The sequence below is a fragment of the Gopherus flavomarginatus genome, chromosome 9, assembly GCF_025201925.1.
Source record: "Gopherus flavomarginatus isolate rGopFla2 chromosome 9, rGopFla2.mat.asm, whole genome shotgun sequence".
Classification (NCBI taxonomy): domain Eukaryota; kingdom Metazoa; phylum Chordata; order Testudines; family Testudinidae; genus Gopherus; species Gopherus flavomarginatus.
In genome coordinates this window covers 52,675,445-52,819,623 of record NC_066625.1, presented here as the reverse complement: position 1 = coordinate 52,819,623, position 144,179 = coordinate 52,675,445, and the positions used below count along the sequence as shown (strand labels likewise).

General features: G+C 43.7%; 2 protein-coding genes across 5 annotated transcripts; both read left to right on the top strand.

Moving 5' to 3' along the window:
- Window positions 1–23,354: 23,354 nt before the first annotated feature.
- ZNF592 (zinc finger protein 592) lies at window positions 23,355–114,101 on the top strand. Of its 2 annotated transcripts, XM_050966785.1 has the most exons (10): window positions 23,363–23,434; window positions 24,220–24,282; window positions 29,332–31,658; window positions 81,211–81,389; window positions 90,277–90,453; window positions 91,617–91,776; window positions 99,512–99,787; window positions 101,931–102,043; window positions 107,786–107,921; window positions 111,158–114,101. In XM_050966785.1, the coding sequence occupies exons 3-10, from the start codon at window positions 29,340–29,342 to the stop codon at window positions 111,644–111,646; spliced, it is 3,849 nt and encodes a 1,282-aa protein (XP_050822742.1). In that variant the 5' UTR covers window positions 23,363–23,434; window positions 24,220–24,282; window positions 29,332–29,339; the 3' UTR covers window positions 111,647–114,101. The 2 variants fall into 2 exon arrangements, with proteins under 2 accessions (XP_050822743.1, XP_050822742.1); XM_050966786.1 differs by lacking the exon at window positions 24,220–24,282 and having other exon boundaries at window positions 23,355–23,434.
- A 1,134-nt stretch (window positions 114,102–115,235) lies between these two features.
- SEC11A (SEC11 homolog A, signal peptidase complex subunit) lies at window positions 115,236–133,641 on the top strand. 3 transcript variants are annotated; one of them, XR_007776172.1, is made up of 6 exons: window positions 115,236–115,332; window positions 117,620–117,729; window positions 125,528–125,677; window positions 127,624–127,743; window positions 130,969–131,444; window positions 133,108–133,165. XR_007776172.1 is itself a non-coding variant. In XM_050966846.1 (6 exons), the coding sequence occupies exons 1-6, from the start codon at window positions 115,282–115,284 to the stop codon at window positions 133,402–133,404; spliced, it is 540 nt and encodes a 179-aa protein (XP_050822803.1). In that variant the 5' UTR covers window positions 115,236–115,281; the 3' UTR covers window positions 133,405–133,641. The 3 variants fall into 3 exon arrangements, 1 of the variants encoding a protein (XP_050822803.1); XR_007776171.1 differs by having other exon boundaries at window positions 130,964–131,444; XM_050966846.1 differs by lacking the exon at window positions 130,969–131,444 and adding an exon at window positions 133,354–133,641.
- The last annotated feature ends 10,538 nt before the right edge of the window (window positions 133,642–144,179 follow it).

The following is a 144,179-nucleotide window of genomic DNA, read 5'->3' as shown; positions in this document are numbered from 1 at the left end:
ATTGGGTTGATCTGATATGGCAGTTCTTATGTTCCTAATATTTTTCTTGACACTGGAGGAATGGATTTGAACACACTGAAATACCAGGTAATGGTAAATTATTCCCTATGGACACATAGGGCCCAAGGTCTATAAAGTGTGGATCCAGGGCCGGCGCTTCCATTTAGGTGACCTAGGCGGTCGCCTAGGGCACCAGGATTTGGGGGGGGGGGGGCGGCAGGCTGCTCCGGTGGACCTCTCGCAGGAGTGCCTGCGGAGGGTCCGCTGGTTCACGGCTCTGGTGGAGCATCCACAGGCACTCCTGCAGGAGGTCCACCGGATCCACAGGACCGGTGAGCGGCAGAGCGCCCCCCGCGGCGTGCCGCCATGCTTGAGGCGGCAAAATGGCTAGAGCCGGCCCTGCGCCTAGGTCGCCAAAAACCCTGGCGCTGCTCCTGTGTGGAACTATCAGATGTGGACCTTAATCCATCACATTTGCACATGAAGATCCAGCAAAAGGACATGTTTATGCAGTCTTGCCAAGTTTACTAGTGTATGTGCATTCTGTGTAGCCCTGGCACTGCAAGGAGCTTTGGAAATGTCAAATATTCCTGTTCTCATCACAAAATGAAAACAACCAAAGGGATCTTTTTGAAGTTATACCAAACTAAAGCTGACTGTGGGTTTAGAAAATGGGAGAAAGGTCATGAAAGTCAGCGTGGCTAGAAATGAGAGGGAACTGAAATGCAATCCTACCAAAGTACACTCTAGCAAGCAGCTCCTACTACAATGCTGAGGGCCATATGCCAGTTTAAATGCACAGAGACTGAAGCAATGTTTGTGCCATGTTGAATCATGTAACGTATGTTTTATTAATGAACAGAAATGAAATTATTGATAACACTGTTTCTTAGTACGGTTCCACGATTCTTAACTTCTTTCAACAGTTAATTCACATCCTGTTCTGCCGTTGTTACTAATCACTTGAAATTACCTCAGCGATGTCGTATCTCAGAAAAGAAAAGTATTTTGCAAAAAGATGAGACATCATGAAACACTTGAGATTTTTCTCTCATCTTCTGAGATTTAGACAATTTTATTCCTTATCAATGACAATATCAGATATAATGGTCATCTTACATCTTGACAAAGAACGAAGACACCCTCTGAAGTTATCTACCAATCTTCACACGCACAAAAAGCACTGGCGTGACATCACACATAATGATTAAGAGCTAAAATCTCTTTGATAATTCTGCCTTTATTGAGTTTGAGTTTCTTGCCACCGTGTCAAGTTGATGAAACAGATGTGTTATTAAACCTTACAAATAAACAGTGATTGAAGAGGCAAGGTAGAAATTTTGGCTATGACTTTCCAGAACCTTGAATCAAAGAACAGACTAATAAATTACATTTCTGCAGCCCAGTATCTCCCGCAATTCTTGACATTTGAGCAGCTCTCCTCTCTCTACAGCTTATGGAAGCAGATCAGAGTTTTGAAGCCACATGATCTGGGCATCTCCCCTCAGCTCCTGCTTGCTTCCAGTGAATGGATAGTGGTTTTTACAGCTCCCACCCTCATATCTGCCTAAAATGTGATTTTTGGAGGGCAAATTTTGGGACAGTGATGAGCAGTGACCTTCCCCACCGCCTCACCTCCCCCCGTGCCAGTTTTGGAACTCCCTGGAGCCTCAGCTGCAGTGCCTCTCTGCTGGCTCCTCTGCACCTTCCAGCCAAAGCACTGAATGAAATCTAGATGTTACTCCATCTGTGAGACTGCCCTCTTAGGCTCAACTGACAGTGGGTAACTTGTGCCCAGCCTGCACCCAGCCACCCATCCCTAACTCTGTTAGGTTCTATGAGTTGGACAGACATGTGGCATCCCAAGCCTACCAGAGCAGCTGTGCCTCCAATTTGGGGAAAATGAACCAGAAGTCTCAGGGCAGAGCAAGGAGTGGCTCCAAGGACAAGGAGGACCCCAATCAGCTGACTCAGAGTAAGTCCCAAGGAGACCTTGGAGAACAGAGAGGCAGCCTTATGGAGTCACAAATCCCTCCCAAATCCTAAAATGGGTCCTGAACACCCTAGGGAAAGAAGCAGGTCTCATGCCAGCCCACACTCCTTCCCAATTTGAACAGTGGGTCCCTGAATGTGTTTCCTCTCCTCATTTCCCTGGGGAATCTGAAACTGCAGGCAAGGACTCAGAAAGAGATCCCACGAGAGGACTTCTGGTCCTCAGCAAGACTAGCCACACAAGGCTTCACCAGAGCCGCGACAGAGCTCATACACTGCCTAAGTGAGCAAAAAACCAACAACTGCCCCCCCTCACCACAAAAACACTAAAAAATCATCAAAGCAAGCAAAAAAGGGGTCCACTGGGTCATGGCGTGTGTGGAGTTGTAGGCGAATTCAGCATGGGGAATACATGCCAGCCAATTGTCCTGGTGGTAATTTAGGGAGCACTGTTGATTTTGCTCCAGGACCTGACTGACCTTCCCTGCTTGACCATTGGTGCTAGGCAGAGGTGAAAGTAAGCTGGTACGGGCCTGTATGCAGGACCAGTAAGAAAAGGAGACTGACTGAGGAAGGGAGAGAGAAGCCTGCTCCCTGTATAAGAATAGTTTAAATTCAGCTGTTCCCTGATGGTTCAGCCCCCAGGGCTAGGTTTCTGGCATCCTTGTTAATTTCACTCACAGTAGCTGGGGGTCGAGGGGAGGGTGTGTTTGACCATAGCAGGGGCAGTACTTTTCTGCCCCCGGGCTGAGAGGATCTCTCCAATACTAATATACACAACAAATACAAGCATTTGGCTGCACAGCTTAAATCCAGAGCTAATAAAAGCAGGTGGAAGGGGAAAACTCACTGTCACATTGGTTTCTCGGCTCCCCCCTCCCCCTCCTCCAGCCAGGCTGCAGACAAGGCTCTGCATTCCTCCTCCCCCCCACCCCCAGCAGGAGTTCTCCTCTAAACTCTAGCTTGCAGTAGGGACACTGGCTGAGATGCCTCCTGCTGCTGCCTGCAGAAGAACAGTTTAAACTCAGCTGTTCCCTGTGCAGCTCAGTGCCCAGAGTTAGGAGCTGTTTCTGGCATCCTTGTTAATTTCACTCCCAGTTGTTGTTGGGTGTGTGTGACCATGGCAGGGGCAGTTCTTTTCTGCCCCCGTGATAAGGGGATCTCCTAAACACAGTCAAAATCAGGAACCATTTCCAAGTTCAAATCTATCCCATTCCCTCCCCAGCAGAGGATCATGGTTGTGATGTCCAAACTGCTTGCAGATCCTCTTTGAAATGTTACTGTTTAAAAAAAACACACAAAAAACATGGAGAACATGGTGGAAAGATGTGTCATGATGATTAGGGTTTATTTTGGGCAAAGCAATTTTGCTAAAGCAACTAAAGATTCACAGAGAAAGCAAATAGCCCCCATAGACAAAACCACAAAGGGATTGGAGGGGAAAACTGAATATTCAGGGAAATTATTGTGCCTCCTTTGAAAGAAATAGCAGTTTTCATTCCAATCCACCCTTTTTATATATTGATTTAAACACCTGAAATGTCCTTAGGACACGGGGTGCAATCTCAGATCTCTTTTTGTTTTGTCCTGCTTGCAGAGTACAGAGGCTGAAATTGACAAAACTTTCTCTAAATATCTTGTATATTTCATGAAGGCTATTCCAGTTGTCTTTCATTGATCCATGACTTCCCCTCCCCACCCCCTCCCTGGCTCCCTCCCTGGCTGGCTGGCTGTGGTTTTTGCCTTGGTTACTTCTTGGCAGACCCAGCACAGCGGCACTTGCTGGCTCTCTGCAGGCAGCAGCCCACAGGGGCCGGTTGTTGGGGTCGCTGCTGGTCGGTGGCAGGCTGCAGCTGCATTGTTTGTGACACATTCATACACATACACATACATACAGTCAGAGGTGAAAGTAAGCCGGTCCGGTCTGGTCCAGCGTACCAGCAAGAGCCAGTATGCCGTGCTGGACCACATCGACTTCCATGGTGGGGATTGAAAAGGCGGCTGCGGGCAGCCCTGAGCCCTTTAAATCCTGGCCACGGCTGATATTTAAAGGGCTCAGAGCTCCCTGCTGCTGCGAGCAGCCCAGAGCCCTTTGAATCCCAGGCACGGCTCCAGCCCAAGGCTGAAGTGGAGTGGGCAAGGGCTGACAGAGGCCTAGCACTTTCACAAGGAGGGTTTTGGTCTGGGCACAAAGGTCACAACCAAAGCAAGAGCCAGCCACCAGAAACTCCTCAACATCAGGGCCTGGATCTTGAATCGAGCAAAGTGACCAGCCAGAGGAGCATCATGGAAGTAAGCAGCAGCTGGCGGTACAAGACCAGACCATGAGGCTGCAAAACTCTGATCCATCTCCTTGAGATGCAGAAAAAGGAGGGCAGCCTAGAAGTCAAGAACTGTGGGAGATGCAGCTTAGCAGAAAGGAAATTATCAGAAAGAAATTTTCTGTTCTGGTTGGAGGTGAAAAAATGAGGTACTTACACAACAACTGAGGCAGTGACATAGCTGTTGTACTGCTGTTGGGCTGGTCTCAACACCCACCACTGTCTCTTGGCTCCCATGCCAATGCTTTATTATGAAGAGGCAGCAATCCGTTTCGATAGTTAAGATAGCAACTGATTCAAAGCACTTTAGCACATTCTTAACTGCAAGCTTACGAGCAGTCCTACTGAAAGGCCACTGGAGATTGTGGCAGTGGGTTAGAGGGCAGTTAGAGTGTATGGTACCTCTGGAGGCACAGGAGGTCTTGGCGTTGTGGGATGAACCCTCTAGTTGGGTGTTTCTGATAAAATATTGTATGCTGTATAGTTGTAGCCAGGGCCAGCTTTAGGCCGATTCGCCCGATTCCCCAGAATCGGGCTCTGCGCCTAAGAGGGCTCCACGCTGACACCTTTTTAATTTGTACTCACCCGGTGGCGCTCCGGGAGGGGTCCTTGAGTGCTGCCAAAGACCCGGAGCATCACCAGGTGAGTATGAATCGGGCCCTGCACTTGCTAAAGCTGGCCCTGGTTGTAGCCATGTCGGTCCCAGGATACTAGCAAGATAAGGTGGGTGAGGTATGAAAGCTTCTCTCTCACCAACAGAAGCTGGTCCAATAAAAGATATTATCCCACCCACCTTGTCTCTCTGATAAAATGATCAGTCATGAAATAGCTAACAATGGTGACATTTAATCTTCACTTTTCAGAGTGAACCCATTCTTCCAGGCTTTTTGCAAAGTTGGGAAGACAAGTCTGCATCTCTTACACTCAGCTCACATTCTCAAGGTCTGCTTCACTAGCGTAAAGGCCAGAAACATATATTGTAAATGACCTCTTGGGCTCTGGAGCACAATTCCTCAGCAAGGGGTGGATTCCACAGCAACCATACACATCATGGTGGCTATGGGCACTATCACTACTGTTATTTCTGGCTCTGCATCACTGAGAGGATGAGAGTGTGGACAATTTCACGGAGTCTTTAAATCAAAAGAATTCTATGCATTCACATGCACATAGACACACACACATGGCCACAGACAAATAGGTACTGCCACCCCCACCCCCCGGGGACACAGACACACACTATATGCACATACACCTACATAGATATACAGATTGTATAAACATAGTCACACACCTACATTTATACACAGATGGGCATACACCGCACATATACAAACACACTACATTCTCCCTATGCCCCAGGAGCTCAGCGCTATCAGCACCTCCCAAATCTCTCTGATTCACCAGAGTTCAACTTTTAAATGTGAGGGTGAGGGTGAGGATGCGTACATCTTTTCCTGAAGGAAAGGACCCCAATCTTTTAGCCTCTTCTTGTGCTATGCAAACTGAACTGATAAAAGACAAAGCAACACTTTAGAGAGAAGAATCTTCCCAGCTCATAAAGAAGCTGCCAGCTGCTTCCAGAAGCTCATTAACATCTATTATAGCCTCACCAAAGGCTACTTGATAAGACTGAATGAGAAGCCTGAAGTGAGAGGCTTTGAAGCTGCAAAGACCCAGAGTCTGTAAGTGAGGCCTCAGATTCTGAGAGATAAAAGCCATCATTAAAAAGGCATAAACAAAGGGCATCACAACTGTGCCACTATGTCTTCAGACTAAGGAGAAGGATGAAATAACCTTTTACATAATGCCATTAGCATTTCCAAGGAAAACAACAGCAGTTGAGGATATCGAAAAAATGCATTTTCTTATCATTCAGAAAGGCCAAAGGTATTTATCTGATTTAATATTTTATAATTGATATTAAGCAACCCAGAAGAACAGGCAGCAAATCTTAAGTTGGCTACAACCTCCTAGTGACATGGAAGTATACTCTATATCCCACCCGTAACATACAGGATGGGGGTCTCACCAATCACACAGGCCTGTATGCCACAGCCTTCCTCAAGGCTTGTGCATAACTGGACTTTATTTCAGGTCCCATCATATTAACTGCTCCAGGATTTGCAGACAGGCTCCTTCATGCTCATTAACTTACCCCACAACAAATTTTCCACAGTGACATCCCTGCTGTCCATGAGACCAGTAACAGACACACTATGCTCAAACAGCCTTACAAACAAAAGAGAACTCTCCAGTACTCAAGGGTCTGTCCCCAAGTCTCTTGTTGACAAGGGAAGTCTTTCCATTGCTTTCAGCTGGCTGTGGATCAGGCCTGCAATGATCCCTGGTTTTGGAAACTCATGTTCTGTGTCCCATAGACTCATAGGGCTGGTTTCTCTGGTCAGCTAGCCCCACAGTCATATAATCCTTCAGCTTGGCAGACTTTTTGCCTGATGTACTTGTCGGTCCTCACACACCTATCCTAGTATGTTGGAGTGGAACAGCTGCTGATGCCTGACAACATGCCACTGTCTCTTTGGTAGATCTAATGTGAATGCTGCAAGGGGGTGAGAGACACACATCCTTCTTTACCTTCAGAAAAAAGCACAGATCATATACAGACTATTTTATCCCAGATATGGAGAGAAGGGCCCCTCACTACAATCATTCCCGTCATTCCCTCTGCAGAGCCTGATAAATGTTTATTTATACAGACACAAGGATTATTAGACTTAACAGAAACACTGACAAAAAAATGGCTGCAAATCCCTAGCTAGCTGCAGTCCTTGCACTATCTGGGAAGAGTCTTTTGTGCACCCTTACGGAAAAGGAGAGCTCAAACAGAAGTATGAAAATCTCACAGACACTCATATCTGGGCACACAGGGCTTCACCTTGGCGTGGAACACTCCTGCTACATTCATATGCCTCAGTGCTAGGAAGAGACAGTCCTATTTTCTGCTCAGACTGTGGATGTGGGGAATATTGTCTGCCCTAAACACAGATTGTTGTTCCTTATATATTGGAGCAGGGATTGGAACCTAGGTCTCCCAAGAGGCTACACTAACCGCTGGGCTATGGAGTCAGTCTCACTCGCTCTCTTTCTTATGAATGAATATTTCAAACTAAGGGGAACTGCGTGACCACGAGAGATTGAGAAAGACCTGCTGTAGAATAGCCCAGTGGCTTGGGCATTGGCCTGACCGGGGCTGACCTTCAGCTTCCTGCTCTGCCTACTCTGCAGCAGAAACATGAGTCTCACATGCTAGGTGAGTGCCAGAATCATAGAGTTTATCACCCTGTTTCATTCTCTCTCTGGGTAAATGAATATTTAAATATATACAAAGTGGAACAGCTTCAACAGGAGAAATTAAGGAAGCCCCATCCCATTATACTGTTGGTTAGGGCACTCTGCTGGGAAGTGGGAAACTTGGGTTCCAGCCCCTTATCTGAATTAGGCAGCAGGGGGATCTGAACCCAAGTATTCGACAGCCTAGCTAAGTGCCCTGCCCTCTGGGCTACATAGCACACCTTTGTATAGCTTAGGCACCTAACTGCAGGAGAAGGCTCATAGCTGTGAATCCTGAATGGAAATGGCATTTCCTATTGGCTAGCTTAGGCAATTCACTTCTCAGCTTGCTGGCTTTTGAAGATCCCATTCTCAGGTGCTGAACTCGCCCCTAAAGAGTGCCTAAAGTTAAGTACTGCAATGCAGAGCGTACATCCTCTTTGTCGATCAACTTCCAAGGAGTTTAAGATTTTCAGAAAGTCAATAAGCCATGGGCTCCTAAGGGACTTAGGCACTTTTGAAATTTTTACCCTAATGTTGGTATTTTCAAAGAAGCCTTAGGTGCTAAGTACCCAACTCTCAGAGAATATCAATAGGAACGGGATGCCTAACTCCCCTGGACTCCTTTGAAAAATCTCAGCCTTAGAGGAAATATCAGCACTTTGTAAAGTGGCTGTCCTAGATTTGCCCTTTGCACCACAAGGCAGCAGTGAATAAATGATGCCTAACACACATCCATGTTTATTTTAAATGGCAGCAAAGTAGATAGTAGCCAAGTATAATCCAATAGTACTGTGTCTCCAGGGCAGGAATCTTGGAATCATTTAGGCTAGCAGGAACCTCAAGAAAGTCACACACACCCATATTGATTTAATTGTTTTCTAACCATTCCTAGAAGAGAAGACAGCTTAGCAAAGTTATCCCTTCAAAAATCAAATTAAAGAGCATATGCTGTCAGCACAGATCTTCCTTAATAACCAAGGAGAAATGCACGTGCCAGGGTCTCCTTCTCCGACCCCATTCTCTGCTTGATGCTCCCCACCTCCTCTCTTCCTTATTCCCCACCTACTGTCTTTATCTCTCTTGAGCCTTTGCTTCCTGAAAGTAGATGAAAAGGAAGACAGGACAAAGACCCAAAATAAAAGGTGCAAGACAAACAATGGTGCAGACAGGGTAAGACAAAGGGGCCTACATAGCTTGCAACACTTTATTGCCTCTGCTTCCTGAGTAGTATTTCTGATTTAAAGAGTTTGGAGGAATAAATGGGAGCGAATTCTAGGCTGGTGCACAGGCAAGAGAAATCTGAGCCAGGAATGAGGACAGCTGAAGGGACTTCCCATCATGGTAATCTGTAGGAGTCAGAGCTGTAAAGGGGCAGTTAGGTCACCCCTGGGGGCCTTTGCAGGATTGATTCCTACCTTCTGGTTTTAGTGCTTTGTCCAATATCATATAAAATGTCTTAAGTGATGAGACTTTCTTCACTTTCCTATGGAGACAATGCCAAACAAAGCCTAATACATCTCACTATCAGAGGCCTACATTTCCCTTCTCTAATGCCATCCCAACATCCTACTTCTTGGATTGGAAACTAGCTGGTGGATTGCAGACCTCTTAGAATGAAGTAGTCAGGACAGGAACACTGTCTTATCTCTGTTCAGTACCTCACTAAGCACACTGTTGGCTCTCAAAGTCATTGCCATCATCTCAGCAAGGGCTCTTTAATCATAGAATCATAGCGCTGGAAGGGACCTCAAGAAGTAATTTAGTCCAGCCCTCTGCACTGTGGCAGGGCATAAGAAGTATACCTAGACCATCCCTGACAGATATTTGTCCAACCTGTTCTTAAAAACCTCCAGTGATGGGGATTCCACAACCTCCCTTGGAAGCCTATTCCAGAGATTAACTACCCCTATAGTTTGAAAACTTTTCCTACTATCTAATACAAATCTCCCTTGCTGCAGATTAAGACCATTACTTGTCCACTTTCTAACAGCCCTTAACATATTTGAAGGCTGTTATTAGCCACTCCCCCTCCCCATTCGCTGCCCTATTCCTCAAGGCCTAACATGACCAGTTTTTTTAACCTTTCCTAATAGGCCAGGTTTTCTAAACCTTTTATTTTTGTTGCTATCCTCTGGACTCTCTCCAATTTGTCCACATCTTCCTTCAAGTATGGCACCAAGAACTGGACACAGGACTCCAGCTGAGGCCTCACCAGTGCGGAGTAGAGTGGGACAATTCCCATCCATATCTGACATACAACACTGCTGTTAATACACCCCAGAATGGTATTGCCTTTTTCACAACTGTGTCTCATTGTTGACTAATATTCAATTTGTGATCCACTATAACCCCTGATCTTTTTCAGTAGTACTACCACCTAGCCAATTTCCCATTTTGTAGTTGTGCATCTGATTTTTCCTTCCTATGTGAAGTACTGTACTTTGAACTTGTTTATACTGAATTTCATCTTGTTGATTTCAGACCAATTCTCCAATTTGTCTAGGTTGTTTTGAATTCTGATCCTGTCCTCTAAAGTGCTCGCAACCCCTCGCAGGTTGGCATCATCTGCAAATTGTATAAGCCTACTCTCCAATCTATTATCCAAGTAATTAATGAAAATATTGACTGACCCCTGCAGGACCACACTAGATACCTACTTCCAGTTGGGCAGCAGACAATTCATGACTACTCTTTGAGTGCAGTCTTTCAACCAGTTTGGTACCCATCTTATAGTAACTCCATCTAGACCACATTTACTTAGTTTGCTTATGAGAATGTCATGTGGGACTGTCAAAAACCCTACTAAAATTAAGATATATCACATCTACTGCTTCCCCCCTTCTGCTACATCAGTAACCCTGTCAAATAAGGAAATTAGGTTGATTTGGCATGATTTGTTCCTGACAAATCCATGGTAGCTATTCCTTAAAATCTTATTATCCTCCAGGTGCTTACAAATTGATTGTTTAATAATGTGTTCCACTATCTTTCCAGGTATTGAAGTTAGGCTGATCGTTCTATAGTTCCCCAGTCTTTATTCCCCTTTGTGATGGGGTGTCCACCCCACACAAGGCCTGAACAAGTAAATTAGGCCAATTAGCCCAGGGAATGGACTGGGGGAAAGCCAGGGAGAGCCAAAGCCTAATTTGCAGATGAAGTCCAGCTGTGGGAAGAGCTGGGCCAGGTTTATAAAGACAGGAAGCTGGCAACAAAAAGGAGTTGCAGGGAAATAGTCTGCAGTTGCTCCCTGGGAGTATGGAGGTATGTTGTAAACTACAAAGATCAGCAGTCTGCAGCTCCTCCTTGGGAGGAGGGACTTGGAGGAGACCAGAAGCTGTAGGAAGGAATCCAGGGAAGGAGCAACAGGGTCTGAGAGAAAGTGGACAGAAGTTGCCAAGTATAGGGTCTCTGGACTGGACCCTAGAACAGTGGCCACAGCCCTAGATTCCCCAGCCAACCATGGGGGAAGGCAGTGCATGCAGAGACTGCCTGAGACTGGTGATACAGAAAGACTTTAATACCCTGGAAGGGGAAGCCATGTAGTGACCTGGCTGGATGGCTGAGTCATGAAGAGGAAGCTGCATTTCCTGGAGTGAGAGATGGGCTGCAGAATGAAAGACAGAGAGAAATGGAATGCAACTGTTGGAAAGGAGTGTTGGCTGGGCAGAGCTAATCCCCAGAACCTCTAGGAGGAGGTGCCCCCCAGTGGTGACTAGAGTACCCTGTCACACTCTTTTTAAAGATAGGTGTTATGTTTGCCAGTCTTCTGGGATCTCGCCTGTCCTTCAGAAACTCTCAAAGATAGTTGCTAATGGTTTTGAGGTTGATTCAGCTATGTCCTTAAGTACTATAGGATGGATTTCATCAGGCCCTGCCAACTTGAATACATCTAATTTCTCTAAATATTCTTTAATCTGTTCTTTCCCTAGTTTGGCTTGCATTCCTTCCCCCTTGTTGTTAATATTAGTTGTAGTGAGTGTCTAGTCACCATTCACTTTTTTAGTGAAGACTGAAGCAACCTAGGCATTAAGCACCTCCAGCTCATTTCTAATATATTATTTCTCTGTCCTCACTGGTGTTCCCAACTCCTCACAGTTTAGTGTTGTGGAATTTTTTTAATGTTCTGTTTTCTACCTCTTCCAGATCATTAATAAACAGGTTTGATAGCCAAACAGCTCTGGATGCAAAATGTCCTTTGCCCCTACTACTGGGCAGCAGACTACGACCCTTGGGTTAGATTCAAACTTAGCCAGACTGGCCCATACATTTGTGATTTGTGCTCTGCTCTCTACACTAGCTCCCCATTGAGTGGTTGATGAAATTGAAGGGTTTGGTCCTTGTCTTTAAAGCCCTCTCTTCCCAAGTTCACCACAGGATGCCATGGCAGCTACATTCCATGGGAACAATGAAAAAGTCACCCTCAAGACTGAGACTCGGGTGTGTGGGAGATGATTGTGTCTTGGCACTCAGCCTGGGAATCAAGTGCTCAGTGCTGGAGGAGATTAGGATGACCATGAACTTCAGTATCTTCAGACCATTGATGGGTATCTTGTAGTTCAGCAAGGATTAGTTTTAAATCTATCTAAATTACATGGTGCTGGGTGATAAACGACTGTCAAATTCAGGTGATAAAAAGTTCCCTATGTGTGTCTTCCTCTCGTTTCCCCACTCTGTAGTTGGGATTTGTTGCTGTTTCATTGTGTGGGGTTTTGTTATCTGGGAAGGCAGGACAAGGAAGGGGGTTTCACAATCTGTTCTGAAGATGCCGAGGTTCATGGTCATCCTAATCTCCTTGGCACAAGGTCAAATGTGTATAAATTGACCACGAACAAAGTCAGGCTGGATATTAGGTTTGTAATCCTCAGACAAGTGAAGTTCTGGAACAGCCTCTCAATAGGAGTTGTGGAGGCAGCAACTTTAATTTAAGAGAGCTGGACAGATGCATCAGTGAGCTTGTATGACAGGGTTGCTTGCAATAGTCAGGAGTAGACTCAACAGCCCTGGGGCTCACTCTGGTTTGTGTCCTGTGTTCCTAAAGCTCATGCTTAGCTGGTGGCCAGCTAAAACCGTTGTTTTTTCCCCCCATGTATTCTGTGAGGGCTTTTTTATCTGCTTCCTCTGAAGCATTAGGGATGGCATATGTGATTTAAAAAAGGGTGTGAGGGTAGCTCCCTTTTATGGACAGCCAGCCAGTTAGCTATAAAATCACTCTTGGTAGCTGTTCTGTTTGCTTTACCTGTAAAAGGTTAAAGTCTGACCTGCACGCATAGGTAAAAGGAAGTGAGCGGAACCTGGCCAAAAGAGCCAATGGGAAGGCTAAACTTCTTAAAATTAAAACAGGCCTCCCCTTTTGTCTGTTGGTTGCTCTCTTGGAGAGCAGGGCCAGGGCTGGATTATGCTGTAAGAAGATTTGAGCCAGGTATGAGAGAACAGATCATCCCTAGAAACTACTTATTTGAAACCTCAGATCAGTAAGTAGATCAAGAAATGTCTAGGAAGACATGATTAGGTTCATCTTTTTTAATTTCTTTATGGCTTGTGGACTTCTATGTAACTCCAGGTGCTTTTGTTTTGCTTGTAACCTTTAAGCTGGATGTCAAGAAAACCATTCTTGATGCTTTATTATATTTGCCCTTTTTAAATCTAGCAATAGCCTAAATTCCAGATATATTTTTTGTTTTTAATAAAATTTACCTTTTTTTAAGAACTGGATTGGGCTTTTTGTGTCCTAGAAGGTTTGTGCTCATGTTGTTGAATTATCTGGTGACAATAGCTGATTTCCTTTGTTTTTTCTTGGCTCTTCCCTGAGGGGGCTAGGGGGGGAGGTGAAAGGGCATGAGGGTACCCCACAGGGAGGAATTCCCAAGTATATCTTCCTGAGTCTAAAGAGGTCTGGGTTTTTTGCACTTAAGTGGTGGCAACACCTAACCATTCAAGGTCAGAGAAGCTGTAACCTTGAGAGTTTAGTCCAAGCCTGGAGTGGCTAGTATTAATTTTTAGAATCCTTGTGGGCCTCCACCTTCTGCACCTGAAGTGCCAGAGTGGGGAAATCAGCCTTGACATCATGGCTGGAGATGGGACACTAGGCGAGGTGGGCCAAGTCTCTGAGGTGGCACTGAGCATTCTCTCTCAGGTGCTTGGCTGTCTGGTTTTTGCTCACATGCTCAGGGTCTAACTGATTGCCATAAGGGGTTGGGAAAGAATTTCCTCCCTAGATCAGATTAGCACTGACTTGGGTTTTTTAACCTTCTTTTGCAGCGTGTGGGTCACTTCTCAGGATTATCTGAATATATCTCACTTAATCATTTCTCTGTCACTGGAAGGGGCTTGAGCACTGATTCATCTCAGTTCCTCCTATTCTCTGCCTGTGGCACATAATAGTCTAGTCTCCTGTGGGTCTTTACTTTGGTCCCATTTTGATTGTTGGGTTCAGCATGAGGTGGTGGCCTGTGAGATACAGGCAGTCAGACTAGGTGATCTACTGGTCCCTTCTGGCCTTGCCCCTAGTGCCCCAGTCATAGGGTTTGATGATGATGCTTTGTGGGGAACACTTAACTGTCTCATAGAATCTTCTTTGGTATCCCTCATCAGTGTCTGAGCACCTCTTAAACATGAATGGACTATTTTCACAGCACCCCCATTTTACCAATGTCAAATGAGGCACAGGGAGATTAGATAATCCTTTTCAGAAATGTCCACTAATTTTGAATGCCTGAATAAGCAGGTATCAAAACTGACACTTGAAGTCGTCTTTTTTTTTTTTTTAAATTGTGCTGAACACCCATAGCGCCCAATGACTTCAGTAGGAATTGACCCTTCTGAAAACTTGGCCCTGTGTGTTTCCAGCTGGGCACTCATAATTAGCATCTCCTCAGAAAACTTGTTTGCCTTGTGTCATGTCACACTGGTTATCACTGGCTGTACCACTGATTCCCTAACTCTTCAGTGCTTGAGGCACAAGAGTATCTTTCCTTTTTGCAGCTCCAACCTCATTCACTGTCTAGCCTGTGCACTGAATGAGGTGGGGTCCTGTAGAAAAAATATTGAATGAGCATGTAATTAAGGAGTGTATCATTATGCATATGCACAAGGGGGCCAAATAAGGGTTTCCCAGGCATCCTACATTCTGGAGTTTTGGCCCTTTACTTTTCTGGTCTGCTGGCAAAAAGCACCAGCTACTCCTGATTTAGTGGCTATATTACATGCATCCTGGAAATTTGAATTAATTCTGAGGTTTATCTACTATGTAAATTAACACAACTATCAAATTATCTTAGCCTTGAGAACTAGACTAGATCAAGTATCAGAGGGGTAGCCATATTAGTCTGGATCTGTAAAAGCAGCAAAGAGTCCTGTGGCACCTTACAGACTAACAGACTTATTGGAGCATGAGCTTTTGTGGGGGAATACCCACTTTGTCAGATACACGTCTGACGAAGTGGGTATTCACCCACAAAAGCCCATGCTCCAATACATCTATTAGTCAATAAGGTGCCACAGGACCCTAGACTAGATCAAGTTTTTTTGGTATTTTTTTCCTCCTCCATACCCAATCTGACTCAATACAAAATCCTGGCTTGTTCACTGTCTACTCTATACGGGGGTCCCATGGAAAATAGTAGGTCCAATATGTAAAACAGGATGACCCATGGAACTATAGACTGGAGGTCAGGCTGGCAATCATAGTAGATTCCAAGGCCTGAAAGAACCATGAATCCCTGTTCAACCTTCCTTCATGGGTCATGTGGAGAATAAGAGTGCCTGCATTGCTCTCAGCATGCTCATGACATTTGCAGCTCTGTATTAAGACAATGACTATAATCCAATCTCATGCTTCAGAGCTTCAGCCCATCACTGATTGCCCACTCCCTGCCCCCCGAATTGGCTAGATGTATTCAGCTGTTTGTTTGTGGCTGGCAGTGGGACACTGGATGGGGTGAACTAGTGCTGAGGTGGCAGAGAGAATCCTTTTTTCTTAGATGCAGAGGTTGTGGGTCTTGATCACATGGTCAGGGTCAAACTGATCACCAGATTAGGAGTCAGGAAGGAATTTCCTTCCAGGCTAGATTGGCAGGGACCTAGGAGGGTTTTTGCCCTCCTCTGCAGCATAGGGCATAGATTCTGCGCTAGAAACATCTGAGTGTACCCTATCTAATTCCTTGCCATTACAGGAGACTCAGGAATTAGTGGCACATTGGGATCTCCTGTTCTCTGCCTGTGGCTCACAACAGTTTAGTCTTCATTACTACAGGAGGGATAGCTCAGTGGTCTGGGCATTAGCCTGCTAAACCCAGGGCTGTGAGCTCAATACTTGAGGGGCCCACTTAAGGATCTGGGGCAAAATCAGTACTTGGTCCTGCCAGTGAAGGCAGGGAGTGGGACTCTCTGACCTCTTGGGGTTTGTAACTGAGTGGACTCACCCCTGTGGTGCCTCGGGCTGGTTGCTTCAGGGAATTAGCTCAACTCCAGCTACAGAGCACCCTCTGCAAGCCAGTGATCCACTTGTTCTCTGCTGGCCCTGGGCCCCTCCCTGGACCTCAGTGCCCTTTCTCAGGGTCTCCCCCCTCCCAGGGGAACCCCACCCCACTATACCTCAGTATTGGCTACTGCCCAGTCATTGTCTAGCCCCATGCCCTGGGGCAGACTGCAGTATCAGCCACTCATCATAGGCAAAGGGGTTTTGGCCTGGCTACCTTTACCCACCCTCCGGCTGCCTCTCTGCAAGCCCAGTACCTTGAAGGCCTAGAATTAGGCCCTGCAGCCTGGGGAGTTGCTGGCCTAGGGCTTCCCAGCTCCTAAGGCTTTTTCCCCAGCCCTGCCTTCCTTTAGGTCCCTGGGTGAGTCCCTGAGCAGCTAGGCCCCCCCTCCCTCTGAGAGAGAGACTCCTTCTGCTTCTGGCTCCCCTGGCCTTCTTATACAGCCTGTGGCTCAGTTTGGGGCGTGGCCCCCAGCTGCAGCCACTCCCGCTATCAGCCCTGGCTTCTGGCTCCAGCTACAGCCCCTTGCCAGGGCTGTTTTAACCCCTTCAGGGCAGGAGCAGAGATCCACTCTGCTACAGGGTTCCTTCCAGTTCTAGGAGATAGGATATCTCCCGATTTAAAAAAAAAAAAAAAAAAAAAAAAAAAAAAAGAAAAAAGTTAAAGCATAACAGGCTTAAAGAACTAGAGAAATTTATAGAGGACATGTCCATCAATGGCTATTAGTAGGGCCCTACCAAATTCACAGCCATGAAAAACATGTCGTGGACTGTGAAATCTAGTCTCTCACTGTGACATCTGGTCTTTTGTGTGCTTTTACCCATCATATAGAGATTTCATGGGGGAGACCAGCATTTCTCAAACTGGGGGTCCTGACCCCAAAGGGAGTTGCAGGGAGGTCATAAGGTTTTTAGTGAAGCTGCAGTATTGCCACCCTTATTTCTGAGCTGCCTTCAGAGCTAGGTGGCCAGAGAGCAGTGGCTGGTGACCGGGTGCCCAGCTCTGAAGGCAGCACATCACCAGCAGCAGTGCAGAAGTAAGGGTGTGTGCCAGTTTGGGTCACAAACCCCCTTGGGAGTGTCACCTGATAGGCTCAGAGGTAGTCTCAGCACGTCTTCCTTGCCAGCTTGGGACTTCAGAACCCTGTCTTGTTGTGCCAGATATGCTATTTCTGCTATAACATGGACCCAGGGTCCCAAAGCTGCAGACTTAACTAAAAGCAGCTTAGCAAGTGTTCCTGTCTCCAGCAACCCAGACACCCAACTCTCAATGGGATCCAAACACCAAATAAATCGGTTTTACTCTGCATAAAGCTTATACAGGGGAAACTCAAATTGTCCACCCTCTAACACTGATAGAGAGATGCATAGCTGTTTGCTCCCCCAGATAGTAATCACTTACTCTGGGTTAATAAGCAAAAATGACTTTATTAAATATTTACACTCATAAGCATATTTCCAAAAACATATGGAGTGCAATGTCACACCCTCTCCTGAACTTACTGCCAGAGACTTGGACACTGTCCATGGTGGAGGCACTACGTGTGAAATCCGTTTGTCTCTGGTTACACCCTCTTCCAGTACCTTTAAGCCTTATGATGTCATTCATAGGTGTTCTTGCAAAGTTCTGGGTTTCTGGTCCCCTGAGTGCATGAAAACATGTTGGGGTGTAGATTGTTAACAGAAAGCAGATAGCAATATCTGTTAAAGTGTACGTGTGTTGGAGGTTAGCCACCAATGCCATGAGGTGTGCCTCAGTTTCCCCTTCCACACAGCAGTAGGCTGTTATACTTTCGTTGCTGTGCCAAGCTGCCAGCCTGTTTACCGGTATAAACTGAAAAGCAATATGCTTGTGGGACGATCTTGTCACCATCCCTAGCATGTACAAAAGTTTTTGCCACAAATCAGATATGTTACACATTTTCAAAGTGTTTTCCATTAGTATTAATAATTTTGTTTTGACCCCTAGATGAAGTAGCAAAAGATACAAGATTAACAGACATCTTACAACAGACTCCAATCAAACAGCGTGACTGGCCCATTGTCCACCATATTTCCCACTCTCTTTGTGTACTATGGAAGGTGCTCAGACACAGATTCTCCTGCCCCTCTGGAGAAGGCTCTTAATTCAGGTATGGGTTTGGAGTTTTGGCAAGGAAAGGGTACACTGCAGCCATGTCTGCCCTTGATCCCTCCCTCTGGAATTTCTTTGGGTTGGACCCCACACCCATGTGAAGCTTCCCAAATGCAAAGTTTTTCTTCCCCCAACCTTGAAAAGACAGTGTTATCTTTTACAAGGATAGCAGGAACAACATTCTTTAATGGAGTGCTTTGGATTGGTAAGATCCCTTTGGTCACCCCACTATGACAGACCCTTCACTGGCCAACGAAATCCGCCCGTGAGCCCCTTTCACTCAGGTTGAGTTTGCTTCGAGCTATAGAGCCCTTGGGTCTGTTCCCACCAAAGCAGTTGTCAGGACCCCAACCTCCATCTCCAGGATACATGTCTCTGTGAACCACAGGTCAGGACCTGTCCCCTGCTGACCTGCAACTTCCTGGCAGTCAGCAGCTGGGAAAGCCTTCTTGTTACAAGGTGGAACATCCCCCTCCCCAAGGGAGATGATCACAGGACAGGAGCTGGCTCTATCCAGCCCTTCCTGCAGGGACCTGCCTTGAGCGTCAGGGTTGCAGGAACTGGTTTCAACCACCTGTGCTGCTACTGAGGAACTAAAGACACTCTCCTATTTCCCCAGCAGCATTTGTGACTTTACCCTCCCCTCTGGGGCTTTTAGCACAAGATTCCATCTTGCTGCTAACAAACCCTAGGACGGATTCTGCCACATCAAAAAAAATCATTCACCAGTAGAAACAGTGCAAAATTATTTGCCACCGCTGCAACAGTCAGTTCAGTCTGCAAATCACCAGTTTTTGTGTGTACCTTAGCTAAAGGTGCAAGGACTTAATAACCTCCCACCAATTCTAATTCTGCCATTTCCCCTGGTAACAAATTCTTCTCATGGATCAGGTCCCTCCTGATCACAGAAATTTCTGCATCAGTGTCTCTTAAATCTTGGAGCACTTTGCCATTAAGCTTAACAGCATACATATGCTCACTGCTTGTGTAGAAGCAACCTTTACAAATCCGGTGTGGAAAGAGGCAGTAGCCTGGGACACCTCTGTACCCTGAGAAGCAGCAGCTTCATGTGTTACCTGGTGCCTCTTCCCACTCAGCCAAGAACATTTATTCCTCAGGTGCTCAATGATAGCACCTTCTGGGCTCCTCTGCTTGGGCAGGAGACCTGGGATGAGTATCAGGGGAATGGGGAGGTGATGGCCCATCCTCCTTTTTCCCAGGGGTAAAACAGTGATTCTGCTTTCCAGCAACCTTGTACCCCTCTGCCAATCATTCATGTTTAATTGCAGCTTGTGATTGCTCAAAAGAATCTGCAAACCCAGCTAATTCCCAAACTGCACCCACCTTTTGTCCCACAAATACTGTTTTACACCATCACTGCACATATTCAGGAACTGTTCCTGAATAATTAATTCACACACTTCTTCAAAGCTTGTAATGCCTTTCCCCCTCACACACTTGTCTAACAAATCACTTATTTCATTTACATAAGCCCATTCCCCAATCCAGATCTCCTCTTAAGACTCCTGATTTAACTCTGTAGGTTTCAGGTGTGATCTGAAACTGTTTCAAAACCAGTTATTTACCATACATAGTTTGAAGCATCAGCAATAGGCATCTTCTTGATTATGTCCAGAGCTCTCCCAGACAATTTTGCAACTAAAGTGGTCATTTTTGATCTTCAGGAATCTCATGGAGAATGCAAAGGTAATGAAATATTTGACAATATCACTGGAGTCGTCATATTGTGGACATATTTATTCCCATTTGTGGATTTTTGGGGAAGTAGAGCCAGCTGCTGAAGGATTTTGTCTCTTCCACTCCATTACAGCCAGTTCATGCTTCTGGGTCTCAATTGGGGCCTGTATTTCTGTCTTTTAACTCCAGGGCTAGCTGCCTCTCTTTCCTTCTCCTGGGCAGTTTTCTCGGCTTCAAGCTCTTTGTCTTTTAACTCTTAAGAATTTTTTGTGCACAGCTTTTTCTCTGGCTGCAGCTACTTCTTTGAGCCTCATTTGAAACTCAGTCTTTTGCCTTTTCTTTCGCTTCCAGTCTGGCCAGCTCTAGTTTTGTAGCTCCCTCAGTGGTAGTCATTTTTCTGCTTTCTTGTGCTTATTTCCTTCACTCAAAACAAACAGAAAATTACAACAAACCAGTAATCACTTTGTTCTCCAGCCACCACACTTAAAACCACTAACAGTGTCTCAAAGCAATCAGCTGTGCACAGATCCTGCTTGACTACATCACTGTGATCGGTTAGGTCACAGAGACCTCTTCGTGACTGTCAGCTGACTTGCTAGAATTACCTCTGAGACCACTTTCCACTGCCAGTTTGGGACTCCAGAACCCTGCCTTGTTGAGCCAGACACACAAGCCTGTTGCCACACAGACCCAGGGTCTGAATCATGCCCCCAAAAGCTGCAGACTTAACTGAAAACAGCTTAAGAAGTGCTCCTGTCTCCAGCTCCCAGACACCCAGCTCCTAATGGGGTCCAAACCTCAAATAAATCTGTTTTACTCTAAATAAAGCTTATACAGGGTAAACTCATAAACTGTCTGCCTTCCATAACACTGATAGAGAAATATGCACAGCTGTTTGCTCCCCCAGCTATTAATCACTTACTCTGGGTTAATTAATAAGTGAAAGTATTAAGCATAAAAAGTAGGATTTAAGTGGTTTCAAGTAATAACAGACAGAACAAATATTTATTTATACCTGCCTCTGTAAATTTCCATTACGTGCATCTGACGAAGTGGGTATTCACCCACAAAAGCTTATGCTCCAATACATCTGTCAGTCTATAAGGTGCCACAAGACTCTTTGTTGCTTTTTACAGACTAATACGGCTACTCCTCTGATACTTGACAGAACAAAGTAAGTTACCAAGCAAAATAAAACAAAACACGCAAGTCTATGCCTAATACATTTAAGAAACTAAATACAGGTAAATCTCACTCTCAGAGATGTCTAATAAGCTGCTTTCACAGACTAGACACCTTCTCAGTCTGGGTCCAGTCCTTTCCCCGCTACAGTTCTCGTTAGTCCCAGTCAGATGGTAACTAGGGGCTTTCTCACAACTGGCAGGCCCCTTTGTTCTGTTCCACCCCCTTTTATATCTTTGGCATGAGGCAGGAATCCTTTGTTTCTCTCTCTGGGTTCCTACCCTTCCTTTTAAATGGAAAAGCACCAGGTTTAAGATGGATTCCAGTATCATGTGACATGCTCACATGTCCTGTAAGACTTCATAACACACTGGCTGGCACCCATATGTACAGGAAGGCTTACAAGTAGACAGAATCATTTAGAACCAATTGTCCTAGTTAAGGGGAGCCACCATTAATTGCCCACACTTTGCATAGTTACAATAGGACTTCAGAGTAATACTTCATATTTCTAGTTTCAGATACAAGAATGATATAGTCACACAAATAGGTTGAACACACAGTAGATTGTAAGATTTGTAATGATCCCTTACAAGAGACCTTTTGTATAAAGCATATTCCAGTTATATTATATTTACACTCATAATCATATTTCCACAAACATCTAGAGTGCAACATCACATACACTGTATAGTTTTCTGTGCAGCGCAAGACAATACAATTTTGGGTTTGCACTCCAGAGGTGGGTATCCACTTGAGCATCTGGGCACTTCATTAGCTGAAGCCTTCCCATGTAGGGGCTAATCAGAAAGCCTGTTTGCATGTTACAACAGCTGGGAGTGTCCCTACCTGTATGCATGCTGGTGAAGGTGAGAGACCAGGAGCAGGTCTGCAGCTTGTTACAGCAGTATAGTTAAAGGGAGCCTAGGCTGGTGGATCAGGTGGGCTCAGTAGAACCCCAGTTCAAAGTGCCCCCCCCGGGGGGAAACCCATCACACCTATATGTTGCTACATTGTTGTGTCCTGGCCCAAAAAGCATGGGAAGGCATAAAATTCACAATAGTAGGAGCTCAGATTTGGGATGTCACTATTTCACAGAAATTACACAAGTTGCTGATGGGACAGGGTGCATCCAAAAGGCAAATTCCAAAGAGAAATAAAAGACAGAAGGTTGTTTTGTTGCTGTTTTAATTATTAGGAGGTCTTAAAAACCTGCCTGCTAATAACAGGCCAAGGCTGTGAGAATGATTCAAAAGTTTTGAAGGTCATCTTTAAAGCACACAAGAAAAAAGGATGATCGTGATATGAAGATCTTCACCCTCTGAGGCTGGTACCTCATTGTGTCATCACAATGACTTCAAGAGCTCCATCTAAAGCACCCACCCCTCCCTGAACTGCAGTCTCAGGGCCTTACATTCATCCCACCTTCAGGGTGCACAGATACCTAGCCATGCTGTTGACTGACTGGGGAATTGTGCTTACACTATTGAAGACTGGGGCTCTGCCTTCACTGCCACAAAGGTGGGTATTTCCGGGGAGGCCACACACCTGAGTAGCTCTCTCGTGACGGGCTGCTGGAGACAAGGCCCTGTGGATTCCCCCCTGCGGTGAACGCCAGACGGGGGCATGAGGTACACAAACCACCTGGGCCTTCTCAGCCCCGGGAGCGGCTCTCGGGCCGCTCGCCAGCGCAGACACCGCACCAGGCTCTGCGCCACAGCAGTGCGGGCAGCGCAGCCGGAGTCCCCAGCCCCGCCACCAGCCGGCGCTCTGCTCCCAACGTCGGAGCCGTTACCCCAGCACGAGGGCGCCTGCTGGAGCGCGCGGTAGCAGCGGGCAGCGCTCCCGGGGAAGGGGCTGTGCTCTGGGGCTTGTCCCCGGGCCCAAGCCCGGCTCGCCGGGCAACCCCCTTTGGCGCGGCCCCCGCCGGCCGTAATGACGGGATGACTCGCTGCACGCGGGCCTCTCGCGGCCCGTCACAGCCCGGAGCGGGGAGCCCCCGGAGCGCGCGCGAGAGGTGGGCGCGGAGGAGAGGGGTCCAGGGCGCGAGACCGGGGCCGCGCCGAGGAGAACAGCCAGACCTGGGGCAGGGCAGGGAGCCGCGGGGGGGGCGGTCCCTGCGAGGGGGGCGGTTCTCGGGGGAGAGGCGGGGCAGGGCAGAGAGCCGCGGGCGGGGCGGTCCCCGGGGGGCGCGGCAGGGCAGTGGAGGCGGGGCCAAAGGGGCGGGGCGGGGCGGTCTTCCCAGGCCCGGCCCCGCCCCACCGCCGCCATGTTGCGGCCGTTGCTGCCCGGCGCTGGGTGAGGCCTGTGCGGGCCCCGGAGGAGCTGCCTGCGCTGGTAAGTGCGGCTCGGCCGGGCCGGGCACTGACCCCCGCGGGCGCACCGAGCCCCACGCAGACGGGCAGCTCTCTGCCCTGACAGACGGGCACCAGCACCCCTCGCGGGACTCGCTACTGCCGCTCCCCTCCCCCAGTTCCCGGGACAGGCGGACCCCCCCCCCCCGCCGGCCCCTGGGTGGACAGACAGACTGACGTGACTCTCCTGCCAGCCCCATGGGGCCGCACAGACAGACAGGCGGACTCCCGCCAGCCCCACAAAACACTTCCAGCCCTATGGACAGGAGACCGCCTAATCTGCTCTGCCCACGCTGTGGGGCGGGCGGACGGACTGATTGCACATCCCGCCCTAGGGAATGGCTGTGACTGTACCCTGGCCTGCCTGGCCCCACAGAGATCTTCCCTGGCCGGTGGGACAGGCACTGCTACCTGCTGGGGGTAGAAAGACTTCTCCCCTCTGCCTCCGCCTGGGACGAAGGCCACTGAGCAGTGTGTGTGGCCTTCCCACCGGGATGGCCCATCTGGATCCTGGGGGTTGGCTTTAGCCTAACAGTATTGCTCTGGGGGTTAGTCTCTGTTTTGCTTTTGATCTTGAAGCTCTTGATGAAGGTAGATAATTGGGAGGTTCCTGCTTCATAGTGGGGGAACAGGCACAGAGCAGTTTTAGTGACTTGCCCAAAGGCACACAGCAAGTCACTAGCAGAGTAAGGGATAGAGCCCAGAAATTGCCACTTCCAGACCAGAGTTTGGTCACCTGGAGCAGAGGTTCTCAAACTTATTTTGTAGATGGACCCCTTTTCAAATACAATGTTAATCATGGACCTCCAGCTGAGAAACTGCTTGGCAATGGTATATGTGTACTTCATATAAACATGTACTGTTAGTAATGCTTTAAGAAAAAGAGTACAAGAGCACTTACAGGTATCAGTGAGATGGGTGTACCTGCTTCTTATTGGAGAGTCTAACTATCCTTGGCGTGATGGTTGACATTTTGCAGACCCCATGTGCAGTTTCTAAGGACCCATGAGGTCCCTGGTCCCTAGTTTGAGAACTGCTGGCCTAGAACAGAACTGTCTACCCGGACCGTATGGTGAATGAACAAGCCACATTCACACCAAGCCATGTAAATTAAGTTGACCAAGGAGTTTGTTTTGGGATCTGCCTACACTGTTCTTTTACTCTGTGTGTCCTGTACTTTACTGTATATTAAAATTTTGAAACCTGAATCCATCCCTACATGTTATGGAGGCTTCCATTTTGGCTCTCCCAGCTGACTAATCCCACTCCTTCATGATATTCCCTAGATGAATGTCTCCTTTGACAAACTCAGCTTCATCTTCTACTGCCAGTTGTTATACACTCTCTGTGTTTACTAAGTCCATGATCCTGATCTCCAAGTTCTCTGAAAGTACTCTGCTGGCCAAGAGATTTTGCCTTCCCCCACTGCCCTGTCTACAAAATTAAGCCTGGCTTTTGGGCTTCAGAACTCTCATATAGAGCTGCCATTGGTTGTTATTTTTCTATTGTCCTTTAACTTGCATACTTCTAAATACTTAGCTTTTTAGGACTGTAACCTACCTTGGTATAACTGTGTTTTCATAGTTTAATATTAGATGGCAATCTTGAACTTCCTCTTCGAACAGAATATTACATATTACTATAAAGTCTGCAGATCTCAAAAGGTCCACAGAAATAATGCTCCTGGTGAAAAGTTAGTATAGTGTGCATGTGGGGCATTGATATTACAGTAACTCCTTTGGAATTCAAAGTGTATTGGAGCTTAAATGTTGCAAAGGGCCTTGTGAGTTTACAGTTCTACCTGACCCATAGTTCCTTCAGTGCCCTCGAGAGTTTAAGAGCTAAGATCTTTGTCTCCTTTTGGTTCCCTGTGCCTCCTTGTTGAAATGTATATTCTTGCTTGGTTGGTTTTTGGCTAGACTTGGTTATTGTGCAAGTAATTGTCATTTATCAGCCTGTATGATGACCTGTTACATGTCTGTGCAAATTTCTACTTCTTCCATTTTTTTAAGTTGTAATTTAAAAATTTCTGTCCCCGTACTTTTTTCATCCATTCCAGTGACAAGCACTCACATTATATAAGAATGATAAATGTTTATTATTCAATAATGCAGAAGGTACAATAGAAACTTTAATACATTGGATTATAACTTGATTCTCTTTTCAGTATTTAGGAATACACAGAAATATTTGACACTTTACTTCTCTTTAAACTTTTGGTTATTTTAAAATCTCTTTGACTGGAAATATTCAGTTTTCTCCAGATTCTGAGGCTGATTCTGCTTTACTCTGAGAAAATATAACATTATATCATCTTACAATAAACTTTTATGAAGAAATATTGCAATATGAGCAAAGGAGAGACTTATACTCTGTACAACAGAGATAGTATATAAATTAAGCTGCTGTGGGACTTAAATATGTACACAGACTCTCCTGCAAACACTAGACTATTTTCCATAAAGCTTTATTTGGTGAGTCCCAGTTCTTGTCCTACTCTAGTTATCTAGGACCAAATTTTTAAATGTACATGAGCACCTATCTGCCACTTTAAAAGCTTTTGAAAATGTCCCTAAGCACCTAAAGTGCTTTTGAAAATTCCAGTAGGTACCTAAATCCTTTTAAAAAACCTGGCCCTTGGTCCCCTTTCCAGTTGAAAATAAGCAATGCAGACAAAGATTACAGCCTTATTAGTAAGCCCAGTCTGTGTGATGCTTCTGACATGTATGGAGCCAAATATAGTGCTCTGAAACATTCTAGTTTTCAGTACAAATTGGTGGACTGCAATCTGCAGATTTAGCTAAAGCTAGGAAAAGGAGATGCAACAGGCCAGGAGGTTAGACTGCGTACCATGCTGTTCATGAAATCTTTTGTTTAAAGTATTCTGTATATGTCTTGGTGCACTGAAATCTTTTAATCATAGAAAGTTTTATGTGCTTTAAATGATGTGGTGATTTACTTTCTGTACATAGACATGGATATTATGCTGTAAGGAATGAACAGTCTTCATTGTATAATTACTTATGTGCCAGAAACTGAAGGATGTCTGGTCTTATCTTCCAGCTGGCACAGATTTTTCCCTCTAAAAGTAAGGGAAGAGCCTACAACTATGCTTCTTGCCAGCAGCTGTAGTCCTTATGGTGCATGATAACTCCCCATTTACTGGCACTGTTCTTAAGTGCTGTATGGATCATCATCTGAACTTCCAAGGGCTTGTCTAAATACAGAATTACACTGTTTTAACTAAAGGTATGGTCTTAAACTGGTACAACCCCCCGTGTAGATGATCTTATTTTGCTTTAGTTTAGGTCAGTTAGAACAGGCTTAGTCTAACCCAAAGTTAGCCACTCTTAAACCCAAAAGAAGTATCCATAAATCCTTTTCACTGGTTTAAACTACATTTTAAAACCTTTAATTAAACCAGTGCTCTTTGTTTGTAGACAAGCCCTAAATTTAGTAAGCCTGACACTAAAATGACATTTTCATTTTCCTATTGTTCACTCTGCTTCTGTGTGATATCCCTTCCTCACCCTCAGCTCTGCCCAGTCTGTATCTGTCTTCTCTGTTTACTTTTTAAGCTCTTTGGGGCAGGGACCATCTGCTACTCAGTGTTAGTACAGAGTCTAGCACAATGAGGACCAATTCTTCATTGGTCCTGAGGCCCCACAATAATTAATGTGATTAATGATTGACTTAGTTTTGTCTCACTACAGAAGTGGTAGAGTGGGGTGAAGAGAGAGCAAAGACCATTCCGTATGTTCCATTGTTATGTAACAAAAGTGCAATGTTTCGTTGTCAGTTCACATAGAAGTTGTTCCTTGGACCAGCTTTCTGGAAGGGAATATAAAAATGTTAAGTGGTGGCTTCTATGAGAAGGTGTTAGTCATTAGTAATGAAAAATGGAAACAACCTCTTTGTTTAATTTATCCATTTCCCCCCATCCCCTTGGGCAAAAGAACCCTCTGCACAAGTGGTGTGCATACAGTATGTACCAATTCTGGATTCATCAACTTGCCATTTTTAAGTTAGATGTGGCTGAAAAAACATGAGTTGTCTTAATTTTAGAAAAGTCTTACTTTAAGGTATAATAACTTAAATATTTCATGAATTTACATGTACAACTACTGGGTGGGGTGAGGGGGAGGGTATTTATTCCTTCTTAACAGTAATAGCAAACCTCTTGTTTGTTAGAGGAGGTTATAATGAAAACTCAGTTATAACGTTAATTGTGAAGCTGCAATCAGTGCCTGTGTAATCTGTACCTTCCTTTGTAGACTCTTATAACCAAAGAAATGCTCAGAAACTTTTGGTTTAGATTATGACTTCTATGCATGATTCTTTATTTGTACTCGGGCAAAACTCCTCAATGATTTTATTAGCTAATTAAGGACTATAGGATCGGCCCTCTTACAGTAATCCCCAACTGAGTGCTCAAGGTGCTGTACACAACATACTAAAATATTTAGTAAAGACTTTTTTATTATTTAGGTTGTGCTGGCAGAAACCAGGGCTCTCATTTTTCAATGCTGTTTCTCTTGGGCTGGCCAATTGCTTCTGGCTTTTCTCCAGGTGATTGGCAGTACTAAATACTTCAGGTCTGGCTTCACTGTAACCGTTCCAGGAAGTAACAGCTTGTGTTATTTGCAGATCATACTAGTTTCTCTTTTGAGTTTGTCCAGAGGTATCCATTCTGTAATCCTTGAGGCCTTACGTTGGTGGTCCTTGAGGGTGACTGTGTTTGATCAATTGAGGAGTGCTCCCTGAGCCATGCCTTGTGATTTTTTACTTTTTACACTGAACTGTTTGGATCAGCCCTATACCTATGGAAGGAGGAGGAACGTGGCACTGCACTTCACAGCTTGTCCTGTAGCTCCAGGAACAGCAGCTGCTGCAGCTACCCCACTGGCTTCCCGAGGAGGGACAGGAGAGTAGCATCAATTGCTTCATTAGCTGCTTTCCCCTCAAGCTATGGGAGCCCTAGGGAGAGCAGGGTTGGAGTTTGACTGACTTTGCCTGAATATAGAGGGCACCTGGGAAAGAATCATAGAATAGAATATCAGGGTTGGAAGGTACCTCAGGAGGTCATCTAGTCCAACCCCCTGCTCAAAGCAGGGCCAATCCCCAGACAGATTTTTTTCCCCAAATCCCTAAATGGCCCCCTCAAGGATTGAACTCACAACCCTGGATTTTGCAGGCCAATGCTCAAACCACTGAGCTAGCCCTGCTGGATGTTCCCTTCTCCTACACAGCCATCCAGGGCAGTATAGGAGTGGAGGATGAAGAGAAACTGAGAACTACCAACTTACAGCTCCCTGATTCTCTGCCCAAGCCCAGGTTAAGGCAGACTCCTAGCTGTTCTAACTTGCACCAGCTGCCAGTAGTCCCAAGGAACCATACACCAATTGGGGTAGCCAGACCACAGCACATTGCAGCTACACCCCCTCCCTGCCTGGCACAGCTCTACTAGGGGAATGTAGGAGACAGCTGGATGCCCACTGGGGGCTCCTTTATGTTGGGAATCCAGAGCAGGGTATTTGCAGGTGGCTTATGCTGCCTGAGCAGTTTATAGGGAGCAGAACAGTAGAGGATCTTCCCCAGTCTTGATTGCAGCCCCATGGCTTTTAAAGTAAAACATTAGGCCCTGTGGCCAGAAAGGCTGAATGGCACTGAGTTAGTCCATCTACAAATGAACAATAAAATCCCATGGTGTTTAAACTGGAAGTTTAAGTGATAGCATGTTGAAAGTTCCCATCCTAGCTTCCCTATAGTGTCTAGAGTCCTAATTTTTTTCTTCATCAGTTAGAGTAAATCCAAGTAAGAGTTTAATAGACTTTTTTTCCAGAGACAAACTTTGATAGTGTGTTTTGCTTTCAATTGCAGCTTTCATCATGGGCGACATGAAAACCCCGGACTTCGATGACCTTTTGGCTGCTTTTGACATCCCAGACCCAACTAGCCTTGATGCCAAGGAGACCATACAGTCAACTGCTGAAGAGAATGAAAATCACTTAAAGCCATCAGGAATTTGTATAGATGAAAATGTGTCCTTGTCCCACTCAGTGCCGGCGCCTGATACCCCTGTTGTGAGTGTTATTGTGAAGAACACAAGTCGTCAGGAGTCCTTTGAAGCAGAGAAGGAGGGGAATCACCTTGGAGCTGGCCTGTTACACAATGGGTTCCGTGGGTCTGATCTGCCATCAGAGGCGCATAACTTAGTGCACAGTTATGGGAAATTTGATTCTGCTTTTATTAATGGTGATAGTTCGAAAAACTATTCTGAAAAACTGGACCAATCAAAGTCAGAACCTTTACCCACATTCAGTCAGTTCAGCCCTATCTCCAGCCCTGAACCGGAGGATGCTTTCAAAGAGAACAATATTGATGATAAACCAAAACATGCCCAAACTTCATATTTCCCACCAACTCCAATGTATATTCCAACTGCGGCTTCAGTTCTAGATTCACTTAGGAAATTACCAGAGCCAGAATTGAGTATGTTTGATCAATATTGTAAAAAAGAACAAAAGATGGAGATTCATAGCCTGCAAGAAAATAGGCTGGAATTGAGCAGAAAAGAACAAGACAGAGTAGCAGAGAAATTTGTAGAATCCAGCAAAGATCTAGTGGATACCAACAACTTCCTTGGAGAAGGCTTGGCATTTGGAAGCTTCCACAACAATAACTTGAAGGAAAGCCGAGGGTCTATGCCCGAGGTGAACTTTTCTTCATCAATCCCACCTCGCCAACGTCTAAAGCCAGCTCACTCAAAATTGTCATCTTGTGTTGCTGCATTAGTAGCTCTTCAGGCCAAAAAAGTTGCATGTATTCCAAAAGAAGATCAAACAAGTCTTATAAAAGAACCTTCTGGCCATTTTAAAGATGGAATGAAAGGAAGCCCCAAAATGCCTAAGTCACCAAAGAGCCCAAGGAGCCCCCTAGAGGTGGTAAAAAAGGCCAACAAGCAGCCTGAGAGTCCTCGGAGTGTGTGCAGTGATAGTAGTGGAAAAGGCTCTCCCTCCATGGCAGCTGGCTCTCCGCCAGCTATTCCCAAAGTTAGAATAAAAACTATTAAGATGTCTTCTGGTGAAATTAAAAGAACTGTAACTAGAATCTTGCCAGAAGCTGAAGAGTTGGGCAAATCCCCTGAGGAGTCATGTGCAGAAGGTTCGGCCACGGAAGAGATTACTAAGTCCTTCCCTCCACCTGATACTAATGCAGTCACAGAAAATGAGGCAAGCAAGGGTTCCACCAAAAATGCAGCTGCCACAGGTGTTCAAGTGTCAAATGTTGTGAGCCCCTGTATAGATGATGTGAAAACAGAGACTACTGACAACGGCACACCCAATGTGTCTTCGTCTCCCCTGCCAAACTGTGGCAGTGATGCCATAAAAATAGATAATGTGAGGCAGCAGCAGGGTACTGTGACACAGCCATCTAACCCCACCACTTCCAGCCTCCTTCCCAAAGCCGTACATCTAGCAAATCTCAATTTAGTTCCACACAGTGTTGCTGCTTCTGTCACAGCAAAATCCTCTGTGCAAAGGCGAAGTCAGCCTCAGCTAACTCAAATGTCAGTGCCACTGGTGCATCAAGTAAAGAAAGCTGCTCCTGTAATTGTGGAGGAATTTAATAAAGTACTAAACAGTAACAATCTTGTGCCAGTGTATTCTCCAAACCTCAGCCCACCACCTGACAGCAATATTCAGTTGCCTGCATCTGGGTATTGTTGCCTGGAATGTGGAGATTCATTTGCCTTAGAAAAAAGCCTAACTCAACACTATAGTAGACGAAGTGTCCACATTGAAGTCATGTGTACTCAGTGTTCAACTCTGCTGCTGTTCTTTAACAAGTGTAGTTTGCTTAAACATGCAAGAGAGCACAAGAGCAAAGGATTGGTTATGCAGTGTTCTCAGCTGTTGATGAAACCAATTTCCTTAGATGAAATGTTTTCACCACCTCCTACAAACTCGTCAGTGTCTTTGGCCCCTCAGACTTTGCATTTCCCTTCTCCTTCATGTAAACCCAGTGCTACGTCAGGGAGTGGGACAGGAACCTCTATCAACACTCACCCAGCCATGCCTCTGTATGCAGACCCATTGAGACTAATCCGTCATGGACTGAAGTGTCTTGAATGTAACAAGCAGGCACAGGATTACGTTGCTCTAGCAGCACACTTCCAGAGAACTTCAGAAGATAATGAAGGACTGGTAAGTAATTCTTTAAAATCTTAACTCCTTTAAACCCAATAGGAATGTAACTACCATTTGAAAACGAAAGAAAATAGACATAGTTGAAATTGAATTATTTAAACTTGCAATTCTGTATAGGGATCTGTATGTCAATGTATCTTGTGTCCATAAATTTAAGGATGATGATGGACAGTAAAATAGAAAGCAACTGCCAGTGAAGTTTTGGGCTTTGTGCGCAACAGCACTGCGTCATGGACTGCAAAGTTGATGATTTTTCTGTGGCTCTCAGGCGATCGCACACAAGTTTGGTCTTCAGTTCTGAGCACATGAATACCAGACCTAATGACTAGTTACTCACTGTCTATGCTTTGCAGGATGAGAGTGTAAACTGTAAGATGAATTGCACAGATTAATTAGAATCATAGAAATGTAGGGCTGGAAGGGACGTTGAGCAGTTGTCTAGTCCAGTCCCCTCACTGTGGCAGCACCAAGTAAACCTAGACCATCCCTTACTGATGTTTGTCCAACCTGTTTATAAAAATCTTCAATGATGGGCATTGCGCAACCTCTCTTGGTAACCTGTTCCAGTGCTTAACTATCCTTACAATTAGACAGTTTTTCCTCATATCTAAACTAAGTCACTGTTGCTGCAAATTAATCCATTGCTTCTTGTCCTGCCTTCTGTGGGCATGGAGAACAATTGATCACCTTCCTCTTTATAACAGCCCTTAACGTGTTTGAAGACTGTTGTCAGGTCCCCCCTCAATATTCTATTCTTAAAAACTAAACATGCCCAGGTGTGTGTGGTTTTTTTCTTTTTTTTTTTTTTTTTTTTAGCCTTTCCTCATAGGTCAGGTTTTTAAACCTTTTATCGTTGTTTTGTTCTCCTCTGGACTCTCTCCAGTTCATCCACATGTTCCTTCAAGTGTGGCACCCAGAACTGGATGCTGTATTCCTGCTGAGGCCTTGACAGTGCTGAGTGGTGCCATTACTTTCTGTGTCTGAAATACAACAACACTATTAATACACCCCAAAATATTCACTTTTCTCACAACTGCATCACATTGTTGACTCATTCAATTTGTGATCTATTATAGCCTCTCAGAGCCTTTTCAGCAGTACTAGCGCATAGCTAGTTATTCCCCATTTTGTAGTTGTGCATATGATTTGTACTTCCTAAGTGAAGTACTTTACACTTGTCTGTATTGAATTTCATCATCTTGATTTCAGAGCTCTTCTAATTTGTCAAGATCATTTTGATTTCTAACAGAACCAGGTTGGGGAGTCATGTGATGATATTTAATTTCTGGTTTTTGTAATGTTTTGAGGTGGGTTTTGTTTGTGCAGCACTTTGAACTCTGGGACCCTGGTAACATACTCAGCCCAGCAAGGCATAAATAGAAAAGGAGAGACTGGAGGTACGTCCACGCTGCAATTCAAAACTTGCAGCTAGCCCTTGGGGCTCTGGCTAAGAGGCTGTTTAATTGTGGTATAGGCGTTCAGGCTGGAGCCTGGGCTCGAGGACCCTGCAGTAAGATGGTCCCAGAGTCTTTACACCAGAATTAAACAGTCTTTAGCCTGAGCCCTGTGAGTCAACTGGCACCGGCTATCTGCTGGTGTCTAATTGCAGTGTAGACATACCCTGAGAGGCCAGGTGCAGTATCTGCAATAGCATCAGTCTGACAGTTGTGCCAGACTCTTCTTGGCTGTGTTGTGATGAGGCCCATGCCTGCCTAGGGCTTCTGGTAGGACATTAAAGAAGTGGTTTAGCACTTCAGTGCAGTCTGCTTCTCAGCAAGAGACTCCGTTTCCTACGTAATTGAAGACGTTGCTGCCCTGCTGCTTTCCCCTGGGGTTCTTCCTTCTGAGTGATCACTAGTCTCCAACTCTAAGGCATACCACCCTTCAGAGCCTGAGAATCTGTGCAGTTCTACCTCTCCTTTGCCTGCCCTCCCCATAGGTACGAAGGAGAGGGAGATATTCCATTCTTGCATACCAAGACCATGCTGTCTGATTCTTTGAGGGTCTGATCGATCATACAACATCCTTATTAAATACTCACAAGCAGCCATAGTTGAATAGGAGGAGAGAACCGTCCTTTTTCTCCTTAGAAAAAGACAACGCCTTCCATATATTTCTGGCTGCCAGAATTACTAAATTGTATGTGCTGGTATGCCCCAGATATAATTCCTTTAATTAGATCGATAAACAAAGACTTCAAGCTGTCAGGCGGCTCTGGAAGCATGGCTGACCATTCTTAGCATGGACACATTGAATGATCTGGGGTATACAGCTACAAATCTCTCATTACAGTGTTCTACCTAGAAATATTTTAAATTTAAAAAATATATTGGGAGCCCTAAACTGGAGTTTGACTTGCTCTGGCCCAGTATAGGAGCTTTAATTTCTTTCTTTCTTTTTAATACCTCTGTTGCATGCAGGGAATGGATTACTTGATCCAGTGTTCTAATCTTAGACAAAGATTCACTGATTTTTAAGGTCAGAAAGGACCCTTAAGCTTGTCTGACCTGCATAACACAGGCCAAAGAACCTCAGTTGGTAAAATCTGCCTCAAACCCGTAACTTGGATTTGAGCGAGAACATATAAACTAGAAAGATACGAAGTCTTGATTCAACAGCTTCAGGTGGTGAAGAATCCACTCCATCCATAGGTAAATTGTTCCACTGATAAGCTATCCTGACTTAAAAAATTATTTCGAGTCTGAATTTCTCTAACTTCAACTTTCAACCATTGGATTAAAGAGCCATCTACTGTCAGAAATCTCTTACACATGTAAGTACTTGTGGACGATGATCAGGTCATCCTTTAACCTTTTCTTGGGGAAGCTTATGCAGATTGAGCTTCTTAAGCCTTTTGGTCTTTAAATCATTCTTGTAGCACTTTTCTGAATCCTTTGTCATTTTTCAATATCCTTTTGATGTGTGGACACAAGAACTGGATGAAGTATTCCAGTAATAGTGTCACTAATGCTGTATAAAGAGGTAACACCACCTCCCTACTTCTTGATATTTCACTGCTTGTACATCCAAGGGATGTGTTTGCCCTCTTAGCTACAGCATTGTGCTGGGTGGTTGCTCATGTTCAATTGGTTATCAGTTGTTATCCCCAAGTCTAGTTCAAAGTCACTGCATTCCAGGATATGGTCCTCCATCTTGCATGACCTACAGGCCTTGTTCCTAGATGTATGATCTTGCTTTTGGCTGTGTTAAAAGGAATGTTGTTAGTTTGAATGAGCTCACCTTACCAAGTGATCCACTTTGGGGCATGTAACTGAATAAGCCCCATCTTTATTTACCACTCCACCAATTTGTGTCATCTGCAGGTTTTACCAGCAATGATCTTATATTTTCTTCCAGATCATTGATATTTAATAGTATTGGTGGCAAGACCAGAACCGCATTAGAAACACTCTTGTTGAGTAGTGAATGCCTGTGTACACTTACTTTTTATTAGATCTGTCAGTTAACTAGTTCTTAGCCATTTAATAGGTCTACATTGATTTTTACATAGTGCTAGTTTTATATCAAAATGTCGGTCAAATGCCGTACAGAAGTCCAAGTATATTAACTTAGTTACCTTATCAACCAAACTTGTGTACTCATCAAAAAATTCCGAAGTTTGTTTGACAAGACCTATTTACTGTAAAACCATGTTGCTTGGCAATAATTATACCACCATTCTTTACTGATTGCATTCCACATCATCCTTTCCATTATCTTGTCCAGGAATGACATCAGACTAACTAGCATATACTTTGTAGATCATGCCATTTTACTCTTTTTTTTAAATACTGGGACAATATTAGCTTTTCCCAGTCCTTTGGAGCTTCCCCAGTATTCTAGGACCATTAATTAACATTAATGATTCAGAGAGCTCTTCATACAATTCTTCTAATACTCTTGGATGTAAATTATTGGGTCCTGCAGATTTTAAAATGCCTAATTTTAATAGTTGATGTTTGTCATGTCTCATAGTTATCGATGGAATGGAAAGTGTAGTAAGTGAAGGCCCTGATAAAGGCCCAGTATGAGGCCTGAGACCTGAACTAAAGTGATGGTCAAGACTTTGCTAACATAAAGCAGAGTGAAGCTGTGAGCCAGAGGCAGGCCCTGCTCGCAGAAGCTGGCAAGGAAAGGGCTGATGCTGCAAGAAGATACGTACCTAAAAGGTACTGAACACTAGAGATCAGAACATTCACATACTTGCACATTCCACACAGATAACAAGGAACAGGCCGACCCATCCCAATGACAGAGGCAAAAGGGTAATACGATGGATAGAGTTGTTTTGATCGAACCAACATCTACAAGGTGAGAGGCGGCACTTTGCTACGTAGAGGGGTTGTACCTTACTACGTAGAGGGGCTGCACCTCAATACGTCAGGGGTGATGTGTAACTTGTTTGTACCTGTGTATAAAAATGTATCCCTGGGGCGATGTCTTTGTCCGGCCTAGGGGGCAGTGAAAAGTCCCGCCACTAACTGAGCCGAGTCCATTGCCAAGAGGCACTTTCTCGTAGTATGCCCTGAATTAGGCTCAGAAACCTACAGGGAACTGCAATTGTGTCCGAGCGCAATAAACCTGGCCGACGTGCCTTCGTACCTTACTAGACTCTGTGGTCATTGGGGGTTCTCTTCGGGTCTGCTGTGTCAGCTATCTGCGCAGAGCTGGGGCAGCACACAGAGGGAACACACGCACGCAGCCGAGTGATACCAACAGAGAGAGAGCAGAGCACCACACCGGTAGCATCTGACAACACACCTCTGACAACAGAAAGTAATTCATTATCAGTGTAGGATATAAATATCATCCTGCTTGTATCCAAATACAGAACAGAAATATTAATTTCTACCTACTTTGCATCACGTTTTGGCAGTTTTACTTACCATCCTTATCTTGTGTTGGACCTATATCATTATGATTGTTTGTTCCGGATATATTTCAAGAATTCCTTCTTATTGGCCTTAACCCTGCTGATCTTTGACTTTTTTTCGTTGCGGCCTTTAGCATCCCTATCAATTGTCACCAGTCAGGAAATGCAAATTTGTATCCTTTGCTGTCAGCTTCCCTGTTTTATCGCTTATTGCTTTTTCACCTCCTCTCTACACCTTCCTTCTTGTTTGGAGAGTTGATTCTGATAAAGCATGTTTAAATAATTCAGTTATTCACATTTCTGAGGGATAATTTCCCTTTTTTGGAGAGTTTCTGAAGCTGGTTAACCGCTCTTTTCTATAGTTAGCACTAAGGGTATGTCTACTCTGCCGAGAATATACCAAAATAGCTATGCCAGCCTAACCCTGCATTGTAGATATAACCTTTATTGATGGAAGGGGTTTTTCCGTTAGTATAAGAACATCACCTCTCCAAACAAGGTTAGTTACATTGATGGAAGCATTCTTCTGTTGACATAGGCTGTCTACACTACAAACTTTGCTGACGCAAGTTATGTTGGCATAAAGTTGCTGCATTTAGTATATTGCGCGCATGTGTGTGTTCACACTTGGATCTTTCTGTTAACGTTGCATATACTCCAAGAGTGCTTTTGTGCATGCACAGTGTGGTGCACCATGAGTAGGTATCCCAGTATGCAGATTGTCACCGTCCAATGCACTGTGTTTTGGGAAATTTTGGGGCAGAAACAAGTGGTGCAAGGGGTCAGCTTCCCAGCATGCAACTTTCTCCATCCCATAACGTCATTCAAGGTCTGTAATTTTCGTGCCTTTTTAAAAAATTTCCGGTGAACATGCTCTCCCCTACCCGCTATCCATCTCTGACAGAAGCATGGAACCTGCACAGCTCTGTACTATTGTTATAAGCATTGCAAGCACAAGATGCACGATCCTCTGGTATTTGCAGAGCATCAGTGGAGAGCATGATGATTTCATGGAGGACAGATTGCTTTGGGGCATAGTGAAAACCAATTCATGGTGGGTGTTGCTGAAGTTGGTGGGCTTCTGAGCCCAAGAAACAATTACTGACTGGTTGGATTGCATCATAATACAGTAAACCTCAGAGTTACGAGCACCTTGGGAACAGAGTTTATTCATACTCTGATATGTTTGTAACTCTGAACAAAACATTTATCGTTGTTCTTTCAAAAGATAGCATTCACATCCCTATTTTGGCACCTAGCTCATCTTGCCCTACAGTACATCAACAGAAAGGGTTACTTTTCTATGGTTATGCAAATGTTGATGGATCACCAGGGACACTTCACTGACATCAGTGTGGGCTGGTCACGGAAGGTGCATGATGCCCACATCTTTAAGAACACAGGTCTGTTAAGAAAGCTGCAAGCAGGGACTTGCTTTCCTGACATGCGGATTAGCACTGAGAATATTGAAATGCCAGTAATGGTCCTGTGGAGCTCAGCCTACCCTTGGCTTATGAACCTGGACAACATCAAGGAAAGATTCTGCACCTGCTGAGCCTGTAGTTGAATGACCGTTAAATGTGCTTTTTTGGTAGACTAAAAGGAGTATGGCATTGTTTACTCACAAGATTGGATCTCTGAGAGAGAAGTATCTCCATAATTATAGCTGCCTGCTGTATCCTGCATAGGATCTGTGAGGCAAAGGGAGAGAAGTTGCTGCTGGGTGGAACTCGGAGGTGTTTGTGGTTCTCTGCTGGGTTTGAACAGTCAGACACAAGGGGTATTAAATTAGCTCAACGTGGAGCTATATGGCTGAGGAAGGCCTTGAAAGAGCACTTTAACAGTGAGCCCCAGTAAAGTGTTTTAATGGACTGTTCCTCCTTGCCCTGCAATTCTGGGGCCTATCCTAGGAATGGGGGGATACTTTGGTGTATGTCTATGAATATACACTGTCAATAGACCTATTAATTTTGTGGTGCTTGCTGTACATTTATAATTATTACACTATCTGTCACTAATCCTATGAGTTGTCACACTGTACAATAACAAGGAAGTGGGTGCTTTCAGTACTGCTTGGCATTCTGTTGGGAATTAAAGATTACTTTCCAAAAAATACAATTTTATTGAGTAACATAACCAGTGTGCAAAAAAAAGAAATCTGTACAAGTTAAAAGCTAATACATTAAAAACTTAATAAATTAATGAAATAGAACTTAACAAGGGGAAAGAACATTCATGTCCATTTTGGCTACTCATACAACAACTGTGGCTCTCGCAGGTCAGTGTATATGAAGCTGTAGTTGTCCTTACTTTATCCTGGTGTGGAGTGGTAAGAGTAGCAGGATGGATTTGATTTAAATCACTAGTCAGGAAAACTCCATTTAATCATGGATTTCTACATAAAAGTGCATTCTTGTTGGTTATTATAACCTTAGTACATATTCTTCACAACTCGTAGCTAGATGTAGGTTTCATTTTTAGAAGATACATACTACATGTTCAGTGATTTATTTTAAAAACTTTTCAGATTAGTTTTACAGGTATATCAGAAAATGAACGAGTTTGGTTATTTCATTTACTAAAGATAATTGAAGCACATATTTATGTAGTCATTGGGAGGTGAACTATCTCCAATTCAACAGCTAATCATTAATATATGGAGGATTTTCTTACCATGCTGTATTAGGAGGAGAACATCACCAGGCAGACATTTAAATTGTTTTAGTTAAATAAAACAACAACGTTATGTATTCTGGATTTCTTTCTTCAACAGCAAACTTATAATATTTTAACAAAACAAGCATATGCATTTTTGAATTTAAACATTTGAGTTTTTTAAAACCAGATTTATTTTTGTTAAAATTCTTTTTAACTAAAATAGTTAAATGAAATATTTAAAACAAAAAATAAAATTAAATTGACTGTCAGCCAGGTCAACATGAGAAACTTAAAATATTGGCTTCTACAGCTAACTCAGTCGTCATTTTCCTGTTTGTTCATAATCTGGAAAAGAAAAACAAGCTTTCCTGCTTTTTCAGGTCCCAAACAATTTCTCAGTCCAAAGGAAGAAAATATTCTTTCTACACCGGCAGAAGAAGCTACTGCTGTTAAAAGTGAGATTATCACTTCAACAGTCTCTGAATCCAAGTGCTTAAGTGACTTCCACCAGTTCAATGGTGTGACTTTCTTTAAAACATCATCAGAAAACATATTTCTTGAGTGTTTCACCCTTAGCTCTGAAGTTTATTATAGTTGACATTATGGAGGGATGATTGCCAGATGTCCATGTCATAGCCAACTCCTCTTCTTCAGCAGTTAAGATTTGACCCTGATACCAAGTATTGAGAATATCTGCAAGAAAATGAGCTAGAAACTGTGCTTCTCCCATTTGTTTTTTTAATGCTTGTAATTTAACTCTATCATTGCGTATTTCTTTTTTTAAGATCTCACTCAGTTCCTTTCAAATTTCAGCCGCGTCAGCACTAAAACAGCAGTTTCCCTGCATTTTGTTCAAGGTTACAGAAATAGGTTTCAGGGTACTCAGCATGTGTTCAACATTTGTGTTAAACCCAATGTTGAGAACTTTGGCTGTGACAGTGACGTCTTTTTTTTTTTTTCACGATTTTGTTCACAAACTGTCATGAGATTAGGTCAGTTCTTGATATAGTGCTCAAAACAGTCCACTACTGAGTTCCATCACACATCTTGTGGAGAGTTAGCCTGGTTCCTTCCACTTTTTTTCAGCACAGCTGCTGCAAAGTGGTATTTTGCAATTTCAACAATATTAGCCTTTATTTCTGGAACACTGAAATGTTTGGCTAGGAGGTGCATCAGATGAGCACTGCAAGCATATATTAGCTTGGAACACTCTTCTAAATTTCTTTTGATAAAAAGCATTTATCAAAAAAATCTGATTTAAATGTGAAATCCTTTTTTTAATTTTTATCCACTCTGAGGGGTAGGGATGTGTACCTTGATGCCATGGGGAACGCTGAGAGTGTATATGTAGGGAGCTGATAAAATGGAGTTCTCCATGGATGGTAAAGGGAGGGAGGCTTGTGATTGTTGAACCTGTAGGCTCTGCAAGAGTCTGCAGCATCCGTTTGTTTGCTTCTGGAGAAGCCCATTATGTCTAGGTGCAATTCCCTTTCCTGCTGTGACTCCTGGGCCTTTCTCCTGGGCTTTTTTCCTGGTCTTCTCTGCTCCTTCCTTCTCCACGCAGTCTGCAGTAGTCACCCTCCAGGCCTTCTGCTTATGGACTTATGTAGCACTTGTTCTCATGATCTTGCTGAACATGTCACCTTGAGTCCTCTTCCTTCTTCTCCTTATCTGGCATGGTTGCAGTGGCAACAGCTAGAGATAAAACACAGAGGTACCATTTTCTTTGTAAGCACAATGGAAAGCAAAAGTTAAGGTTCAGAACTCCCTTCCATTGCTCCCCTAAAGTCTGAAATAAAACATACTTATTGACACTTCTGCTTGAGAGTGTTTGTCCACAGCATCACTCATAGCATCAGTCATGGTGAATATGGCCCACCAGGGGTGAAGGAAGGAAATGGATCATTCTGGTCACAATTGTTAACTCCACTGCTTAGGGGTCATGGAGACCAGAAGCGGCCCCTTCCCACTTAAAAATCCAGCAATTTTTTGCAATACTTTTTCCTGATTGTCCAGCTTGGTATGCACACATAGCAGCTCTCTTCTGTTGTGTGCAACTTCCTGGCTACGCACTCCAGATACTCTCTGACCTGGAGTAGACAGGAGACACTGGATCTCCTGGAACAGTGGGGAGAAGAAGCTGTGCAGGCATAGCTATGGACAGCAATAGAAATGTGGATGCCTATGAGCAGATTGCATGGGGGATTCAGGAGAAAGGGTACAACAGGGATTAGCAGCAGTGCCATCTGAAAGCCAGGGAACTGTGGTAGGCACACCAGAAGGCTATGGAGGCCAACAGTTAATCCAATGTCGAGCCACAGACCAACTGTTTTTACCAAGAGCGACATGCAGTACTTGGCAGAAACCTCACCACCACCTGGACCATGGTGGATACCTTTTGCAGGGTCTCAGACACAGATAGTTATCTGCTTTTCATTCCTCTGAAGAGTTATACTGAGCAGTTTGTTTCTGTATGCAGTGATATCGCTAGAATCTTCCTGATAGATCCCAATGAAATTTTCATGGAGGTCCTCTGCTGTCCTCTCCTGCAGATTTCTAGGGATGGCAGCCTTATTTCTTCCTTTGCAGTTGGATACACTCCCACACCCCTGCATTAACATGAGATAGTAAAAGGAGTTGATGAATGGATTCAAGCAGAGCAAGGTAGGTGTGGATAGAATGAGGGACAAAGAAGATGGTCGTAGACCCATTGTACACTAGAAACTTTGCTGGCAGTGCGGTGTTGGTTAGTGGTGAGATATATATATATATATATTTTTGTTTTTGTTTTGGAGGCATGAATACCAGCAAGCGCCGCATTGCAAATGCAGTGATTCTGGCATAAAAGTGCCTTTGCCAGTATAGCTTATCATGTTGCTGAACCATATAACCTGTACAAGCACTCTTTAGCTGGTATAAGCTCTGTCTACACTCGGAAGTTTTGCTGATACAGCTTTACTGCCAAACCTCTTCTGATGTAGATCTGGCCTTAGTAGCTGTTGGAGGAGAGTGATGTGGCTGTCATAGAGGCCAGAAAGGATTACAATAATCAAGATGGCTTGATTATTGCAATTTTCTATACTTAGGAATGAAATCCAATACTCTGAGGAGGCTAAATTGGTCCAGAATGTAACGATTTATCTGCTCAGTAATGCAGAATACCAAGAACACATCATCCTAATTCATAGCTTCCCACTTTGGTTCCCCATTGGACACAGTTCAGTTCATTTTCACTGTACTGACTTTTAAAGCCCTGCTTGGTGTTGGTGATCTTAGGTAGTTCATGCCTTTTCTATGGTGCTGAATCTCCCACGATGGCTTCACATAATTAGAAAAATGAAACTGTTTCCAACTGGGAAAGATTCCTATCTGCAGGTGAAAAGTCTTACAGGAGCCAGATGAAGGCTGTGTATCTTGTTTACAGACTAAAAAAGAATTAACTCTGCCCTGTCCAAGTTCAGAACTAAATGCAATAGCCCTCATTTCAATTTTGCCTTCTTTTTATAACAATCATAATGCAGCAGCATACTTGCATCTCACATAGCCTATTTTTTCCAAAAAATGCAATAACTGGTAGGTACGGAAGAGACTTGTGTTAATTTCTTTGTGGAAGATGTGCTAATACTACAGTGATGGTCACTCTTGGAAAAACCCAGCCAGATAAATCATGAGGGCCTAAATGAGTTTCACCTGTGTGGACCCAAAAAAAAAAAAAGACAGGACCTTAACTGTTGTGGAAGCGGCAGCAGCAGGATTTGGATACAGCTTAGATGAGAAGAAAATGAGGGAGAAAGAAGTCTGAGAACTCCCATCTTACAGGCTGACTAAAAGTGGGGAGTGGAGAGGTTTTTGGAGAAATGATCAAGTGTTTTTAATGACATGTTGAGGTTGACAGAAAAATATATGTAAAAGCCTGTGTCCGAAGTTGTCCAAAGTGTGTCAAAGGTAACAAATCCAGTTCGACCTGTTATATGAAATAAGCAAAAGGCAGACTGCTACTAAATGGATGTGTATTGAGCTAAGAAAACTGACTGGAGATCAAGTTTCTGCTGTTCACACAGGTTGGAATAACAGTTAGCTGAGAGATTCCAGAAATAGAAAGAAGTGGACATAATAAATGAATTTGTCGTTTGATTGGGTCATCTTAATAGGGTGAAGTTGCTGCTGCTTTTTCTGGGAGTCACGTGGTTATTTGCATAAGCTTTTGGATTGAATAGTTTTGAAGGAGGAACCTATTTGCAATAAAGGGAACAAGCTTCACAGCATGATTGCCACCACCTATTGGGAACCAGGAATTAACCCATACCACTACTAGGCCTCTGGCTGGGTTTGAGGTAGTGAGTGTGGGAGCTTATAAAGGTGCAGAAATAGTGCTGTTTAGTGAGGAATATATCCAAACTGAAAGAGAGAGCTTCTACAATCTCGGGAGTTTCCTCAGAGGCATTCAGGGATCAGGAGCAGAAGAAGTGGAAGTTAGAATGAGCTAGGTTTGGGAGGTCTTAGGATGGACTTTGCAGTTGGACACAAGAATAAAAAAACAGGAGGGTAGAGGAGTGGAAGGATTCAGAACAGTCAGAAGAAAGTATGGGCAGGAACATACTGAGAGTTGCATGGAGTAAGTTGATTGGCAGTCACAAAGGGGCAGATTTGGGACATAGCCAAAGAGGATGAGGTGGTGAGCAGAGTGGGAATGTGGAAATCAAGAGGTTAGAGAAGCAGAATTTAGTGAATATGGGCAAATGAATGACTATTTTAGCAAACAGAATTGTTGACCCAAGTTTCAGGGTGGTGGGAAGCTAAAGGGTCAGAAGGCTTCCATGATGTCCCAGTAATGGTTGAGGATTGTGAGGAGAGGAAGAGGAGGAGGATGTAGCAGGAAATTCAGAATTAAGGCTGTTGGAGCAGTAGAAATGCCTGTAGTTAGGAGTGCTTTGAATTTCTTTCTCTGTCAAACTTCAGCCTTTTGTGTTGAAACTTAACTGGTGTCACTCCCTGGAAGTTTTCTGTCAGTGTAGGAACACCTCCTCCCCAAAGGACATTAGCTGCATTGGCACATGCAGGGGTTGGGGAAGAGGAGTGTTGGCATATTGGTTGATCAGGGGTGGCTTTTTTCCTACACTCCTGACCAACATAATTATGCTGATATAACTGATTTAAAAGTTTATTAGAGAATTGAGACCAAGCCAAAAATACCCTTGTGCAATCTTAATTCTCAGTTCATGAATGAATGGCTTTTGTAGTGGGCTGGTGAATAGCCTTGTTTTTTAAAAGTGAGAGTCTGGAGGAGTTAATGTTGGGCAGGTGAGGAAGAATAAAGGAGGCAAAGGGCCATGGAGGGCATTGGGAAAAGGGACATGGGTAAGGCAAGTTGAGTGGTAGGGTTGTGGGAAGAAGGGACCACAAAGAGATGGAAAAATGTGGAGGATTGTGCTCATGGGAGGACAGAGGAGTGAAGTGGTAAGGAAAAAGACAGGGGATAGAGAAAGGGTGGTGAATGGATTAGGAGTGTAATGGGCATACATATCTCATAGAGCTGGAAGGGACCTTGAAAGGTCATCAAGTCCAGTCCCCTGCCTTCACTAGCAGGACCAAGTACTGATTTTGCCCCAGATCCCTAAGAGTCCCCCTCCGGGATTGAACTCTCAACCCTGGGTTTAGCAGGACAATGCTCAAACCACTGAGCTATCCCTTCCCCCTATATACTTGGTGAAGGGGAAACTGGAGTAGGTGTTGGGAAGTGTTAGAAAAGGGGTTCTCAAATTGGGGGTTGGGACCCCTCAGGGTCTTGAGGTTATTACATGGGGGGGTCACGAGCTGTCAGCCTCCACCCCAAACCGCGCTTTGCCTCCAGCATTTATAATGGCGTTAAATATATAAAAAGTGTTTTTAATGTATACGGTGGGGTCGCACTCAGAGGCTTGCTATATGAAAGGGGTCACCATTACAAAAATCTGAGAACCCCTGTATTAGGATAAGGGATTGGGTGGGGCAACAGATTGCAAAGGGCAAATGGAACCAGTTGGGAAGAAGTTCCAGTGGTGGGGGGAAAAGTCCACAGCTAGGAAACTTCCCTCCAAGGGCTGAGTTTCTAAGTGCTAGGGAGTCCCTGTAAATGTTCTGTGATTGCCCTGCACAGGAAGCCTCACATCCTTGTGGGGATGTTTCAGATCAGAGTAGTTTTTGTGGGTTTTTTAAAGCATCTTCCTACACCCGAGTGTGTAATTGTATGGAATATGGGTGCTAAGTAAGAACTGAATGGGATAAAATAATGGCGATTATGACCAGGGTTTCCATATATATTGTAGCAGCAATGTTTAATACAGAAACTATTTCTCCCCTCAGAATTGTCTGAATCTGAGCTTGCTTTTCTTTAAGTGCCTAGCTCCTGCTGCAAAGAAGTGTGTGTGTTTAAATTCCGAGTATGAACTGAATGTAACTAATACAGTGATATCTCTGTGACATTATGATTGTGATATATCATCTCATTGGAAGGTGACAGAGCCAGAAAGAGTTAATTAACTCTCAGACTGACCTGACCCATGGGTGAACCTTAAGAACTGGTTAGGAAGATATGTAAATGAATAGAACTTTGAAATGCAAGTCTGCATTGTTAAAGGTAGAAGGGTAGATGTTTGCTCAGGGCTTGAGATGTAAACAAACAAGTCTTGTCTATTGCTATAGTTTTAATTCAAAGGTCAAAAAAGGAATATTAACATTTATGATGATACTTGAGTGAAATAGTATTATTGTCTATATATCTCTATGAAGGTTGTAGTAACCTGTATCTGAACTGTTTAATGGATGTTTGGAAGAAGGAGAATTAGGCCTATTGTTTTCTCAGGCAGAAAGGCTGCTGGAAATGTGTAAGAACCCTGGGACATGATTCTTCTTCATCTCAGGGTATGGCTACACTTACAGTTGTACAGTGCTGGGAGTTACAGCTGTCTTTGTACAGCTGTGTAGGGAAAGCGCTGCAGTGTGGCCACACTGACAGCTACCTGCGCTGCAGTGTGGCCACATTTGCAGCGCAGTTGGGAGTGGTGCATTGTGGGCAGCTATCCCAGCATTCAAGTGGCTGCAACGTGCTTTTCAAAGGAAGGGGGTGAAGGGGAACGTGGGGGAGAGAGAGAGTGGATTTTTGGATCTGTCAGCTCCCTGCCTTGCAAGTTCTAAGGACTGGAACATACACATCACCAACCTGCAATCAATTTAAAAGTTTCGAGCCCTTCCCCCACCCCTCTCTTATTCACTAAATGCAAATTATGCACTCCTAAATAGCCTTCAGACCACATAAGCAGCTGGTCAACACGGACTCCCTCCTCCTCCTCTGCTGTGTGACTTCTCTCTTCAAGCAAACAGCTGTGAACATTCAAAAGCAATTCCCCTGCCTTCCTCCACTCGCTCAGCAAACAGGAGCTGTGTTTGTTTTTTAGATAAGCAGCTCGGGGGAGCTCGGAATTCAGCCATTCTTCCGGTTTGTTGTGAGCAGGCATTCTGGGATACCTCCTAATACCCTGGAGGCCAATAACAGCACTTTTGGTGGCCACACTTGATGAGCAGCGCTGCATCACCAGCGCTGCAATCGTTATACCCCAAGCAGACCAGGTGTACAGCCAGTGCTGCAGCCAGGGAGTTGCAGTGCTGGAAGTGCCTTGTAGGTGTGGACAGTTACTAAGTTGCAGTGCTGTAAACCTACCACCAGCGCTGCAGCTCTCCAGTGTAGCCAAGCCCTCAGATCTGCTTTGGGTTTCAAGAGGGGGAAACCTTAAGCCATAAGGATTGAGATCCCCAGTCACTGACTGGAGTCACCCTGAATATGGACATTGGACTATAACCTATGGACTATATCTAAAAGGACTTTTGGCAACTACAAGCTCACCTCTGCTATGCATCTGACCTCAAGAATTGAATTCAAGGCTGTATGTATGTTGATCTTTTAACCAACACACTCCCTCTCTTTTTTTCTTAAATTTTAGCTTAGTTAATAAGAATTGGCTATAGTGTGTATTTTGGGTAAGATCTAAGTTATAATTGGACCTGGGTATGTGGCTGATCCTTTGGGATTGGAAGAACCTTTTCTTTTATATAATGAGATAAGATTTTCAGTAATCATCATATCTGACAGGTGTGTCTGGGCGGACGCCTGAGGCTGGGTACTTTAAAGGAACTGCGTTGTTTGGACTTCTAAGTAACCAGTGAGGTACTGTAGAAGCTGTTTTGTGCTGGCTTGGTAATCTAAGTATTGGAATATCCACTAGCTTTTGGGATTTGTCTGCCTCGTTTTGTTTGCAGTTCACTCTAATTGAGTGACCTCCGCTGGCTCCCACGGGCAGCACGTCACAATCTCCTTGTCTAAGTGAGGCTGAAACAGTTACTCTGAGGGGTGTGAATTGCTTCTGTTCCTAGCAGTAGGTGGTAACTGAAACCTAATGATGGCAATTTAAAATGTCAGCTAAATAGTAATTCACTGCTATCTCCATTCCACAGTTCCAAACTGCCCGTGATTCCTTCTTGGGGACTGAAAGTCTCAGGTGTCCTTTAGGACCTGCCTAGACTCACTAACAACCCACATGCAAGGTAGTGAGGTTTTGTTTTGCAGTTTGTGTTCTTTTTAATGTAATTTTTGTGTATATAGCTTTGTCAGTGATGTGTGCTTTTACAATACACCTGCATTCCAGAAACATCCAGCTCTTTATTCCCTTTCTGCTGACCCACTCTGAGTCTGGCATATCTTGTTCTTCTCTACTTTATATAAGGGCTGGGAAGGCCTTACCGTAGCTTCCTTTTTCAGTGTTTAATGTACTTCAGGTTCTTCCTGTGTTGGGTTCGGTCTCAGAGACCCCCTTGGTACTGTCACCTGATGTGTTGAGACTACCTCAGAGCCCGTTTTCTCTGCAAGTTTGGGCCTCCAGAACCTTGCCTTGTTGAGCCAGACACACAAGCCTGCTGCAACACAGACCCAGGGTCTGAACCACGCCCCCAAAGCTGCAGACCTAACTGAAAACAGCTTAAGAAGTGCTCCTGTCTCCAGCACCCAGACACCCAGCTCCCAGTGGGATCCAAACTCCAAATAAATCATTTTACTCTGCATAAAGCTTATACAGGGTAAACTCATAAATTGTCTGCCCTTTATAACACTGATAGAGAAATATGCACAGCTGTTTGTTCCCTCAGCTATTAATCACTTACTCTGGGTTAATTAATAAACAAGTGATTTCATTAAATATAAAAAATAGGATTTAAGTGGTTTCAAGTAATAACAGACAGAACAAAGTAAGTTACCAAGCAAAATAAAACAAAACACGCAAGGCTAACTTAATACACTAAGGATCTATTACAGATACTAACTTCTCACCCTAGATGTTATCTCCAGTACAATCCTTTTCAGACCAGTGTTGTAGTTTATGGTCTGGGTGCAGCAATCACTCACACCCCTGTAGTACCAGGGCTGCCTGGCGGGGGAGGGGGGCAAGTGGGGCAATTTGCTCTGAGCCCTGCAGGGGCCTCCTCTAGAATGTCAGAGGCTCCCCCCGGCCCTGCCTCCTCCTTCTCCCATTCCCTGGCGCCTCCGCGTGCCGCATCCAGGAGCGGCCCTGGACACATCTAATGCGACGTGGCTCGGGTGGGGCCTGAGCTCCTCCTGCTTGGAGGCACGTGGTAAGGGGGCGGGGCTGTGAGCTCAGGTCCCACTGGAGCCAGGACGCTGCAGCGCTGTCCAGGGCCGCTCCTGTACACGGTGTGCTGAGGCTCCGGGAGAGGTGGAGGTAAGTGGCATGGTGAGGGGGTTGGATAAGGGGCAGTCAGGGGACAGGGAAGGGGGAGAGGTTCTAGGGGGATGGTCGGGATGGGGAATGGAGGGTTGGATTGTGGGCGTTCTGGGGGTCTGTCAGGACTCGGTAGGGGTTGGGGCAGTCAGGGGACAGGAAGCAGGGGGGTTCGTGGCAGGTGGGGTCCCAGGGTGGTGGTAGGGGGAGTCTTGGGGGGGTGGTCAGGGGACAAGGAGCAGGATGGGTCGGGGATTCTGAGGGGGGCAGTCGGGGGGGGCGCAGGAAGTGAGTGGGGGTCTAATAGGGGACAGGGCCAGACTGTTTGGGGAGGCACAGCCTTCCCTACCCTAAAGCTCATTCAGCAGTTTGAGGCTTGCAGACAGCTATTTAACACAAAGAGCTAAGCTGTTATCTTTTGCCTTAGGGCTACCATCCCTTTCACTTCTCAAATGCCAAGTTATAGTCGACATTTAATTTCAGTGCCATAGGGAAATTTGTGTCAGGGGAAGGTAGCTTTATTTAAAGTTAGCCACTTTAGATTAACAGTGATAGAGCCAAGAGATCCATGAGGGAGGGATTGCATGAGAAGAGCAATATCCTACACATCTACCTCCTTCCCAACCCTACCAAGGGAGACCCCCCCCCCCTTGCATTCCCCGAGGCTCCAGAGGGGTTAATTCAGTGGTTCTCAAACTTTTGTATTGGTGACCCCTTTCACATAGCAAACCTCTGAGTGTGACCCCACCCGTATAAATTAAAAACACTCTTTTATACATTTAACACTATTATAAATGCTGGAGGCAAAACAGGGTTTGAGGTGGAGGCTGACAGCTCCCGACCCCCAGTAATAACCTTGTGACCCCCTGAGGGGTCCCAACCACCCAGTTTGAGACCCTCTGGGTTAATTTAATTTTAGCATCCTGTGTCCATTCACATGCATGTGCTATTTTGAACAGTTCAGTTTTCACAACATAGGCTCATCCCACAAGCTGAGGTGGTTCAAAAGTTTTGGATTTTTTTAAGCAGAATTGTTTTATTGTTTCTTTAAACAATCAAACCAGCAAGCAGCAAATATTTGACCACACACTTCTGAAACCCCAAACCATATTCAGGTTTTGACAGACTAATTTCAGCTTTTCAATTAAAAACCACAACAAATTTTGAAGGAAAGCAGACATTGTCCGTAGTTTTTTTTCTGCTTTGTAAAAACCTCTAGTTTTCGATCCAAAAAAAATGTTTTGACGGAAAATATTTGTCCAACGCTTTTAATGAGCTTTAGTGCCTTTTAGCAGTAGCTGATACTGAGAACCAGTGATACACTGTAAAGGTGATTTGAAAAGAAGTTTTCTCAAAATTGGCTTTGTGCTGAGATGCGGAAGGTTTTTAAATGTTTGTTTTTTCCCAGGGCGGCCCAGGGGGTGGGGGGAAGGGAGGGGGTGGCAGGGCAAGTGAGGCAATTTGCCTCGGGCCCCACAGGGACCCCAATGAGAATATAGTATTCTATAGTATTGCAACTTTTTTTTTTAATGGAAGGGGCCCCTGAAGTTGCTTTGCCCCAGGTCCCCTGAATCCTCTGGGCGGCCCTGGTAGTTAGTCCTTTGTTCCAGTTTCTTTCAGGCATCTCTTTGGGATGGAGAAGCCATCTCTTGAGACAGCTGAAAACAAAATGGAGAGACTTTCATGGCCTTTTATATTCTCTCTCTTGGGGGCAGAAACCGCTTTGTTCTTCTGTGCAAAATCACAGCAATAAGATGGAGTTTGTAGCCACCTGGGCAAGTCACATGTCCGTTAATGATTCAGCATTTTGCAGGCAGATGCCATTGTTTACATGTTAGTTTGAAAGTTCCCAGGAAAGCCCAGATGTGGATTGGTGTCTCCCAAAGTCCATTGTTAGTTAAGTACTCCCAGTTACTTGAATAGACTCTTCACACTATATTGGCCAAACCTTCGTTATGTATTTCCTACAGCAAACACTTCAAATACAAGTATAGAGCCAACGCTCAGAACTTCAGATATAAAAATGATACATGCATACAAATAGGATGAATATATTAGTAGATCATAACCTTCGCAAAGGTGTTCCATGACATATCCAGCATAAAGCATATTCCAGTTGTCATATTTACACTCAGAAGCATATTTCCATAGACATATAGAGTGCAACATTACACTGCCCTTTATAGTTAGCATATACCTTCATCTTCTGCTATCTCACTTTGGAACAGTTCGTACAAGTTTTCTGTACGTACAGCTACCGGCTATCGGTGAACAGGTGCCAGGGTCAATATTAATTTTAACTGTACCTTCTGAAGGTCCTACAGTACTAAAACGATTCTGTTTAAAAAAAAAAAAAAGCCATTGTGATTACTTCATCGCATATCATCATTAAATAATTTTGACGCTTCAGTTGTGTGTCAGTGAAGACCATGCCCCACATGCTTACAGACAGAGGGCAGAGTGTAGTCTGCAGGAATCTGATGGTGATGGATAACTAGGAAAGAACCTCGTCTGATTCTTCCAAAGCTCTTTGCAGAGCTGACAGTTAGGAAAACTATCTCCACACCCTTCACTTCCTCACCCTCGTGTCCCGCCCCGATACAAAGTGGCGGGACCTCCTGCCACCTCTGGAGGGTGAGGAGCCCCGGTGGGTCAGCCTCTACTCCACCCTGGTCCCAAGGCCCACTGGGGATATCAGTTGGTGGCTCCTTCATGGGGCCGTGAGCACGGGCGTGTACTTGGCGCGGTTTACCCCTGTCCCGAACACCTGCCCCTTCTGCGGCGTGAGGGAGACGCTGGTGCACGTTTACTTAGAGTGCACCCAGTTGCAGCCCCTACACCGGCTCCTCATTAACATCCTTTTACGTTTCTGGCTGCACTTTTCCCCTCACCTCCTTCTCTACGCACTCCCTATCCGTGGCCCCACAAAGTCCCGGGACCTCCTGGTCAACCTCCTCCTCGCCCTGGCTAAAAAGGCCATCTATGCGACCAGAGAGAGGAGGTTGGCCGATGGAGACCCCGGCGACTGTGGGGCTTGTTTCCGATCGATGGTCCGTTCACGCATCCGGGCGGAGTTCCTCTGGGTGGCGTCCACTGGCTCCCTTGACGCCTTCGAGGAGCAGTGGGCACTGTCCGGGGTTCTCTGCTCGGTGTCCCCGTCAGGCTCCCTTCTTATGACCCTTTGACCTCACTCCTGTCCCTGTTCTTTTATTAGTTGTCCCCCGAACTCAGTGGGTTCTGTGGTCCTGTGGGTCCTCCCCTTAGGCTGGGGGGCGGATCCTTTAGCAGTGGGTGGGCTTTGCCCGCCCACTTCCCAGACACCCAATAGATACTTGTGATACTGAGTCATTTTGACAATTGTTTTATTGAAACAGGAAGCCCAGTGATGCCATTTTTTACACAGACACTTTCCAGAGTGGAACTGTACTTTAGCCTTCGATTTCCTGACTTGAAAACTCCCTTACAACCACAGGGTCACATCTGATAAGATTTTACAGGCTATATTTATTTTTGACCTTAACTCTAGCTCAGTGAGGTTTTTGTTTCTCTGGGAAACTAATAAGTAAAGGAGGATAAAATTCATAATTCTAAAAACTGTGCTACTCATCTGCTTTTTTAAATCTGTCTTTAGAAAGAAAAATAAATCGTTATGGACAATTAGGAAGTACTGGTTTGTTTAAAAAATGTTATTGATAAAGAGCAGGTAGGGGAATATGTACGAAACTTGAGTCTCTATAGATCTATATCTGTATCTAAGTTAGCAGCTCTCAGTCATGTGCATCAGGAATTACTGAGAAATGAATATCTTAAATTGCTGCCAGATCTTTGTCATGACTTTTGAAACTGGGTGAATATTGGAGAAACAAAAAGAGCATTTGGGAATTAATTTCAATCTCTTGCTCTTTTTTTTTTATTTTTTTTTAAAGACCTTGGAAAGAAGAAAAACACTGAGGCTCTAGGATAAAATTCATTTCTATGCAGAGGGGCAGCATAATGCTTACTTATGTTCCACTTTAACCCTGCTGCATTGTATGCGTGTGAGAGATACAGAGCTGTAGCAGTAGTTGGAACACTGACAAAACAGACCCTCTTGGTCTAGGCTAGGAGGCTGAGTTCTGGTCTTGCCTGTGTCACTGATGATGATAAATCTGTGCCCTTCTTGTAGAGAAGAAGGTTTCATAGCCTGACCTCAGGAGGCAGTCAAGTATTGTTTCCCCCAACATGTTACAGATGATGTAACTGGGGATCTGAGACTCTATTATTGTTCATTTTTAATCACTTCTAGCAGAGTAAGAAATAGAACCCAGGTCTGTAATGTAGCAGACCTAACTGAATCTACCTATACTGCCTCACAGAATGAATGACAAATGTGAGCTTGCCTGTGTGTCTTTTAAATGGGGCTACTCCTTTATACCTTCTTCCACAAAGCCTTTTTTTAAATATTAATGTGCATTTTAAATATCAAGCAAATAGCAACTTAGAAATCCTTTCAGGCCCTGCTCTAACCTCCAGACCATACTCCCCTCTAAGAGCTAGGAACAGAATCAAGGAATCTTGTTACCACTGTTCTCTTGCTGTCCTAGGAAATAGTTGTACAATCTGTTTGGGGAGAATGTTGCATGCCTTCTAGTGGCTGGTCCTCAGTAATTGTGAAGAAAACCTTGACAATGTGAACAGAGCACTGCTCATCACCCTGCTCCTACTGTGACTCATCACTTCCCTGATCCCCACTCATTCCTTGCTCTTTGAGGTGAATGAATAGCTGTCCATGAGGCAGAGGAGGTGAGTGAAGGGGGAGTAGTGGGTAGAAGGGGCATGTGTGCAAAAGGTTGGATGTGGGGAAGTGGGACTGGAGGGGAAGTCCAGTGCCTCAACACTGCATTGGTTACACTCCATCCACTTTTTAAATGTATTAGAGTGAAAACGAAAAAAAAATTGACAGTGTTCGTTGCCATGTAGGTAGTGTTAATAATCTGAAAAAGTAGAGTGTGCTAAAAATTTTAATCAGATATGCTCGCAAGGAGAACTTCTGGAGTACTTAAAAAGGTCAGTCTTTATTCCTCTGTTGAAGTTTAGTAATGCCAGAGAATGTGAACAGCATTGAACTGTAGACCTGATAAGACACCCATGTAAAGTTTTGTTGAAATGTGTTGTCAGTTTGGTTTCATCACTGGAGTAGAAACCAGGGTGGCATTCTTTGCACTGAGGATCTTATGGAAGCATGTGATAGAAGTGCAAAGGGAAATTTTATATATGCTTTGTAGATTGAGACACTGCATTTGATTAAAATCCAACACAGGATACTACCTATTCTTGAGAATGTAATTGATTCTCAAGATAAAAAGCTTGTATATGGGGACCAAAGGCAGCAAAGTGAATGAAATCTGAATACTGCAGCATCAAGGTTGCATTCTATCTCCAACTGTTTAACATATAGGTAGGAAGGTATAATGAGGTTTAGAAGACATCTATTGGGGCATGCAGGTCTACATATCAACAAGATAAGATACATCAATAATCTGCTTTGCATTGCTTCAGCTAGGGAAGAACTTCAGAACATTATTGCCATGAACAATATCAGCAAGAAATACGGAATGAGGAAATATGATAATGATAATAAGTAAACATAGTGATGCACAAAGTAGGTAACACCTATACCTTGGCAGTTGAATGGTGGAACAAGCGAATAGATATCCCTGTTTAGGGAGTCTTACAATATCAGATGGAAGATGTGACAAAGTAATTGAGACGAATACAGTTCATCAGTAAATTACTGTTTATCTGAGGATAGAGATGGATGGCAGGAGAGAGATCACTTGATCATTGCCTGTTAGCTCCACTCCCTCTGGGGCACCTGGCATTGGCCACTGTCGTTAGACAGATACTGGGCTAGATGGACCTTTGGTCTGACCCAGTACAGTCATTCTTATGTTCTTATTGCTCTGCATCTAATGGGCAAAGCAGCAACCTATCAAATGAACTGAGCATGGATGGAAGAGAAGAGCCTGAATGGCCTCTAAAGGTATCAGTGATGGACAAGATCTTTGCTCTCAGGAGTTATCAAAAAAAATTGTATTAAGTCAAAATGTCAAATGCCTGAAGTTCTGCTCAAGAGCAGGAGCAGACAGTCAGCCCATTCCCAAGTCCTACTTAACTGTGGAGTAGGTTTCCTCTGTGCTTTTCTTCCATTTACTCTCATCCAAAGAGTAATAAAATAGATATAAAACAAGGCAAAGCCAAAATAATTTTGGTTGCTTCTGATTTCCAGACCTCCATGTCTCTAGATATTGACCTCATTCTGTGAGCATAGACCTGTTGTCTCAGAGCAGCCAGATTTATCACCTGGATCTTCATAGGCGTCCAACAGATCTAGAGAGGTCCTATTCACTGGAATTGCAGCATGTCTTGATAAATTTCAGGAAGCAATCTATTCCTAAATGCTGTGACCTTAGGGAAAAAGTTTCAAGTCTGGGTATCCTAGTCCCAATCTCAGCTCTGATCCAGTGTATACTTAAATGCATGCTTCACCTGAAACTTTATGGTCTCACATTTGTCTGTGAAAGTTTATTTAGTAGCTACGTCTGCTTATCACGTACTAATTGATAATGGAACTTTATTTGCTTATGACACAGTAAAGAGATTTAAGGGTCCAGTGGACCCGTAAACCTCTATACAACTCTGTAATGGGATCTTACTGAGTAAAAAACTAGGTTTTTCTCCTTTTGAGCCTCTGAACAAATGTTTGCTGTTTCACCTGTCAATAAAAACAATATCGCTAAGGTTGTGAGAAAGTAGTGATTGTTCAGTTCAAAAGTTACAGCTACAGTTTGGCCCACATCAAAACTGCAACTTTAACAGTATGCTAGGGCGCAACACCTCTCAAATTTGTGGCAACTATGAAAAGTTGCAGTGTATGTTTAAAAATTTTATGGTTTCTGCAACAAAATTGCAGCCTGTGATTTTCTTACACCTTTAATTATAACATAACATCTGTCAGAGTGGGTGACCTGCTGTAAGCCCTGATTGTGGAAAAACTGAAGTGTCAAAGACAGAGTGGTTCTCCAGTCCTCCAAAGCATGGTGGCACTAGAGCTTTTCAAAGAAGTCTAGTAGAATTTAACAACATTGACTATCTTTCCCTAGCATCATTCTCAGAAGTGGCTGAACAGTTTTGTCCTAAGTTTTCAAAAAAATATTCATACTGAGGCAGACATGCAGCATGGAAAATTTCAGTCCAAATAGTTGCAATTTGGCAAAGTTAAAAGCATCTGAAAAGAGTGTCTTAATGAGAAGTATCAGGCAATCTTATTAGGCAATGCTATTACCTATTTTTGTATACATTTTATTTATATATATTTATATATAAATAAAATGTGCCCAGTAGAGAGGGTTTAGAAACAAGCATCAGAGACATGAACAGACTTCCATATGAATAGTTTGAAAGACTGAGTGTGTTTAGTTTACATAGGAAACAAGTAAGTGTACATGATAAAGGTAAACAAAACAAAGAATAGATCTACCTTCTCTAACTATTTTTCCTTCCTTTTAATACAACAACAAAGAATGTTCAACAAATTATAGACACTTTTTTTATATTAGAAAATTATTACAACCAACATGGAGTGATTCACGATTAGACCTGATGGATAGAGAGAAATTAATCACTGACCATGACTTGGTTTCATTTGTTTTTTGTAAGCAGAATATACTCCGAGCCAGTGAAATATATATTTGATGTTTTAAAGGGCCCATGTCTCAAACTAAAAATAGATTATGATCAAAACTGATTTGGGAGCAAAAAATTTAAATACAGAAGTGGGAACAAAAAAAGGAAGTTTAAGAGCACCTTATTAGATTCCCAAATAGCCACAATTCTTCATTTACAGAAAAATGTTACTTTGGTTAAAAAAAAAATAAAATTAAGAGGGTATGTGGAAACAGCAGTAAATTTATAAACAAATGGAAAAAGTTGCTAGTAAACAGGGATTACAATTTTTTTTTTAAATGCAGGTAATTGATAAGGGAACTTAAAGGTATTAATGAAGTATCTGTGGCCAATAGGATTAAAGAAAAAAAGTATTTTAAATATATATCAGGAACAAAAAGAATCCCAACATTGGTTTAGATTATGGTAGTCAATAGACGGACTGCGGGCCAAATCCAGATTGCCAGATGCTTTAGAACAGTCAGCAAAATCTTATTTACTTATTATTTTTGTATTTTTCTTTGGCATCTGGACCTTGACAAAAAACAGATTACCCAGGTCTAGAGCCATATCTACATTTGGTGATGCAGTTGTCAATCATGCAGAAGAGTTTTATATATTTCTGCTCTGTATTTGGAGCAAAGTAGATGATTGATATAACAATGAAGTACTTTATATTCCAACAGTAACTAAGGAGGATGTTAAACAGCATCTATTAAAATTAAACAGTGATTTGCGGCTACAGAGCCAGCTCCCAATTGGGCCAGATTTTTGAAATTCTTCAGCATCCGAAGCTTCCATGTTCTCACTGATTCCTCCTGAACTCCTGCTAAATTTAATGAGAACAATGGAAGTTGTTGAGTGCTGAGTACTTCTGAAAATCTGGCCACTTCATTTAGGTGACTGGGTTGCCTCTGTAATGCGCCATATGGCCCATCAGAGCCAGACTCCCCCAGCTGCAGGTCTCTACTGGTAGGTCAAGATCTCTGTGAGGTCTGAGATAGAGGTGCTTTGGCCCTCCTGCCAAGGAATACTTCAGTTGTACCCCTTCTGGGTACGAAATAACCAAAAAACCCCATAGTTCAAAACAGGATTGTCCAATGAACCCTTGGTGGCACTCTGTCTTTCTGCTGTAGAATCATAGACAATTAGGCTTGGAAGAGATTTCAGGAGGTCATCTAGCCCTACCCCCTGCTCAAAGCAGGACCAACACCAGCTAAATCATTCCAGCCAGGGCTTTGTCAAGCTGGGCCTTTAAAAACCTCTAAGGATGGAGATTCCACCACTTCCCTAGGTAACCCATTCTAGTGCTTCACCACCCTCCTAGTGAAATAGTGTTTCCTAATATCCAACCTAGACTTCCTCCCACTGCAACTTGAGACCATTGCTCCTTGTTCTGTTATCTGCCACCATCTGTTCAGGGCTTGTCTTCACACAGTATATACTTCAGCTGAAGCCACCAGGATCTGGTCATCTCTTTATAGCAGGGGTTCTCCAGTCAGTAAGCCATCCCAGTCTTTTTGCTGCAAGCAGGTGTGTCTCAGAACAGGAGCAGCAGACCTCTGCATTTCTTCCTGGGTATCCCTGAACTGGGCTAGATCTCCTTTTAAACTCCCCTCTCAGTGCCTAATATTTGCAACAGGTGTAGCAGGGCAGGGCCAATTGGTTCCACAAGCTCTCATTACCCCTCTTGTTGCTAGTGGTAGGGCTTATCTGACCCATCACACACCCTCTTTATCAGGTGCTTAGGTGGTGTACTACTCTCCTCCACCAGCTCACCTCTTTTTCTGAGAAGAAAGTCTGCTTTTCAGGGAGTGCTCCCAGTCCTATGTTGGACATGGAACAAGAAGATTTGGAGGGATGGACAGGTACCACCTCATGAGTTGGGGGTGTCCATCATGGCAAAGAGTCATCATAGAAGGGCATGATCTGTGACCAGAGTGGATCTATTGTTGAGAAGGTAATACCACAGTGTCTTCATGGCCCCTTTCACTGCTAAGCCCTCTTCTTCTATAATGGAATAGACCTTCTCTCTTGGGAACAGTTTCCAACTTAGTAGAGGACAGGATGTTCCTTGCTGTTGACCACCTGGATAAAGACAGCTCCCAACACAGCTTCAGAGGCGTCTGTTTGTATGAGGAATTCCTTGGTGGAGTCCAGGCTGTATAAAATGGGTTCCCTATGGAGGTGAGCTTTTAGTGTCTGAATGGCCTCCGTGGCTTCCATCCAACAGATCTTTCTTGGGCTGCAGTCCTTGAGTAGATTGATGAGAGAGGCTTCACATAATTGCTGAGGGGCTAGACGACCTGGTCCATTAGCTGTTGGAATGTTGTTGGAGACCCATATAGGCCAAACAGTATGCTCCAGAAGTTATGTAGGCCATAAGGGTGACAAAGGCTGATTATTATTATTTTTTTTTTGTTTTGGGCGGGGGACAGGACTCCAGAGCAGTGGTTCTCATTTTTTTGATCGGGCCTCCCTTCTTTGTGTCTGTCGTTTAGCGTCCCCCCCCACCCCCAATATGTATACTGCCACCCAGCGCTGACGGCAGAATGGAGAGCAGCAGGTGCTTGCCAGCACCTGGCTCTGAAGGCACGGCTGCATCAGCAGTATCTCAGAAGTAAGGGTGGCAATGTGAAAAGTGATATTCCTTAATATCACTTTTCACAGCAGACTTAGTGCCCCATTACCACCTTTACTTCTGTACTGCTGCTGTCACCCCAGGACTGACAGCAGAGCCCCACCACCTCCAGGTGAGGGATTGGTGAGGGTGGGGGGAAGGAGAGCCTGAGCTTGGGCTCCCTTCCAGTGAGGATTGGGAGGGTGCGAGGGGGGAGCTTGAGCCTAAACGGTGGGGCTTTGGCTGTCCCCTTAATCTCAGCCTCCCGGGTGTGGATGGCCTGAGCCCCAGCCACCCAGAGCTGACAGCCGCAGCTCTTCCTCCCCCCAACACCAAAAAAAAAAAAAAGCACGCAGCTCACATCTCCCGTGACAAATTTCTGTGCCTCCCTTCAGAGGCCTGCCCCATAGTTTGAGAACTGCTGTTCCAGAGTGAGTGGGATTTGCTTCACCCAGTTGATCCACAAAACATGAGGTATGGGTCAAACTTTGAGACAGCACTGGTTGACTTTTACAAAGTCAGTGCAAAAATTGGGTGGTCCCATCCGGCTTAGGGACCAACACAATTGGACTCTTCTAGTTGCTGTGGGATTATTCAGACACCTCAAGGTCCATCATAGACTGGAGTTCTTGCTTCATAATTTCTCTCATCTTCTGTGGAAGATGACACAGAGTTTCTCTGGCACAGTGTCCAGGCTCAATTTATATGTGATGGGAGGTGAGGTGGGTTCATCCTGGCCAGGTAGAAAACACAGTAGAGAATGTGGTTATCAGTTGTTGAGTTTCTGTTGTGGTCTGAGACTGTCCCCAACACAGACTGCTCTGGAGCCTAAGATGCTGGATATCTGTGTGCTCTAACTCTGGTTCCAGGGGGTAGGGAGCTATAGATAAGGTCATGGAAAGCCCAGGAGGGCCTAAGATCGACATGATCAATTCGTTTTTTTTCTTTTGTCAGGCTGATTTCATAATTTACTGGCCCTATTTGGTGAATTATTTTGGAAGTGCCTAGCCAATGGGCCAAGAGTTTTGATTCCAAACTAGGGAGTAACAAGCACCTGATCCCTGGGTTTGAACACTCCCAGGCAGGTCCCTTTGTTGTAGGCAGTCTCTTGAGCACTCTGGGCATTCAGATGATTTTCCCTTGCAAAGGTGCCTAAGGTTTTAGCCTCTTGCAGTGGGTGAGAACAACTGTACAGTGTGTTTAGGCCAGGGGCCTTGCTCCTCACACATTTCCTATACTAAATTCAGGATTCCCCAAGGCTTCATCCCCTACAGCAATTGAAGTGGGAAAAAGTCCATAGACAACTGCCGCACCTCACACACCATAAACAGGAGGAGGAAACAGCAACTGGTCACAGTCATGGGGGTCCGTGGAAACAAGTTTCTTTAATATGTTTTGTAGCACTCTACCAACTCACCTCTTGGGAATGGTAGATGGCAATTCAGAGAGACTTGATCTCTTATAATCTGAACATCTCCTCTGGTACATGTGATGTAAAGCTGGTTCCCTTGCACCCTTTGTAGGTAGATCATGTCCCAAGAAGCTCCTGAAGTCAGTTTTCAGTCCCCCAGAGGTGACCCCTGGGCCCCAGGGAGTCTATTGCTGGATGTTATTGCAGTTGCCATCTGTTCAAAAATTTCAAGAAAGGGATCTGGATCATCTCTAGGCTCCATCTTTGTGAGTCTGACTGGCACTGTAGCATTGCTGGACTTGTGCCATAGTGAGGACACAGCTGTTGTGAGAGGTTACAGTAGGACCATGACCTGTTGCACCAACTGTTGTTGCTGTTCAGCATCTAAATTTCAGAACAGCTTCACCATCCATTTCAGCAGTTGCTCCATGTCTATACTGCCATGGTGCTCCCTCCTTTTCTCGTGTGTATATATGTGTGAAAAGTTCTGACTTGTTTCCTTCAGCAGGGGGCTAGATATATGTCCATATTTGCCACCAAATTTGTAGGCAGATTGCCTCTGTGACATCTCCTTGTGGCCCATTAGGGCACAACTCTCCCAGCCATGGTCTCCACCGGTAGATTGTACTCTCTGTGAGGTCCAAGGTAGTGATGCTTTGGCCCTCTGGCCAAGGAACACTTCAGTCCTACCCCTTGTGGAGTGCTATTGTCTAAAAGGAAATCAGGAACAACCCCTCCCCCTCATCCCCCACAAATTAACACAAAAAATCTGACACCAGGGTCATCCAGTGAATCCTTGGTGGAACCCACCCTTCTATTCAGAGCTTGCCTTCTCCCTGCACTAGACTGTCTTTCTTCCCTATTATCACAGGTAGCTAGTCCCTTAAACCCAGAGCAGGTGGGCCCACTTGAGCCAATTAAAGGGGGAGGGCTACACCTGAGGCTATAAGGACCTGGCAGAGGCAAGCAGGAGCAGCAGTAGAGAAAAAAGCATTGTTTTTTGGGGGGGAGAAATGGAAGATTTTCTGATCCCAAATGAGGTCATCCTGGAAACTGAAGAAAAGTCTATTAGGCCTGGTCTACACTACGCGTTTAAATCGATTTTAGCAGCATTAAACTGATTTAACGCTGCACTCGTCCATGCAACGAGGCCCTTTATATCGTGATAAAGGGCTCTTTAAATTGGTTTCTGTACTCCTCCCCGACGAGAGGAGTAGCGCTGAAATCGGTATTACCATATCGGATTAGAGTTAGTGTGGCCGCAAATCGACGGTATTGGCCTCCGGGCGGTATCCCACAGTGCACCATTGCTGTCCAGAGCAGTCACAATCTGAACTGGGATGCAGTGGCCAGGTAGACAGGAAAAGCCCCGTGAACTTTTGAATTTCATTTCCTGTTTGCCCAGCGTGGAGCTCTGATCAGCACGGGCGGAGATGTAGTCCCAAATCCAAAAAGAGCTCCAGCATGGACCGTGTGGGAGATACTGGATCTGACCGCTGTATGGGGAGACAAATCTGTTCTATCAGAGCTCCGTTACAGAAGACGAAATGTCAAAATATTTGAAAAAAATCTCCAGGCTATGATACAGCGTCCACAGTACAGTGCTGCGTGACAAGCGTAAGGGAAAGCCAAAGAATCAAATGGACGCTCATGGAGGGAGGGAGGGGATACTGAGGACTCCAGCTATCCCACAGTCCCCAGCAGTCTCCGAAAAGCATTTGCATTCTTGGCTGAGCTCCTAATGCCTGTAGGGTCAAACACATTGTCCAGGGTGGTTCAGAGTATAGCTTGTTAATTTACCCCCCCTCCCCCCCCGTGAAAGAAAAAGGGAAAAAAATCGTTTCTTGACTTTTTTCAATGTCACCGTATGTCTACTGCATGCTGCTGGTAGACTCGATGCTGCGGCAGTGAACAGCAGTATCCTCTCCTCTCCCCTCCCCTTCCCGGTGGCATACGGTACAGTGCAGTAGGACTAGTAGCTATCCTCATCATCCTCCCGTGAGTGCTCCTGGCTGGCCTCAGGTGAGGTCGGCTGGGGGCGCCTGGGTAAAAATAGGAATGACTCCCTGTCATTCCCAATGGATGGTACAGAATGGCTGGTAACAGTCTTCATCATAGCAACGGGGGGCTGAGCTCCATCAGCCCCCTCTCTTTCATGTGTAAAGAAAAGATTCTGTACTGCCTGGACTATCATAGCAGCTGGAGGCTTCCTCCCTCTCATTTTATCTCACTAACAAGTCAGTGCTTCCTATTCCTGCATTCTTTATTACTTCATCACACAAATGGGGAGACACTGCAGCGGTAGCCCAGGAGGGTTGGGGGAGCAGGGAAGCAATGGATGGGGTTGTTGCAGGGGCACTCCCTAGAATGGCATGTAGCTCATCATTTCTGTGGGATCTGACACGGAGTGGCTGTGCTCTCTGGTACACTGGTTCTGTAGTACACTTGCACCATATTCTAGGCAGGACTGACTCTATGTTTAGATACCATAAAGGAGGGTTTGATTCGGGGAGTCATTCCCATTTTTGTCTTTGTGCCCCCGGCCGACCTCAGCCAGGGGCACCCATGACAGCAACAGATGGTACAGAATGACTGATAACCGTCAGCTCATCGCCAATTTACAATGGCATGGCAGGCAGTTCAGAACAACTGATAACCGTCTCTGCTGTCTTGCAAAGGCAAATGAATGCTGCTGTGTAGCGCTGCAGTACTGCATCTGCTAGCAATATTCAGTAGACATATGGTGACAGTATGGCGTCTCCCAGGGCAATCCAGGGAAAAAGGGCGCGAAATGATTGTCTGCCATTGCTTTCATGGAGGAAGGAATGAGTGATGACATTTACCCAGAATCACCCTCGACACTGTTTTTGCACGATCATGCATTGGGGTCTCAACCCAGAATTCCAATGGGCGGGGGAGACTGCGGGAACTATGAGATAACTACGGGATAGCTACCCACAGTGCAACGCTCCGGAAATCGACACTAGCCTTGGACCATGCCGCACACCACCGAATTAATATGCTTAGTGTGGCCATGTGCACTTGACTTTGTACAATCCGTTTTACAAAACCGGTTTATGTAAAATCAGAATAATCCCGTAGTGTAGACATACCCTTAGAGATAGGGAATGGGTGCAAGGGGAAGGGAGGAATAAAAAAGCAGAGGTATAATCAGATGATATCAGTGTTTTTTTAAAAAAATAATAAAAAAAAAAAGCAAAGCAGAGGAAGAAAATATATCAGAATGTTACAATTGTGAGATCCCAAGACACCCCTTTCCCCCCCCCCAAAGAAAATTAGGTGGCATTAATCCTATGAAAGTAGCTGACTAGATTAAAAAAAACAGGGGATATAGTAGGAACCAGGAAGTTGCAAGATGGGGCTCTTTTAACTGATAAACTGCTAAAAAATAAAAGTTAAAACGGTTGCCCGCTTCCAAAGTATTTGACGTAAACAAAGGGGGCAATATAAGAGGCACCATTGGAGCTGACCAATGCTGAGAGAACACAAAGCATAGGTGAAGATACAGTATTTATTAGTGAGTGACTGATTAGTAAAAGAGGAGGAGGAAATAAGCCATAACTCTTGGGGGTTCACAAAATGTTACAGGGGGTTCTCGGGGGAAAAATTCACTAATGGCGGACAGAGCTTCCCTAGGGACCCTGGTCAGCATGGGCCAGCAGCCCGGAGCCCCTGGACTTCCAAGAACTAAGCAGATCAAAGCAAGCATATCTATCACACTGGGGGGATTTAAACTTCAAGACTCCTTATAAGAAAATGGAAATGGAGATGAATATTTTTTGCTGTATTTAAAATTAAATAGGCAGCTTGTATTGGTTTTTAAAATTATTATGGAGAAGTTTAAGCTTTGTTGTAATGTGCATTGTTTGCCTGGACTGCTCAAGACCTGAATGTATGTGTAGGAGGAACTCTTTTTGAGTTGACTTCGTAAATACTTTCATGCTGTTTCGCATCTTATACTCCTTGATGAAACATAGGAGCCTTGTCTCATAACAGGCTTATTCAAAGTGATACAAGTTACAAAAGTGAGATCTTGGATGAGTGTTGCCATTTTCATGATGTAATAAAAATACTGTAATTATAAATAGGTGTGTAATAAGCATGTCATAAAAACAAATTTTATATTTCCAAGATCACTGTTTTTATAATTTATACTCTGCTAAAGGAGAAAATCCCTGGAAATATTCATTTTTAGGAGGGGGTTCGCGAGACTTGACATTTTAGTGAAAAGGGTTCATGGGTTGTTAAAGTTTGGGGACCGCTGTACTAGGGTATCAGATATTTAGAACACCTTAGGGGAGAGAGATATGTGACTTGGTTCTAAGTGCCAGTGGTATGGGCATATAGCATGTTTGTAAAGGGAAAATGAGATGCGGTAAACGTAGGGGTGAGCACTCGTGAAAATTGTACAAAAGGGACACAAGTCAAGTGTCATAACTGCTTTGGGAGTCACAGTCCAACATACAGAGCACATATTGCGGCAAGACAAGCTAAAGACAATCGTTAATAACCTGTCTTATGCAGAAACTCTTAGAAGACTCTCAAAACCTCAGGCAGAAATGGAAGAGAAAATCAGCACAGGAAAAGGAGAATTGCAGATATAGCCTCATTCTATAAAAAAAAATGAGAGAAACACTGCACAAGAAATAGGTGATACATTAGTAGTGTAAAAAAAAAAATAAAGTTACCGGAATTGTGACAGAAGTTATAAATTGAACATCAAATGGAAAAAATCAGAAAAAATGATAGCAAGGGCAGTGGAAAAATACGTGTATGCTAGCAATTTTGAATGAGGGTAATGCACGAATATGATACACATGGGAACCAAAATCTTTTATTGGAATGCGGGCAGTTTGAGAGCACGTGGTCAGGAACTAAAAGAAAATATACTGGAAATGAGAACTAAACCAGACATACATATCCATGAAACCATGGCTGGTTGAAAATCTTGCTTTTGAAATTCCAGAGTATACTGCCTATAGGCAAGACTAAAACTGGGTGGATGAGGTGTTTGTATTTTCCTAAGGGAAACGTTAAACTACGTAAAAGTAGAGAATGAAGAAGTGTGTCTTGAATATAATACTGTTGAGATTCCAATGCAAAAGAGAAATATTTCTTTAAGAATTTATAATATATGTAACTCGTGGGAAGTTAGAAAGCTCAAATTACAAAAAATAGTGAAGAACTCTGAAGCCACATGTATTATATGTGGTGACTTTAACAGCCATAATAAGTTGTGGGAAAGAAGAACATGCCTAGAAAGGTTCATAAGTGATGATAATCTAGTGGTTTAAATGATGGCACCCAACTGTAGTGGATGGTAGGTTTTCTTGCTTAGATGTGGGAATTATAAGAGCAGATGTTGCGAGCAAATGCATCTGGGAAATATATAACGAAGGAGGACTGGGGAGAAGTCATTTCCTTTTACAGTACTTACTACTTTTCAAGGGCAAGCTAAGGTTGAATATAATGGAAGATTATCTACCTCGAATTTTAAGAAATCTAACTGACACCTGTTTACAAGTAATTGTGCTGAATTTGTGAATGAACACTGTGTGAATGATGACAGAGAATTTCAGCAACAATGTAATAAAGAGGATAATAGCTGCAACTGTTGTCGCTATACCTAAGCTATTGAAGTACCCCCAAATTAAAAACTCACTTCCATTGTGAAAAGAGGAATGCAAAATGATAGTTAAAGAAAGGACCAGAACCTATAAGAAAACGAAAAATACAATGAATAGTGAAGATTTAATGACGCATAAAAGAAGTAAGGCAGTAGTACAAAGAGTTATGAAAAAATAAGGAAAGAGTTGGAAGAAGTATTGTGTGAGGTTAAATAAAGATACCCAAATATCAGAAATATACAGACAAGTTAGAAGAATGCATGGATTTGAGACTCAGGGCTTGTCTACATCAGAAAGTTGCAGCGCTGGTGAGGGAGTTACAGCGCTGCAACTTAGGAGGTGTACACATCTGCAGGGCACCACCAGCGCTGCAACTCCCTGTTTGCAGCGCTGGCCGTACTCCCGTTTTGTCTCGGGTGTAGAGGATCCAGCGCTGGTGATCCAGCGCTGGTAATCAAGTATAGACACTTACCAGCGCTTTTCTTGACCTCCGTGGAATAAGCAGGTATCCCAGCATACCTGAGGAAGCCTCTGGTAATCAAGCTGGTCTCCTTCCCCGGCTTGCTCTCGCGTTCCCCGAACCCCGAGCAAGCAGGTCTCCTTCCCTGCGGTTTGCAGGGTGGTTCCGGGAACGCGAGAGCAAGCCGGGGAAGGAGACCAGCTTCGCCGCGGTTTGCTCTCGCGTTCCGCGAACCACCCTGCAAACCGCAGGGAAGGAGACCTGCTTGCTCGGCGGTTCGGGGAACGCGAGAGCAAACCGGGGAAGGAGACCAGCTTCGCCGCGGTTTGCTCTCGCGTTCCCCGAACCCCCCTGCAAACCGCAGGGAAGGAGACCTACTTGTTCGGGGGTTCGGGGAACGCGAGAGCAAACCGCGGCGAAGCTGGTCTCCTTTCCCGGTTTGCTCTCGCGTTCCCCGAACCCCCGAACAAGCAGGTCTCCTTCCCTGCGGTTTGCAGGGTGGTTCGCGGAACGCGAGAGCAAACCGCGGCGAAGCTGGTCTCCTTTCCCGGTTTGCTCTCGCGTTCCCCGAACCCGAGCAAGCAGGTCTCCTTCCCTGCGGTTTGCAGGGTGGTTCGCGGAACGCGAGAGCAAACCGCGGCGAAGCTGGTCTCCTTTCCCGGTTTGCTCTCGCGTTCCCCGAAACCCCTTGAAGCCGCCCAACAGCGCTGCAGTGTGGCCACATCTAACACCACTTGCAGCGCTGGTTGCTGTAAGTGTGGCCACTCTGCAGCGCTGGCCCTATACAGCTGTACTAATACAGCTGTAACAACCAGCGCTGCAAAATTTTAGATGTAGACATGGCCTAAGAGTAGCTACATGCCAGGTCTTATTGGGATTGACAAAATAGTTAGAAGTTCTGATAATGAGAGATCAAAAATTGTAGTAGAAACTTTCTGAGGTGTGAATAATGTTGAAAATCTGGCAGCTTTTTGCCAGATTAAAAGACAATTCATTGAAGAGGGGCATGAACTATTAGATAGTTGGTGAAAACATGAAGATATTGTATTGAATTAAAGTTATGTGGGAACTTGAGAAAGGTATTGATATAACCAAAATTTCATCCCCAGGTAAAGATAATATATATAATATAATATTTAGATATCTTCCTGACAGCAGTTTGATAGTTCTTTTGGAATTATATAATATTGGTAGGGTGGAAACATACAGTAGTAATTCCAGTAAGAAAATCAGACACACTGTCCACAGAAGTGAATACCTGTAGACCAATTGCCATTATGCCCTGTCTCAGTAAAATTATAGAGAGAATTGTGAATGAAAGATTGTTTACGTATTTGGAAAAAAATGGAATATGGTGCAGCATGGTTTTAGGAGAGAAAGAGGAACTATCGAACATATAGTTAAATTGGAAACTGAAATACAAAAAAGTATGAGGAAACATAGGTTTCATGATAGCTGTCCTAAATATTGGAGATGTGTATAACGTGTTGTGGAGGGAAGGCATATTGTAGAAAGAAGGTACAATACTGATAAGGAGAAGAATGGATGGATTAGAGAATTTTTGAGTAAATAGACCATGTAAGTCAGAGCTGGGAATGTTATGTCCAAAATATATATTAAAAATGGGTACACTTCAGGGAAATGTCATCAGCCCTACATTATTTAATATTATGATGGTATTATACATGCAAAATGAATACATGCTGGTGTAGGTGTCACACTGTTTGCATATGATTGATTATGCTCTGTGGGTTAAAAGAGCAGGTATCTCTGAAAGGAGAATCAACAAAGCATTTCAAGAGACTTCAGGCTGGGGAAATGCATGAAGTTTCAAGTTGTCCATTGCTAAAACTAAAGGATTGATCTTTACAGAAAGGAAAGCTACAAAGGAGTGTACACTGTGTCTGTATGGAGAACAACTAGATATAGTTAAAACTTAAATCCCTAGGGGTAATATTTGATATTTAATTACTTTGGAGAGATTATACAGCAGGGTGGAATTGATTGATTTAAATCAGATTGATTTAAATCATTAGTCAGGAAGACTCGATTTAATCATGGATTTTTACAAAAGTACGTTCTTGTTGGTTGTTATAACCTTAATACATATTCTTCACAACTCAGAGGTAGATGTAAGTTTCATTTTTAGAAGGTACACACTATACATATTTTAAGTGATTTAGTTTGAAAACTTTTCAGGTTAGTTTTACAGCTATGTCAGAAAATGAATGATTTAGTTATTTCATTTACCAAAGGTAATTAAAGCAGATATTTATGAATTCATTGGGACGTAAATTATCTCCAGTTCAGCAGGTTACTCATTAATACACCGTTACTCTGATATAATGCTATCCTTGGGAGCCAAAAAAATCTTACCGTGTTATAGGTGAAACTGCATTATATTGGACTTGCTTTGATCCGCCGGAGTTCGCAGCCCTGCTCCTCCGGAGCACTGCTTTACCGCGTTATGTTCAAATTCGTGTTATATGGAGGTAGAGGTGTATTTGGAGGATTTTCTTGCCATGCTGTATTAGGAGGAGAACATTACCAGACAGACATTTAAATTGTTGCATTTAACTAAAACAATATTATGTATATTTTAACAAAACAAGCATATGAATTTTTGAATTTAGTTAAACATTCAAGTTTTTTAAAATCAATTTGGTTTTTGTTTGTTTTTTAACTAAAATAGTTAAATATTTTATTTTAAAAAACAAAAATTAAATTAACTGTGTCAGCCAGGTGAACATGAGAAACTTATGTGCAGCTAACTCAGTCGTCTTCACCTTCATTTTCCTGTTTGTTCATAATCTGGAAAAGAAAAACAAGTTTTCCTGCTTTTTCAGGTCCCAAACGAGTTCTCATTTTGGAATGAATTCTTCCACAGGAAGAAAATATTCTTTCTACAACAGCAGGAGAAGCTACTGCTGTTAAAAGTGAGATTTTTCACTTCAACAGTCTCTGAATCCAAGTTGCTTAAGTGACTTCCACCAGTTCACTGGTGTGACTTTTTCTTTAAAACATCAGCAAATATATATTTCTTGAATGGTTCTTATTCCCAAACTGGGTTTCTTTTATAGCCTGCTGCCATTATATGTTTTCCCTTCTAGTGAGAGAATGTTATAGTAAATCTCAAATCAATGAAGACTATGCTCAGAAAGACCTCAAGACTTCTGGAATGTACTGTTCAGACAGTTTCACTACTGTTTCTACTGCCTGTCCCTCCCTTCTCCCATTTATCTCCAGACTTCTTCTCGTTGTCCAGATCTGTTCCGCCCCAACAATCTTCTATTCACTGAACTTTTTGAAACTTTGCTGTTTTAGAGAGAGGTAAGGGATTGACTCTGTGTGCACATGTGCAGAGGGACAATAGGGTTAAGGTTTGTTATTTCTCAGCTCTCTATTATTTATTTATTTATTTATTTCAAAGCATTTTTGCTGTTAACAAGCATGTTATCGCTGGAGACACCAATCCACAGTTTGAGAACTGCAAAACTAAGTATCTGATGATATCTTCTAGACTGAGCCCCATTAGATAGATAAAAAGATTGACCTAAATAACCTATACAGAAGCCCCTGGAACCCAGTAAGATTGGGTCCCTAATCCATGAACTATTGGAACTCCTTTACAAAACTTTTCTTAAACATTACATGAATGTATTCTCATACTATAGAATTAGAATTTGTAATCCCTATTTCATGATGAGATATCATTGATCTATAATGTATCTTAATTAAAACTATATTTAGATTGCTTTTTTCTCCACACAAAAAGCATTTTATCAAAAAGATCCTATTTTTTTTAAATCATTGGTTTTTATCCACCCTGTCATACAGGCTATGTTAAACATAAATGCAAAAGAAGGATCAACCTGCTTTAAAAGTATTGCTGGGACTAATTGAGGGGCTAATAGGGAAAACACCGCTGGTGGTATACAGAGAGAGCCTTAATCAGACCAGTTATCTCCTGTGGCTGGCAAGCTTTTGGGTCAGCATCAAAGTCAAACTTACAAAATTAGATTTAGTACATACACGGGCACTAAAAGATGTGTGAGGTGCCATTTTTACTACACCCCTAGGCAAGCTACACAGAGTTGCTAGTGAAATACCAGTAACCCTACGACTGAAACTGCTGGACCTCACTTTCTGGGCCATAGTTAAAGGGATTGCAGTGTTGAAAGTGCCATCCAAATTTATGGGGATTGTTGGAAATTCAATAAGCACACAGTGTTGGAACTCCACATGCCATTTGAATTAAAATGTGGATGCATGAGCTGAAAGACAAGGACAAGCTAAATGAAGTCAAAACTTTTAGTCATGGGAAAATTAGTTATGGATGGAAAGCACAGGTCCAACTGTGGATTTAGTTATTTTGTAAACTTAAGAGTTAAAAGGAGACTACAAGTATAAAAAAATGAAGTGTGCCGCCAGTATATAGAGGAAAAATGGAGTTATTTTTGAAAATATATACAGATAAGTCCAAAAAAGAAAAAAAAATAGGAAGAGTAGGGACAGCATATTGTATACTAAAATTTGGAATTAGTGCATGTAAAAGAATATCCAATTTTTTAGCTGTCATGACAGCCAAACTAGTACCAGTAGTGCTAGTGTTAAACTGCAGCAAGGGTCATTTTTTTCAGATTCAAGCAGATCATATGGCAATAAAAAGGGTGCATCTGTTAGTAGAAGTGATTTAATCAGTGAAATTATATTTCTAATAAGTTACTACAGATGAGGATACATGTAGCATTAGCTTGGATCTCAGCACATATAAGGATAATAGAACAAAATAGCTAACAAAGCAGCTAAAAGCACTCTAAGAAATAGATTGAAATAGAAATGCCCTTGAATAAACAGGAATTCAAAAGCCTAATACAAAAAATTTAAGAGGAATGGCAAAAAATCGAGATCAACGAAAAATGAGGACTGATTTTTGAATTGTGCTCTAGAGTTGAGGATAATGTCATGCTTTGAGGCCCGGATAGGAAAAATTAAGTGATTTTGTTTAGAATGCTCACTGGCCATTGTGATTTTAATGAAAATCAAATCAGTAAACACAAAGACGGACTATGTGCGTGCTGTCTGGTAGAAGAAACAATTGATTAACTATTATGGGTATGTAAGGGCTTTGAGGAAGAAAGGGATAAGCTGTTTGAGGAATTTAAGTGGCTTAAGGTAATAAATGTTATGTTGTTGTTTAGTAAAAATATTGGGGGAAAGCGTAGTATTAGGAAGGTGTTGTTGCATTATCTGAAAGACACGGCAGAACGAGAGAATGTAGAACGCTGGATATTTAGGGATTATAGTTGGTGGCTGCTATAGATGATGCAGTCAAATCTGCTTTGCCATGGAGGTTTAGGGGAGGAAAAAAAAAGGAGTGATTGGGCAGGCTGTGCCTGGGGAGTGGAACTACAGAGGAGTGGCGCTAACTCCAGTGATGGGTGCCTGGAACAAGGGAGGTAGCCCTGGGGCTGGCATTCCAGAAGAGGAAGAGAGCTGGCTGAATGAGAACTGGCAAAACAAGATCCAATGGCTGGAATTTGGAGTTAGACAAATTCAGACTGGAAATAAGACGCATCTTTTTAACAGTGGGTTTGTCTACACTAGACTTTAACTCAAATTGATTGATTGCTAGTTAACTAACTGTAGATAATACATCTTTAAAGGCTAGTGTGAACATTCCCCAAATATTTGTTCTAGGATATAAACATTTGTTCTTTGCCCAAAGCCTTGTCTCCACATAAATTGTACCACTTCAACTGTACCAATATATTGAAATTGATATGATCCCCCTAGTGTAGATGTAGTTATACCAGTATAAAAGTGTTTATTTCCATATGGGAAGGAGATTAATTTATACAAGCATGAGGCACCTTTATCCTGATAAAACTGTGTCCACAGTAAATGATGTACAAGTATTTCCATTAAAAAAAAAAAATCACACACACACCCCCAGCGGAAATAGTTATAATAAGCTACATGCAGTCCAATTTCTTGGGTAAAGAACTAATGTCTGAGGAGTGTCAACGCTGTCTTTTAGAAGCAATTGGCAAACCATTAACTCAGTAAGAAGTCTAGTGTGGACAATGTGGTGTGTAATAACTCGTTTGAAGAACTTAAATTCTCAATAAATTCTTTTTCACTTGAAGTCTTTAAATCAAGATTGGTTGTCTTTCTAAAAGATATGTTGGAGTTCAGGCCCAAATTCTTGTTGGGCTTGATGCTGGAATTAGGCGAAATTCTATGAGTTGTATTATGCTGGAGATCAGATTAGATTATTATGATTGGCCCGTTGGTGTTAGGATCTATGTAAGTATAACTCTATAAAGGGATATGTAATGCAACTGAAAAGTGGCAGACTTAAAAAGTATTTTTACCAGTTTTAACAAAACACACAATTAGCCTGTGAAAGTGACTGCCATACATTGAGGTTAAAAAATGGACTAGACATTTATATAGATAATGAAAGTGCTGAAAGTTACGATAGTAATAATAAAACAAATGAACAAAAACAAAGTTACAGCATAAGCCAACTTCTGACTGAAGATTTGAGGAATCGTTGTGGAAGTTACTGCATCATTGATAATTTAAGGGTTTTTTTTCCTCCTTCCTCTGAAACATCTGGTACCAGGCACTGTCAGAGACCGAATACCATCTCATAAGAACATAAGAATGGCCGTACCGGGTCAGACCAAAGGTCCATCTAGCCCAGTATCTACCTACCGACAGTGGCCAATGTCAGGTGCCCCAGAGGGAGTGAACCTAACAGGCAATGATCAAGTGATCTCTCTCCTGCCATCCATCTCCATCCTCTGACAAACAGAAGCTAAGGACACCATTCCTTACCCATCCTGGCTAATAGCCATTTATGGTCTTAACCACCATGATTTTATCCAGTTCTCTTTTAAACGCTCTTATAGTCCTAGCCTTCACAACCTCCTCAGGGAAGGAGTTCCACAAGTTGACTCTGTGCTGCATGTGGAAGAACTTCCTTTTATTTGTTTTAAACCTGCTGCCTATTAATTTCATTTGGTGACCCCTAGTTCTTGTATTATGGGAATAAGTAAATAACTTTTCCTTATCCACTTTCTCAACATCACTCATGATTTTATATACCTCTATCATATCCCCCCTTTAGTCTCCTCTTTTCCAAGCTGAAGAGGCCTAGCCTCTTTAATCTTTCCTCATATGGGACCCTCTCCAAACCCCTAATCGTTTTAGTTGCCCTTTTCTGAACCTTTTCTAGTGCCAGTATATCTTTTTTTTGTGGTGAGGAGACCACATCTTTACACCATATCTGTATACGAGGTGTGAGTGTACCATGGATTTATATAAGGGCAATAATATATTCTCAGTGTTATTCTCTTTCCCCTTTTTAATGATTCCTAACATCCTGTTTGCTTTTTTGACCGCCTCTGCACACTGCGTGGACATCTTCAGAAAACTGTCCACGATGACTCCAAGATCTTTTTCCTGACTCGTAGCTAAATTAGCCCCCATCATATCGTATGTATAGTTGGGGTTATTTTTTCCAATGTGCATTGCTTTACATTTATCCACATTAAATTTCATTTGCCATTTTGTTTCCCAATCACTTAGTTTTGTGAGATCTTTTTGAAGTTCTTCACAGTCTGCTTTAGTCTTAACTATCTTGAGCAGTTTAGTATCATCTGCGAACTTTGCCACCTCACTGTTTACCCCTTTCTCCAGATCATTTATGAATAAATTGAGTAGGATTGGTCCTAGGACTGACCCTTGGGGAACACCACTAGTTACTCCTCTCCATTCTGAGAATTTACCATTAATTCCTACCCTTTGTTCCCTGTCTTTTAACCAGTTCTCAGTCCATGAAAGGACCTTCCCTTTTATCCCATGACAGCTTAATTTACTTAACAGCCTTTGGTGAGGGACTTTGTCAAAGGCTTTCTGGAAATCTAAGTATACTATGTCCACTGGATCCCCCTTGTCCACGTTTGTTGACCCCTTCAAAGAACTCTAATAGATTAGTAAGACATGATTTCCCTTTACATAAACCATGTTGACTATTGCTCAAAAGTTTATTTTTCTATGTGTCTGACAATTTTATTCTTAACTATTGTTTCGACTAATTTGCTGTTAGATTTACTACTGTCTGTAATTTCCGGGATCTGTAATTGCTGGTCTGTAATTGCCGGGATCACTTCTAGAGCCCTTTTTAAATATTGGCGTTACATTAGCTAACTTCCAGTCACTGGGTACCGAAGCCGATTTAAAGGACAGGTTACAAATCTTAGTTAATAGTTCTGCAACTTCACATTTGAATTCTTTCAGAACTCTTGGGTGAATGCCATCTGATCCCGGTGACTTGTTAATGTTAAGTTTATTAATTAATTCCAAAACTTCCTCTAGTGACACTTCAATCTGTGACAGTTCCTCAGATTTGTCACCTACAAAAGCCAGCTCAGGTTTGGGAATCTTCCTAACATCCTCAGCCGTGAAGACTGAAGCAAAGAATCCATTTAGTTTCTCTGCAATGACTTTATCATCTTTAAGCGCTCCTTTTGTATCTCGATCATCAAGGGACCCCACTGGTTGTTTAGAAGGCTTCCTGCTTCTGATGTGCTTAAAAAACATTTTGTTATTACCTTTGGAACTTATGGCTAACCGTTTTTCAAACTCCTCTTTGACTTTTCTTATTATACGCTTACACTTAATTTGGCAGTGTTTATGCTCCTTTCTATTTGCCTCACTAGGATTTGACTTCCACTTTTTAAAGGAAGTCTTTATCTCTCACTGCTTCTTTTACATGGTTGTTAAGCCACGGTGGCTCTTTTTTAGTTCTTTTACTGTGTTTCTTAATTTGGGGTATACATTGAAGTTGGGCCTCTATTATGGTGTCTTTAAAAAGCACCCATGCAGCTTGCAAGGATTTCACTTTAGTCACTGTACCTTTTTAACTTCTGTTTGGTAACTGACCCCCTCATTTTTGCATAGTTTCCCCTTCTTAAAATTAAATGCCACAGTGTTGGGCTGTTGAGATGTTCTTCCCACCACAGGGATATTGAATGCTATTTTATTATGGTCACTATTTCCAAGCGGTCCTGCTATAGTTACCTCTTGGACCAGCTCCTGCGCTCCACTCAGGATTAAATCTAGAGTTTTCCCTCCCCTTATGGGTTCCCGTACCTGCTGCTCCATGAAGCAGTCATTTAAAGTATTGAGAAATTTTATCTCTGCATTTCATTCTGAAGTGAAAAGTTTCCAGTCAATATGGGGATAATTGAAATCCCCCACTATTATTGAGTTCTTAATTTTGATAGCCTCTCTCATTTCTCTTAGCATTTCATCATCACTATTACTGTCCTGGTCAGATGGCCGATAATAGATCCCTAATGTTGTCTTTTTATTAGAGCATGAAATTTCTATCCATAGAGGCTCTATGGAACATGTGGATTCGCTTAAGATTTTTACTTCATTTGATCTACATTTTCTTTCCCATATAGTGCCACTCCACCCCTCCCCCCGCACGACCTGTTCTGTCCTTCCGATATATTTTGTACCCCATTGATTGCTCTCAGTCCACTAGGTTTCTGTGATACCTATTATATCAATATCCTCCTTTATCACAAGGCACTCTAGTTCACCCATCTTATTATTTAGACTTCTAGCATTTGTGTACAAGCACTTTAAAAAGTTGCCCCTGTTTGTTTGCCATTTTCTGATGTTTCAGATTCTTTTTTTATGTGACTGTCTCTCCATAACTAAGCACATAAATTTGGCATATTTATTCTGAGAAGTATTGTGACCGTGTGGATGAGATTTAGAGCAGCTTTATTACTGACCTGCATTTTATTCCAAACCTCTGACAAAAATCATCTGGTGGAACCTCTCAGGCCATTTTGGTCTCATTGACTCCCAGCCCAGTGCACTCTCCGATAGGCCAAAGGCTGTTTTTGTTGGATGAGCAGGTACAGTTTACCCATTGATATGTAAATGTAAGAGGGACTGCCAGGCCAGTTCATCTGGAATGTTCAAAATATGAAGGGAGCAGTGCTGAGCAAGTTCTGCTGTACATATGCAAATAGTGAGTTTGGGCTTAATCCTGCAAGGTGCAGAGTGCTCTTGCACTGATCCAACAAAGCACGTAGCAGATGCTTAACTTTAAGCACGTGAATAGTCCATTCAGTGGTTCCACTCTTGTGCTTAATATTGTTGTTTTGGATCAGAGCCAAAATACTATTCATGTTGCTGAAGGCATAGGGACTATCCCCACTTGCCCACTGCAAATTCATTATAAAATTACGAAGGTTCTGGAGTTCGGAGGCAGTGAGGGGGAAGGCAGTCAGTTTCTTTTAACATTCTTGAAAACAGCTGCACCATTTTTTCCTCAAACTTTCCTAACCAATCTAATGAGTCAGAGATTAAACCAGAGGTCGGCAGCCTTTCAGAAGTGGTGTGCCAAGTCTTCATTTATTCACTCTAATTTAAGGTTTCGCGTGCCAGTAATACATTTTAATGTTTTTAGAAGGGCTCTTTCTATGAGTCTATAATATATAACTAAACTATTGTATGTAAAGCAAATAAGATTTTTAAAATGTTTAGGAACCTTCATTTAAAATTAAATTAAAATGCAGAGCCCCTCGGACTGGTGGCCAGGACCCAGGCAGCGAGAGTGCCACTGAAAATCAGGTGGCACGCATGCCATAAGTTGCCTACCCCTGAACTAAACCTAGAAAATTTCAGCCCTAACAATTAAAGTTTCACAGTTATGAGCAATTGAAAAGAAGGGTCTTTTAATGGAAAATGTTAGGCCTTAACTATCAGCACTATTAATTTCATTAGCTAAAACTACATAAGAGTATTTTAAGGGTGCATGAGTAGGGCCTCAAAAGTCAGAAAATGATAGAACGTTTTTATCTCTGCCTCCTTGTGCCATGTGAGACCTTATTTAATTACACGAGTTCATGTTATTTTTCAACTATATGATATAATATTTAAAAGTTGTAAACAACTTTATATATGCATGTGCAGCATCTTGTAATGTTTTCATTCTGTTAAATTTACATTGATTTCATTTTTGTAATGATCTAATGTCTCTTTCTGAGTTAAACTTTTTATATGATATTTTGTTGTCTACTGTATGTATTTAATTTTTTCTCACTAACCATGTACTAAATATATGTGTGGTGCTGGCACGCCAGGTGCCAGCTTATTCCAAGGCCCCTAGGCCTCACTGAATGCTAACAAATGAATGCAGAGCTGGAAACCAGTCTGACTCATCTGTGTGTTAGCATTGTTAAAATAAGAGACTGTTTAGTGTTTAAACTTTATGAAATGTATCTAAGATGCTACATGTATTAATCTCACTTAAGATAAGGATTTATGCGTCATAAGGTAATATTTAAGTTTTTGCTTTGTAACTATAAAAGTATTTGCTCTAAAACTGTAAACCCTCACTGTCTGGAGAAAAACATTATCAAGTGTGAAATACTAGTTTACCACAAGAGGGGTCATCTTTTGTTGGGTAGGAGAAGGCCTATTAACATCAGACAAGGCATTGTGGAACATCCGTGGACAAAAGACTTTGTTGTTTACTCCCACCACACCCATGAAGTGGAGTCATGCACAAACCCTCATCCAATCAGCTTGAGCTCTGGGCGAATGGGATAATGATCCCTGTCAAGAAAAATGGTTCTTACTATGCTGCTTGAAATTCAGCGAGAGCAATATTTCTATGCATAAGCAAGAGATCCCCAAGCTGCTTAGCTTGAGATAGCCCTAAAGGATACCCAGAGCTTGCATATTACAGCAGCGTCTATTTCCTTTTGAAACCTAAGACTGTAACTCTTGTCTGTGTGTATATTTTCCTGCTTTAACCTTGTAAATAACTTTTTCATAGTTAATAAATCTTTAGTTTATTACCGGATTGACTGCAAGTGTTGTCCTTGGGGGGAGGGATAGCTCAGTGGTTTGAGCATTGGCCTGCTAAACCCAGGCGTTGTGAGTTCAATCCTTGAGGGGGCCATTTAGAGAACTGGGGTAAAAATCTGTCTCGGGATTGGTCCTGCTTTGAGCAGGGGGTTGGACTAGATGACCTTCTGAAGTCCCTTTCAACCCTAATCTTCTATGATCTGTAAGGTACAGTTTACCTGGGATAAGTGACTAGTCCTGTGAGACTCGGAGTAGTCACCTGAATATTGTTGAGACTTTTGGCATAAGGGATCATCTATCGCAAAGGCAGGGTTGCCTGGGTGGCAAGATGGAGACAGTCCCCTTGGGCATTCTGGTATATGTTAAAGCTGTTACAGCGCTTGAGCGGTCACACGTTATACTTGGTTGGTGAAATCTAATTCTAGAACATACAACCAGTTTGGGGTTTTTGCCCTGTTCCTTGACAGTCCATCCTGAGGTTGGCACTCACGCTCATGAGCTACTCCAGAGAGCTTGTCATATAGTACAGCCTTCCTTCGGTGCAGTCGAAGAGGTGAGGCAGCTGATTATGACACTAACATAGCTATCAATTTAGGTGGACTGAATATACCAGTTCATTTTCACTATTTCTGTAGTGTATAATTTGAAATATGGTAGGTAAATGTGGCTTACTGTATACTTTTCACATAAATCACTTTCAAGGACTCGGCATACAGACAGCATAGTACACAACGCTAATGTTACGCATATGTATCTAAGGATGTAGGAAATAACTATTGTATGTTGTACTGTAGAAATAGCATGTGGCATTATAAATACAGGTCCACACCCACTCACAAGGAGGCATGGTTAACGCAGTGTGTGCAGCCTTAACTTGGACTGGGCACTGACTTGGCTTGGAAGGATTCAATTTTTGTTGGTAAATGTTGGTAGAAGTAAATTTCACTTTACACACAAAAATCAACAAAAAATATTTCCATTGATGATCACTGTAATTTACAGACAGGCAAAGTAAGAAAAATGCTGCTTGAGAACTTTGACGTACGGATATTTACTTACGTGTTTTGACATGTACTGTTGATAATTTGTGTTAACGATCATGAAGCTTTAATTTTTTGAACCTCTGTCTGTGGTTATTAAATAATTGTCTCACCCCTCCTAATTTCCCACATCTGTGAAAATTTAAATAGATAAAAATTAAAAAAGAAAGTTGAAACCCATGAATTTTGCTCAACTTTGAAAAGTTAAATTGGTAAAAATAGAAACAATGCTTCAAAATTATCTGTTGACATTATAAAAAAATAAAAATTGAATTCTGCCAGGCCTACTTGTGAGTTTCATTGAGCCCTCTTAATGTTGTTTAGTGTCACTTTTTTCTTTAATGAGGTTTCCAAGGCTTTTGAAAGAGAGAGATTAGTAAATAAGAATTCCATGATCTGGAGCAGTTTAGCTGGACTAAAACAGAACACTCCCAAGCACGTTTCACCAATGAAACTTAGGAGCTGGGGAGTATATACATACAGAGCCACTAAACATAGCAGAGCAGAGCTCTGCATGACAGATGTCTACCACAGCTGTACACCTACTCAGGCATTTCCCTACTGTTCTCCTTAGCAGATTGTCACCCATCTCTTGAATCTGTTGGGGGAAGTGAGAGGAGTTGGGGTTGCTGGAGCCTGAGGGCCAGGGGTTTTGGAACCATTGGAACTGAAACCATGTTAATGTAGAAAATGTACATACCAAGTTAATAAAATTTTCCCTGAAAACCTATAGTTCTAACACACACAGTAGTGGCCCTTCCTTTCAGTTGCACACGCAGGAGTGCCAGACTAAATAAGGTCTGAAGAAACTGAGGAAGGGGCTCCTTCAAAGTGTAGCCAAGTTATGTGTGTATATTCTTGCTTTCCTTAGTTTTCATACTATACAAGATTAGCAAGAAAAACCTTGCATAATGTACAGTATGGGTGGCATGTAATTTTCGGAGGCTCATAACTTGGTCAAAGTCAAAAGCAGTTTTCCAAGGGACAGTCAAATGCACATTTTACCAGAATGACGTCAGCATTAAAGGTGTTTTTTTTAAAGCAAAGGTTTTTTTTATAATGGGAAACATTAATTATTTTACTCCCTCTCACCTTCTACACAAAAAAAAGACTGAACGATTTTTGCTGAAGTTTTTCAGAACAATGTACTTTGAGGAAGAGACCAAATATAGAAAATTTCAGCCTAATAGGTGAAAGTTTTTAAAAGAATTATGAGTGACACGAGACATGGTCTTGGAATGAGTGGTCCCATTGTAATAGTTTCTAACTTAAGACTTTTTAAGAGTTCAGCTGTGGAAGAAGCTGCCAAGGTGCTGTGGAATCTCCATCAGTAGAGGTGTACTAGGCAAAACCAGGCATCGTTTAGGTCTCTTCCAATTTGAATGATTCTAGGATGAAATTAGATGACTTAAGAAAAAATTGTGTAGAATAAATGGTTAATGATTTTTTTTTCTTTTCCAGACTTGTCAAGTGTGCCAGATCATGCTTCCTAACCAGTGCTGCTACTGTGCTCATCAAAGAATCCATACTCACAAGTCCCCTTACTGCTGCCCAGAGTGCGGGATACTGTGCCGATCAGCCCATTTCCAAACCCATGTGAAGGAGAATTGCCTGCATTACTCTCGCAAAGTTGGATACAGGTTTGTTCTGTTTATAAGGGTCTGTCTGGGGATGTGAGGAAGAATGGGGGACTATTTCAGTTCTTTGGAAAAAAGACAGATTTTTTTATTACCTGTTACAGAAAATTAGGCAGATTAAGGTGCAAGGGCTGAATCCAAAGTCCTACTGAAAGGTTGTTTTTAATATATTGATAGCATAAAAATCACTGCCACCTACCAGTTTGAGAAATAGATAATGTCTGTTTATTTGGGTTGATAATTGCTCACACATTCCAATGAAGAAAAGCATTCTGGAACAGCAAAACAGATTAAAAAATATCTCATGTAACGAGAAGAAGATTACAGTAAATAAAAACTGTTAGAATTTCTGAGTCCTGAAATGAATTTGAGCTCACTAATAAAAAAAAAAAAAAAGGAAAAAAATAGAAGCTTATACGAACTGGCCAATTTCTTTTTCTTTTTCAAATTTGGCACCCAAAATTATTAGTGAAAATAATTTGAATATTTTGAAAATATTGGCCCTGAAATCTTTCCAGTTTTATACCCACTGGCATCAGTCCCACTCAAGCTTAGATTTATTTTTACTGTTAGCTTTCTATTTAGAAAGATATGTGCCTTCAACAACAGGATCTGGATATCTCTGGGGAAATTAACACCCCATCCATGCTCTCCAAAATGGGGAGAGCCCACAAATCTGCAGGAAAATTTTGCTTTTAAGATAGGTAGTACATAATGTTTGCAAGATTGTAAGAGCTACTTTGTGCAATGAAGTGCATATCTAGGAGCTGGTTACAGCTCCCTGAAAGTATGTCTACACGGCAAAGAAAAACCCATGACTGGCCCATGCCAGCCATCTCGGGCTGCAGGGCTATTTCATTGCTGTGTAGACTTCCAGGCTTATTCTGGAGTTTGAAGTCTGGGACCGTCCCATCCAGTCCAAGCCCGAAAGTCTACAGCCCAAGTCTGCTGGCACAGGCCAGCTGCAGGTTTTTCTTTGCTGTGTAGACAAACCCAGATTCTCCTTGCATATCTGTACTGGCCCTGGCATAAGTTAGAGCAGTGGTTCTAAAAATTTTTTTACTGGTGACTCTTTTCACATAGCAAGCCTCTGAGTGCGACCTCCCCTTATAAATTAAAAACACATTTTTATATATTTAACACCATTATAAATGCTGGTAGCAAAGCGGGATTTGAGGTGGAGGCTGTCAGCTCTCGACCCCCCCCTTGCGACCTTCCCTGAGGGGTCCCAACTCCCAGTTTGAGAATTCCTGGGTTAGAGTAATCTAAGGGCTGTTCAAACTTAAGACAGCTAACTGTGGTCCCCAACAGACCACAGAATGCCAGAGTGTAGCTGTATCCCAGCCATGCTCCCCTCTATCTCCTTTCTTGCATGTGGGGTGAGTGATTCACATAGGAACCAGGTACACATCTTCATGCCAGGTGGAAGCTCCCCCACACTATAAGAATTCTCAGCTGGCCAAATCTGATGGCTTTTTAGTCCCTTTGGGTTGCTGGAATACAGCAGAAAGTCTTGCTCTGTGAGATTTAGTGTGTCTTTCAATATGCAAGGCCCCATGTACTCAATGGCAAGATGGACCTAAATTCTGTGACAGTCCATAGATTCTGCAGCACTATGGAAATTCTGTAGCTGTTACCAATACATTTTATAAATGGCGATTTTGTATTGAATTAAATATAAAAATAAATTGTATGTTCATTGAATTCCTCTGTTTGTTTTCAGATTCAATTTATTTTTCACTGTCCCTACACTCTAGTTTTCAGCAATATGCCACCATCTTTAAGTTTGAGTTAACAGCCCATTAAGATAAATAACTTAGTTCCTTTTCTCAGAGAGATCGTTTCAGGCTGCCTGCAACCTCAGGCAGACATCACTGCATTCGTTTCACTCAGGTTACGCTTTCAAGCTTGTTCTTCTAACCATGAGGGTTCAAAACTTCACATGAAATCTGAGATTCTGAATCACAATTCTGAGTCGGAGATAAAATCTGCTGCAGTTTTCATGGCTGCAGAATTCACAGGTTACTGGTAAAAATTTTCAAATTTATTAACAAAAATGAAAAAAACGCATTTTTCTCATAATTGAAAATTTGGAACAGAGAGCTGTCAAATAACATGTTTCATCACGTACCTCCATTCTCCAGTGTGAGATTTGGAATACATCCTGAACGCTTTAGGAGAGCACCTGCCTTTTGTTAGATGCTCCGTGGTAATATTTCCTTTGTCACGGGTCAGGGCTTACCGTAGTCAAGAGGAAGGGAGTTTTGTACTTCAGCATCACTTGTGTTGTGTCATAGGGGAGGATCTTTGACAAAGCAGCAGCTCCTTTTACAAAGGACAGGATTATATTTTGACGTGCCTAGCTGGCTGGAGAAGGGGAGCAGTGTGATCACAGTAGTCTGTTTGTTCTGACAATATCCCTGCCTCTCTTTTGGTGTTGGGGCCTACCACAAGGGATTATTTTTTGTTATTTACTTGTATTGTGGTAGCTGCTAAGAACCCCAATCATAAACCAGGGCTGCACTGTGCTAGGCATTGTACATACCACACAAGAACAAAAAGAGAAGGGCAACAAAGTTGTGACAAGATTATAATGATCAACAGATGGCTCAGGTAGTGGTGCTATAAGGAGGGCTTTGGGATGTATGGCCACTAGGAGGCATTCATGGACAGAGGACCGTTCTCTCGGGATGGACTTCACCTGAGTAGGGAGGGAAATAGACTTCTAGGATGGAGGCTGGCACAACTGATTAAGAGAGCTTTAAACTAGGAATTCGGGGAAGATGGTTGGGAGATGTCCAGGTAATCCCCACGCTAGATTTTAACATTGAGAGGGAAGAAGACAAAGTAAAGAAGGATACAGCTGTGGGTAGGAGAATGGACATAAGGAGGAAGGGTAGTGTAGATCCCAGTCTAATAGGTGATACTGGCAGTAGAATGTCTGTGCCTAATCGGGTAAAGAAAGTGAGCAAAGCCAAACAGCAAAAATTAAGATGTTTGTACAGCAATGCGAGGAGCCTAGGTAACAAAATGGAGGAACTAGAGTTACTGCTGCAGGAAGTGAAGCCAGATATTATAGGGATAACAGGAAACATGGTGGAATAGTAGTCATGACTGGAGTACAGATATCGAAGGGTATGTGCTGTTTAGGAAAGACAGAAATAAAGGCAAAAGTGGTGGAGTAGCATTGTATGTCAATGATGAGGTTAACTGTAAAGAAATAAGAAGGGATGGAATGGATAAGACAGAGTCTGTCTGGGCAGAAATCACATTGGGGAAGAAAGTTACTAGAGTCTCCCCTGAGATAGTGCTTGGGGTGTGCTCTAGACCACTGGGATCTGATTAAGATATGGATAGAGGCCCTTTTTAATGTTTTTTAATGAAGCAAATACTAATGGGAATTGTGTGATCATGGGACACTTCAACTTCTCAGATACAGACTGGAGGACAAATGCTGGTAATAATAATAGGGCTCAGATTTTCCTAGATGCAATAACTGATGGATTTCTTCACCAAGTAGTTGCTGAACCAACAAGAGGGGATACCATTTTAGATTTGGTTTTGGTGAGTAGTGAAGACCTCATAGAAGAAATGATAGTAGGGGACAACCTTGGTTCGAGCGATCATGAGCTAATTCAGTTTAAACTAAATGGAAGGATAAACAAAAATAGAGCTGTGACTAGAGTTTTTGATTTCAAAAAGTCTAACTTTAAAAAATTAAGGAAATCATTTAGGGAAGTGAATTGGACTGAAAAACTTGTGGATCTAAAGGCAGAGAAGGCCTGGAATTACTTCAAGTCAAAGTTGCAGAGACTATCAGAAGCCTGCATCCCAAGAAAGGGGAAAAAATTCATAGGCAAGAGTTGTAGTCCAAGCTGGATGAGCAAGGATCTCAAAGAGGTGATTAAGAAAAAGCAGAAAGCCTACAAGGAGTGGAAGATGGGAGGGATTAGCAAGAAAAGCTACCTTATTGAGGTCAGAACATGTGGAGATAAAGTTAGAAAGGCCAAAAGCCATGTAGAGTTGGACCTTGCAAAGGGAATTAAAACCAATAGTAAAAGGTTTTATAGCCATATAAATAAGAAGAAAACAAAGAAAGAAGTAGTGGGACCGCTAAACACTGAGGATGGAGCGGACGTTAAGGATAATCTAGGCATGGCCAAATATCTAAACACTTTGCCTCAGTCTTCAATGAGGCTAATGAGGAATTTAGGGATAATGGCAGGATGACAAATGGAAATGAGGATATGGAGGTAGGTATTACCACATGCGAGGTAGAAGCCAAACTCGAACAGCTTAATGGGACTAAATTAGGGGGCCCAGATAATCTTCATCTAAGAATATTAAAGGAACTGGCACATGAAATTGCGAACCAATTAGCAAAAATTTTTAATGAATCTGTAAACTCAGGGGATGTACTGTACGACTGGAGAATTCCTTACATAGTTCCTATTTTAAGAAAGGGGGAAAAAGGTGATCCGGGTAACTACAGGCCTGTTAGTTTGACATCTGTAGTATGCAAGGTCTTGGAAAAAATTTTAAAGGAGAAAGTAAAGGACATTGAGGTCAGTGGTAATTGGGACAAAATACAACATAGTTTTACAAAAGGTAGATCGTGCCAAACCAGCCTGATATCCTCCTTTGAGAAGGTAACAGATTTTTTAGACAAAGGAAACACAGTGGATCTAATTTACCTCGATATCAGTAAGGTATTTGATACGGTTCCACATGGGCAATTATTAGTTAAACTGGAAAAAATGGTGATCGATATGAAAATGGAAAGGTGGCAAAAGAACTGGTTAAAGGGGAGACTACAGCAGGTCTTATTGAAAGGTGAACTGTCAGACTGGAGGGAGGTTACTAGTGGAGTTCATCAGGGATCGGTTTTGGGACCAATCTTATTTAATCTTTTTATTACTGACCTTGGCACAAAAAGCGGGAATGTGCTAATAAAGTTTGTGGATGACACAAAGCTGGGAGGTATTACCGATGCAGAGAAGGACCAGGATATCCTACAGGAAGATCTGGATGACCTTGTAAACTGGATTAATAGTAATAGGATGAAATTTAATAGTGAAAAGCCCAAGGTCATGCATTTTGGGATTAATAACAAGAATTTTTGTTATAAGCTGGGGACTTATCAGTTGGAAGTTACAAAGGAGGAGAAGGAGCCGCCAATGTGATATGGCCGTGAAAAAAGCTAATGCGGTCTTGGGATGCAACAGGTGAGGTATTTCCAGTAGAGAAGAGGAGGTGTTAGTACCGTTCTACAAGGCACTGGTGAGACCTCATCTGGAATACTGTGTGCAGTTCTGGTCTCTCTTGTTTAAGAAGGATGAATTCAAACTGGAACAGGTACAGAGAAGGGCTACGAGGATGATCTGAGGAATGGAAAACCTGTCCTATGAAAGGAGACTCAAAGAGCTTGGCTTGTTTAGCCTAACCAAAAGAAGGCTGAGGGGAGATATCATTGTTCTTTATAAATATATCAGAGGGATAAATATCAGGGAGGGAGAGGAATTATTTAAGCTCAGTACTAATTTGGACTCAAGAACAAATGGATATAAACTGGCCATCAAGAAGTTTAGACTTGTAATTAGACGAAGGTTTCTAATCATCAGAGGAGTGAAGTTCTGGAACAGCCTTCCAAGGAGAGTAGTGGGGGATAAAGACATACCTGGTTTTAAGACTAAGCTTGATAAGTTTATGGAGGGGTGATACGATGGGATAGCCTAATTTTGGCAATTAATCTTTGACTATTAGCGGTAAATATGCCCAATGGCCTGTGATGGGATATTAGATGAGGCGGATCTGAGTTACTACAGAGAATTCTTTCCTGGGTATCTGGCTGGTGAGTCTTGCCCACATGCTCAGGGTTTAGCTGATCGCTATATTTGGGGTCGGGAAGGAATTTTTCTCCAGGGAAGATTGGCAGAGGCCCTGCAGGTTTTTCACCTTCCTCTGCAGCGTGGGACACAGGTCACTTGCTGAAAGATTCTCTGTACCTTGAAGTCTTTAAATCATGATTTGAGGACTTCAGTAGCTCAGATATAGGTTAGGGGTTTATTACAGAAGTGGGTGGGTGAGAGTCTGTGGCCTGTGTTATGCAGGAGGTCAGACTAGGCGATCATAATGGTCCCTTCTGACCTTAAAGTTTATGACTTAAGACAGTCCCTGCCCCAGGGAGCTAAAAATCTAAACAGAAGACAAGGGAAAACAGATGGATACAACAAAAGAGGAGCAGAGAGAAGCAATGAACCAAAACTGTCCAGCATGGAAAGCAGTGATCACAGCACACCAGCTGCTTAAGAGGTCTCCAGCAACATTCTTGTGCACTGGAGAGGAGGAGCTTTGAGAGAGCTATTTTCACAAGCTCCTGAGTGACTGGTTACTGTCATGAAGATCTTGTTTCAAGACAGCTGCTGATATGTCAGAGATCCTTTCTAAAACTAAAAAAACTGGGAAATCCATACACAGGCATCCTGTTAGGGTAAGGGTCTACACATAACATATCTGATGCATAACCTCAGATCCCAAATGTGAATGAATGTTGTTTCCCAGAACAGTGCAGAAGGGACAGTTGAGTCAGTGGGATAGTCTGGTTTATTTGTTGTTGTAGGAGTTTGGAGAGGGATTGCTGAAGGGCTGGCGTCCTAGCAACAGAGTTACACTTGATCCACACCTCCAACTTATGTCAGTTTAACTACGTCGCTCAGAGGCATGGAAAATCAGCACCCCTAAGCAACGCAGTTATACCGACCTAACTCCCAGTGTAAACAGTGCTATGTCAATGGTAGGGCTTCTCACGTTTACATAGCTGCCACTTCTCGGGGAGGTGGAGTTACCTACACCAACAGGAGACGCTCTCCCATTGGTGTAAGTAGCCTCTTCACTAAGTGCTACAGCAGAGCAGCTGCACCGGAGCAATGCTGTAAATGTAGACAAGCCCTAAGGTTATGGTGTATAGTATTTGTGCCAGGTGCATATATCTGGGTGGAGGAGGAGAGGGCATGTGCTGTTAGAGGGCTTACCTTTTCCTTTCCTTGCTTTTGAGGTTTTGTTATAGGCATGTTTTGTGTAGAGCACCCTTAACTGGTACACAGAATAGTGTTTTGTGTGTTTTGAATAAGGAAAAAAGGTGGAATGAGTGGAAAGAAGGAATGGTTAAGTTGTAAGCAGTTGTTGCCAGCTCTGTGGGAGCAGTATTTACAGGTCTCTGTAATTGGGAGGAGAGACTGAGAGACTGAGTGAATGGATTAAATGATAAAAGTTTGGGAAAACCTTTCCTATAGGACCTTGGCTGCCCCTACTGTCCCTTCCGTTTGTTTTAGGCTATACACACACTACAGCATAGGTTGGTATAAGTTATGTCGCTCAGGGGTGTGAATAAGCTACCCCCCTGAGTGACGTAAGTTGCACCAACCTAAGCGCTGGTGTGGATGGCGCTATGTTAGCAGGAGAGCTTCTCCTGCTGACATAGCTACCGCCACTCATGGGAGCTGAAGGAAGTTGATGGGAGAGGTCTCTCGCATCTGTTTTAGAATGTTTGCACTAGCACCGTTGCAGTGATGCAGCTGCACCGCTGTAAGCTCTGTTGTGAAGAAAGCCAGATGCAGAGAGGTGAGCTGGGTGTCCTATCCCTGGAGGCCACTCTTTGCTCTTCTTCCAGCAGGCACTTGCCTACCCAGCCCAACAGTATTCTCCATTAATCATTCCCTCTGAGCCCTTTATTATTTTTGTTTCTTTTCTCTCTCCTCTCTCCACCCCAGTTTGTTTCCATGTCTCTGGTCCTGAAGTGCTTGGTGCTGAGTGCAATACTAGAGAGACAGTCTCATCAGAGTTGTATACAGGGGGACATATGACATCCTATCTGAAAATCATAATAATCTTTTTTGCTGCCATATTGAACTGTATTGTATTGTGTTTACCATTTCCCACTCCTAGGTTTCTTATGACATTACTGCTTTCCAAATGTATTTCACTCATTGAATGGCTGTGATTTGGATTATTTTCCCCAGATCTATTAATTGCATTTTTCTGAGCTGAATCTCATTTTGCTTTTTCCTGCCTGTGTTCTTAGTTTCTCTAAGCTCCTTCTGTATTTCTTTTTCTCACTGATGATGGACATTTCCCAGCATTCTCATAAATATCCTGCTGGGAAATAGTTACAAGGCTGGGGAGCTGAGCCCTGGAGCTGTAATTTGAACAGATGCTGCAATGAGGGTTTGGGGTGGGGACAGGGGGAGGTTATAGGGTTATTTTAAACAGGGTGTTCATGTGATAGGGCCCTCAACTTCCCCCCTTCCCTCCAATCTCTTGGAGGACAGAGAAGAAAACAGTAGGGTGGGATTGCTTTCAGTTACCTTAGCCTTTCAGTAGGAATTTAGTGTTGGTGAAAGATACCAGCTGGACAGCCCTGGAGCCCCCAGTTTGCTGAGCCAGGGCATGCACAGTGTCTTTCTCCCCCTTTACCGCCACCTCCAGACGGAACCGAAGGCCAAGCCTCCAAGCGGAAATTGGAGCTCCACAAGCTGTTGCATCAGGCCTGGTGCACACAGGCAATCGCTGAGTTAACATGAAACAGGGAGCTGGGGATTAGATTGAAGGGGCAGGCTGATGAGCTGGTGCTAGCCAATGACTGCAATGATTTTGGAGCGGCATCAGTTAGCCCTTTACTTTCCATGCCGCAGTGCATGGGCAAAGCCTTACGATTCATGAATTCCATTAACATTCTGCAATCTGCCTCTTCCAGATCACTACTGAGGGGGTCAGATGAGAGCTAACGCCATGCTGTGGTGCCCTCCGCTCTTCACTTTCATATTTCCCTTTGGCAGTTGGAAAGGCAATGCTTGGTATTTGTAATGCAGATTTTTTCCCCTCTGCCTTCCAGGTGTATCCACTGTGGAGTTGTCTTTATGTCGCTAGCAATGCTGAAAGCGCACATTCACGAGAAACACTGCGAAGTCTTCCACAAATGTTCTTTTTGTCCAATGGCCTTCAAATCTGCAGACAGTACCACTGCCCATATTACTCGCCAGCACCCAGAAGAGCCTCACAAGACTACTCAGTAAGTACCCTTAGCATTTGGAAACATTTACACTGTTTGATGTTTGCCCAGTGTTTTGTGTGAACTGTGTTAGCCACTGGATGGCTCTGGAACTGACATTTCGTCCTACCTCCACCCCCTATCTCCTTCCTTTGCCTGTCAGTGTCAGGCCTGGTCTACACTGAGGAGGAGAGATCGATCTAAGTTACGCAACTTCAGCTGCATGAATAACGTAGCTGAAGTCGACGTACTTAAATCTAATTACCCCGGTGTCTTCACTGCGGTGAGTTGATGGCTGATGCTCCCCTGTCGACTCCGCCTGCGCCTCTCGCCTTGGTGGAGTACTGGAGTCGATGGGAGAGCGCTCAACAGTTGATTTATCGCCTCTAGTCTAGATGTGATAAATCGACCCCCGCTGGATCGATCGCTGCCTGTTGATCCAGCCGGTAATGTAGACAAGCCCTCAGGAGGAGGAGGAGGAAAAACTGCTGCTTTTGCTGTTTGCCAGGGGCTCAGTCTCTGCCAAGCCAAAGTTCCCTGCCCTGAACTCAGAGCCTCCTAAGTTTGGGGGTGGAGAGATAGGGAGGGAGCTGAGCAGCTGAAGTGAGGAGTCTCAGCTGCAACCCCTTGCCTGCCCATGAATAAGAAGGGCATCTACTGGCAAGGAGCTTGCACTGCAACTGCCTCCTCTGGCTTCTGGATGATGGGGGTGCCACTGCCTAAAGAAGCTGGAGAAATTGTCTTGTATTCTCCACTCTGCAACCTCCTCTTCTTCCCCACTAGTCATGGCTGAAAGAGCTTGTGGTGCATGGGTAGGGGGAATCAGGTTGGGTTGAAAGTAACAGGTAGCTGGTGGTCTCTGAATGAATTGTTCTGTATATTCATGGTTATCCCCCCCAGTCTATGCAGGGCTTAACAGAGCCTCTTTTTAGAACACTCAGTATATGCCGGATGCATTCAGACCCTCCAACTAATTGCTTCAAATGGTTCTGGGGCCTGTGGAGCTTGTTCGGGGTATAACCAAAAAACATGGCTATGTGCAGGCAGCACATTGAAAAAACTCCATTCACTGATAAGTAACTTCCCTTTCCAAGACTGAATCATAGAGATTTCTTCTATCTAGTGTTTTTTCAAAATAGTTAATAAACTGAGCATGAATTTTATTTTTTTTTAAATTGTTCCAGGGTTATCTACAAATGTTCTTGTGAGACTGTCTTTAACAAGAAGAAGCTGCTCCAGGAGCACTTCCAACAGAATGCCAACAAGCTGTTGGTGGGAGTATTTAAGTGTCCGCAGTGTCAATTAGTGTATATGCAGAAACAGCAATTAATGCAGCATGTCAAGGTAGGTAGCTGAATCTGACTTACTGATAGCACAGAGCCATTTTTTGTGTGTCTGTATACAGGCAGAAGTGACTCTAAGAGCAGGAGATGGAAGGAAGTGGTGGGGTTTTATTTTATGTATGTAATTAATTTTTGCCAGGGGGCATTGTGATGTAAAGTAAAATTTCACTATACAAGTTTGGATAACACTAGTAAATTTCACTTTATTACAAAAATATGTAGTAGTGATGTTATATAATCATAGAAATGTAGGGTTAGAAGGGAACTTGAGGGATCATCAAGTCCAGCCCCCTGTGCTGAGGCAGGAACAAATAAACTTAGACCATCTCTGACAGGTATTTGTCCACTTGTTGTTTAAAACCTCCAGGATGGGGATTCTACAGCCTCCGTTTGAAGCCTGTTCCCGTGCTCAACTCTCCTTATACTTAGGTTAGATATTAGGAAAAAAACTATTCTACCTTCAGTGGACATGCAGAACAATTGATCACCATCCTCTTTATAACCGCCTTTAATATATTTGAAGACTCATCAGGTCCCTCCTCAGACTTCTTTGCTCAAGACTAAAAACATGCCCAGTTTTTCAACCTTTCCTTGTAGGTCAGGTTTTCTAAAGCTTTTATCATTTTTTGTTGCTCTCCTCTGAACTCTCCAATTTGTCCACATCTTTTCTAAAGTGTGGCACCCAGAATTGGACACAGTACTCCTTCAAGTGCTGGTCCCTTTGTATATTCCACTGTGGGGGTACACATGTGCTCCATGCACCTGAAACTCAAGCTTTTTGCTCGCTGTTGGTGGGACTTGTCTTTGGTCTACCCCTGTGCTTTTTCTCTCCTCGTGCTCTGGTTTAAGTGGGGCCATGCTGCCAGTTCCTTTCTGCCCCCACATGATCTGAGATGGAACCCTCCAGTGTCCCCAGAACTGCCCCTCCAACTCTGAATCTGTAAATATTGTAAAATAAAGCCTTTTGTTAGGTAAGTATTAGTTTGAGTTATTTTGGTTAGTTAGAATTTGGAACAGCTCCTATCTGCCTCCTTCTACTCCCTCCCACCCCGGGTATGGAATGCAGATTATGCCCAGGAATCTGACCTTCAAGAACAGCATTTCCTGCCCAATTCATCTTGGTAAACAACGACCTTGAGGGGAGCCTCTTCTGTCTTGGAAAAGCTCATACCTGAATGCGATATCATCTGCTTCTTTCCCAATCAACAGGAGTTCAGATGTAGGAGACATCTAATGGAGAATACTATGAAGCATCAGTTTAATCCAGACCAGGCAAATACCATCTTGTATACTGGGCAAGGTCTAGCTCTCGCACATCTAATACAGCGGCAAGGAAAGGTAGCGCCAATACTTTTCCGGGCTTACTATGAAGGTAGGGAGCACTTTCAGAAGCCTAAAGAGAAATCCCACTCTTAAGAGGAGGGCTGTGAACCCGACACCTTCTAAATCAGGTAACACTTCACGTCTGGTTCCAGAAGGCTCAAGAGCCCATAGGGGTCATGGTAACAACCCGGAGGTTCCAAAAATTAAAGATGCCTCTGCATTGACACTGTTGACAGGAGTAGAACCATTGGTACCGAGCGAGGAGAGACACGAGCCGAGGCTTGGACAACCACCAGTACCAGCAGGGGACACCTGAGAACCTCATGCTCCATTTTTATCCATATGCTTTCATAATGAAACACTGTTTTCCAAGGGCCTTTCCATGCCAGCTTCAAAGGAACACAAGGAGAAGACTCTTCACACCGATGACTGGCAATAGGTACATCACTTCAGAGAATATTATCCTTCTAGATCTAGAACATTGCCTACTATTGGGCCTGGTCCTTACAAGGTAGATTCTAACACCATTGGTCCATGAATGCTACGAGAGAAGTTCTTCCTACCAGTCAGGGTATTTCTACAATGATGGTTCTGGTAGCACAGCCACTTTAACTGGAGCCTACATTTTCCTCTTCTGGGGAATTTTACACGGGGGAAGAACTGACTTCGTTTCCATTAAGAGATATCATCCCAGATAGAAGGGGCTGGATCCTCTAGGCCAGGGATCGGCAGCCTTTGGCATGTGGCCCATCACGGAAATTCACTGGCGGGCCGGGACCGTTTGTTTACCTGCAGTGTCCAAAGGTTCGGCCGATCGCAGCTCCCTCTGGCCCTGGTTCACCATTCGAGGCCAATGAGGGCTGCGGGAAGCAGCATGGGCCGAGGGATGTGCTGGCCGTTGCTTCCCGCAGCCCTCATTGTCCTGGAATGGCGAACTGCGGCCAGTGGGAGCTGCAATAGGCTGAACCTGCAGACGCTGCAGGTAAATAAACCATCCTGGCCCACCAGTGGATTTCCCTGGCAGACTGCATGCCAATCCCTGCTCTAGGCCCTATCGTGACCTCCTAAGATGCAGTACCCTTCCCCCCAGGACTGTTTTTAAACTATGCCTTGAAGATCTTTTCAAACCTATATTGGATCCCTCTCACTGGTTTTACAAGGGACTATGGGATCCATACTACAATATCCTGAATCTCACCATCCATCCTTCCCTTTCTCTCTCCCCCCCCCCCCCCCCCCCGGAGATTAGCCAGAGCTCTCTCAGCAGCCCATGGAAGGGGAGGGGGAAGAACCAGATCTAGCAATACTACCAGTCCTAACAGGAGTATCGACATCTCCATAGATCCCTTCTGGCCTTGGAACCATTGTGCGCATCTTATCTGACCTTGTATATAACACAGGCCATAGAATTTCCCCAAAATAAGTCCTAGATCAATCTTTTAGAAAAACATCCAATCTTGATTTTAAAACTGTCAGTGATGGAGAATCCACCATGATGCTTTGTGTTGTTCCAATGGTTAGTTACTCTCACTGTTTAAAAATTTACACCTTATTTCAAGGTTGAATTTGTCTAGCTTAAACTTCCAGCCATTGAATCATGTTAGAGCTTTTTCTGCAAGATTGAAGTGCTTGTTATTAAATAATTGTTCCCCACATAGGTGCTCAGAGACTGTAATCCAGTCACCTCTTAATCTTCTCTTTGTCAAGATAGACAGACAGACTCAAGGAATTCAATCACTACAAAGCAGGCTTTCTATTGCTTTAATCATTCTTGTGGCTCTTCTCTGAACCCTCTCCAGCTTATTAACATCCTTCTTAAATGTGGGCATCAGAACTGGACCCAGTATTCCAGCAGCTTTTGCACCAGTGCCAAACACAGAAGTAAAATAACCTTTCTATTCCTACTCCAGATTCCCATCTATCCAGCCCATGTTTGCTTTAGCTATTTGGCCCACCATTACCCTGGGAGCATCACACTGGCTCAGCTGATTATCCACCACAAACCCAAATCTTTTTCAGAGTCACTGCTTCCCATTCTGTAAATATGGCCTACATTCATTGCTCCCACATTTATATTCAGCCATATTACAATGCATATTGTTTGGTTGCACCCTTTTTACAAGGGGATCCAGATCATTCTGAATCAGTGACATGTCCCCTTCATTATTTACCACTCTGCCGATTTTTGTGTCATCTGCAAATGTTATCAGTGATTATTTAATATTCTTCCAGGACACTGATAAAAATATGAAGTAATATAGGGCCAATAACCGAACCCTGTATGACCCCACTGGAATGCGTTTTAACAGTTCCCTATTTACAATTACTTCTCCCACAAAGTCCAGAGTGCTTGGTTCTTCTTGTCTTAGATAAAAGGCAACTTGGGGTTCTTTGCCGTTCTCTTTTATAGTCCAGTGCACCTCTGAAATGGATTCTTCTGAAAGTTACCCCCCAAAGTAAGGTTAATTCAAGCTGTGAGGAAGGATATTGAGTCTCATGGTGAAGGAAATTCCATGCTGGTTTCTTCCCCAGCTGGTGTTTGCTAAAATGCAAGTTGACCTGTTCTTGCAATCTCTTCCCCCTGCAATGAAGCTGAGTGGTTATCTCCTCCCCTTGTTGACTTCATGGTTTTGTTTACCTTTTGTGTAAATACATTCCCATTGTCTCTCAATGTACCTTCAAGGTGGCAGAACCACATTCGTTTATGTAGGATGGGGTAACTTCAGCCTTGCCTGGCAGAGACACTTTAAGAACGTAATTCCCAATATGTTTGTAATTTTGAATTTGTCCTCTGTACATACACCACACAGTAATATTAATAAGTACCATATATACTTATTCATAAGCCGAATATTTTTGGTAAAGTGATACAGCAAAGAGCGGAGGTTGGCTTATAAATGGGTCTACACCAAAATTTGATGATTTTAAGCTCTATGGAATCATTGAATTGAATATCTAATACATTGTTGTTTTGTTTACCTGGAGTGTTCACAGGCATGGAGCCTCTCAGCTCCCTGTGGCCGTGGTTCACCGTTCCCAGCCAATGGAGCTGAGGGGCTCTGTGCCTGTGAACGCTCCAGGTAAACAAAATATCCAGGCACACTAGAGGCTTACCCTAACGGGTCAGGAGCCAAAGTTTGCCCACCCCTGAAATATAGGGTTGGCTTATGAAAGGGTCATACAGTTTTTGCTATTTTTACCTAACCGTCTTGGGGGGTCAGCTTATAAACGAACAGGCTAATGAATGAGTATATACAATGTTATTAGCTTCCTTTTAAATATAGGTAATGATATTAATGAGTTGGGGTACACTGAACTGGTCAGGCCAGCTGAAACTCACTACCAGATATAAGAGTCCCTAGCCCTCTTGCACGAGGATGCTGTTAGGATCACAGTCATGAGAAAACAGGAAATCTAAGATAAAGTGCGCCAGAGGGGTGCAACGTCAGGACTCCAAAGAGGATGCCTTTCTAATCTAGTCGGTGGGACCCTTAAGGTATGCCTTTCCCACCATTCCTCTCTTATCTCAAGCCCTCAGGAAGATTCTGCAGAATAGGGCAGCGGTCATCCTTCTTATTCTCAGATGACCTAGACAGTATTGGTTTCCCAACTTTCTCCAGCCATCAGCACACCCACCCATCAGTATCCAATCTTTCCCAGACCTCTTGACACAGACAGGACAGGGGCAAGATCAGACATCCTAATCTGGAGTCTCTCTACCTCAAGGGTTGATACGTAAATGGGCATTGAACCTACAGCAGACATGTTCAATAGCAATTCAAGCCATCTTTAATTGCAGGAAAGAATCCACCAAAAATTCTGCTTAGCTAAGCAGAGATGTTCTATTTGGGTTCAGCATCAACAGATATCTCCAGATGAGCTGGACACTCCCACTATTCTAGACTGTCTACTAACCCTGAAGACCTCAGGTCTTTCCCTTAGCTTCCTATGATTGCAGTTAGCAGCAGTTAGTGCCTGCCACTTCCCTTGATAACTATTCATTTTCACCCATCGAGCAACTGTACATTTTCTAAAGCATCACATTTAGAATCTTCCCTTCTGAAACTAAATGTGCTCCCACATGGGATCTTAACTTGGTTCTCTCAGCATTAAGTGAGTAACTGTTTGAACCATTGCTGACATGTTTGCTGTCTTATCTATCTATGAAAGTCTCCATTCTAGTGGCCATCAGGTCACCTAGAAGGGTTGGAGAACTAGGAGACTTTATGGCTGCTCCAGCTTACACAATTTTCCATAAGGAAAAGATTTATTGAGATTACACCCAGAATTCATCAGCCTTTCATCTAAACCAGACAATACACCTCTCTTTGCCAAGCCACTTGTGACTAGTGAAGGAAGGAGAAGAGACTTTTTCCCTGGGTGCTGGGCATTGGCATTTACTTACCAAGAACAAATTCATTTAGAAAATTGCCTGGATTGGCAGAATGGTTGAAGGGACAAGTGATCTCTTCACTGAGATTTTCAAAGTGGATTTCAAGCTGTATTCTACTCTATCAGTCAGCTGATACCCCTCCCCTTCAAGGTGTGAGGGCCCACTCTACCAGAGTCAAGGCAGCGTCCCTAGCCTCACTTCATGAAGTGTGACTCATTGATATCTGTAAGGCAACAGTATGGAGCTCTATACATGCCTTCACAAGACATTTATGCACTATCTAAGACTCTGCAGCTGATGCATGCTTTCGGTCGGTGGTCCTTGAGTCATCAGTACCACGTAGGTTCTCACACCTTCTCCTCAATGGGCTCTGCTTGTCAGTCATCCACAGTGGAATACACATAGGGAATGGCACTCACAGAAGCAGCAATATTTACCTTTTATAGTAAGTGGAGTTTTTGAGTTCTGTGATCACTATCTGTATTTCACTACCCGCCCTTCTTTTTGTCTGCTTTAGGTTCTGTACTTACTTGTGGTAGATGGCTGTTGGTTCACATCACCCCTTCTGCCCTCAGTCCAGAGCATGAGGAGAGGAGGAGCGTGGGTATAGACTAAAGCTATGTCTACACTACACAACTTTTAGCAACACAACTGTGCTGTTACAGCCATGCTGCTAAAAGGCATGCAGGATAGCCGCTGTTTGTCAGCAGGAGAGAGCTCTCTTCTCAACAAAAATTTCCACCCCCAATGAGCGGCATTAGCATTGTTGGCAAGAGAGCGCTCCTGCTGACAAAGAGCTATTCACACCAGCGCTTTTCGTCAACAATACTTTTGTTTTTGTGTTTATTTAACAGCTCCTGAACAACAAAAAGTTTTTGCCTTTTGCTTGCCAGTATAGACAAAGCCTTACAGACACTGCATGCAAAAATCTTCCTGTCTCAGGTGCATGGAAGACATGCATACCCTCACAGTGGAATACTATCCAGGGACCACACGTCTCAAAGAACTCCAGTTACTAGACAAGATTGGTAACCTCTCTTTTTACAGCACTGACATTTTTAGGTAGATCAGGTAATACTACAGCAAGGTACACCTCATCTGTTGTTTGTTCTGTCTATTGAGACAAGGTATTTAAAAAAAAAATTGTGGTTGGGGCAGTTGTTTTAAATTGAAGCAGAAAAGTGTAAATGTTTTAAATACTTCATATGTAACTAAGAGGGAAGATTTTAAAGAGCTAATGAGGACAGATTGAAAAGTGGGAAACCTATTCCATTTAGAAACATCTATGTCTACTGGCATTTCATATTTTCTGTGTTTATGTTCCTTGTACATTACATTTACATATAAAGAAGGGGTTTGGTCATCATATTTTGTATGTATTGGTTCATAACGTTGCATGGGAAATGGCAAATCCCCAGACCCATAATGCACCTGGCAAGTTGTTCAAGATTGTTCATACTGTATGGCAGTGGTTCTCAAACTTTTTTTTCTGCAGACCACTTGAAAATTGCTGAGGGTTTCGGCAGACCACTTAACGATCTTTCCAAATGGTGTTTGTACTGTTAGCTAACTATTGTAAAGTGGTTTTGCTTACTCATTAGATAATGGAATCAATTTTTAAGACCTTTTGTGTCTTTTAATGAATGATTAAGGCACAAGACTGGGAGTTATGAGATCCGGGTTCTTTTACTGGCTCTGCACTCTAGTCACTGCAGTTCTATGTGCCTAAATTTTCTCATATTAAAAATGGTATAACAACACTGACCTATCTAGCAGGGTAGTGGGGATTAATTTATTGTTGTTTGTAAGGCATGTTAAAGATCTCAAGATGGGGAGCCAAATATAGAAGTGTTGTATTATCATAAATTATTAGCAATGCTACTCGAACAACTCTTCTGTCAGACAGATCTTTCTAGCCTATTTCAGGGGCAGAAGCTTGGTGGCGATTTAGGAGTACCTCAGTGCTATGTTGTTTGAACTATATTTGATTCTGATTCTCAATTCCCTTATTATTAATCAGGCTGTTCATGGGGTCCCCCCATATCCTGAGGATGTCTCTAACCTTCGACCGAAGCCTCAGACAACATCCAGCAGTCAAGTTCTTACACCACCAAAGGAGTTGTCAGTAGCCAATGGTACTTCCCATACCGCTTTGCCAAGGAAGGACACAAGAGTGGAACACAACTCAGAATCAAAACCCATCTTAAAAAGTGTTGGTTGGACTTGTAGGGAGTGTTCACAATGGAACCCTGATCGGGAAAACTATGTGTCTCATATGAAGAAAATCCATGGAAAGGTAAGGAGCCAAATGAAACCTTTCATGGAATCATAGAACTGGAAGGGTCCTCAAGAGGTCATCTAATCCAGTCCCCCGCACTCAAGGCAGGATTAAGTATTAGGCAGGACTAAGTATTTCAGGCATATTTCTTCCTATTTATAAGCTTTTGGCAATCGAAATATTAATGACTAATAGTTCTATCAAATAGAAACCCAGTAGCTGTTCACCAGCGCTTTTGGAGTGAGAGCATAGCCAGAAACAAAACATTGACCTGACCTGCTGCAAGCATATTGGATCTTCTTGAACAGTATCATTTATACTTTGGCACGTCACCCTTTCCTCTGCTCCTTCCCTCACTGCATGTCACATCCAGTTTCCTTTTCCACATACTTTGGTAAGTGAATGGAGAGCTGTATCTGTTCCCAGTCACTGGTATGACAGCTACACTGGCTTGGATTCCAGGTTTTGTATTGATTGCTGTTGGATTGTGTTTGTGGTTTCCCTCAGCAGCTGTCAATACTCTTCGCTTAGCACCATGATCTGGCCATGACAATAGCAGTTCCACTCTGTTAACCAACTCGGCACAACATAGATAGCAATTTGAGTAAAAGTAATTGGAAGCAACACTGTAGTTTAGATAGAGACTGGACTCCATCGATATGCATTTAAAGATGAAGGGGAAAAGGCACTTCTTTGATTATGATGATTCATTATTTGCTAAATAGTATGGAGAATTGTGTGCTGTTAGGTATCTAACCCTGAGAGACTCTGTTGTAATGAATTTGTGCAAGATGCAGAGGTGAGGTTGCTGTAGGAACCATAAATCTGAATTTTCTGACTGTTTTATGCCTAAAATCTTGTGTTGCATTGACATGGGTTTTTGCACAGATTGGTGTCAGAATGGGCTTTTCAGGGCTACCACCAGCTCATTGACAAAACATAGGCCAGGTTTTCATGTACAGCCAAACTCTTAATACCTCAGGGTAAATGTACTTGAGTCATGAATGTGTTGAGTCACACGTAACTGGAGCCCTGTGAACAGCAGCCATGAAAGTCTGAATTGTCCCATTTCACAAATACAAGAAGGGGAAAGATGAGAGTGGTAGATTCCCCACATTGTGTTTATCAAATGGGACAATGAAAGTACTCATTAAGTACTGAAGATTTTTTTTTATTTTTTTAGAAATGAGCTAATGCATGTACGTGATGAGATTTAACTCTGGCAAATGCAGCTGGTAACAAGGGTGTAATCCCATGTACACCGTGAAGGATGCCAGATAGAAAACAAATGTATTGAGGGATTTGGAGTCATTAATTAATATGGCTCATAGTGTGCTGCTAATGCTACCTAGGGCCTTCTGTTTTTCCTGGTGCTGCTGTTGGGAGAAGAAAATGAGTAGGTGGTTTTGAGTCTTGCCAGTGCCTGCTTTCATACCCTGCTCTGAGAAGGGAGGAGACAGGAGAAGGTGATACTTAATACTTTTCCTTCTCCGCTCCTAGCATTAGCACAAAGAGCTGGTGGGGACCAGAGAAGTACATAGTTCTGAGAGGACTGGGTGTAGGATGGGCACAGGAGTGCGGTGGTGGTCAGTGGATTAATTTCATATAGGATCCTATTGTGAAGTCAGCCTCTTTTTCTATCAAGGACTTTTTCTCCTGACTCCAAGGTGGCTGTCTCGGCTTGCAGATAATGGTCTCCTATCCCTACAGATCTTCTAGTTATACCAGATCTTCCTCCTTCAGCAGTAAGGGCGGTCTTCTGTTCTTAAGGAGGAAACTGTAATCCATTCATCCTCATGCTCCTGAAGAGAGAGGGGGTTTCTTCCAGTCACCAAGAAGTGAAGAGAGTTAGATTAGTACCCAGTAGCAGAAGTAATTAATTATACATTATTATTATTTTTTAAAAGAGCAAGATTGTTCCCGAGCTGCTTCCGATCTTTACCTGTTTAAAGTTGAGATCAATGATGACAGCCCACTTTCAGGCTGGCTAATTTGGGGATCCCAAAAATCTTGAAATTGTTCTTTTGAGGTACCTCAGGGATTTCTCTCTGGGGATAGGCACTGTGCTGCTCTCTTGCTATTCATCCCTTCATTTGAGTCAAGTAGACAAAAGAAGCTAGCTGGCTTCTGTTGTTAAAAGATGTTTCTGTTCTTCTGCTAGTCTGTGAAGAGATATCCCTGTCGGCAGTGTGAGCATTCGTTCAACGACTTCAGCAGTCTGGGCAGACACATTCGCAATAATCATGACACAGCAAAGAAAGTTTATACATGCTGGTGAGTACCCAACACTGCTTTCCAAGCTTTCCCACAGATTAGTCCATCTTTCGTGTTTAAAGCCCTTTGTATTAGATCATGTCTGGTTCCTCTCTACTCTGGAATGTAAATTATATAAGAACATAACGTAAGAATGGCTCTACAAGGTCAGACCAAAGGTCCTTCTAGCTCAGTATCCTGTCTTCCAACAGTGGCCAATGCCAGGTGCCCCAGGGGAATGAACAAAACAGGTAACCATCAAATGATCCATCCTCTGTCACCCGTTCCGAGCTTTGGGCAAACAGAGGATAGGGACACCATCCCTGCACATCCTGGCTAATAGCCATTGATGGACCTATCCTCCATTAATTTATCTAGTTCTTTTTTGAACCCTGTTATAGTCTTGGCCATCACAACATCCTCTGGCAAAGAATTCCATAGGTTGACTGTACAGTGTGTGCAGAAATACTTCCTTTTGTTTGTTTTAAACCTGCTGCCTATTAATTTTATTTGGTGACCCCTAGTTTTTGTGTTATGAGTAGGAGTAAATAACACTTCCTTGTTTATTTTCTCCAGTTACACTGGAGGGAGAATAAGAGGAGGAATAGGTTAGACATGAGTGACTTTTTGATTGCAATTTTCTTGGAGACTTGGGGTGAGGTTTAAAACTGAGTTCTGTAGGTGTATCTGAGAGTACAGTCTCACACACCAGCAGAATGGCCAGTGAAACACTGGGCCTGATTCTCCTGTTGATAAATTGTATGGTCAATTGCTTGGCCACCCTTTGGTTCATTATGAAATGTATTCAGCAGATTAGATTTGATTTAAGTCTGATTGATTGAAATCATGATTTCAATCATGATTTAAATCACTAGTCAGGAAGACTTGATTTAATCATGGATTTCTACATAAAAGTGCATTCTTGCTGGTTTTTATAACCTTAATACATATTCTTCTCAACTCAGAGAGAGATGTAGGTTTCATTTTTAGAAGGTACACACTATATGTTTAAGTGATTTATTTTGAAAACTTTTCAGATTAGTTTTACAGCTATATCAGAAAATGAATGATTGTTTTGGTTATTTCATTTACCAAAGGTAATTGACGCAGATATTTATGTAGTCATTGGGAGGTGAACTATCTCTAATTCAACAGACTAATCATTAATATTTGTAGGATTTTCTTGCCATGCTGAATTAGAAGGAGAACATCACCAGACAGGCATTTAAATTTGTTTTATTTAACTAAAACAATTTAAATATTCTGGATTTTTTTCTTCAACAGCAAACATATAATATTTTTAACCAAAAAAGCATGTGAATTTTTGAATTTAGTTAAATGTTTGTTTTTTAAAACCAGGTTTATTTTTGTTAAAATTCTTTTTAACTAAAATAGTTTAATGAAATATTAAAAAAAAATATTGATTATGTCAGCCAGCTCAACATGACCAATTTACAGTATTGGCTTCTGCAGCTAACTCAGTTGTCTTCACCTTCATTTTCCTGTTTGTTTATAATCTGGAAAAGAAGAACAAGCTTTCCTGCTTTTTTAGGTCCCAAACGATTTTTCAGTTTGGAATGAATTAGTCCAAAGGGAGAAAATATTCTTTCTACACCAGCAGAAGAAGCTACTGCTGTTAAAAGTGAGATTATCACTTCAACAGTCTCTGAATCCAAGTGCTTAAGTGACTTCCACCAGTTCACTGGTGTGACTTTCTTTAAAAAAATCATCAGCAAACATATTTCTTGAATGGTTCACCTTTATAGTTGGCATTATGGAGGGATGATTGCTGGATGTCCATGTCATAGCCAGCTCCTCTTATTCAGCAGTTAAGGTTTGACCGTGGTAATGAGTATTGAGACTATTTGCAAGAAAATGAGCTGGCAACCATGTTTGTCCCATTCGTTTTTGTTTTTTTAATGCTTGTAATTTAACTCTGTCATTGCTTATTTCTCTTGTTAAGATCTCACTTAGTTCCTTCCAAATTTCAACAGCGTCAGCAATAAAGCAGCTATTTCCGGGCATTTTGTTCGAGACTACAGAAATAGGCTTCAGGGTACTCAGCATGTGTTCAACATTTCTCTTAAGCCCAATGTTGAGAACTTTGGCTGTGATGGTGCCATCTATTTTTTCACGATTTTGTTCACAAACTGTCATCAGATTAGGCCAGTTCTTGATATAGTACTCAAAACAGTCCGCTACTGAGTTCCATCGCATGTCTTGTGGGAGAGTAGCTTGATTCCTCCCACTTTTTTCGGAGCATCTGCTGCAAAGTGTTTGTTACAGAAGTATTTTGTATTTTCAATGTTAGCCCTTTATTTCTGGAACACTGAAGTCTTTGGCTAGGAGGTGCATCAAATGAGCACGGCAACCATATGTTAGTAGCTTGGGACTCTCTTCTAAATAATTTCTTCTCATCTTGGATACATTTGCAGCATTGTCTGTGACCAAGCTGCATACCAGACATGTGAATATTTTTTCATAGTTTGTTATAGCTTTTACTGCTGCTACTTGTAAGTATTCTGCTGTGTGTGGATTTCCTGGTGTATCAATTGTTTCTATTAGGAAAACACTCCCTTCTTCTGTTGTCACACAAGCACATACAACAGGATCATTGTGGACATTGCTCCACCCATCAAGACTCAGGTTAACAGTTTCACCCTCTAGACCTTTTGCACACTGCTCAATTTCTCTTTCATACGCTTTATCCAGCAATTTGCCTGCGACATCTGCTCTGGTGGGTTGACTGTATCCTGGTCTTAATGACTGAACCGTGTTAATGAAGTGTGGGTTCTCAGTTATACAGAAAGGAAAGTCTGTTGCCCCCAAAAAAAAGGGGGGGGGAGGGATTTTTTCATCAATTACCTCTTTTTGTAATCTGCTGATTCTTATCACAAACTTATCTGTGGTTGTTTCTGCATGATGGAGATCTTTTTTCCTTTTTGCTACAAGTGATGTACTGTGGCTATGTGACATACATAATGTGACTGAAACGCTATCATTGGCAGATAACTCTGAAACTATAGCAAATGATGGTGATCTTGAAGGTGGACAGTCTTCAGAATCCTGTATGTTGAGGATGGATACTCCTAAACAAAATAAGTCAATGCAGTTATTTAACTATTATTACCATATTGCTCATTTAGTATTACTCATTGCATTGACTGACACTCAGTACTACTTTAAAGGTGAAATTGTAAAAGGAAGATCTGCCTATTTCAGCTATTTATTTTTTATCACAACTGCATCTAAAATGATAGTACCGTAGAGAAATAACTATATTTTTTGCTCAAACATGAGAATTCAAGAATAGTTCAGAAGGAAGACAGGCAGTCCTTAAGGAAGAAGTATGAAATAAAAAGTTTACCAGCCCGAAGAACCTGCATGTACAGACCTGTTGCTTTCATCATCATCAACACAGCTTTCTCCTGAGAAGGAACACTTCTCATGATGATGTTTCATTTGGGAAACCAGGTCTTGCATTTCTTTATTGCACTGTTTGCATTTTGCACGCATGTCTGTCTTACCCACAGGGAGAGGAACTTCATTAAAATATTCCCAAACTGGGTCTCTTTTACTGCCTGCTGCCGTTACAGGTTTTCCTTTCTAGTGAGAGAATGGTATGAAAGATCTCAAATCAATGAAGGCTATACTCAGAAAGACCTCAAGACTTCTGGAATATGCTGCTCAAACAGTTTCACTTTTGTTTCTACTGCGTATTCCTACGTTCTCACATTTATCTCCAGATTTCTTCTCCTTGTCCAGCTCTATTCCGCCCCCAACGATCTTCTGTTCATTGAACTTTTTGAAACTTTGCTGTTTTAGAGAGAGGTAAGGGATTGACTCTGTGTACACAAATGTGCAGAAGGATAATAGGATTGAGGTCTGTTACTTCTCACCTCTCTGTATTATTTATTTATTTATTTAAAAACATTTTTGCTGTTAACAAGCATGTTATCTCTGGAGACACAAATCTAGTTTGAGAACTGCAAAACTAAGCATCTCTGATGGTATCTTCTAGACTGTGCCCCATTGGGCAGATAGAAAGATTAACCTAAATAACCTATACAGAAGCCCCTGGAACTCGGTAAGATTGGGTCCCTAATCCATGAACTATTGGAACTCATTTACAAAACTTTGCTTAAACATTACACGAATATATTGTCTCATACTATAGAATTAGAATTTATAATCCCTATTCCATGATAAGATATCATTGATCTATAACGTATCTTAATTAAAACTGTTTAGATTGCTTTCTCCCCTCAAAATGCATTTTATCAAAAAAATCTGATTTAAATAAAAAAAATCATTTTTAAAATGTATTAATTTTTTTAAATAATTGATTTTTATCCACCCTGATATTCGAGAGACCAAATAGCCAGTATCAGTCAGGTTTATGGCTAAAACTCAATAATACTGTAGGACAGGGAAAAGGTTCAATGTGATACCAGTCTCTGGGAAGCTGTCTTGTGCAGCGCTGTTTCCCTCATCTTACACAGATGGAATGCTCTCAAAGTTACATATTTCAGCTAGGAATATTTATAGGATGATTTTACAAGTTACAAAACTCTTTACCCATCACTAAAATCCATCCCATCATTTTATCCCATTTCCTTAACTTCACAGAATCATAGGGTTGGAAGGGACTTCAGAAGGTCATCTAGTCCAACCCCCTGCTCAAAGCAGGACCAATCCCCAGACAGATTTTTACCCAGTTCCCTAAATGGCCCCCTCAAGGATTGAACTCACAACCCTGGGTTTAGCAGGCCAAAGCTGAAACCACTGAGCTATCCCTCCCCCACAATGTACTTGCTGTGTACCTTTCTTTATTTTTGTTTTGGACACTAGATTCCAGGTACTGGTCTGTGAAAGAACCTCCCTAGCTTGTACTAAGACATAAAATTAAAATACCTTGTTTGACAAGTTTCCTATAGGCTTATGGTCAGTTGTAGTATTGCAGGGTACTGTGGGATGTAGCTTAGCATGAGTGAACAGAACTCAGGGAAAATAACTTTAAATAGATTAATTATTTTGGCAGAGATGCTAATAAATAATGCTACGTAGCTAACCAGGGAAAATAAGTCAGTTCAACTCTTACATTACTTGGGAATCTTACTTTATTACCAGGGATTCGTATAATATGGTATAGACCAACCTAACTTGTGTGGGAGCTAACACTCCATGGCCTTGCAGATTAACTGTTGTATTTTCACATCACAATACACCCTGTGCACAGATGGTTCCTCCAATTCATCATGGCAGCCAATCGTTATCAATTGTAAATGCTTTGAGGCAGGGACAGTTTGTACAGGACCTAGCACAGTGGGGCTCTGATCTCAGTTGGGGCCTCTAGTTTGCTACTGGAATATAAAAAAATGGATTATCGTGCCACAAGGCTCCTCCTTGTTTTTGTGGATACAGACTAACACGGCTACCCCTCTGATACTCATTATTTGTAATTTCTGTATCTTTCATACTTGGGAATCTTACTTTATTACTTACTGTAGCAAACTTAACTTTAAGTAGATTAATTATTTTGGCAGAGATGCTAATAAATAATGCTACGTAGTGTATGGAGCACTCATGCATCTTCTGAAATGATCTGATTAGTCATAATTCAGAGACTAAAACCACCTATCTGTAGCCAGTGACATTTCTTACTGGCTCGCAATTCTGCATTACTAACAGGCTGCCTGAAATTAAATCAGCAGATATGTGCTTTTCACTTCACTAGTAACTTTCTTCCTTTATGCTTTTAAGGTTCTGCACAGACGAAAATCAAACATTTTCTCAGCCTTCCATGCTGGAGAATCACATCAGCCTCATGCATGGAATCAAAAACCCGGACCTGTCCGAGATGTCCAAAGCAAAAGCTCCGGAGAGTGACTCAACAAAAGTAATTTACATGGTTGTACTGAAAAATAAATGTATTTGACTTGTTTATAAATAGTGACTGGTGGAGCCCTCTTACCCCACCCCCTGCAAATTCTTCACCCACCAGACTGCAGAGGGAGATTGGAGTTTATATCCTGCAGCAGGGTGGTGATACTAGGGGCTTTAGCCCCGCAGGGGGCATCAGGGCACAAGACCCGTGCCCCAGCAGGCACTGCCCTCTGGGGCAGGTTGTGCGTGTCTTGTGGCTCTCGAACTTCTGAAGATTATTGTATGTAGCTTGGAAGGTTATTAAGTTTGGCCACCCCGATATATACTTACAGGGTTTATATAGAGTTATATCCTAGAAACTAGTATACCCAGCCAGGGTTATTTACAGGAGTATTGTCTTAGTTAACAGTGTAGGTCAGAGAACAGCCAGAAGTATTGTGTATGAACCAAAACTCAGAATTAGGGAGGCAAAATTTGTAACCCCATTTTCACTCTTTCATAATTTTAATGGAAAAAAGCAGAATTCTGTTTTACTGCTGTAACTTTCCGTACTAGGGCTTTGCCAAAAGTAGAATTTTTCTGGAAAGTTTGTGAAAATCTGTTCAGTAATTTTAAAATTATTTTTAAGGAGCAATCAAGTTAGAGGATAAGTAAAATACCTTTTCTCACCTTTATAAACAGTTGTTCACATTTGTTTTTCCTTTTTGTTTTTTGGTAGGTGGGATGGGTCACACCTTAAAAATGGCTGATCTTTAAAACCTCAAACTCTGGAAGCAAATATTAATGGATTTATAGTGATAGTGACTCTTCCCACATGGAATACACTGTTCAGTAAAGTAACATTTAGCAGTCTAATCAATAATCCAAAATATCAAATGTATGTGCCCTATGGGTGAATTGAGAATGATATATGAGCCATAACTGTTACTTCCTGATGTTTCTGTATTTAAAATGTACAAACTCAATGTTTTCTGGCATTAATGATCAATTAAGAAGCCAATAGAAGACACCAAAACCCCCTCAATACCTGTACACCTCTCTTGTGCATATTCACAAACACAGTCCAGGAATTTGATTGTGGAGCACTCCCCCTCCTGAATCTAAGATCTCTGCCTAAAGAGTCCCTGTATTTTTATCTCATTAATCTTAATTATATCTACGTACACTCTTAATTCCGTCTCCTTAATGTCTACACCTTCTAGTCTAAGACAGACACAGTCCAGGAACTTTTAATTTTATTTTGCACAACCATATAGCACTGCGGTCTCAGGTTCAATTTACTTTGTTGTCGCACACAAGTTTCCCCCATCCATTAAATATTTGTATTCTAAATTATTTCCCCACAGATAACTTACCTTGAATTTTTTCATTATTTTCTTCTCCCATCACTTCAATTTTTATAAGGACTATTTTTTCCTATTAAAATGCTTTTAATATTCCTGCAATAGTAGAAAGGGTTGCTTTTTTCCCCTAATTAGAGCTGGGTTAGTTATATTTGTTGTATAAATTATTAGCCAATTTCATTATATTTTTTTAAACCGTTTCAGTCTTAAAAACTGGGGTAGGGTTGTGCTCAGATGTAGTTGCAGTTGTTTTTTTATTTGCATTACATTAGTGCCTAGGGACTGCAACTCAGATCAGATCTCTAGTGTACTAGGCACAGTACCAATGCAGAATAAGAGACAGTCCCTGTCCTGATGAGGTTAAGATCTAAATAGATAGGGCAGACAAAAGGTTTGGTGGAAAAGATGTAATATACAAGCAGAATGAATGGAGTGATGGTATGCAAATAGCATGATAGTGCTAGTTATTTTGTTGGTTTCTTTTGCTTTTGTTCATAATTTTGCCATGTGGGGTTTTGTTGGGAGGGAATTAGATGCAGAGAGAGATGAGAGGAGACACTGAAGGGGAGAGAAGTAGGGAGAGGGCTGAAGTGGAGAGGCTGAGAGGGAGCTGGAGCAAACGGCCGATCAGCAGAGGGAAGGAAATGTCCGGAGTAAAAATTGCATAAAGCTGCCAGGAGCAGATGATGTCATCACGTCTCAAGTTCTCAGCTTGAGCTGCTTGTCTTTGCTCCTGCTGGCTGAGCTTCCAGTGGTTTTTCTTCCCTGAAGTCACACAGCTGAGGGGAGAATGATTCTAGAAGGCATTCAGTGGGACTACATTCGGTTTCATCTGCAGCCTTACCTATTTCCATTCATCTTTGCCATCTTCAGCTTCTTCCACTTCCCAGTCCAGCTGGTCACCAAATCAGGCTGTTTTTTCCTTAACAATGTCTCTAGAGAAGCCCTATGACAGGGGTCGGCAGCCGTTCAGAAGTGCTGTGCCGAGTCTTCATTTATTCACTCTAATTTAAGGTTTCGCGTGCCAGTAATACAGTTTAACGTTTTTAGAAGGTCTCTTTCTGTAAGTCTATAATGTATAACTAAACTATTGTTGTATGTAAAGTAAATAAGGTTTTTAAAATGTTTAAGAAGCTTCATTTAAAATTAAATTAAAATGCAGAGCCCCCCGAACTGGCGGCCAGGACACGGACACCGTGAGTGCCACTGAAAATCAGCTTGTGTAGCGCCTTTGGCACATGTGCCATAGGTTGTCTACCTCGCCCTATGACCAAACCCCTTCTCCATGCCTTGATTATCCCTTTCCTCAGCTGTTTCAGCCTCCTCTATGGTCCTCCCTACCTTTCACTCTGCCAGTCTCTCACATGCTGTCGATAAAATAACACACCTCTCCCCTCCTCTGATCATGTTATGTCCCTTTTGAAAACCCTTTGCCTTCCACATCAAGTACAAATTTTTCCCCCTTCAGAGCTCTAGCCCTGTCTTCCATCCCTGTTCTCATTTCTCTCTACTCTCCTTCTAGCTCCTCCCAAGCCTTCCTTCTAGCTGTTTCCTGTGTCCTCCTTTCATCTTTGCACCTTCTGTTCCACCTATATGCATAGAACTCACTGCTCCGGTGCACCACGCCGCCTATGTCTCCTTCAGATCATTCCAGAGAGCCTTTAACCTGTCCTTCGTGTTCCTTTAAACTGTATGGTGTTTGTTTAATTCTAACTGTGAAAGGGTGGATGAGGTAGTATCTTTTATTGGTCCAATATCTATTGATGAGAGAGACAAGCTTTGAGCTACAGAGTTCTTCTTTGGGTCTGGGAAAGGTACCAGTGTTATTGTAGCCATGTTGATCAATTCAGCAGGCTAAAGTTCTTGCTTTTACGTGGATATAACAGACATTTTTTTACATTTTTAGGCAAAATCTCCAAAAAGAGTGTCTGCAGATGCTCCGGGACGGATGGCAACCACTGATGCTCCACCAGCCAAAAAACTGAAGACACATTGGAAATGTGCTAAATGTGGATTTGCAACAGATATCAGTACTGAATTTCAGGAACACATACCTCAGCACAAGGCAGACAACTCCACTTCTCAATGCTTGCTCTGTGGCTTGTGTTATACATCTCACATCTCTCTGAACAGACACCTCTTTATTGTTCATAAAGTAAAAGATCCAGTAGAGGAAGAAGAGGAAGAGGAAAGGGAAAAGTTACAAACAGACACAAATGAGAATGGACATGAAGAGTATAACAGAGACACGAACACTACAGTGGAGGAAGAAAATAGTTTGAAATGCAAAATGTGCAAGTGTGACTCAGTGCTTTGTGCACACAGTCAAAGATGTGGCCTGGAGGATTCCAGTAGCAGCTCTCAGAACAATCATTCAAATGCTACTAAGATTTAAGAAAAGAACATTTTTTACTCAAAATACTGGGTGGGAGTGGGGCAGATCTTTGAAATATCCTGTTTATTTCTTGAGCTGGACTGTGCTTTCCATTAACTTTTAATTTGTAAGGGAAATAAAAACTGCTTCCACCTCCATAGCACTGAATCTCTGCCAGATCAGAAGTGAAAAGAGAAAGCAAGACAAGATACCCCACTGGAACTTGTCTAACTCCTAAGGATGCAGGAGCACTTTCTGAAGCTGCAATTTTCTTTCTGAAAATGAGCTCTCTTCTTTTGAGTGTGTACTGCCTCTGCCTGGAGCCCCAACCTCACCTCCTTTCTTTTAGTTTTCTTCTGGTATTTATGGCTTAAATTCATCTTCTAACTTTCCACTTTATTACTCAAATCCATAAGACTTTGGGTCAACCAGATACACTTGTCAGGAGAGTACGAACCTATGTTAAATCCTTTTCCATCATGCAGCAGGTGCAAACGATGGCTTTTGTGTAGGCTACACAGTGCTGTTTCATTGCCCTAGAACAGGGGCGGGCAAACTTTTTGACCCGAGGGCCACATCTGAGTATAGAAATTGTATGATGAGTCATGAATGCTCACAAAATTGGGGTTGGGATGCAGGAGGGCTCCAGCTGGGGTTGTGGGCTCTGGGGTGGGGCTTAGGGATGAGGGGTTGGGGGTGCGTGATGGTGCTCTGGGCTGGGACCAAGGGGTTTGGAGGGCGGGAGGGGGATCAGGGCTGGGGCAGAGGTTTGGGGCAGGGGAGGGGGATCTGGGGGCAGGCTCCAGGTGGCGCTTACCTCAAGTAGCTCCGAGAAGCAGTGGCATGTCCCCCCTCTGGCTCCTATGTGGAGGTGCAGCCAGGCAATGCTGCATGCTGCCCTGTCCACAGGCGTCGCCCCCGCAGCTCCTATTGGCTGCGGTTCCTGGCCAGTGGGAGCTGCGGGGGACGGCACTTGATGTGGGGGCAGCATGCGGAGCCCCCGGCTGGCCCTATGCATAGGAGCCAAAGGCAGGATGTGGCGCTGCTTCTGGGAGCCATGCGGAGTGGAGCAAGACCCCAACCGTGCTCCCCAGCTGGAATGCTGGAGTGGGGCAAGCCCCAGACCCCACTTCCCAGTGGGGGCTCAAGAGCTGGATTAAAACGTCTGGAGGGCTGGATGTCGCCCCCGGGCTGTAGTTTGCCCACCTTTGCCTTAGAAGTATGCTAGATTCATCTCCTAGTTTTTCCATGAATGTTATTGAATCAAGTTGTGTTATAAATTTAAATCACCATAGAAGAGATTTTTTGCAACCTCAGTCATTTTTTAAATTGTTTATATAAATATTGCTAAATCATTTATATTTTTAAGTGATTTACAAAGCACAGGATCTCACACAGCAGCAAAGGCCTCTACACTGGGGAGTTGCCACAGTTAAAGCTTTTGGTGGCCAGATACTAATGTAGCTGCACTGCTGCAAACCCTGCTGAAGACAGAGCCAATATAAGATTCAATTAGCAGCTGTGCAGTTTGTCCCAGTTTCAGACAAGAATACTCTGCACCGGCGCATATTGCAGCACATAATATCTTTGCTTGTCTGCACTAGGGAGGATGCACCCGTACTCCAGGGACAGCTGAAATCCCCAAGATAGACAAATATAACCTGCCTGTGGCTATATCAGCTGGAGTGGTATAGTCTATGTACTTTCAATCACAGAAATGAAAAACTCTGCAAGAGAAATGTACGTAATCTGCTGTAGTTTGTTAGCTCGCTGTTTGGGAGAAAAAGATACTGAAGCAGATAACTGTGATTACAGTAAGAAAAGTCGGTCTGTTAACACCAGTGTATGTATCCTGTGCAGAATCACAAAATCAGTCTGAGCACTACTAACAGCAGCTTGAGTAGCATGGAATGCTCCGTAAGAGTGATCAGGCAAGGGAGAGAGTAGCATCCATAAAGGTGTTTGAACTGAGAGCGCACCATACTGTAATGCTTCCAATACTCTAGCTCCTTTGATAGCAGATCTCCCATCTTTACTCAATTTTATAAATTACTTTGGAGACTTTTTATTTCCATATAGTCATATTGACTCTTCACTGTCCATGCTGTTTCTTCATTTGTTCTCTTCACATGCTTTGTGTAATATAATTGCTTCAGTACAGTTTTTATGTTGAGACAAAATCCTGCTCTTTATTGTTCACTATGACGTTTAAATAATTTAAAAGCTATTTATCTTGTTGGATTTGAATTGCTTACTTTCTTGTCTTGATGTGTTTTGATACAAACAGTTTGGAACTCTTTGTATTTTTTGATACTGTGTACATTAGCCTAGGGAATGTTTTACAAGGTAGCCTATGTAGAGTAACAATAGCAGGGGTCACTCCCAAGCCATCACATATCTATTTAATCTGCAGTGGCATTTGTGCCTTGCTATAATGTTTACTTCAAACTATTTCAAATAAAAGCATCCAACAATGTGTGGATGGGCTCCATTCTATTATAGGCAGGGTGGGTAAGCCAATGCAAGGTACGTGTGCCAGCTTGCCCTTCAGGCATTTCCTAACACATACTCTAGTGCAGGGATTCTCAAACTTCATTGCACTGTGACCCCCTTCTGACAACAGAAATTACTACATGACCCCAGGTGGGGGAGATTGAAACCTGAGCCCACCTGAATCCTACCGCCACAGGTGTGAAGGCCAAAGCCCAACCCCAGCAGCCTGGGTGGGGTCAAAGCTGAAGCCCAAAGGCTTTAGCCTCAGACAGGTTACAGGGCCCCTGAGCCATGCTGTCCAGGGCCGCAGCCCTTGGTCTTTGGCCCTGGGCAGTGGGGCATGGACTTTGACCCTGGACCCCAGCAAGTCTAAGCCAGCCATGGTGACCCCATTAAAACAGAGTTGTGACCCACTTTGGGATCCCAACTGCATTTGAGATCTGCTGCTCTAGTACTTGCTTTCTCATCCCAGAAGCTTATCAGGGTTTCTTCCTTTGATGATGGGTTCCCTACAGTATGACTGAAAGTTTTTAGAAAAGTGATTGCTAAAGGCAGATGTTCTATCTGGTCTGCACTAGTTCACACTCAAGTATCAGAGGGGCAGCTGTGTTAGTCTGGATCTGCAAAAGCAGCAAAGAAGCCCGTGACACCTTATAGACTAACAGGTATCTGTTAGTCTATAAGGTGCCACAAGATTCTTTGCTGCTAGTTCACACTATAAACTATAAAACTGTCATAGTAAGGGCAGGGGGCACTGAAGGGGTGGGGGTGGGGCTGGAGGGTGGTGTTGGGGCAAGGAAGTGATGTGGGCAGGGTTGGGGGATGAAGGTATGGGGGGGTCAGATGAGGTCGGGGCAATGAAGGTATGTGGGTGGGGTCAAGGGGATGAAGGCAGGTGAGGTAGGGTGGGGTCAGGGGCTGATGAAGATGTGGGTGGGGTTGGCGAGCAATGAAGGGGTGGGGGCAGGGTCGGGAGATGAAGGCAAGGGAGGTCGGGGCGATGATGGGATGTGGGTGGGGCTGGAGGGTGCAGTCGGGGTGATGTTGGGGGAGGGGCGGCGAAGGGCTTTGTGGGCGGGGCCTGGGGCAGGCGCTGCCGGAAGTGGCGCTGCGGGCCGGAAGCGGAAGTGGCGCGCTGGCGGCGGGCTCTGGCGGCTCAAGCGATGCTCTCCCTGGACTTTCTGGACGATGTGCGGCGCATGAACAAGCGGCAGGTGAGGCCCCCGGGGTGCGGACTCGGAGCTCCCGGGCTCGGGGCGCTGGCGGTCTCCAGTCAGGCACCGCCTGTTGCTCCGCCCGCTGGCCCCGGCGCAGCCTGCCCTGCGGGCTCGGAGCCGGGGCTGAGGGGAGCTCTGGCCTGGGCTGGGGCGTCCTGTTGCCGCAGGCTGTGGAGCTTTGGCCCCCGGGTACCCAGGCGTCTGGGGGGGAGCAAGGGCCGGTGCCCCGTTCAGCCCGCCCGCGGAGCTGAGCCGGTTGAGGGGCGTGGGGACGGGCTTTGGCTCGTATGGCTGGTGATGCCCCGCTGTGACTGGCCTTGGAGCCCCCGACGCTAGTCCCCAGCCTGAGGAGGTTGGCAGTGGTCCTGGGGGGGTCGCACGGGTTTTCTGAATTTTGCTGCAGTGCACTGCCCCCCAGGTCTGACCACTTGCCTATCAGTGCAGGAGCATCCATTCTTGGGCTTCAGACCCGTGGCAGATTTAGAGTTAGTGGGGCCCTGTGCTCAGCTTCATTTTTGCCCCCCACCCCTATGGGACCCAGCCAAGAAAAAGAACATTCTCTCTCATCTCTCCCATCCCCTATTTTTCACTCCTTTTTTTTCTTCAGAACTTTAAGATTAACTATAAACTGACTTTCAGAGTAGCAGCCGTGTTAGTCTGTATCCGCAAAAAGAACAAGAGTACTTGTGGCACCTTAGAGACTAACAAATTTATTTCAGCGTGAGCTACAGCTCACTTCTTCAGATGCACCTGAAGAAGTGAGCTGTAGCCCACGAAAGCTCATGCTGAAATAAATTTGTTAGTCTCTAAGGTGCCACAAGTACTCTTGTTCTTTTTATAAACTGTCTGCCCTTCTGATCATGCCAGACCTCAAGGGGAAGTTTTTTCAAAATATTTATCCTTTGAGGATCAAAAAGTGCTTTAAACTAAGATGAACTAAATCAATTGTCTGAATATTCTTATGAGGTGGGTAAAGAGTATATAGAAATCACTTCTGCCACTGCTGAAAGGTAGCTACCTCTGTGGTAGAACACAGCAGCTATTTAGCAGAGCACAAAAGACCACACCATAACTGAAGGACCAGAACAGAAGAAAACATAATCTCAACTGACTCCATGCCATGCTTTGGGAATTTCCAGATCAGAACCTTTTAGCTCAAGATTTCAGTGCTCCAATTACCTAAATCTCTATATGTTTGCTTAAAAGTGGTATATATGCATCATATAGTTCATGTTCATTAGTTATAAAGTATCGTACAGAACATGTTTCAGAGTAGCAGCCGTGTTAGTCTGTATCCACAAAAAGAACAGGAGTACTTGTGGCACCTTAGAGACTAACCACTTTATTTGAGCCCACAAAAGCTTATGCTCAAATACATTTGTTAGTCTCTACAGTGCCATAAGTACTTCTGTTCTTCATACAGAACATGGCACTTCACAAAAATATATTAAGCCTACATCCTTGTGCCAAAAGAGCTTACCATCTGAGGCTAGCTTATGATTGTGCATTTATCTCTGAGTAACAGGCCGCGTACAGCTGTACTGACCCATGGCGAGCCCTGAGTGGCACCGAGTTGGACTCAGATTCTCATTGCTTTCTTGCCCACAAATTTGGAAGGAAGTCATGTACTGCAGTTTGAAAGCATGCAAATTCCCCCCACACCCCACTTTTGTGCTTTGTCAGCATTCCTGGCTGGTGGGAAAGGAGAGCTGAAAGATCACCCATTCTCTTCCTCCCCCAGTGGGCTGCGCCGAGCTGCCACTTGCCAGGCAGTGGCAAGTGGCACGAATGTGGGCTGAAGGACTCAGGAGGAGCAGGGAGCAGCCATGCAACCGGAGAGAAGTGGTAGTTTTCCCCTTCAGAGCGCCGCTTCTCTGTAGTCAGCTGCACGGCCACCTTGTGCTCCTCCTGCATCCTCTGGCCCCTGTTTGCAGTGTTCGCCACCACCTACAACTCCCGCCTGCTTTCCTGAGACTGTGGGTGAGCCTCCCTCCCTGTTCTCCTGCCCCCCACAGCTTCTGCCCCTGCAGGCCAGCCCCGCAGAGGGGGCTGCCCGAGTGCTCGGCCCAGGGGCTCCCTGTCGTTGGGGGGCCCCATGCCAGGGCATGGTATGTTTCATGGTAAATCGGCACCTGCTTCAGACCTAGCATGCTTGCAAAGGCAGTGCCTCATAGTCACTCACTTGTTGGAAATCTGTTTTCCTCGTTCTCCACGTCATCACCTGTAAGGTTATTCTATGTCCCCGTCTGTGCTTCCTTAACCTAGTGTCTTTTTCTTATTGCAGCTGTATTATCAGGTGCTGAACTTTGGGATGATTGTCTCCTCAGCTTTAATGATCTGGAAGGGGCTAATGGTGGTTACAGGAAGTGAAAGTCCCATTGTAGTGGTACTCAGGTAAAAATTGTTTGACTTTCAGACCTTTCATGAGATGCAGCTAATGAGGCATATTATGGATCTGGCTTTGAAAGGCTGGGAGGCGGAATGTTTTCGTTCAGGGAAGGAACACAAATGATTCAGCCCTATAGCATTTCAGCAACACTGGCTTAAAGATGGCTTGGCTGGGAAGCATTCATTCATATATTATTTGAACGTCCAGCATCTCCTGTACGCTTTCTAGCCAGACTTCCTTTTAGTCTAGTTCTTGTTCTTCATGCACAGAAATTGCTCATGTGGCTTTAAGCTTGCTGTTGAGCTACTCTGCTGTTTTCCTCATGCCCCTGCATAACATCAGAGTTCAAATCCAAAAACGGGAGTGAGAAGTTCAGGTGGCCTTTTTGCAAGAAAGTAGTGTTGTAAGGAATAAAACCCCACAGACCTTGTGAACCCAGGAAATGCAGAGCTCAGGTGACGCTTCCCACACTGTATGGTAAAGCATGTGACTCAGGAAGCTCAAGGCTGTTAGAATCCTATGGGGAGCATTTTTTTTATAAAGACCCGAGATGGGCTTCAGATGCTAACACTCACCACGAGCTGGGCCATGTCAGAAGACACAGTCTCTGCCTCAAAAAGCTTACAATCTAGTTTGACTCAGAAGAACAGTGGGAGTGGGGAGAGGGAGGGAGACAAGCAAAGTGAATATTTATATATAAAAATTCAAACTGCCCCTCAGTGTAGTTGTTAGATATTAACTTCATGTGGGCATCAGGTAGAAGAGGATCTTGGAGAGGGACTTGCTGGAAGAGTGTACCTGTCATGGGTACTGGAACAGACAATAAAAGCCCATCCTCTCAACCAAGGGGAGAGACCCAAAGCCTGGGCAACACATGAGAAAAGTAAAAGGTCATAGGGCCAAAACAAGGTATCCAAGGGGGGACACAAGCAAACCCAGGTCAGTGCCCACTGCTCCTCAGAGAAGTCCAAGAAGCTAGTAGATGCCGCCCAGAGATGTAGTACAACAAGGGACCAGAAGGAGGCCCCAGAGTTGCAGATCACCCACCACCCCCATTGAGTTTCCTTAGCCTGATCTAGTGGATGACAAGGAGGTCTTGTGACTTTGTGGAAGGAAGACGGTGTAGTGGCCTTATGGATGGGTTCAGTGCAGACGTTCCAGATCTAAGGGATCGCATAGAAGTGAGCATGAAGAAATGACGAAGGAGGGAGGTCAGAGGTAAAGGAAGGGGGGGCAGTGTCCTATTGATTCTCTTCAGGATTGGGTTACCAGTAAAGCAATGCATCTGTTTATGTTGTAAAGAGTAGCTTCTCAAAAGGATAGCAGCTTGAACTGAAACTAAATTGTGGAATACAACAGAAAATATAAATGCATTTTTTTCCCGCTGTCTTCATTGTTTTCCATTTTGCTGCTACACATACATTTAAAGTAAGTGAAGAGCTCTTAATGGCAGTGAAATTGAATCCATGAGGAAGTCAATGTAGAGATGGAGACACTCAGCAGGAAAACTTATGATTGCTATTAGTATAACAAATGTGTACAGAATTGTTTAGTGTCTTGGTTTGCGATTGAATGTGCTGTGTTGCTCTCTTGTAACAAGGCTGAGATGTGCTGACCACTCGGTTTCACACCCAGAGTTCTATTTTCTGGCCATCTGATGAGCTAGCTGTAAGACTACAAGCAAGTTTTCCTTCTCACTTCAGTAGATCTGGCTGAACTCTATGCATATGACTCCATGGGAAATTCTTTCACATGGCATCTTGACTCTGCGTGAGCTAAGAAATGCAATAGGAAATGAGTGGGGCTAGTGTCCGCAAGTTGTAACTTGAAATAGCTTCCTGTTGCTGAAATTCCTGGGGCAGTGGCTATAAAGTAGAACTTTAGAGTTATGAACGCCAGAGTTATGAACTGACTAGTCAACCCCACACCTCATTTGAAATCGGACGTACACAATCAGATGGCAGCAAAGACAAAACAAATACAGCACAGTACGAAGTTAAACGTAAACTACTAAAAAATGAAAGGGAAAATTTAAAGATTTGACAAGGTAAAGAAATTGTTTCTGTGCTTGTTTCATTTAAATTAAGATGGTTAAAAGCAGCATTTTTCTTCTGTGTCATGGTTTCAGAGCTGTAGTAAGTCAGTGTTCAGTTGTAAATTTCGGAAAGAACAACCATGATATAACCAAAGTTACGAACATTTCAGAGTTATGAAAAGCCTCCGTTCCCGAGGTGTTTGTAAGTGAGGTTCTGCTGTACCTGTTGCAGGTACTGGCTTTCCCAGAATGTACCTGTACTAACTTCACAGGTCCAGTTCTCTGGGGACATTGGCTGTACAGCTTGTCAGTGTTTATCGTCATGTCGCTTTGAAAACAAACTAGTGAAACTTCTCTCTCTCACTGCTGATTCCTCAGAGTGCTGATGAGAGGCATTTCACCCACTGCCCGTTGAGTAAGATGGGAGGCCATAAAGTCACTTTCCCTTTTCAGTGAAATGATGTTATCTGCTGACAAGCAACCTTTGCCTAGTATCTCCAGGCACAATGGGAATACCTGCAGTGCTTGAAGTATGTTTCCTTTTATAGTGACTTTATTTGCAATGAAAAAGGTTAGGGATGCTGTAATATTCTGCCATTTACAAGAAAAAAGATTAGTAGGAGTGCCTGCAATGAGACTGTTTGAGGAAACATGCTGAATCACTAGAACCGATCTCTAGCACAGTCTGTCTGAGAACTTGAGAGCCCTTCTATTTTGAGCATACGTGCTAGACAGGATGTGTCTACACTGACCTTAAGGCCTGGTCTGTGCTACAAAGTTAGGTTGACATAAGTTACCTTGCATTGACCTATTTGTGTGCATATCTACTACAAAAAAAGATTTCTAGTTGACATTAGCGCCCTGTTTACTGACGCAGTAAAACCACCTCTGAGGTCAACATTGCAGGTGTAGATGCTGCATGACCTGTGTTAACCTAACAGTCTTCCAGCAGCTGTCCCAGAATGCCTTATTCTCTGTGACAGTGACCACTCCGGCCACAATCTCAAACTCCACTGGGCAGGGCTAACAGAGACCAGAATCACCACCTCCTTAAAACCCCTGCATATTTTTGAAATCCCTTTTCCTGATTGCCAACCTTGGCAAGCACACCTAGCAGCTCACCCTTGTGTGCAGCTGCCCAATTAACCATGTCTGCTTCATGCACACAGAGAAGTACTAGATATGCTTCTGCCTGGTGTGGACAGGAGGTATTGGATCTCACGGGCCTGTGGGGAGAAGAAGCTGTGCAAGCACAGCTATGGACAAGCCTTAGAAACATGGACATCTACAAGCAGCTTGCATGGGGGATGCAGGGAAAAGGTATGACTGGAATCAGCAGCAGTGCTGTGTGAAAGTTAAGGAATTTTGCCTGGAATACCACTACCAGGGAGCGCAACAATGGACCAGGTGTTATGCTGTTGATCTGCCGCTTCTTCAAAAACTGAATGCCATACCTGGCAGAGACCCCACCAGCACCCCGCACACCATTGCAGATACATTGGAGGAGTCTGAGACAGCCCACAACTGTGAGGATGTACAGCCAGGGATGGACAACGTACGGCCAGGGACTCTGGCCATGCTGCAGGGCCTGCTTGAGACTCTGCCACAGTGCCACCCAGCAAGTGTGGATGAGCCTGATGAAGGGAAAGGGAGCTCAGATAAGTGTGTGCATACCTTTCCTTGCAATATTTAAATGCAAGGATGGTTCCTGGCCCATCCCCAAGTTAACAAGACAGACAAAAGGAACAACTTTTCATACAAGAAGAGGTAGTGTTGTCATCTGTCTCATTCCACTGGTGGGTTAGACAGTGGATGGGCTATGCAGCATGGTTTATGTGCATAGGGATGTCCCTTTTGTCCTCCAGAAAGATTTCAATGAAACTTCCATGGAAATACTCTGCAGTCTTGTCCAAAAGGTTTCTAGGAATGGCTGCTTTATTCCTTCCTCCAAGGTAGGATACTTTCCTATGCTGCTCTGCGATAAGTTTGGCTGGTACCATTGTAGTAAACAGGCTAGCAGAGTGTAGGCCAGTGTGGTTTTAGGATGCCATTAGCAGTTGTTCTCTGTGCCTTTGTGAGCCTCAGGAGATCACCAAAAATTACCACTCAATATGGAAAATAATGCCAATGTTCAGTGCCATTGCTTATGCCAGCGGTTCTCAAATTGTGGGCCGGGATCCTGTTTTAATGGGGTCTCCAGGACTGGTGTTAGACTTGCTGGGGCCTGGGGCTGAAGCCCAAACCTCACTGCCTGGGGTGTCAGCCAAAGCCGAAAGGCTTCAGCCATGGGTGGTGGGGCTCAGGTTACAGCCACACACACGCTCCCCTCCTCAACCTGGGCTTTGGCCTCCTGCCTGAGGCAGTGGGTTTGTTTGCCCCACCCAGGGCAGTGGGGCTGGGGGCAGCTCAGGCTTCAGTCCCCCCTCCTGGGGTCAATTAGTAATTTTTGTTGTCGGGATTGCAGTGCAATGAAGTTTGAGAACCCCTGCCCTATACTCACACCCATGGAATAGGGAATGAACTTCTATGTCTTCATACAACAGAAGATTCTTCTCCCTAAACCTGGTGATAATATTTACTGTGGCTGGGGCCAGAGAGTGGTGCTGTACCAAGGCAATCCAAAGCTGAAATGTTAATAAGCATTTCTTAAGGGCTTATGTCAATAGTGGATGTGTCTGTAAATCTGATGTCACATCTGTTTTTTATCAGTAGCTTCTGTCATGGCAGCCTTGAAGGGTGTCCCCTCCACACCCGCAGAATGTCTGACCCTGGGGACAAGGTGAAAGAAGAGGACTATAGAGGACATGTCCAGTGAAATCCTACAAGCCAGTGGTGCATCAGACCAGGAACAATTGAAGGGCCAATATGAATGACAGCGTGGAAAAGGACAGGGGACAGTAGGAAGGCTCAAGAATCCCAGCAGGACAAGGAGCGGGAAAATACTCCAGGACATTATGGGTCTTCTCAGGTAGCAAACACAAAGGCTACTGGTCCATAATTCCTGGACCCTCCACCCTTTGCAGTCCTTGGAGAACTCCATGATTGCTGCTGCTGCTCCCTATACCCTCCATCATACCCATGGCATCATGAGGGCACATGCCTACCACTGCCTATGCCTGCCACTCCATCCTGGGAGACAACAGGGAAGACCACAGCCTCACATACTGACATGCAAGAACAATGGCTGGTGTATGTGGGCCCACAATGAACTACATTTGTGCACTCAAGTGGACGTGTGTTTACTTAGTTCTAATTTTAAATTTTCTCCCCATCAAGTTATGTTAAAAATTTGTATAATATTGCCTGTGGGGTGTTTTTTCACACTGATTTTCTGCACTATTTATTCCCATTCAAAGTTTTATTTTTGGAGAACCAAATTATCTTAATTCACAAATGCAGAATGCATAGTGGTAGTCAAAGCAAACAATACTTGTAAATGCAAACCAAGCACCACAGAACTCATAGCTTCAGTAAAATGAACAGTCATAGTTATAAATGTATAGCAAGCACTATGCAATTCTTTGCAGCACCCAAAGCTCCAGGCCCAGAGAACACTTCCACACAAAACACTGCTGTAACTGATGACTAAAGTGAATTTTCAAAGTCTCCCTCAGTCTTATAGCTCCATATTGTTGGACTCTTTAGAGTTAGCAGACAGCCACCAGTGCTCCTTCAGGTGTCTTGCTCTCTTGCATCTGCTGAGATGGTAGTTGGATCTTTCCTTGGCGCTGTCCACCTGCCCAGTGGAGCAAGGGATAGGCTGGGTTCCTCAGAATCACTGCTGGTATTTCAGTAGTGCCAGGTGGTAATCCAGTAGTCAGGAGAGAATGTCCTTGGTTGCAGTTTTTGCAAAAGTCGTGTTTTCATCAAGATGAGAGCAATTGTGCACTTTCCCTGACCAGCCCAAATTGATATCGGTGAAGCATCCCTGATGATCCACTAGCACTTACATAATCCTAGAAAAGTAGCCCTTTCTGTTGATGTTCCTGGGGGCAAGGCAAGCTTATACCAAAACAGGGATGTGCATACCGTCTGCCGCCCCAGTGCAGTTCAGGAATCCCGTTGCTGCAGATCCATCCACAGTGCTGAGGGTCACAGTCCTGCATAGCTGAAGACTATTAGTAGCCCTGCACACTTGCATCACAACAGCCCACACCAGATTTCCCACCTCCAAAATGATTTCTCACTGACTAGTGGCAATCCAACTTTGCAAACTTCCAGAGCATGATCGCCACTCGCTTCTCTATTGTCAATGCAGCTCTCATTCTGTTGTCCATGCACTGGAACGCTGGGATGAGCTCAGCACACAGATCCAGGAACGTGGCCTTGCATGCCCAAAAGTTCTGTAGCCAATGCTCATTGACCCATAGCTGCATTAAGATGTGATCCCAGCTGTCAGTGCTCATTTGGGGGGCCCACCATCTGCAGCTGCTCCATGAATGCCACTAACAACCCTCAACTGTTCTTTGCAGTGTTGCTCAGCAAACTGTTCTCAAAGAAATCCTCATGTCCACCATTGTTGCTGTACTTTCTGTGGGTCTGCAAGTACAGGAGAATCATGCGTCTTGTGTTCTCAACATTTGTGAGAACAGTGTAGAGCTCTGTGCTTCTGTCAGAGTGGGATTTTTTTTTTTAAAGGGGAAATTGTGGGATATGGATGACATTATGGGATGGAGAAAGTTTCAGGCTGAAAACTTGACCCCTAGCTCCTGCAGATCCTTGGGTGAGTCATTACTCGCCCACAACACATTGCAAAAATTCCCCAAAAGGCATTGCAGCAGATGGCATAGTTGTGGTGCACTGCACTTTACATCACACAAGTTCTCTGGGTGAACGTTTGTAGCGTCAATGGAAGCAGCCAAGTATGCCCATGCCAAAGCGATATACTAATTTCAGCGACTGCATGCAGACAAAGCTTGCGTCAGCTGAAATCTGTAGCATAGGCATGGCCTAAAACTTCCCACCATTGCAGTAGTCCTGGTGCAGCTCTAGCAGTGGGGGGGGAACAAGTTGCTGGTGGCCACCAGCCTCTTTGCCACTGTGAGTAAGTCTGGATACCAGAGAGCCTTGCCTCGTTGGTGTGGTGGTGGTAACAGCCAGTGCTTTATCTCTAGTAGAGCTGCACCAGTGGCCGTGCAGTGGTGGAAAATCGAAGCATAGTGTGGGTGAAACTGAAGTGTCTCGGCTTCAGCTATTTTCCTCGGGCACTCTTAGTTTTAAGAGGGGAGCGAGGGGGTAGACTTTATAGATACTTTGGGTGATGAGCAATAAGACATTACAATTACATTGTCTTGATATCTAGGTGCATATCTTCATACCAGATTAACTGTGTTAAGCGACATATTTTATATTGGTCACATCTTGCTTTATCATTAACATTCCCTTTTTTCCAAAATGATTTAAACATGACCTTAACATAGTGTGTGTACATTTGTAATGATTCATATTAACATTTTGGTTTTTTGGGGTGAAGCTGTGTGTTTTGTAGGGAAAGGAAGGGAGAAAGTCTCAAGAGAATAAAAAGAAAGGAAAGCTAAGTGGAAGAGAGGAAATATAATTTAATTATCTTCTGTATATATTTGTCTTGGTTGTCTTACAGCTATGGGATTACTTTGTCTATATCCAAGCATCTCAGTGATTTCAGTATTTCGATTGTTTTCCTAAGGGAGGACATTCTGGGGTTTACTTGAAACCATATAGATTTCAACCACTGATTCTAGTTTTTCAAATGCCCTTGTTTCATAACTGCTATTTTCCTTGTCTTTCAGTGGCAGCATGGAACCTGCTTTTCACAGAGGAGATCTTCTGTTCTTAACCAACCGAATCGAAGATCCCATCAGGGTGGGAGAAATTGTGGTCTTTAGGATAGAAGGAAGGGAAATTCCAATAGTTCATAGAGTCTTGAAAATTCATGAAAAGTACGTAGAGCGTCTGTGTGGTGATTGTATTGCAAATGTCTGTAGCCATGTCACTTTGGGCTGTGCTTATCTCACAAAATATTCTGGTTGGTAAGTGGATGGGAGACATCAAGAAAAGCCTGGGTGCTGCAGGAAGTGCTGTGAAGGCTCTTACCTCAATACTGATCCCGTGTCCTACCAGAGTGCCGGGAAATAGCATACTGCTGGAAGGGTCTTCATGCAGATGAATTACAGTCAGGTCCTGATTACTTGTGCTAAAGATCTCTTGCCATTTTTCGCAAGTTGGGGGCTAATCCTGGAGTCCTGACCCCAATTCTGCCTCCATTAACTTCCTCTGCAACATTACTGGAATGCAGTACTGTTCACTTCCTGTCCCATACTGCTGGGTAGTGTTCATGTGGTCCTCGTGTTTGTAAAGATAACTTTTAAAGCCATGAGCAGTATGAAGCAGAGCAGACAGCCTGAAGCACTAGGTCTGAGGTCTGACCTCCACATTCATTTCAATGGGTGTTAACTCTGAAAGCTAAAGATAACCATTTAATTTTTGACATTTCTGCTGTCACCAGCAGTGAGTTTGAGTATTTATCCTAGAGTTAAGCTGCCTCCTGTTTCTCCCTAGATACCAAAAGTCCCAGCTGTTCTCTACCCAGTGGCCAAAATCTCTAGCTTCCTGATTTACAATTTCCATTGTGTAGTAATGGGCTGTCAGTATGAGACTGTAGCCTATTGAAAATCAAAAATGCGCAGGTTCTTATCTTTCTCTGACTCCAGATCAAACCCCCTTTGTTTACAAAGGAAAGTGTGTTCTACCCATCAACTCTACAAAGTCCTTCTGGACTAAGAACTAAACTGGATTCATTCTCTATCTCCAGAGGTAAAGATTCTGCTGTCAGAATTTACTTAACAGTTCTATCGCTTTGTGAGACAGGCCAGAATCCAGTTCCCTGTCCCAGAGCTTGGTGACTCTGCAGGGCTAATAAGGATGAGAAGCTGTGGCAACTTATGGTTAGCACTCAGGTCAGCTGCTTATTCTGATAGCTGGTATCTCCAGGGTTCAGATCTGCACTGCGAGAAGCAGCCACTGTTGCATAATCCTTTTTGAGAGCAGACCTGCACTGTACACTCCTATTTTGACATCCTCACTTGTTGCTGAATTGCAACAATACGCTCTCTGAGGCAGCCTTCAGGTACTGTACCTATGACAAGGCTGCCCGTACCTAGGACACTTTAAGGACACTCTTGCTGCTATTCAAATGCAGCTGGCACTGTGTTCCTCTTGGACTTTCTTCTTCTTGGCTGCAGACAGCGTCAGAGCACCAGTAGATCCGAGTGCGGTAGGGGGAGTGCACACAATGAAGAGCTTCCACATGCTTTCCAGCAGGTGGTTGATTTGATGGTAGGCCTGCAAATTGGGGAGCTCATGACATGCTGAACCAAGTCATAAGAGCAGCTCCAGTTGGCACATGCTTTGAAAGGACCATTCACAAGTGACTGGAATGTGCTGAAGCCCAGTTGGTAGCACCGTTTTGTGGACTGCCACTTGGAAATATGCATCACTTGGAGCTCTAGAAAGGTGGAAGGAAATATCAGGAAACACTGCAGGTCGAAAGGGAGGCAGAAAGGATCAGAAGCAGGAGAGAAATTACTGAGCGAGAAGCAACCCCACATCCCATCGGTGCCATCCAGAAACTCTTAGGAAAGAACATCAATGTGTTGGAATTAACGGGGCCAGGAGTGTTCTCTCTTGTGTTTTTAAATATTTCTAAGTATTTAATCTGCCCTTCAAAAAAGGCTTTGAAGGGGGAGGGTTCCTCTTGGCTGGGACCTCTGACAAACCTGTGTGTTTGTTTGAAATGTTTGTATATCTTAGTCCCTGCAGTCATTGTACTTGCTTGGAATAGCTGATAGTGGCTCATCTGTGACCTGTGGTCTCTTTTCTTTTTAAGGCAAAATGGAGACATCAAATTTTTGACAAAGGGAGACAATAATGCCGTTGATGACAGAGGGCTATACAAACAAGGGCAGCACTGGCTGGAGAAGAAAGACGTGGTGGGGCGAGCAAGAGGGTAAGTGAAGCTATCCAGCAGAGGAGGGTGTATTCTGACCAGGGCTGCCGAGAGCAGGTTCGGGCCCTGGTGAAAATTTTCTTTTGGGCTCCCCAGCAAGGGCAGACCCGCTAAACGGGGCCGACGAAGCCGGACCGTGGGCCCCCTTCTGGACCACCGGGCCCCAGTAATTTTGTACTGGCTTTTCCCCACTCTCGTCAATCCTGGCTGTGACCAGTGCTTGTCTCCAGCGTGAGCAGGAAAATGCTTTCTTCTGTTGAGCTCTTCCTTGTTGGGATTTCTGTGGTTTTTGATTAAAGTGGCGTGTCAGCAACTAATGTGTGGAATTGAGTAACAAAGGCAAGTTCACTTCTTGGCTTGCCTTGACCAAAGGTATCCATGAGTGAACTGCCCTCCAGGTTTCTGCTCATTTCCTGTCTTGGAGGTGGATGAGCTGTCATGTAGCCCCTTCCAGAACTTAATTAAAGCGGATCTGCAATGGGAGTGGTACCCTTTCACTGCTTTATGATGGATAAAGAAGGCTGGAAAGGCTTTTTACGTTCAAAATTCAGGTCTTGCCTGCCTGGTGACTTGGGACCTAGTGCAGTTTTGGCACAAATGCTAAGACAATGAAAGTTCGGCAGCTGAAGATGGCGGAGATTTTTTAGTCAGACTGCTTAAATTTAATGTCTATTTAACTCTAATGCTTAGTGAACAGTTGTGAGAGAGACCATCTCTGCCAAAGGTTCAATGCTTCTTTCAGTTACGGCACAAGAAACATCCCTGAGAACCCAAAGACATTCCCAGGAAAATTCATTATTTTTGATAATTACAATAGAAAGCTTTCAGGCTTCATTTACCTATGATAAAGAATCAAGTAAAGGCACAAGCTTAACTTAAAAAAAAAAAATCACCAAGTTAATATCAGTAGCACTTGGATGAAAATTTTCAAAGGAGAGTAGAAAAACGCTTGACTGGAGTTGAAGATCAAATAGCTTAATGTCTTGTTGATGCTAAATACTAAAAAGGCTTTTTGTTGCTTTCAGGCAAAGCACACATTGAACTGGTGTATTGAAGAGTGTTTGTATTTATTTATAAAATAAATCATTTTAGCTTGATTAAAAGAAATGATTGGCTGATTGAACTTTGGAAGGCATAATTTAAGGCTAAGATTTAGTCATGGATATTTTTAGTAAAAGTCATGGGCAAGAAACAAAAATTCATGGCCTGAGACCTGTCCATGGCTTTCACTATAAATATCCCTGACCAAAGCTTTGCAGCTCCTGGGGTACCGCTGCTCTGGGGGAGCTATGGGGCTGATGGCTGGCCACTGCTCTGGTGGTGGGGGCTGACTGCCTCCCACCATCTGCTTGTATGAGGCCTCTGGGAATCACTGCTCCCATGGCCTCTGGGGTGGCCCTTGGGACCGCTGCTGCTCCAGGGCTGCACCAGCAGTGGCCGGTGTTCCTGGCTTCAGGGCCACCCCGGGGTCCGTGCCAGCAGCAGCTGGTGTGTCGGGCCGTCCCAGGGCAGCTGTAAGTGCTAAACTTCACCTGAATGTTCTCTCAACCGTCTGGGAGATTGGAATCCTCTGTCCCCACATCTCTGCCTTATCTGGACAATTGTCCCTTACAGAGCCAGTCTAAATATTAAAGTGTGCACAGCCCACAGCACAGGCCTTAGGCTCCACTCTCCTACAGCTGGAGCCAGATGGTGACCTGAAGAGCTAGTTAAAGTTTGAGTGTCCCCCAAAGAATCTCCTTGCTACAGCTCTAAAATCTTGAGGCCTGTCTTTTGTGTCCCATTTCACACGCCTACCCCAAAATGGCAAACGCTGGCTCTACTTCTGGTGTCAAATCTGTGCAGAGTCCATCTGTCCCAAAACTTCCAGGTGCCTTAGACGCACTTCATAGTAGTGCGACGTTGCACTCCATATGTTTTATGGAAATATGCTTATGAGTGTGAATAAGATGTAACTGGAATATGCTTTATGCAAAAGGTCTCTTGTAAGGTATCATAACAAAGGTTATAACCTACTGAATATAGTCCTCCTATTTGTATGTATCATTCTTGTATCTGAAGCTAGAAATATGAAGTATTACTCTGAGGTCCTATTGTAATTATGCAAAGTATGGGCCATTAATTGTGGTTTAGAATCTTGATGTCTCCCATTGACTAGGACAATTGGTTGAAATGGCTCTGTTTACTTACAAACTTTCCTGTGTACCTGTGGGCCGGCCAGCCCAGGAAGAATGGAGGCTGGGGTCTCACAGGACATGTGATCATGTCACCTGATACTGGAATCCATCTTAAATCTGGTACTTTTCCATTTAGAAGGAGGGGTGGGAACCCCCCCCCCCTTTGAGACCCACAGAGACAAAAGATTCCCGCCTTGTGCCAAAGCTATAAAAGAGGGTGGAACAGAACAATGGGGGCCACCAGTCATTAGAACACCCCTGCTTTCCACCTAACAAGAACTGTACCAGGGGAAAGGATTGGGCCCAGACTAGGAAGGTGTCTAGTCTGTGAAAGAAGCTTATTGGAACATCTTTAAGGGGGAGATTTTACCTGTAATCAGCTTCTTAATGGATTAGGCTTAGACTTGCGTGGTTTTGCTTTATTTTGCTTGGTGACTTGCTTTGTTCTGTCTATTATTACTTGAAATCACTTTAATCTTACTTTTTATACTTAATAAAATCACTTTTGTTTATTAATGGACCCAGAGTAAGTGATTGATACCTGGGGGGGCAAACAGCTGTGCATATCTCTCTATCAGTGTTACAGAAGGCAGACAATTTATGAGTTTACCTTATATAAGCTTTATACAGAGTAAAACAGATTTATTTGGGGTTTGAATCCCACTGGGAGCTGGGTGTCTGGGTGCTGGAGTCAAATGACCAGCTGAGCAGTTTTTAGTTAAAGTCTGCAGCCTTGGGGGCACGGACCAGACTTGGGTCTGTGTTGCAGCAGGCTAGAGTGTCTGGCTCAGCAAGGCAGGGTTGTGGAGTCCCAAACTGTCGGGGAAAATGGGCTCAGAGGTAATCTCAGTACATCAGGTGGCAGCCTCAAGGGGAGTCTCTGTGACTGAACCCATCACAGTGGCATAGTCTAACAGGATATGTGCACAGCTGATTGCTTTGAGACACTGGTAGTGATTTTAAGTGAGTTTTAAGTGTGGTGGCTGGAGAACAGACAAAGGGGTTACTGATTTGTTATTTTCTGTTTGCTTATTTCGGGAAAGTGAAGTAGGAACAGAAAAACAGGAAAATGAGTGAAAGCAGTGAAGCAATTGCGAAGTTGGAGCTTTTTAGGCTGCAAGTTGCAGAAAAGGAGAGGGAGCACCAGAGATTATTGCAACTGAAAGAACTGGAGATAAAAGAAAAAAGAGAGGCAGCAAGCTCAGGAGGAAAAGCAAAAAGAGAGGCATCTAGCCCTGGAGTTAAAAGACAAAGAAATTGAGGCCCAGAGACAAGCCAGAATTGAGACCCAGAAGCATGAACTGTCTGTAATGGAGTGGAAGAGACAAAACTCTTCAGCAGCTGGCTCCACTTCCCCAAAAATCCACAAATGGGAACGGTTAGGCCTGCAATATGATGAATCCAGTGATATTGCTGAATATTTCATCACCTTTGAGAGACTGTGCACTCTCCATGCGATTCCTGAGGATCAAAAAATGACTACTTTGATTGCAAAATTGACTGGGAGAGCTCGGGACATATTCAGTAAGATGCCTATTCCTGATGCTTCAAACTATGGTAAATTTAAGGAACTGGTTTTGAAACAGTTCCAGATTACACATGAAACCTACAGGGTAAAATTCATGAGTCTTAAGAGGGGATCTGGATTAAGTAATGTGGCCTGTGTAAATGAAATGAGAGATTTGTTAGACAAGTGGGTGAGGGAAAAAGGCATTTCAAACTTTGAAGAAATGTGTGATTTGGTTACTCAGGAACAGTTCTTGAATATGTACAGTGATGATGAAAAACAGTATTTGTGGGACAAAAGGGTGAATGAAGTGGGTGAATTAGCTGGGTTTGTGAGCAATCACAAGCCACAATTAAGCATAAACCACTGGCAGAGGGGTATAGGGTTGCTGGAAAGCAGAATCACTGTTTTACCCTTGGGGAAAAAGGAGGCTGGGCGTTCACCTCCCCATTCCCCTGTTTCTCATCCCAAGTCTCTTGTAGAAGCAAAGGAGCCCAGAAGGTGCTATGATTGTAAGTCCACTGAGCACCTGAGGAATAACTGTCCTGGGCTGAAAGGGGACAGGCACCAGATAACACATGAAATTGCTGCTTCTCAGAGCACAGAGGTATCCCAGGCTGCTGCTTCTTATCACACAGGATTTGTAAAGGTTGCTTCTACACAAGCAAGCAGTGAGCATATTCATGCTGTTAAGCTTAATTGCAGAGTGATCCAAGGTTGGAGGGATACTGGTGCAGAGATTTCTGTGGTCAGGAGGGACCTGATCCATGAGAAGGATTTATTACCAGGAAAATGGCAGAATTAGAATTGATGGGAGGTTATAATGCCCTTGCACCTTTAGCTGAGGTACACATGGAAGCTGGTGGTTTGCAGGCTGAACTAACTGTTGCAGCGGTGGCACACAATTTTGCACCGTTTCTACTGGGGAATGATTTTTTTGATGAGGCAGAATCTGTCCCAGGATTTGTTAGAATTATTATAGAATGTGAACCACTGATTTATATCACAAAGGGGATAGCAGAAATAGAGGGGCTTCAAAAACCAATCAGAATGGTTAGAAGATTGGAAAAAGTCCTGTATAAAGATACTGCAAAGATTGTGGTTGCTTACTTTAGCATGAGAGAGTAAGAAGGGGCACGATAGTTATACAAAATGATGAATGCTGTAGAGAAGGTAGAACAGGAACTCTATCTTCCTGTCTCATGATACAAGAACACGGGGACGTGCAGTGAAACTGTGAGGTTGCAAACTTGAAACTGAAGAAAAATTCTTTTTTAGCAATGCATAATTAGCTGGAGAAACTGATTGCCCCAAGATATCACTGAGGCCAGGAGCTCACAGGATTGAAAAAAAGGTTGAGATTTATGGACAACAAGAATATCCCAAGTTATAATACCAGGGCTTTAAAACAAAAACCAGGAACTTGGGAAGGGACGAAACCTGACTGGTTCAGAGCTTAACCCAGCCTATTACCTAAAGAGGGTTAAGGATGAAGCTTTCCCTAGGGGAGGCTTTGCATCTTCCTCTGAAGCAGCTGTTCATAGAGAGTATCCTGTGCTTGATGGAGCGCTCCTGTCATCCAGTCTGGCAATTTCTTTGTGCGTATTCCAGGGCACAACCTAGCCTGTGAAATCTTCAGTGGAAACTAACTGAAATAAGTGATTTTTTTTTCTCTTGTAGATTTGTCCCCTACATTGGAATTGTGACTATTTTAATGAACGATTACCCCAAATTTAAGGTATGACATACTTATTTTTGTCACATTACGCTAAGAAATGATTTTCTTGTTGGTTTGCTGAGGAAGCTTCTACGCACACAAGCTAAACTGTACTTAGTGGCAGCTCTTCTAAGCATTTTTATTGTTACTGTTAGTCTGTAGAGCTAAATGCACATTCTGATTGGTGATCCTGCTGCTTTGTTTTTCAGTATGCCGTCCTCTTTTTACTGGGCTTATTTGTGCTGGTCCATCGAGAGTAGCCCAGTTGCACTGAAGTTCCTAGTGAAGATGCCATGTTTTTGTAACCAAGCGTTTTGAGTAGAGAATGGCCTGATGTGTGGTGAGAAAGGAAAATGTACATTTCAATGCTTCTTAGCAGTTTGGGTTTGTTTTTTTACTGTGTAAGGAAGAATGTTAATCTCAGTATTTCCAATGGCTTGTCACATTTTAGCCTTTTTGTACATCAGTGAGTTTTTATATTAAAAGTCTAAGCCAAATGTTGTGTTTTGTATTTTGAAGCTGAGCTTCATTTCTGAAGTGCCTACACAAGTGTTCTCTAGATTGGTGCTGCTCCTGGCTGCGAGTAACCCCCTCCCGTTTGTAGTTTGATAGTGTGGATGGTGACCTATAGAGGGGACGGTCTTTTTTTTTCAAAACATGAATAAAATATTTTGCATAGCTTCTAAAACGGTCCCTGCCACGTTCTTGTTTTAAAAATGGTTGGAATGCAAATTCTTCCACGACCTCATTGGAAAGGCCCAGGAATTTAGTGTTGTACTGGTTCTTAAAGAATGTCTTAGGAATTAACTATTTTGTTTATATGTTGCAGTAAAATAGCAGCTGTCACTTTAACTTCCTTTTTATGGGGTGAACTGTTCATATCTTTGGATATCTTAAAATCCTATTAAAATAACGTGCGTGTCTTGGACTGTGGGTAGGGGCTGCGTCATCCACCACTGCAGCGGAACCACCACTGTGGAGGACCACGATGGCTGCTCAGTAGTGCACAGTCATCGCTTTTCCAAGCTGAAAAGTCCCAGTCTTATTCATCCCTCCTCATATGGCAGCCGTTCCATACCCGTGATCATTTTTGTTGCCCTTTTCTGAACCTTTTCCAATTCCAATATATCTTTTTTGAGATGGGATGACCAAATCTACATGCAGTATTCAAGATGTGGGTGTACCATGGATTTATATAGAGGCAATATGTTTTCTGTCTTATCTATTCCTTTCTTAATGATTCACAACATTCTGTTCAGTTTTTTGACTGCCGCTGCAAATTGAGTGGATGTTTTCAGGGAACTATCCACAATGACTCCAAGATCTCTTTCTTGAGTGGTAACAGCTAATTTAGACCCCATCATTTATAGATAGAAAGAAAATATCCAGTTGTAGCTGAGGGGTGGGTAGGATGCAGTTACCCACGCTGGGGTTTGTCCAGGCTACAGAAGTAAATTTCCCTACAGTTGTGAAATGTGCTGTGGGATCTTCAGTGATCACAATTGCTCTAGCCCTGTTTTATACCTCCTCCCAAGATGGTGGTAGCAGCACCGTACCCCTTTATGAGTGTTAGGATAGTCGGGGGTAGTGCTAACATAAGGGCAGAGGGGAAGGGATACCACCTATTACTTCCTGCAATAACAGGTTTTTTTTCTGTGCTGGTCCCCATCAGAGCAGTGATTCTGCTTGCACAGGTTTAGCCCAGGGGCTGCCTGAAACCGTGGTGTAGGTTGTATGTTTACCTGTTGTCCTGCTATCTGCACTGAGTGAGTCAGGTTTGCAGTTCACCTCTACCAGGATGTTTGATCTAACTCAGTAGTTCTCAGACTGGGGCTTCTGCTTGTGTAGGGAAAGTCCCTGGTGGGCGGGACCGGTTTGTTTACCTGCCAGGTCCACAGGTTCAGCCGATCACAGCTCCCACTGGTCGCGGTTCGTCGCTCCAGGCCAATGTGAGGGCTGCGGGAAGTGGCGTGGGACAAGGGATTTGCTGGCTGTTGTTCGCTGCTCCAGGCCGATGGGGGCTGCGGAAAGCAGCGGCCAGCAAATCCCTTGTGCCACGCCACTTCCCGCAGCCCCCATTGGCCTGTAGCGGCGAACCGTGGCCAGTGGGGAGCTGCGATTGGCCTGCTCCAGGCCGATGGGGGCTGCGGAAAGCAGCGGCTAGCAAATCCCTTGTGCCACGCCACTTCCCGCAGCCCCCATTGGCCTGTAGCGGCGAACCGTGGCCAGTGGGGAGCTGCGATTGGCCGAACCTGCGGACCAAGCAAGTAAACATACCGGCTTGGCCTGCCAGGGGCTTTCCCTACACAAGCAGCAGCCCCAATTTGAGAACCACTGATCTAACTCGTGAGAGAATTCTGTTTCTGCTTGTTAGTGAGATGGCTCTTGCATACCCCTAGGCAGTTACTGAGAGCTTAGCCGCACCACCCCCTCATGTTGTGATGTGTGAGTTCCTCATACTGCGGCAAATAAGTCTCCCCATAGTTTGCTCACAAATCACAAGCTTCCTGCTATAAACAGTTTCCCCATGTCTGCAGTTTTCTCTGTGTCCCTAGAAATCCATGCCTTTCAAATCTCCTTAGCAGCCCTCCCTTTGATCTGAGAGAGACCACAGAAAGTCAGCTTCACCAGTTCCTGATTAGACATATCAACCAAAGCCCTCGTTCCCCATTCTTCATGAAGGTTGCTGGCACCAGCAGGCAAGTATCATTAAGCTCAGCACTGTAGTGTCATGAGTACAAACCCCATAAAGTAAAATCACAACTCTAGCACATGAAAAGAGCAAAAGTGATGAATTTTAGACTTACTTACTAAAACCGAACCCTTTGGGTGCTCTACCAGGACAGGTTTTCCTCCAGGTGCAAGATATGTGCAGCCGTTACATGGAGCTGTACAGGACCAAACCCTCCAGTGGGTGAGTTGGAGGATGTGGGTGAGGCCAGAACTCATCAGCTCTCTGGTGAGCTCCCTAAGGAGCAGTTGGGTCCCCCAGAACTCACTGTACCTTCCTGATGTTTGTACCTCAGAGTTCAACCACTGGTCCTGGACACCACACGTCAAGCCAAAGGGGGCGAGTGACCCATTTGATATCTTGCAGGTTCTGTTCTCAGGGCAGGATGAAGCATTTAACTTTAAGACACCAGGGAGAACAGGGCAGATACCAGAGCCCTGGCACTCTCCAGACTGGGAGAGATGCCTTCGTATGGGATCTCTGACTTCATAGTGGAACTTTGTAGCCCAGGTCCATTTGTACAAAACTATTTGCCCTCAACTCCAGCTGTTGGAGCTCATGGGAATGGAGTCCTGACAAGTGGCTTCTTCCAAGTGTGTGAGAGAGAGAGTGAGAGGAAAACAGGATGCAACATGAGCAGAAAGAATGCTAGCACCAGAAAGCAAACTTCTGATATATCAACACTGCTATAGAAATAATACAGGCCAAAGGCCCTGGAGCCAAGCCTGGGGACCCCTGAGGGCTGAATGCTTCTCCCTTGGCCTGTCCAGCAAGTCTCCTCCCCCATGGGTTTGAAGTTTGCACCAGGTTGCCTGCAGGCCAAGCTCTTCTGCTCCTTGGGTTTGTATTAACCCTGGACTGCCAGCAGCCTGAGCTGTTCTTATGCATGAACTCTTAGTTCTTCAGCTGGTCCCAGGTTAAGGAGAGTTCTTTTAAATTCTGTTCATCAACACCTTGTGCCTTCATTAAAATGTTGTGAAAGTGCTGATGATGTGGTGCTCAACTGAGTCCTCACACCTTCGCACCAGCATCAGAGCTCTCCGCAGGCAGCGGCACTTGTGACAAGCATTAGCTCAGTGACAAGACTTAAATGAAGGTTGTGGCAAGGGCTCCTGCGGTAGCAGTGGGCTGTAATACTGTGACGTCAAGGAGAGTTTTGAGGAAGCTGGTTGGCAGAGAGGAGCAATTGCCTCTTTGTTTCTTAGAGGGTGGCCTATGTGCCAGCTATTGGCTTGTCTACATGGCAGCCGTTACCGATTACTGCCAGCAGGTGTCAGCAACAGAGACAGCTGCACACGGCTGCATTCCAAGTGTAGCCAGGTACAAACTCACACTGGTTCAGCTGCAGCTGTGGCACAAGTGAAGGCAGGGGAGGCCTCAGAGTGAGCCCCAGCGTGAACGGTGCAGTGAACCAGTGGGGCCCCAGTAGAGAAGAGTAACAAAATAAGATTAAATGGTAGATTTCAACAAATGCATCCATGGGAAAATAATCCCAACCATAGACCCTCACTGGAAAGGAGAGTGGGACACAATTGCATGAGGAAGATGAGGGTTATGCTGTTGAGCTGCTTACACAGAGGCAGCCCATGGCACAGCAGAGAAGTAATTGATGCCCTCTGTCTTGCTGTAGTGTGGCCAAATGGGATACTGGGCACCACACCCAGCCGGGATTGAGAGAGAGACTTGAACTGAGGAAGCATGTAATTGATTAGAAGGTGGTGTGTTGGAACTAAGGAGAAGTGGAGTGAAGTGAAGCACAGATTTGCTCCACTAGTTTAGGGTCACTAAAATAATATAGCCAGGAACCATAAAGGAGAAACTCCTCTATGCTGCTGTAAGTTACTCCAGGGCTGAAGCAGCACCAGTGTGAGAAGGAGAGAGGTGTATCCAGGACCCTAATGGCCCCTCTGTCCTGTGCTGAGATTTGGCCCTGTGTTCCTAGTCATATGACCGCAAAGAAAACCTTGAAAACATGAACTGACTGGAAAAGATGCGGTGTTGGCTTCAGGCTGTCTGCAGCCTCACGAAACAACTCCTCGGAGTTGTGGCCTGCTCCATTCGTAGGAGTGGAGGTAATTTGTGAAACATGAAGTTAGATAAGCAGTTAGTTATTTCACTGCTGCTGATTGCAGCAGAAACATGCAGCAAATATACTTATCCCACATCTCCAAGGTACCAAAAAACCCCAACTGCCCCCACCCAGTTACCAAAACCTCCAGCATTTCCCTGAGAACTCTTGCAGTACAGTTATGGGGGCTCAGGACAAGGACCTGTGTAGATTGAAAATGTGGGGAGGACACAAATGAAATTTAATATCAAAACGAGTGACTGTACTGAATGCATTATTGATGTTAACAGTTGATTTGCTAAACATTTCAATTTTTAAAATATCATTGAAGCTGCTGCAGAATTTCCAGTCGTCTGGAATAAGTGCCACAGCATCCGGCGACCTGTGTGCTGACCTCTGTGGCAGGGCCTTGGGCCAGGCTAGGTGCTGATGCTTCTGTGTTCCATAGGGTGTTTGTGCTGCCGTGCTTACTGGGTCCATGCTTTTTTATGGAAATAAAATCTGCAGATGATGAAATAGTGACTGAACTCTCCTTTCTGTGCAACGCCAGCGCTCGCTTCAGGGGACCTGAGAGATCCAGGGGCTCAGTGCAACTTAGGAGAGATGAAGATTGTCAATGAAAGAGGAGTGGGATTTGCTTATAAACTACTCCAGTGCTGAAAGCCTGTTTCCCAAGTGTAGCCTGAGGACAGAGTTCTTGTTCCTCTGAACAGTTCTGGCTACGCCGAGTTACAGGCAGCCAGAATTCAGAGAGCAGTTTCTTCTTGACTGTTTCGTGGCCTGATTACAAGACAAATCGCATGAGCGGTTCAAGACAAACACTTCCCAATTCAGCACAATTAACCAACGCCTGGATGGAAAGGTATGAGCCCAAAGCTCTCTGGTGTAATGTTAGGAGAATGTGTTTTGTTTATGGAACTGCATTGATTTCCATATGCTCATTGCTGACTCCAAAGATAAATCTGTAGAAGTGAAAGGTCTTTTTCTAGCAGAGAGGAGCTTGCAAGGAGCAAATTAGCAAACAAGCCAATGCAAGGAATGCAATCTGGCATATAGGTTGTAAACTTTTCAAGGCAGGGACTATCTTCACTTTGTGTCTCTAGTGCCAGATACATGATCAACACTTAAAATAATAATCAGTAAATAATCATTAAATTCCCATCCAGCCCTGCAGCTGACTTTTGAGGCCTTGAAATGTGTAAGCTGTTCAGGGTACTCTTTTCCTAAGTATGTTCATCAACTGAATTCCAGAAGTAAGTCTGTGAATAAATGTTTGCTTTTATTGAGAAGAGATGTTTGTAAAAGCAGATTACATGGAACTTGGATGTAGCATGCCCCTTTGAGAAAAGTTGCATGCTTAAACGTTTACTAGCTTGAGCAGAGGAAGATGCAACTTGCTTTCTAGCGGTGGAGGGGATTTCAGTCTGGTCCTGCAGGGCCTTGTCGGAGGTGAGGAAAAGGACCAAAGGGCAGTGCTTTGCAGCCTTCTGTAGGCCTTTGTGTAACATATCATGTGTCTGACCTGCTTGCTGCCCTGCCAGCAGAGCATGCATTTTCCAGTGCTCTGTTGCTTCTTCTAACTCTGTTTTTGTTTCTGTTACTTGCTTTGCCAATTTTGTGGCGTGCTGTCTTAGCCATCCAACAGCCGTGACCACAGTTTGCAATATTCTACATTTCTTCTTCTATTCTTCTCCTTCAAGGTTACAGTCTCTGCCACTGCCTTACCGATTCCAGTCTCTGTCTCTCCACTTTCTATTTTGAACGTATATAGGCTGCCTTTACTAGTTACCCAGCATATCCATTCCTCAGCAAACTCTGGGGATCTGACAGGAGGGGAAAAGGGATTCCTTAGTGTGACTGGGATTTCGGAGGGGCAGGGGGCACACTGAGGTTACTCAATTAGGGCAAAATACAAAGAATGGGGCAGACAATCCCCAAAGCTGGTGGTTATGCCAATACTTGGATCCACCCACCTAGCCACAAAACAGCTTTTACAATACCTTACTGGTTACACAGAAGCCAAAGCACAGTTCCTTTAAAAGTAACGCAGCCTTTAGACTCCCTCCCAGACAGCCAAGTGAAATATGAAAGTTCTATCAATCCAAAGGATTGAATACATTCACTCACCAGTTAATAAATATTCCAGATCTTACCCCAATACACACTTGCAGCCAATTCTTTTTAACTAAACTCAAATTTATTAGAAAAGGGAGAGAGGTTAAAAACTCATTATACAGACAGTTCTGAGATCAGTTTCATAGTAGAGATGGTGAGCTTTCAAGTTGCAAAGAGTTCTTAGAATTAGGCCATATTTTCAGTCCAATGTTTCATACACAGGGTGAGCCAGATGGGACTGGAGATCTCCAACTTGCAACTTAATGCATTCCCTGATAAAGCTTAAGCAGATCTGAGATAAAAAGGATTAGGACCCAAGACACATTTATACAGTTCCAGGCCTTCTCTTCACAGCAGAGAGTCCTTAGGCAATCAATAGACCATCATCAAGACTTTGAAGTAGACCTGTTTCCTAAGCATCACCAGTAATTAGCTACATGGATTAACATAAGGCAATTGCTTGTTTTCCACCATTTGCAGTTGATCTGGTATATACTTCAAAGAGAAATCAATACAGGGATATCATTATATTTACAGTTCATTTAAATGTTAAGATCTTTTGATCTCTGAATTAAGAGACTGCAGCATAGACAGGAACTGTTCGATTGCATTGTCAACCTCTAACAATAAATATGTAAACACACAAACACAAACATCATCTACCAATATGTCCCTAGAGGTTGAATTTGGGTCATTTATCCTGCAGGATGCTTAACCCTTTCTGGCCATGTCTCACACCCAGCTTGGAGCCTTCTGCTATCTAAGGCTGTGACCCTAACATCAGGCAGTTCACCACTTACCAAATCCACGGTGGGGGTCACCAGTGTTGTGAGTGCTGCAGAGCATTCTTAAGGTTGCTAAGTGCTGCTGGTTTTGGAGCTACAGTGCTTGCTGCCCTAGTGGAGAGCACAGCTAGCTGATTCGAGGTTGTTCCTGAAGAGAGACCCAGGCTCAGTTTGGTGGTGAAATCAGCAAAGCACACACCCTGTCCACCAGGTCACAGGAACACAAACACATGTATGCCCGTGACTAGGTGAAGGCTCAGGACACCATGGTCCTGTTCCCTTGGCTGACACAAAGGTGCCCCTCCTATAACCTCCTTTTACACACTGATACTAACACTTCGTACAATCCATGTGCTTTGACCCCTCCTATAACTTCTCTTTTGCACATTGATACAAATGCTTTGTATTACACTCCATATGCTTTTCCTTATTATCCTGAACCTTGTACCTGCTAGTTTGAACAAAACATCCTCATCCTTTATCCTATCCTTCCCTCCTTACCTTATGAGGGCCTTGGTGTGTCCATACAATCTCTTACGAATGTGTTCATGCCATTACTTGAGAACTCTGGGTGTTTCCATGCCATCCTCTGGTCAGGACTGTGCTTACTTGGTGCTAGCTAATACCTAGTGTGTTGCTGTTCTGTCAAGGCCAGGTCTACTTGGGTTCACAACCTTTGGTTCACACTGTTAGTTATGCCCAGGGCTCCAGCCTACAAGCAGGCCTGAAGCTTCCACAGTTCTCTTAGCGCTGTTGGGATTGAGCATGGGTTGCTGTGTGGTGCCACGTGTACAAGCGGTGTTGCTCTGGCCACAAGGATCCTCCGTCCCCCCATTGAAGCCAACTTCCATTGCATCACTCAACATGGGGGGCTTTAGGGTGAGTCTCTACCCTTGGGCGAGGGCGTATGCTGTTATCTTCCTGCAGGAGACACACACCAATGTGGCCAAGAAAGTCAGATGGCAGCTGGAGAAGCGGGACAGGTGCATTTCTGCCACAGTGCAATTTTTGAGCGAGGTGGTGACTCTGTTCTCTCCAGGTGTGTCCAGCCATCTGCTGCATCTCTGGGTTTGTGTGGGTTTTGGGGCTGATCCTCAATGTTGTCAACATCTGCACCTTGATAGTGGTCCCAGAGCAGGTGCATTTCTATCAACAGGTATCCACCTTTCTGAGCACCTCTGAATCTGGGGAGTGCAGGGTCCTGGCTGGGGATTTTAACCCACCCCAGATGGATGTGACTGCAGTGGGAAAGGGAAGGGCCAAGCACCCACAGACTTCTTCAGGGAGATTGTCAACCATCATTGTGTCTTGGAAGGTGGCTGTAGATGGCTGTGGTTAAGGCTTTTGCATTTCCTTTGCAGAGCAATGCAGACTTGGAGAGGACCTAGCAAGCTGCCTGGTAAAAGGCCTTTCTCCTTTCCTGCACATCAATAATGCTGAGCTCAGAGAAAGTGAAGTGGCTCAGACTTTCAGTGCTATAAATGGGAATATTTTTATCTCCCAGACCTCCGACATTTCCAGGGCAATAAACTCAAAATGTGAGGTAATTGATGGCAATCTGTTGTCCAACCCACCTACCATCATTGTGTTTCTAACTGGGGCCTTGTGCAACTTTCTCCTGGGGACAGGAGACACTCTTAAGAAGATGATTCTAAAAACTCTGTCTTGCAACTTGGATGGGAGGCACGGTCTCCTGAGGACAAAACCTGAGCTCTCACTGCTGTAGTGCAAATGGGCTCGTTACATGGGGAAAAGCTGGCTGAGTTTGAGAAACAAAGCCTGATCTTGTTCTGTGAGCTGCATGGAGAGGATCCCTAAGCCCTTCACAGTCACATGCCCGTGGGTCCTCGGGTACACCCACACTGCTGGCAGAAATCCAGCCAACAGGAGCTAAGGGAGCAGCAGGGTTGGGCTTGTCCCAGTAGCCAAACTGTTTGCAACATCACAGAAAATCGATATGTTATTTCTCTAGGTCCTTTGATGTCTGCCGGGGCATCACACAGACACCTTTCCCTGAACTCACATTGCACAGAACTGACTGGCTTGGAGAGATCTAAGCCGTTACCACTGTAATCCTTCTGCGAGGTGCCACAAGCAGCAACAACGGCCAGACCTAAATTGTGGAGGGGTCCTTACTGAAATAAATCAGCTCACACCCAGAGCCAGACTCCTAGCTCTGGCTCTGGTAAATTAAAATAAAACATCTCAACTCTCCCTTGCGAGTAGTTTTCCCCATTCACCTGCCCTCCAAGTTCTTGGGAACATGGAGCCACAGACAGCTTTTATCTGGGGAACAGGAAACCAGTGAAAAGAAACACAAATTCCCATTGTATCTATTTGTGCACAGGGAACTGAGCAACCTCAAAACAAACCAGCAGGAGCTTGGTCAAGGCCCCCAGTCCCAACAATCTGTCTCTTGCCTATGGAATCAAGTATCAGAGGGGTAGCCATGTTAGTCTGGATCTGTAAAAGTAGCAAAGAGTCCTGTGGCACCTTCTAGACGAACAGATATATTGGAGCATGAGCTTTCATGGGTGCATGCATCCAATGAAGTGGGTATTCACCCATGAAAGCTCATGCTCCAATACGTCTGTTCGTCTATAAAGTGCCATAGGAGTCCTTGCTGCCTATGGAGGTAACCCAGTGCTTAACTGTATTATACTGTTCAGCCAATAGGTGGTAACCTGTGTAACAGACATTATTGCAGGGGAGGCCAACCTGAGCTTAAGGAGGAGACAGATTTTACCAATGTACATTGCCAAAGAGCCACAGTCATACGTCAGCAGCCCCTCATCAGCTCCCCCCCCCGGTGCCTCCCAGCCCCACCAATCAGCACCTCTCATTCCTTCCCCACACCTCCCAATCACCTGTTTCATGGCCTGCAGGAGGCTCTGGGGGGGAGCGAGGGCATGGCAGGCTCAGGGAAGGGCGTGGGAAGGGGTGGAGTGGGGACAGGGCCTGTGGCAGAGCCAGGGGTTGAGCAGTGAGCACCCCCTGGCACACTGGAAAGTTGGTGCCTGAAGCTCCGGCCCCGGCGTCGGTGCCTATACAAAGAGCCACATATTAACTTCTGAAGAGCCACATGTGGCTCCGAAGCCACAGGTTGGCCACCGCTGCCTTATTGAAACCGCTCAGCCTGGCCTGACAGAGCATTAAAGAATCTAATGCTAAGCACATTTGTGGGCTCTGGGACCATCCCAATCTGGTCACAGAAGGGATCCAGAACAATGGCTCCCCGGGAAGCCCACCCACCATCACCGCACTCTCCAGTCAGCTTAATCTCAGAGGTAGTCGAGGGCATCCAGGACAGTGCAGTGACTTCACCTATGCTCCCCT

Bases quoted from the DNA above. Each gene is read 5' to 3' on its own strand.
- SEC11A (XM_050966846.1), top strand. From the start codon at position 115,282: ATGCTCTCCCTGGACTTTCTGGACGATGTGCGGCGCATGAACAAGCGG. The intron at 115,333-117,619 runs GTGAGGCCCCCG...TTCTTATTGCAG, and splicing joins GGCGCATGAACAAGCGGCAG to CTGTATTATCAGGTGCTGAA. The intron at 133,166-133,353 runs GTATGACATACT...TTTGTTTTTCAG, and splicing joins ACGATTACCCCAAATTTAAG to TATGCCGTCCTCTTTTTACT.
- ZNF592 (XM_050966786.1), top strand. From the start codon at position 29,340: ATGGGCGACATGAAAACCCCGGACTTCGATGACCTTTTGGCTGCTTTT. The intron at 31,659-81,210 runs GTAAGTAATTCT...TTTCTTTTCCAG, and splicing joins CAGAAGATAATGAAGGACTG to ACTTGTCAAGTGTGCCAGAT. The intron at 107,922-111,157 runs GTAATTTACATG...TTACATTTTTAG, and splicing joins CGGAGAGTGACTCAACAAAA to GCAAAATCTCCAAAAAGAGT.